Source organism: Canis lupus, chromosome 21 (genome assembly GCF_003254725.2).
Source record: "Canis lupus dingo isolate Sandy chromosome 21, ASM325472v2, whole genome shotgun sequence".
Taxonomy (NCBI): Eukaryota; Metazoa; Chordata; class Mammalia; order Carnivora; family Canidae; genus Canis; species Canis lupus.
This window is the reverse complement of record NC_064263.1, coordinates 23,260,250-23,381,320: the sequence shown is the minus strand read 5'-3', so window position 1 is coordinate 23,381,320 and position 121,071 is coordinate 23,260,250. Positions and strand designations below refer to the sequence as shown.

The following is a 121,071-nucleotide window of genomic DNA, read 5'->3' as shown; positions in this document are numbered from 1 at the left end:
CTTGTTTGTGCTGACACCGTCCTGCCCAGCGCCCCCAATCACGTAGATCCGGCCCGCGCAGGACACCACCGCTGCCGAGCTCACGGCCTCGGGGAGCGGCGCAGCGGCCACCCAGGTGTTGGAGAAGGGGTCGTAGCGTTCTACGCTGCGCAGGCGCCGAAGGCCATCAAAGCCGCCCACCGCGAACAGCTGCAGGTGAGGACAAGCAAGGGTGGGATGCAGGTGGAAGCCTTCGCTCTGTGCGGAGAGACTACCTCCAGACCCACACAGGGCGCATCCCAACACTGCCAGCACCGGCCGGCCTCCCTCAGCAGCTTTCCTCTAACAACTGGGGTTAATGATACCGGTCTCTGGGACGGGTATTAGCCCTGTCAGATACCTGGCACCAAGCTGATGCTTAATCATAACATCTGGTAATTTATTGAGGGTTTACCCACCTTACTTCAGTAATCCTAAAACATGCTTTTTTTCTTTTCTGAAATTGGGATGTAGCTTACAAAGATAATTAGTTTTAATTGGCAGACTCAAAATTCAAACCTAGTCTGGCCCCAGAACCCATGCTTTTGACCCGTGACCACTAGGCTGTACAACTATAGCCATTAGTTTGTATTACCATTAGCATTATTATGTAACTTCGGGCAAGTATCTTTCCTTTTTGGTGTTTAAGATTCCTTCTTTCAAAGAGACTGTCCTATAGGACCTTCCCCCAGGAAGTCCACTGTCTGTACCTTGGGCCACAGGGCAGCAGCTTTTGTGTGTCCCTACCTGCCCCTGCATGACTGCCATCTTGTGCCTCCACCTGCCCTTGAGCAGTGAGGCCACCTTGATCCAGGTGTGCAGAGGAGTACTAAACATCCACACATCACGGCTGTTGATATGGCCTCCTAAGGAAAGAGAAGCAGCTGTTGACCCCAGGCCCTCTTGGGATCAACAGCACCACTAAAGACCTTGATACAAGGGCCTCCAGATCCAAAGAAGAGTTAAGGGTAGATGATGGAAAGGACTCCCCCCACCCCAACCCTTATGGATGTGAGACTCCTACCCAGTGACCTGGACATGTGCTTTGAATGAATGGTGGGAAGGTGTGAGGACAGAAGGGCAGGGAGTTTTGAAGGGAGAGACCTGAGAGATTTGGGGAGAAGGAGCTGATCTTCAGTGGGTGCCTTATGGTGGTATGCCAGGATCTGTACTCAGGGAGTAAAAGAGGGGGGTACTTAGAACTCAACTGGAGATAAGAGTGCAAAGTGTGCCCAAGACAAGCATCAGGGATGTGCTGGGGACAGAGCAGAAAGCACAGCCACCTGGGCTGGGGTGGGAAGAGGTAGAGAATGACTCAGTAACCCTGCGTTATTTCTGCCCTTACCTTCATTATGTCATGTCTGTTCTCATCCCTCCAGGAGGTGTTAGGATTATTGTACCCACTTTACAGATAGGAAACTGAGATGTGGCTTAGAGACCAGGAATGCCCTGCTGAAAGCCACATGGCCTTTCACTCTAGATCAATGACCAGAGCCAGAACTTCTAGTCTCCCAAGATGAGGATCAGTATGCCTTATGGGGCTAGGCCTTGGAATGCAAACTGCAGACTTTTCTTCCCCATTCCTCTTGGTTACTGACCAGGGACTCCTCTCTCAGGAGCAGCCTTTCCAGGGACAACCCTGACTACATCCCTCAGTCTGAGCCCATGAGTCAAGCTCCAGCTTTGTTTTGTAGACCTTGCCTTTGTGCATTCCCAGCAGAGGCCCTACCTGCTGCTCACAGGCCATCAGTAGCCTTGGATAAGATGTCCAGTAATAAAGTGTGGCCTGGATGGACCTTGAGATCTTTCTGGCTCATTCTTCTGTTGTCTTTCCCAGACACCCATACCCCTCCCTACGAGTGCAGTCTACCTAAGCCTGGAGTCAAAGCCTCCCTGATCTGACTCAACTCCCTTTCCTGCCTCATCTACAATACTTCCCCTCCTCTCCCAGACACAATCAGCACTCTGGAGACCCAAGTGCCTGGGGTTCCTTTCTGCACATTCTTGCCTTCATGCCTTTGGCTATGCTGTTCCCTCCAGATTTTCAAGGTCCAGCTGAAAAGTCTGGTGACAAAGTGAAGTCTCTCTGTCTCCCCCCTCTCCAGGGGAGTAGGGACTATTTTATTCTCTCTCTAGGGCCTGAATCTCAGAGAGGGCACAATCCATTGGTATCACACCAATTTGTGTTCCTTCTAGCTTTACCATTTTTGAGATAATGGGAAAATTCTTAACCTCCCTGTAAAATGGAGTTGTAAGGGAAATTGAGTAACTAACGAAAGCTGTGTAGCATAATGTTCTGCAGAGAATTGGCTAAACAAAAAGAAGTGGTTAATAATAATACAAATTGAAGTGGACATTGCGGATGAAGGTCGGAGTCATTCCAGTGACTGGCCCTGCAGGACTATATACCACTTCAGCCAGTAACTGTAGGTTACTGGGGGAAAATCCCACCCCTATCTCGTGGTTGGAGAGAAAAACAAAGGGAGTGGCATGAGAGAGGCAAAGAACCAATCCCCACTGCGCCCTATCCTCACCCGAGACATAGACATCATTGCGGAGAGCACAGGCAGCAAACTCTGAGCGTGTGTAGCCTGGAAGGCTGGGCAGTGGGGTCCAGCGCCGGCTCTCTGGATGGTAGGCATCAGTGAAGGGCAGCTTCAGGAGCCCCTTGCGGTCGCAACCACCGATGACCACGATCACTTCAGCTAGCTCCATGAATCTGGCGTGGGAATAAGCCCAATGCCCGTTGACCCACACCCAGGTTTTGGCGTCTCACATCCTCTTGTTGACCACACTGTACCATCCTGCTGCCCTTCTATGCCCTCATGCTCTTTCACACTCTCTGCCGCCCAATCTCATGCTGGACTCTGCCACTTTCAACCTCCTTTCCTAGTACTGATGGGAAGAGTCACCAATCCTTAACCCCAATCTACTGACCTCTAAATTACAGGAAAAGGATCTTTACAGAGCCCTTACCTAGGAAAGTCACCTCGTTTAATCCTTATGATAGTTTTATTAGGCAAGGATTACTATTCCTTTTGCAGAGAAGGAAATTGAGGCTCACTGACTTTGGCTTGCCAGAAGTCATGGTGCCAATTAAGTGAGACAGCTGGAATTCAAGCCTAGTTTGGCTGCCACTAACCCATTCTGTTTACCTTTTTCTTCCTTTCATCCCTAACTGTTAATTCTGCTGCCTCCCTCCTACTGTAACCATTTCCTAAACCCATTCCCTAATCACTGACTCCATTGGACCAGGATACACACCCTTTCAGCAAAACATTCTCCCCTCCCGCTAGTCAACCCCTCAGGCTCTGACCCCACCAGAATTTCCAAACCAAGCCACCTGGCCTCCTATCTAATTCCTTTGACAAATACTGAGCAGCTTCTTTGTACCTGGTCCTGGGCTTAGTGCTGGAGACACAGTGTAGTAAAACAGAGGCATCCTGTCTTCGGTCTCTGGGAGGGTGACAGACAGTCTTGGGCTACTCCACCCTAAGTCTCTTGGTCTGGCATTCCAGGGGTGGGAGAGTAGCCCTCTTTCATTTTTTTTTTCCAGGCCCTATTTATGTCCCTTACAGAACTGAGCTTTCGGAGGGTAAAAGCTGTTTTCAGTTACTCCCCACGTCAGGGCACCCAACACAAAGCCTGCACAGAAGCAGTACTCCGAATTACGGATGGATGGGCAGGAGAAAGAATGTGTACAAGCTGTGAGATCCCTGCCTCTTCCCCCACTGGACTGTCAATTCTTTAAGGACAGAATTCTCCACACCGAGCCCGTGAAATGTGTCCTGAATGAACGACCGAATCTCATTTCAGCGGCCCGATTAAATGACTGCATTAAAGGATGCCACAGGGGGCAGCCCGGGTGGCTCAGCGGTTTAGCGCCGCCTTCAGCCCAGGGCCTGATCCTGGAGACCCGGGATCGAGTCCCACGTCGGGCTCCCTGCGTGGAGCCTGCCTCTCCCTCTGCCTGTGTCTCTGCCTCTCTCTCTCTCTCATGAATTAAAAAAAAAGAAAAAAAAAAACTTTCTCAAATTAAAACAAAGGACGCCACAGGGCCGGGATGAGGGCGGGTGGGGGCTGGGGACTGGGGCCGTACCTCCGCGGCCGGGCCTGCAGCGCGCCCGCCTCGCGGCCCAGGATGAAGCAGGCGCGGGCCTGCAGCAGCAGCGGGCGGCACTCGCGGCTGGCCTGCAGCAGCTCGTCGGCCTCCACCTTCTCCAGGAAGTAGGCGGGCGCCAGCAGGGGCAGGCGCACGTGCTCCAGCAGGCGCCTCAGCTGCCCGCGGCGGGCCGGCGCGTCGTGGCGCACCCAGCGCATGGCCGCCTCGAACACCGCCTCCTCGCGCGCCACGCCCAGCGCCGGGTCGGCCAGCAGCGCCGCCACCTCGTCGGGCGCCAGCTCCAGGAAGTCGGCGTGGCGCGCCACCTCGACGAAGGCCTGGCGCAGCACGCGGCCGCAGCGCTCGGCCAGCGAGGCGAGCGAGAAGGCGGCGGCCACGCGGCGCAGCGCCAGGCTGTTGGCCGCGCGCAGGCGGCCCTCGAGGAAGCGGGCGCAGGCCTCGCGCAGGCCCGCCACGCCCAGCCGCTCGGCCAGCGCCAGCACGGCCGCCGCCTCGTCCTCGGCGCGCAGGCGCACGCCGGCGCCGTACACGTAGTCGAGCACCACGGCCAGCGCCGCCGCCGCCGCGCCGGGCGCCGCCTCCGAGGCCACGGGCGCCACGGGCACCACGGCCGGGCCGTGCTCCGGGCGCCCGGCCGCGAACAGGCTGCGGAAGTAGGCGCTGCCCGCGCTGAGCGCCGCGCGGTGGCAGGGGAAGTCGCGGCCGCCGGCGCGCAGCACCACGTCGGTGAGGGTGCCGCTCCGCCGGAACGCGTTCAGGGTCTGCAGGACGCGCTGCGCGTGGCAGGACGCCGCGCACGGCGCCGGGGAGCCCGCCTCCAACTCCTCCGGCGCCGGGCCCTCCAGCATCCTGTCGGGGGAAGGACACAGACAGCGTCGGAAACCCACCGGGTGGGGCGCGAGGGGGCAGGAGGGCCCTCCTCCGTCCGCTCCGTTGGGCGTTCCCCGTGCACTCGGGCGGGGTCCCTCCATCCAGAATCATCCGAATCCCAACGGCCTCAGTGCTCTGGAGCCTGCCTTCCTGAGGGGCTAGGCCCTGCCTTAGCTGCCGCCACCTTCCCCTCTTCAGCCGTATTGCTCGTTCTGTTCTTCAAACTCCCTAAAATATTCCTTATCGATATCAGCGGAAGACAGATGGCAGGCTCTCAAATGGGGGTGATTTGAGGATAGTCTAATAAGGAAACGATTTACAAACACGGCGTTTAGGGCCTCTCACAAGGGATGAAGCAAGGCCTGTGGCTGCCAGCGGCGGGGAGCCTTTATCTCTCCCCGAGATCTGGAACCTGCACGAAATATCTATAGGAAGGCCCCCTTCCTGACAGGAGCTATCGAAGGGATTCAGGCTACCCTAGAAATACCCAGTGTGGTGTGGGGAGCTATAACTGGGCTCCCTCTTGCCACACCGTCTTGTCTCCTGGTGTCCTGTAGGTGCTCCCCACTGACCAAATCCTGATGATTGATTGATACTTTATTTATTTGAGAGAGTGCGTGTGCATGTGCAGGAGAGGGGGGGGGGGACAGAGGGAGAAGGAAAAGCAGACTCCCTCCCTGCTGAGCGTGGAGCCCGAAGCCAGGCTCCATCCCAGGACCCCGAGATCATGACCCAAGCTGAAGTCAGATGCTTAATGATCAAGCCACCCAGGTGCCCCCTGATGATTCTGTTTAACAGCCGCTTCTCCCACAGTAGGTGCTCAATTTTTTTTAAAAGATTTATTTATTTATTCTTAGAGAGAGAGAGAGAGAGAGGCAAAGACACAGGCAGAGGGAGAAGCAAGCTCCGTGCAGGAAGCCTGACGTGGGACTCGATCCCGGGGCCTCCAGGATTACGCCCTGCTGCAGGCGGCGCTAAACCGCTGCACTACCGGGGCTGCCCAGTAGGTGCTCAATTAATATGTTTAAGGTTGTGTGAATGTATTAAGCTAGCATGTATTTAGAGCCTTTTCTGTGCCAGGCAGTGAGCAACACAGTCATAGACCTGCCCTCCTGGATCTCACAGCTTGTTGGGGGTCCCATGGTGGGGGGCGTGGCCACCATAGAAGGGGCACTAAACACAGTTGGAGGGGAGTCAGGGGAGGTGTCCCTGAGGAGAGATCTTCACAGTGAGAAGCAGAGGGGGAATTAGCCAGGCAAGAGGAAGGGACTTGTTCAGGGGTGATGTCTCCATTTAGAGAACAATCTTTGCTAAGGCCCAAAGGGTAGGAGGGCAGGAGGCTAGAGCCCAGAGCCCAGGTGGAGAGGGAAGTTAGCCCTCTCTCTAGTGAGTTCTGTCAGTGTTCTTGTGGAAGAACTATGGGGAAATAGAGCTGGCTCTGAGAACTGATCCGGGTTCTGGGCCTGCCTCTGTCACTGACTCACTAAGTGAGCTGTGCAAATCACTTCCCTTCAGTTTCCTCCCCTGAAGTGGGATCTTAATGCCTACCTTACAGGATTGTTGCAGTGTTGTGATTATTAAGTGGTATATGAAAACTGCTAGGTAGGGGCACCTGGATGGCTCAGTGGTTGAGCATCTGCCTTCAGCTCAGGTCATGATCCCGGGGTCCTGGGATCGAGTCCCACATCAGGCTCCCCTCAGCAAGCCTGCTTCTCCCTCTGCTTGTATTTCTGCCTCTCTCTGTGTTTCTCATGGAAAAATAAATAAAATCTTAAAAAAAAAAGTGCTAGCTAGGTACATAGTATAGACTCAGCTAATGTTTCCTTACATTGGTTTTTACTCAAGAGGAAGGGAGCACACCAGGTGTGCTAGCAGATTTTATGTGCATAATTTCCTTTGATCCTCACAACCCTGAGCATTTCTTTAGATGTCCTGCCATCCTTTAAGTTTGTTGTAAGGAAACTAGCACTCAGGAAACCTGCCCTTCAGAGGTTCCTCTGAGTGTCAGAGGAGGGGTGTTTGTGAAAGCACTCTACAGACTGAGGGTCGGTACTGGGCTGGTTGTGACTCAGTCATTATGAACATGCAGTGTCTGCTTGCACACCTCCAGTGACAGGGAGCTCACTTCTTTATGTGGCAACTTACTTTCGGGGAGCAGGAGTCTGTCCTCAACCTCTTGCCTCTCCCTCCATGCTCCTGGTCCCACGTACTCTGCCTCCTCTGAGACTGCTTTGCCCAGAGGTCAGATCTTGCCCAGTGTTAGTCTGGCTTTCACTGCTCATGCCTCGGTCATCCTGGGTAGTGGATCCTCATCTCAGGCCACAGAAATGACCTCCCTGGTGGGCAGCGTCCCAGGAAGCTAACTGTGCCCAAGTAGAGGGGCTGGGCTCTGAACCCACCTGGCTCCATACTCTGCGTGCTTAGCCGCTTGCCAGGGTGAGGGCACGTCCTAAGGAGCAGCCCAGGAGCAGCAGAGGGAAGTGAGAGAGGTCACTGGAACATGCTGCCTCCATTCCATTCTCTGCCGGCTGCTTGCTAAGAAAGTAGCCACCCTCTGAGCTGAGATCAGGAGGGCAGGTCTCTTCTGGGTATGAAGGGGCTTGCTTTCTGCAGCACAAGGGGCTGTCTGGGTGGAGAGAAGGAGTCCCTTCCCGGGAATTGCACCACTACTTTTTCATTCTTTCTACTGCTGTCTACTGTGACAGGCACTGTGGTCACACTGGGACATCAGACTCTGTTTCCACCCTGGAGGTTCCCGGGCTGGGGGCTGGAGGACCCAGTTGCAACGTGGAAGGTAGGGATTCCCAGGCAGGGCTCAGTTGAACATTCTCCTGTCCCAGCTAAGAATCTAGGTACCTCCAGCCAAGAGTCCTGATGCAGACTAAGGGATCCAGCTCCTAGAAGTTGACATGCCACCCTGTTTCTTGTGCACACCCATAGCCACTCACACAAACACACAGACTTGTAGACACCACACAGCCCTGCTGGTTGAGGGGCTAAGTCCCTGGATGTTCCTGGCACTTACCTGGCCATGCCCTCACCCAGGTGCTCTGCAGCTACTGCTCTCGTACTGACCACTCCCGTCTGTCCTCCTGCTGCACCCTTGGCAGTCCGGGCTCCAGTGTCCTTGCCGCTCTGCCTGGACTCCTGCTCCGACTCAGCTGCAGGAGGACAAAGGGGCTGGACGCCAGGGGGGGAGGGAGAAGGGGGGGGAAGGGGAGGAGGGACGCTGGGCTTTTGTTCCATTCTTGGACCAGCCCTAGGAGGGAGGGAAGGAAGGAGGCGGGAGTAAGCATGGCCTTGACTGTGCATGTATCTCAGGGATCCTTGTATCTGGTTTGGGGGTTATCTGGTGCTGGGTGCACCCCTGAATAAATGCATGGATGTGAAGGTGTGGGGGTGCTGCCCTAAGGAGTCAGGCTGTAATTGGGTGGTTGTGAGGGTACAGGTGTTCCAGGGTACCTGTATATGAGCATGCGAGTGCACTGTCCCTGACTATGTAGCATTGGGGTGGGTGTGATCATGTAGGTGTGGCGAAGACTGTGGCTCTATACTTAGAGGTTTCAGTTTCCCTCCTATCTGTGTGACTGCCTATCTGTGTTCCTGTTTGACAGCAGACATTGGCATCATAGGACTTCATGTGTCTGGTTGTCTGTCTGATATGTCCCTCTTTGTCTCTGTGATTGTTTCTGTGTTTGATATGGGTCTGTCTGTGCATGACAGGGAGCTGTGCCTTGTGGACCACATATGTCCTATGTCTGTGGCCTGGTATGAGTTGAGCTGTTTTTCAGCAATGTACCTGCCTTGGAGGGGACTCCGTGAGGTGGGGTGTGGTGGTACTGAGCAGGCCTGGTTGAGGTAGTTGAGAGGGAGGCGTCCCTGGGCCAGCCTGGCCTCCTGGAGCCAGAGGAGGCAACCACATAGGCTGGTCCCAGATCGTTTGCTGCCTCCACACAGGGCCAGAGGGCCTAGTATTTGAGAGGCAAGTTAGGAGATTTGCCTTCATGGAAGAGGACAGCCATTGGGAGGAGGTTGCTTTGACAAAAACCCAGACCGGCCCAGGGCACTTGGGGTCAGGTTCTGAAACTGCCATGACTTACCATGCAGCCCTAGGCAGATCACTGCCCATCCCTTGGCCCAGCTCTTCATCTTGGCAATAGGGGTTGCTCTCAGTTCCTGCTGTGCCTTATCTCATTGGGTTGCTGTGACACTCAGGAGGAGGCTTGTAAGTGAAAGCCACGTGCCACATGGAGTCAGTGAGGCCGGGGTGCTACAGTAATGTGACCCGGCCTGCTCAGGCAGGCTGAGTTTGTGGACAGAGCTGTGATGGGGTCACTGTGATGCTGCCAAGTATGTGTCCTGAGGCCAGAGCCTGTTTCTGGTACCCAACGCCAGGGAATGTTTTATCTCCCTTCTCCCTAAAAAAGGAGGGTGTGTTGCCGTGTGTCAAAGGGTATGAGAGATTCAGGCACCTTCATATCTGTACTTGGGAAGGAGGACCCTGGAGCAGGTGGAGGGTAGGCTCCACCTGGTGGAGGCTGCACCCTTGAGGTCCAAGAAAGGAAGGAAGGAGTGGGAAGGGGAGGGGCTCTGTCTCTAGTTTTCCTGTCTGTCCTCCACAGACAAGGGGAAGAGGTGGGGATGGCATCAGGAAGTGGGGTTCTCAGTGACTCCTCAGGTCAAGGGCCAGAAGCCAGTACTGGCCCCAGGCTGTGGGCGCAGCTGAGGGTGGAGACAGGACTGGCTGTCTGCGCAGCTAGGGGATGGCCTCCATCATCCCTCCATCGTTTGGGGTGAGGGAGGCAGCTAGACTGCCTCTGCACTGGGGACATGGCTACAGTGTAGGGCCCTGGTGAGAGTGGGATGCTAACTAGCTGTCCAGCCCCCTCTACCTGCTCCTGGAGACTCTGAGATCTCAGGTTGCCCAGGTGTGGCCACAAGCCAGGGATATCCTAGTCAGGGGCACTGATGGGACAGGGAAGGGCTGGAAAGGTCAAATCCACTTTCCTGGGTGGGTCAGCCAGAGGCTGGAACGGTTACCGGGGCATTTTGGGTAGAGCAGTGTGTCCCATCCCTGACTCAGCTGTTCAGAGTTTCCCTTATACTTCATACCCGGGGAGAGGCAGGAGTTGACCTCTGCCTCAGGAAGGGATGCGCTTGACAATTGTTCCGTAGGAGGACAGGAGGGCACATCTCCTCCCAGTTCCCAGAGGGCAGTCCTAGAGGTTAATGTGGGGGGCCCAGTCTGGATTCCAGCATCTGGGAGGGATTTCTTTTTCTTTCTTCCAAGAAGGTGCCAGAATTTCCTCAGACCCCAAGAGTTCTATCCAGAAGACTCCTGTTTGGAGAAGGGATACATCCCTTGGCTCCTAGGAAGCACCTCAGAAAGTCTCCATATGGCTGTGAGGGGACCTGCTAGTTCTGCCACCCAGCCCTGCGTCAGACCCAAGAGGCCTTCCCATCTGCCTTGCCATTCTGGCTGGTTGTGGAAGGCATACATATACTCAGGCTGGAGCTTGGGCGCGGTTCTGGCTTTGTCCATTCTAAGCTGTGTGGCTTTGGATGGTCATTTACCACTCCAGGACCATCTCTCCCCACCACAATATGGGGATACTGATCCCCAATCCCAGGGCTGTTAAGGAAATCCCAGTGTCATGGTGATGCTGGGTAGGGGCCCAAGCACCCTGCGCTCTTCTATTCATTTCTGAGAATGCTTCCTCCTCAAATCATCGGCCCCAAACTGAATCCCAAACCCAGCAAACTCTATCCCTACCCTCCCACAGACCATTCAGAGACGACACATGTCAAGATGGCAGCTTTAATCATATTGGCCAAGGCCCTCAGGCTCGCTCTGCTGTAGGCTTCCTTGGCCATATGCCCACCCTTCCCAGGTGGCCACTACCCTGTGGCCACCGATGTGGAAACCTGAGGTTGTGTCAGTCTGTGGACCTCCTGGGCCTCTGTGCCACTTTGCCCTAGAAGCCTGTTGGACACTTAGGTAAGGGATAAAAGTAGCCTGAAGCCTACTCTTCTGGCCATCTCCAGCTGCTCCTGGGGACATGGCTTGGTCCCTCTCCTGGGGCAGGGCCAGTGGTGGTAGGAGGCCGGCCGGGGAGGAATGTCTCCACCACCGCAGCACCGGGGAGGAGTGTCTCCACCACCGCAGGCTTTCCTCCTGGGCTGAAAATCCTTGTGCTTTGAGACAGACAGAGATGCAGGGGGCAGAGGCCCAGCCCAGGCCCTCAAGGCAGGAAACACGCAGAGAAGTCAGTTGCCTCTGAGCAACAGGAGGACGGACACACATGGGTACACGTGGATATCCACATTCTCAACTGCCACAGGGACGTGGCACAGCCCAGAACATCGTCAAAGCTTCCAGATCAGGATACAAGGGAAGGCCTCCAGGGGAGGACCAGGCCCCAGGCCCCAAACTTTCCACAAGGAGCCCCAGGCCTGCAGGGGCGAGGCTGGAGTCCTGACCCAGCTGGGCCTCAGGAGAGAGGGGAGCCCCCTCAGCGGAGCCCATGGCTGACAGAGGGCCAGAGCCGATGGGGAGGCCGTGGAGCCAGCTCCCAGAGCTCTCCCAGTCCAGACATGCTTGTGCCAGCTCTTTGGGGTTCCCTGGTCTCCACCTCAGGTATAGGCTGGGATAAACAGGTCTTCAGCTAGCGCCCACTCCGGTCTGTGAGAGTCTTGGTGCGGCTGCCACTCCCGCGGTTATTCATGGGGGTGGGAGCGCGGTTGGCATACATGTCGTAACTGTTGTCTGAACATACAGAGAGCTCATCGGAGACCTCCATGCCATCGCTGATCTCTGTTGGGTCAGAGGGAGGCAGAATGTGAGTGGGGAGAAGAGGGGTCAGTGAGGATGGCTGGCTGATGCAGCAGGAAGGGGCACCTGCAGCAAGTCCTGGTCAGGCACTTGGGGGCTGATGAAATCACTGGGTTCAAGTTTGGTATTGAGGTTGGCATTCAAGGCCCTCCTTGGACTCTGCAAACACTCTGGTCACACCTCAGTCTGGTCACACCTCATCTGCTGTCCCCTGGAATTCCGTGGGAAACCATCTGCACCCTCCTGATCTTGGTACCCATGTGTTTACTCAGGCCTCTCTTGGGAATGACCTCCCTGAAAACACTTCCTCTTCTTAAAATCTGGCTCAATTTTTCTCATCTCTATTATCACCACCTCCTAAAAGCTTCTGCTGAGCATCCCCCCTGTGGTAGGATGGGGCCTTCTCACGGCCAGCCTAGCCCCTGCTTTCCTGTGCCCCATTACATCCTGTACTGTCACTATCTGTGGCTCCTACCGACTGGAGTACATCAAGCACTGGGCTGAGGTCTGGGCGTCTGTGTCCCCACTGTCTGGCACAGCACTGGACATACAACAGAGCCTCAGAAAAGGTCTGCCGAGTAGAGCTGAACCCACCCTGAGGGGACTGAGGGTGCCTTGGTGAGGCTGAGAGTCTCTGTAAAGGACTTTTTAACCTGGAATGGGCAGAGTTAGGTGAGGATTGTGGCTGGCTCCTCAGAGCCTGCACTTAGAAGATGCTAAATGAATAAATAGCCTTTGCCACTGAGGAGAGGTGGGGGCCTGGATGCACAGAACCTGCGAGGCCTAGGGGCTGGCCTCTTTCCTTCCATTCATTCTACCTGCCCCTTCTGACTTCTCTGGGCCAGGCTGTAGGAGCCTGGGGACCCCAGGTGCCTTTGATTGACCCCTCCTTCCAGGAGCTCCCCAGGGTGGCTAGAGGGCTGTGGGCCACCAGGGGAGGCACCCCAACCCAGCCTTGGTGCTCAGGGAAGGCTCTCAGGAGAGGGAGGTCTTTTCAGCCAAGGCAGGAGGAATGCAAGTACCCCATAGGCAAGAATCTGTGAATCCTAAGCACCTAAGACAGTGCCCAGCATTCATTTGTCAAAGGAATGAAAATAAAGGAACGAATGAATGAGTAGATGTTCATACCATCCTGGGAACCAGCCCCCAAACCAGTCACCCCCACTGGGGTCTCGTTCATTCAGACAGTGTTACCAAGCATACCTCTGGGCCAGGCGTGGTGCTGACCTGTCAAGCACCCTGTGAGGGAGTGCCGGTCCATTTTGCAGAGGAGGCATCTGATGCTAATGTGCTCTGGTTCTTTTATCTAGTTGGGGATGGAGCTGGGATTTGAACCCCAGTCCATCTGGCTCCCAAATATTCTTCAGATCTCTCCTCTCCTATATTCCCATACCCAGTCTCTCACATGTGTTACTGGTTTCTTTGCCTCCAGCTTCCCCCTCTTTTCTATCCTCCACACTTGTTATAGATGGAGTTGTGCTCTCCCCCAAATTCATAGGTTGAAGTCCTAACCCCCAGTACTTCCAGAATGTGACTTTATAGGGGAATAAGGTTGTTGCAAATATGAATTAGTTAACGTGAAATCATTAAGGTGGGCTCCAGCCCAATAGGCCTGGAGTCCTTATAAAGTGGGGAAATTTAGACACAGAGATGCATACTGGGAGAGCACCATGTAAACAGAGATGACTGTCTGCAAGTCAAGGAGAGAGGCCTGGACCAGATCCTTCTCCATGGCCCTCAGAATGAACCAACCCTGCCGACACCTTGATTTTGGACTTCTAGCCTCCAGAGCTGAGACTACAAATTTCTGGGTTTAAGCCACCCAGTTTGTGGTGATTGTTTCAGCCCTACTGTAAGGAGGACAAATCTGCCCATGACCATACTCTGCTTTCAAAGTGAAGCCCAAGTTCCTGACCATAGGCTTGAAGCCGAAGTGCCTCCCTAATGCCATGTGAGTGCAAGGCCACCCTTCATGCCATATGGCATGATACATAGTTCCTGGTACCCCAGTAAGCCATGCCCCCTCACTACCTCTGAACACATGCTGTTCCTGCCTGAATGCCCCTCTTTCGCTTTGCTCGGTCAGCCCTCACCTCCAGCCCACCACCCAGGCCCCTCCTGCTCATCTTTCCCATTCCAGCTAGATCACCTCCTTGCAAAATGGGCCCCAAGATCCTCACTGCCCCAGAGAGCTCTGACCATTCACTTCTGCAGCCCATTCTGGCTCGCATGCCTGTTAGAGCTCTTGTGGTACCCAATTTTCTATGTATTTGTTTATACAGCTGTCTCTTCCATCAGACTGGGAATGTCAACAGGGACTGGCAGCAAACAGGAGTAAAAAAAATCAGTATTTGTGTACAAACCAGGCAAAAAGGGGTGAACTTTAAAAGCAGACCCCCCCCCAACTGCAAAGCTGGGTGGGTGTATGTATGTCCATGTTATGTCCCTGCCAGTATGTGTTGCGTGCGAATATGTGCACACATACTCAAGTACATGTGTGGGGTGGAGATAACTGAGCCCGCTGCCTGCCCCGAGTTGCAGGCCTGCACACCTGAGAAGATGAGCTTCTCCTTCATGATGCTGACATCCCGGCTGGTCCGACGCACTGCAGCACTCAGCATGATCTGCTCAGGATTGTAGCTCCGTATGCCACCTAGGCGCCACCTGCAGAGATGGCCCATGGGCACGGGTCATTTCCCACACTTCCTTGGAGGGGAGCATCCTGCCCAATCCCAGAGCCTATCTGGATCTGGCCTGAGAGACCAGCAGGACTCTTGTCTGACTACAGATGGGGAAACTGAGGCCCAGACAAGGGCAGAACTTGAGCCTGAATCAGAGTCTACTGACTCTCAACCAGGGCTCTCCTGCCTCCCTCTTGTCCCTGGGATCCTAGATCAGGTCCCCTTGGCCCAGAAGATGGTTTGTTTGGGGTTGGTGAGTTCTGTTTTAGGTGCGCACAGTTGTACGCTGACTGAATGGGACAAACTAGGAGAGAGTTTAGCAGGCATGACTCTGACACCCATCTGTGGGGAACACACCAATCTCAGGGAGTCCCAGCTGCTGTATCATCCAGCTCCACCATCAGGGCTAGGCTGGATGAAGCCAGTGGGGAAGGCCCAAGAGGAAGTGAGAGAGGGTAGAAAGCGAGGAGGAGGCCGTGGGGGGCTTGTCTTCACAGGTTCAGAGGCAGAGGTATCAGGGTGACTTGGGTGGGCCAGAGGCTGCTCTGCTCCAATAACCCTGGAAGAGTGGCCTATTTCCTCCTGGGAGGCAGGGGCGAGAGCATTAATTGTTCTGATGGCTGAGGCAGGGGTGAGGTGGGGAATAAAATTAAGCCAGTGGGCAAGAGGTGAGGCTGTAGGGGGCGTGCAGGGGCCCGGCAGAGCCAGGAGACTCAGGTTCTGGTGCCCAGCCTGGGGCAGTTTTTGCCATTGCAGTTTCTCTCAACCAGCCCTAGATCTTTAGTTTCTGAACTTAAGACTTTTCCAGTGAACCAGACCGAAAGATTCACTGCCCCCTCTCCCTCCCACCAAGAGAAGCAGGGATCAGCTTGGAAACAAGAACCCAACCTCCCCAGGCACTGAGCCCTGCTGGGTGGTGGGGGGAGCCCAGACTCGATGAGAAATCAGTTGTTTCCAGATGGGGTCAGCACAGCAGAAATGGACAGACAGATGGACAGGCAGGTGGGTGAATGAAAAGAGCAGACAGACAGGGGAAAGCAAGAAGCAGAGGGGAAGGCAGCTTGTGCTCTGGCTGGGCTGGCTGTCCTACATGTCCTTGAGGGCGACAGGGTCTCTTATTTATCACTGTGTCCCTGGCACCGACCTCAATGCCTGCTATGTGGCAGGTGCCCGGAGTATTTGTTGAATGTATGAATGAAGGCTAGGGGGCCACAGGGAATGGTCTCCCTCAGGGTCCCCTCATCTGTCAGTCCTCTCCAGACTCCCAGGAAGACAATGTCATGGCCCTGGCTGGACACTGAGCAGGCCTGGCACCTGGGCCACCTCAGCTGCCCCTCAGCACACTGGGGCTCCAAGGGTGAAAGCCTGGCTCCCTGTTTCAGGCCCAGCACAGTGGCAGCATGTGGGGGCACCTACTGACTAAGAGGATGAAGGAAGGAGAGATGCATGTCCCTTCGCTGGGCTCTGTCCCTCAGCCAGGGAGCAGTATGTCCTCCTGGAAGCTGGTTGGTGAAGGTATCTAAACCAGGAGGGCCCAAGGCACTGGACCAACATGGGGTCTTGGATCCCCAGGACCTAGGACTCACATTGGAAATTAACATTACACCCAGGAGGAAGGTGTCAGGCTGGGGTCTCTGCAGCCAGGTACATCTAGGACAGGAAGCTCAACCACTGTGGGGTTATTCCAGGGAAAGCAAAGAGGCTACGTGTATGAGAGGGGAGTCAGAAATGGAGAGTGAGAGAGGAGAGACACAGAGAAAGTGAAGGAGCAATTTGAGAGGCAAAGCCCGAGAGGAGACACCAAGAGATTAGAAGGGAGAGACAGAGCTTGGTAGGGTTTTTGCTGGGCAGTGGTGAAGGTCCCTGCGAGCCAGCCTTGGGAGGGGTGGCCAGGCACAGTCCTTCCCCAGAGGAAGCTGCTTTGGTGCTGAGAGAGGCCTGGTCAGCAACCTGCAAGGAAGCGCTGGCTTCCGTCCACAGAAACAGCAAGGAGGACCAGAGGGCAGCAGGGCACACATGGCGAGATGGGGAGAGAAGGGAGGATCGCGGGGCAGAGAAAGGATAGCAGGAGGCATCAGGCGAGGGGAGGAGGTGTCTGGAGGGGGACCCACGAGGGACCCAGGCACAGGCTTGGTGCACAGCAGGTTTTCAGATGGAACTGGAGAAAGGGATGGCAGGGAAGAAGGAGAAAGAGGAACAGGAGAGGAAGACCACACCAGAATTACCTGATCAAGTGATAGCTGTGAGATGCCAGAGTGCAGCAGAGAGGGGAGTGGGGAGAGAGAGGAGGGACATGCGCCGGATCAGAGCAGTGTGTGACAGAGAGAGAACGTCAGTCAGGAATAAAACAGCCAGTCATTGTTTGTGGCTGGATCGGGGCCCCTGTCTGGCCCTAAACCCTCCCCTGGGCCAGCCCTCCCCTTCCCCACTGCATCACTGTCCCAGCTGCTGCCCTGACAGGCAGGGGTTCTCCAACATGGCACACCCAAGTTCTGAGTGTTGGTGACAGCCCAGGCCCTAGGGAACAGGTGAGGACACAGACAGAGAGGAGCTGAAACCCACCAAAGTCCACACAGCAAGTCATGGCAGAGCTTGGCTCTGGGCTCCCAGCTGGGTGCTTGTTCCAGAAACCACTCAGCTTTGGCTGAGGAGGATGGGCTGAGGGCCACTGGGTGGTCCTCCTTTTACCCTGAAAAGGCTGCCCAGGGCTCAGGAGGAGGTTCGACTGGCTGGGGTGGGGGCTGGGCTTGTGGGGCATGGAAGGAGGTCAGAGCCTACTCACTTCTGGAGGACGAAGATGCCAATGATGAGCATGAAGGAGATCAGGTCCGCGGTGACCCACATGAGACAGTACTCGTCTGGGGGCTGTGGACAGATGGCCCGTGGCCAGTTTTCAGTTATGTCCGGTCCATACCAGAGCTCCAAAGTGAGGGTCTGGGTAGGAGGACCCCATGTCACCCTCAAGGAAGGATGAGGGAGGACCTAGAGGGGGCTTTGGGGTTTGGGGCCTTGAGATTATATTTTGTAGCAGTGAGATCTGAGCACTGTGGGTGTGTGGGCGTGTGCATGTGCAAGTGTAGGATAAAAGAGATCTGTGTGGGCTATGTGGGGGTGCCTGGGTAGCTTTGTCGGTTAAGTGTCTGACTCTTGATTTCAGCTCAGGTTATGATGTCAGGGCTGTGAGATCAGGCACCACGTTGGGCTCCATGCTGGGCATGAAGCCTGCTTAAGATTCTCTCTCCCTTTTACTCTGCCCCTCCCTCTGTCTTCTCTCTCTCTCTCTCTCTAAAAAAAAAAAAAAAAAAAAAAAAAAAAAAAAGTCTGTGGGGAGGTCAGGGTAAAGGGGGCATATGTTAATAAGCCTGAAAGGTTTGTGTGCTTAAGGGGACTCCAAGCAGAAGGCAAGTCAATGAAAGGCAGGCAGCTGAATGTGAAGGTGTAAAGGACTAGCAGGTATGCAGGGGTGTGTGTGGAGAGGCACAGGGCATCTGTGCGGGTCTAAGGTTACATGTGTCTCCGTAGGATGTGGAGTGCGGGAGCTCCCCCTCCAGGGGCCAGGGAGGGCAAAGCCTCCTGTGCAGCCAGGCCTCCAGGGCCCTCGATCTCAGGGAGACTGTGGAGGAGGGTTGGGCTGGGCCAGGAGCCCTTCTCGCTGTTGGTCAGCTCCAGTGACCTGAAAATTCGAAGGTGCTCATTGCTGTTGCCGCCAGTCAGTGAGTTCCTCCATCTCGTTCTGAGCAGAGCCCTTGGAGGTTTGTGAGGACAGTGGGCAGGTGGATGGACACACCTTCCAGAACCTAGATCTGATTCACTGACCCCGACACTGTCTCAGCTGGACTGGCTGTCATGTCCTCGGGGAGGTGGCAGTGGGAGCACAGCAGGGAGGTCACAGGCACCCCTAACCCCCTATAGCAGAGCTGGGACTGGAGCTCAAGCCTGTCAGCAGGTGCTCCATCAACCAGTTGAAAATTGGTTTTATTTGCTTTATTCTCAGACCAGCTTTTCACTTTCCCTATCCTTGTCCTCTTGTTACTCTTTTTCCCCCTCCTTTAAAATAAGACATAACCTCCCCACGCTCAAACCCCAAGTAGTAATTGACTCCCCTAGGGCCCTGAAGTGATGTTTTTCTCCCCACCCCCCAGCACCATAGTGCAGACCTCAGAGGCCACGAAAATCCTCCTCAGTGCCCTGCTCCCCACCCTTGAGACCTCACCAGAGACTGGAGTGTGGAGCCTGCCCCCCACCCTGTGCCATAGGCTCTCTCTATACATCCCCAGGTATCCTCTCTGCCCCCCCAAAATTTCCCAACTCACCATGATCCAGAGGGGGGAAGGCACCTGGGACAGGACATGGGTGTTGTCAGAGGTGACAGACGGGACCCCCGCGCACCACAGCAAGGAGAAGAGCCACGGTGCATTGACCGTGTAGAGGTTCACACTCAGGTTCCAGGATGCATAGTCCCTGTGGGGCCGGCGGACAGAGGCTGGTTGGCCCTCGGACCAGGGCCTCCAGGCCCAGTGTGGGAAATCTATAAAGCATGCCCCCCTATATAAACCTGCTGTCCTCACAACTGTCCCCAGAGAAAAGAATCTACCCCCAGAGGACCAAGCTCAGACAACGCCCAGATCTGCCTTATGCTCTCAACCTCTACTCCTTGAACCATGAGCTCCAGTGCGTCTGGCCTCCTCTGCGTGAGCTGGGGTGGGCACCTGAGCTCCTGGCGGGACACCTGAGTGTAGCGCAGGTTCAGCCTCTGGATGTGGCCTCTCCGCAGGCTGGTGGCCGCCTCCTTGGAGCCCGATGTCTGCTGGAAGCCAGGGGCCACCCTCCGCACGAAGGGCCTCTGCCTGTTAGGCAGCCACATGACCTGCAGGCAGGAGCGGGTCAGCCTCAGATTTCTCTTCTGTCAAACCGGGTTATGGCATCTACCCTCCCAGAGCCCCGGGAAGGGTTAAAAGAGAGGGGACCCGGCACACAGTGAGGCTTACATGTAATAACCATCTACAGGGGCCAGCTAGGTCCAGCCAAGGCTGTGGAATTGCTCCGGCAACAACTCGGGAACCTTCCCCTCTAGTCCCTTTGTCACAAGACTGATAACCCAGGTTACTCCGGAGGTTGCCACCGGCCTGGCATGCTGCCATAAAGTGGTTTCAAATCTCTGATCTCCAAGTAGTACACTGCAAGGATGTGGGCAACGCTTCATGAAAGTAAGTGTTCCAGAGAGCCTGCTCCTGCCCTTTGTACATTTCAAAGGGCTTCCTTGTTTCCCTCTTGTCTCCATGATGGCCCTGTCAGGAAGGCATGGGGCAGGCCATCCCCATTCTACACTGTGGAAGCTGAGGTCTAGACAGGTGGCCTGGGAGTTGATAAGGGAGTCCTGGGTTTCCCGAGGGGTGGGGCGGGGTGGGGCCGGGTGGGGCTGCTCTGCAGGGCCTCACCTGGTGCTGGGGGTAGCCAGAGCGCAGCAGGGCCTCCAGCGTGATGTTGAGGAAGCTGCCTCGGTAGGGGTGCTCCCGTGGTGGGTCACGCAGGTTGAGCAGCAGCGTGGCATTGCCCTTGGCCAGCTCCAGGAGCTCTGCTAAGCTGCAGATGGACTGGTTCTGCGCCTCCCTGTGGTCAGAGGGCGACAGGGAGCTGGCCGTCCAGAAGGGATCAGTCTGGTGGAGATAGGGATACAAGAGGCTGCCTCACCGGCTGTTGGGGCTCCTGGCTACCAAGGAGGGAGACCCTTGAGCTGCCAGTGTCTGCTGGTGTTCGGGTCAGGCAAACTGATGGCTGTGGCCAGTCTAGGAGATCCCAACCCTAACTTCTCCACACCACACCCTGTTTCCTGAAAGAATCATTTGCTTGGAACTTCTCCCAGACCCCAGCACATTTTAGTAGCATTTCAGACCAGGAACCAATCTCCCTCTAGAGTTTGACAGAGTTAACAATTTTTATCTGTTAACTATTCTCATCACTGTCAACTTTTTCTATGGGGAAAACAGAATCAGAACAAGCAGTGATGATCATGATATCTGGGCTCCAGTGATAGGAGCTCACCAACCGGCCTGGTGATGAGTCACTGATGCTAGGGAACTAGGGGTCATCTGAGCTGATGGCTGCCCCATCGGGTCCCTATCTGTGTTTTCCATGTCCAGGACTGGGACAGGTATAGCCAGACCTTCAGGAACCACTGGCCGGCGTTGAGCCTCTGCAGGATGGTCCAGTTCAGCATAGAGGCGGGCTTGCGGGCGAGCTCTGGGAATTCCTCCTCCACGTTGGTGGTTCGCCGCAGGGTGTTGTCATGCATGAGGAAGGGCACACCATCCAGGCTGTGCGAAGGTGGGACCGCCAAGTCACTGTCCACCGAGGCCCCTCATCTGCCCACTGATGATCCTCCCCCAACACCCATTCACTCCTTCCCACCCATTTACAACATGCCCATGGGAGCCAAGCAGGCTTTGCTCCTGTCTGGGCCTCAGGGAGGACAGTGGGCCGGTGGGGGACTCCCTCTGGCTCTCTGTGAGGGTGAGATGGGGGTAAGGATGGCTGAAGATGAAGGGCTGGGCCTATTCTCTTAGCAACCACAGCAGATAGGTGCCACCTCATTTGTTAATGGGGCGACTGAGGCTGTGAGAGGGAAGTACCTAGTTCAGGCCCATTAGCCCAGAGAGTGGTAGAACCTGATTTAGAACCCAGGCCATGTGAGGCCATTATAGGACAGTACAAATGCAGGCCTCTTTGACACATTCCTCTTACCACCAGCCTGGTCTACCCCACTGGGGCTGCCAATAGCCCACATGGTATCTTAGTGTGAAATAGTAAAAGGCATGGGAGTCCCCCTTCCTCAAGGCATTTTACCACCATCTGCTAGAAAGTTTGGATAAACACACAATTCTGTGATGTCTACACTGGCAATGATGGACTGATGGTGATATCTATACTTGGAACCTATGTGTGGTTTCATTTTTCACTACACAATCACCTGTGTAGACTAAACATGGTAGCCCTGTCTTTTTCCCCTTCTCAGAGGTAATCTGTTGTGACACTTTATGGATTCTTCTCAACCTTTATACTAATAGATACTTTTAAAAGCTATACATTGAGAATGTGTAAATCATTTTATGTGGTCTTCTAAGAAAAATATAATTGACATCACAGTGGATGTATTACTCTGCAATGTGTTTATTTCACTTATGAGTGTTTGAACTCCGTCTTGCTGAGCCATATAGATCTAGTCTCTCCTTCAACAGGACCTGTGACAGGACCCCAGGTCCCATTCCCCCACCCCTGCTTGAACCAAGAGCATCTACTCACTTCTCTATTTTATATCCTGGCATTTGGCACAAACAGGGTGTGGGCCCTGCAGTGGATAGTCCAAGTCTCTGCCCTCCCATCTCTGAGGCTCTGGGACCTGAGGTTCCTCCAGCAGAGTCCCAGATGTGAGTGCAGCAGGGATGAGAGGTATAGCAGTCCCCCCAACCCCTACACCTACCTGATGGTGACATCAGCCTGTAACCCGTACAGCTTCTGCTCTAGGGCCTTCCGGAAGGACATCAGCGTATGCTCTGGGGCCAGCTGGGCAGGAAGGGAGAGCCAACATTTAGCTGATGTACACCTCCCCGGCCAATGAGAACCTGTGTCGGGAGGCTAGAGTAGGCCTGGTGCTAGTTCCCACTCCTCCAGGCAGTGGTTGTGGGACCCTGGGCACCCACACAGATTCTCTGAGGCTCAGTTTCCTCATCTGTTAGATCATGCCTGCCTCAGAGGTTTTTTTGAGGGGAGGAGGCAGGGGTAGTTAGTGTTGACCTATAGAAATGTGGGGGGTGTGAGGGCTTTTATATAGTCCTCTGCCTTGTGGCAGTCTTGGGCTGGGGCTATTTCCTCATGGTTATACCCTAGGTCCAGGGGGGAAATCCCAGAGGGAGAGGAGAGGGTACTCAGGATGGCAGAGTTTCCACAGGGTTCCTGGTTTTCTCATCTATACAGACATGACAAGACCACCCCCCAGATTGTTACATGGGTTAAAAGCCCCCAACATAAGTGCTTAATAAATGACTACTAATATCATAGCATATACATCAAAAGATCCTGGTTCTAGCCCTGGCCCTTCCATTAACTAGCTTTGTGACCACCAGTGCATCTCCTTCCCCATTTTCCCCTTGGGGGTGCATACTCCGTGTTCTCTGGATTCACTGGGTCCTTCCAGTTGGGAGAGTGGGAGTTCCAAGTCTCCCTCCCTAGTTGTCTGGTCTGAGGACCCTGTCATACCCCTTGTCACCACTGGGGGTCACTACCACACCAAGGATTGGGCTAGGACTCTGCACAGTGTGGGCTGGAAGAGGAAGGACTCCTGGCAGTGAAAGGATGGGCTGCAAGGGGTTCCTGTGGCTGATCTCATTCCCACCGAGACATGCTCATGCCCATCTTCCCTCCCTCTGGTCTTGCCGCTCCCACGTGTAACACATTCCCACAGCAAGGGCCATGGGGCTGAGAAGGAACAATTCTACTTCCCACTCACCTCACCTCTGCACCTTGGTTTCTTTAGCTTAAAATGGGCTAATGTTATCAAGCTCACAGGTAAGATAAGAGACATCCTTTGTTCCTCTTTCCCTGGGGCAGAGCAGCTTTGGAGGACGTGGCTCCCTTCTCTCAGTCTTGTGGGCTGTGTGAGGCCTCACCCAGAGGCAGAATAGGGTCACAGAGGCATTAGAGACAGGCTTGGACTCTGGAGCCCCTGCCCGTCTCGCCTCTACATGGTCCACACAGCCAGGCCTCTCACAAGTGCCAGAGCTCCCTCGTGGGCTGAGGCTGCAGAAGGTGGACTGTGGGTAGATACAAAGGAGCATGGCAGGGGCTACAAAGACCCCTGGTGGGCGAGGCTTTGTAAACCCAGGTCTCTCAGGGGGTAGGTGCCGACCTCCTGGAGAGAGAGACATGGAAACCTGGGCCTCCCTGGCCAGCCTTGGGACTCCAGGAGGGCTCTAAGAAGCAGGCAGGATTTCAGGGTGAATTCTTAATCCCTGCCTACCTCAGGCCTAAGCCCAAGTGGGGTTCTTTTGTCAAGGAGTGTGTATATGAGGGGCAGTTGTCACAAACTCAGGTGGGCAGGCCACTGTAGTTAAAAGTTCCAACGCTGGAGTTAGTCTGACCAAGTAATAAAGAGGAAACACACAGGTGCACCCACATAGGAACCATACACCCAAGGGCACACAGACACCATCTTGAAGACAGCAGTGTGCACTTGGGCTCATCACACACAGATGTGTGGATCCAGAGCCAATGATACACAATGATATGTATTAGTGTAGACACCGATACACGTGCATGCACAGTGAGACACTTGGCTGTGTCAGACACTCGTGCCAGCCCCTCAACAGCCACTGCAAGGACGTAATCACCCAGATGCATGATGTGGGAGATTCTCCAGGACAAATGACTCAGTTTCTTTGACAAATAAACAGCATATGGAAAAAGGGGAGGGGGACTGCTATAAACTAAAAGATAACTTGGAAGACATGTCAGCCAGATGCACCATGTGGACCCCATTTGGAGCCGGATTTTTAACAGCTCAACTGCAAAAAAAGTATTTTGAGACAACAAAGGAAAACTGAACATAGATTCAGTATTAGATAATTTTAAACAATTATTATTAATTTGGTTGGGTGTAACAGCAGCATTGAGTTGTCATTATGTTAAAAAAAAGTCCTTATGGATTAGAGATACATCCTGAAGGATGTATGGGCAAAATGATACGATGTCTGGGATTTGCTTTAAAATATTACAGCAGAGGGGTGCCTGGCTGGCTCAGTCTATGGAGCATATAGCTCTTTTTTCCTTTTTTAAGATTTTATTTATTTATTTTTGAGAGAGGGAGAGAGAGCGAACACACGCGCATGCACACTTGCACACACACACACAAGAGCAGGGAGAGGGGCAGAGGGAGAAGAAGAGGGAGAGAATCCCAAGCAGACTCCATGCCAGGCACAGCGCTTGATCCCACAGCCCATGAGATCATGATCTGAGCCAAAAGCAAGAGTCTGATGTCCAACTGACTGAGCCCCAGGCAGTTGGGGCATGTAGCTCTCGATCTCAGGGTCATGAGTTCAAACAATGTTGGGTGTAAAGATTGCTTACATAATACATTTTCTTAAAAATCTTAAAATAGGGATGCCTGGGTGGTGCAATCGGTTGAACATCTGACTCTTGGTTTCAGGTCAGGTGGTGATCCCTGAGGTTGTGGGATTGAGCCCTGCATCTGGCTCTGCACTGGGTACGGTATCTGCTTGGGATTCTCTCTCCTTCTCCCTTTGCTCCTCCTGCTTGTGCTCAAAATACTCTAAAATAAGTAAATCTTAAAAAAAATATATTGAAAATAGCAGAAAAAAAGTAGGGAGACAGATGAAATAAGAATAGCAAGAGTACTGATAAATGTTGAAGGTGGTCTTGGAGTCTTTGTACTGTTTTTCATTCTATGATTCCTTATACCATTCTTAACACCTCCCACAAATATTAGAGATTTTTCCTACTAAAAAAATTATCTATGCTGGGGCCACTGGCTCCTTCCCAGCTGAGGGAGCAGGTGGGAGTGGGTAATCTGGGTCATGGACAGAGGAGGTGCTATAATCTTGGGCCCCCGCCCACCTGCAGAGGCTATGCTTCTATGTTATGCTCATGATAGTTTGCAGCATAAGGCACAGAGGGGATTGGTGACCCACCCCACCAAGACACACAGGCAACATGGGGCAAAACTGGACTCCAAATCCAGATCTCTGACTCCATAGCCATGGCCCTTCCATCTGCTTTCCTCCAGGAGGTGCTGGGACCAGCAAAGGGTATGTTGGGAGGGCCCCAGGGTGCAGCTAGGGAACAAGTGTCTGTGTCTTATCTAGTAAATGGGCACAGTAACACCCACCACAGGCAGCAGGGAAGAACCTAAGAGTGATTCACAGCCCCATAAGACTCAACTACCTCCTTTTAAAAGTTACTTTGTCAGGTGCCTTGACTACCCTGAAATTCAGTGATACCATGGAACTCTCAATCACTGAAAAAAAAAAAAAAAAAATGCTCACGGAGTCTTCGAGTGCCCCCTGGGGGTGGAAAGTGGTACTGCCTCTGTTCAGAATCACACATTCCAGGTGCTTCTGGAGAAGGAACCCCTGGTCCAGAGGAGGGAGAGGGCCTGCCCCAGAAAGCAGAAATGTATACCTATTCCTTTCTGTGCACTAGGCCCATAACCAGGCACTTCACACGTGCTAAGGCCTGCTTCGCATCGGCCAGCAGGGCAGACGCTCTGGTTATCTAGGACAAGGGAACCGGCGGCAGAGCAGATAGGGATCAGTCCAGGCTCCCACAGCTGACAAAAGGCCGAGGAAGAAGGCTCTGAAGCCATCCTCTCAAGAAGAAGGCCTACTGTGGGGTCACAGGGCTCTGACTTTGACTTCTTCCTCTCTCCAGGTGAACCCCGTGAACACCACTACCTTCCCTTTAGCCATGGGCTCTGAGCTGCACCTGTCCCTTTAGTGCCAACCCCCCCCCCCCCCACCACCAGCCCTGAATGTGTTTCTGCTGCCTCTGGCAACCCAGGGACCTGCTGTCCTCCCCACACCTGGCACCTCTCTCACCTCACCCAGCTCTGCTGGGTCTGGGCCCAGCCTGAAGCCCTCCTGCATCTTCCCTCAGGATAAAAGTTAAATCTTTTTAGTAAGATACCTTCAGGGCTCTTCAGGATTCAGTCCATCTAAGATCACTGCTATTACTACATTACACGTACATTCCTTTCCCCACAAGTTCCTCTCTACAAGGAGATGGTTCTTGGCCTGTCTTCCCCAGAATGGTAGCCCCACTCTGCTCCTTTAGGACCCTCAGGGGGCACTCACCATAGGGGCTCCGCGGTGGCCAATGAGGGCAGGCTTGGGGCCCAGGTCCTTTTTCTCCATGATGCAGGGAGAGGAGATGGTGAGAGGGGCCAGGTAGAAGGCAAACACCACGGCAAAGAAGATACAGAGAATGGCCATCTGGGAGGCTGCAGACACCGACTGTGAGTGAGGCTGCCTGGGGAGCTATTTGGCTCCCACAAGGCCCACCCATGAACCCTGGGCAGGTTGGAGGTGAGGGGGGTGGGCAGAAAAATCCACCTGTCAGGACCCAGATACCGAGGTGACCCTGCTCCACAGGCAGCCCCCATTCTTGCTGGGATGGCGAGCTTGACTTCTAACACACACAGACAGGCAGAGGAGGGAACACTCGGGGCTGACCAAGGTTGCAGCCCTAGGTGGAACTTGTCGTCCACTCTGAACCAGAACCCCTGCACTGAGAGTGACACCTTATCCCCAGGCTCCCTAGGTGATGTTCATGTGAGGGCAGGGCAAGCTGGTTTTGGTACTCAGAAGGCAGTCATACTTACAGGACCGTTCTGCACGGGCGAACTGTCCGGCCACGATCCAGGAGAGCGCAGTGATGGCAGCTAGGGCCCCCACATGCAGGAATGGTGCCGTGCCCTGGTGTGTGGGAAGGGGCAAGAGGGACCATTGGCTCCCAGCTATGCCCATACTCTATCTGTGGGTCAGGCAACTCTATCTCCATTTTTCAGTGGAGGAAACTCTGGGTGCAGAAACCCTGAGCCGTAGCCTAGCCCCCTCCCTGCTCTGACTTGCTGTGTGGCCTAGGCCACTCCCTGCCTCCTCTGGGCCTTTGGAGAGACATAAGTGATAAAAAGGGACTGCCTTGTTTGGAAGGTCCCAAGGAAGGAGCTGCCCATAACCCCCCTCACCAACCCCACCGTCCCCCCTCACTGCCCCCCACTACCCCTTCACCACCCCTCACCATCCCCACTCACTGCCCCCCACTACCCCCTCACCACCCCTCACCATCCCTCACTGTCCTCCCTCACTACCCCCCATTACCCCCTAACTACCCCCCACCATCCCCCACCATCTCTTACCGCCCCCCCCACACTCACCTGCAGGGAGATCAGCAGTACCTCCCACTCGTCCTTCCACAGCTGGGCCACGGCTGACATGGCCACCACTGTGGACACCAGGATGACCACCAGCCCCATCTGGAAGGGGAAGTATCCCCCAACAGAGGGTCAGAGCCAGTGTGCCTGGACAGCCTGAGCATCCCCAGTGTGTGTGTGTGTGGGGGGGGCAGGCAGTGGGAGAGCCTGAGAGGTCACAGAGAGGAATGGAGAGTGCAAGAGAGACCCACAGAGCAGGGAGGCACGACTATAAGGGAGCCATAAGTGACAGAGGCAGGAGAAGGCAGGGGGACCTCAAGAGAATATGGAAGGGAGGCTGGAGAGGAGAGAAGATGGGAGGCAGCTGGCGGGGAGGTGAGGCACAGCCCAGGGTTCAGCCCCACTGAGGGTGTGAGAAGACACTCGGCCAGTGGGACCTCTGCCGGCCCCAGCCTGTCACGTCCAAGGCCTCTCCTGGCACTGCCAGCACCCCTTGGGGTGAAGGGTGACTTGTCCAGACCATGGGGGCAGGAGGCTGAGAAGCCGGGTCCCCTGCAAGAGCTGATACCCCCTGGGGGGTATCAAGCAGACGTGAGGCAGGGTTCTGCCCCCAACCCCCTGCCCGGCCCCACCGCCAAGGCTTGCTCCCAGCCCCGGCCTCTGAGCTTCCAGCTTCTGTGTTGGTGGGGGCTGCCCTCTGAGCTGCCTCCCGGAGAAGGTGAGGAGCATAACCCTGAGGGAAGAGGAGACAACCTCCACAGGTCAGCGAGCTCTGCGGACAGATGGGATCTGAAACATCTCCTGCAATGCAAGATGCTTCCCCAAACCAAGTGAAGCCTGGTTTCTGACTACTCGGCCCCCAGCCCCCCTCTCAGTCCAGCCACTTTCCCCCCACTGCCAAGCCTGGCAACTTAAAGCTCAGGTCACACCTCTACCTCCAACCCCCCACCCCCATAATCAGCCCGTAGCGCCACCATGGCCTGCCCTGCTGCTGCTGCAAGCTCTCCCCACTGCCCCCACCCCTTCCTGCAGTGCCTTTTCTGGAGGCAGCAGCCTCCAGCTTCTGAGAGCCCTCCACTAACAGAAGGAGCTTGGATGGTAAGGGCAGAGACAGTGGTTGATCCATCTTTGTTCCCTGCCAGGCAGGGAAGATTCATTCCTGCCTGGGATTAAGTTTTCCTTTGGAGGTTTGTCATTCCAGCCCATCAGCCCAGAAACAAATGTTCCAATAAGAAACAGTAATAAGGCTGAGACGAGTAGGGGCCTTTATGGGCTGTAACATACTGGCCCGGGGGACGCGGGTAAGGGAGAGGCAGGTACACAGAGGGCCCATGTGCCTGGGGCCAGGGGAGGGATGTCCTGTTTTCCTCATGTTTTTTCTTGTCATGTCCCAGGTGAGGTCATTATCACCTTGGGTTTACAGATGGGGAAACTGGTGGGCATAAGGGTTTGCTTGCCCTGTAGCTTTGAGGGGGCAGATCCAGAAACAAACTCCATCCTGCCTGTCTCAGGGGTCGTGCTCTTTCTGGGCTTTCATGCTGCAGTAGACGGGGAGGCCAAGGAGTGTGCTCACCGTCCCTGAGAATCCCCCCCCCCAATACCCAGGCTCCCTGCCCCTCTGCTGCCCCTTCAGGCAGGCCCTGGGCGCTGCCAATGTCTCTGAAGGGTTGTTTCCGCAGTATTCCTACATTTAACTGATAGTGAAAAGACTGATTTCCCATAATCCTAATGCAATTAAAATTTTTATTCTCTCTGAGTTTTGCAGTTGCTGTCCTGGCAACCATTATGCTCAGCAGCCTTACTGCAGTGTTCAGTGTCTGTGAGATCCACATCCCCCCCAATGTCTCCTTAAGCTATGATAACTGCACCGATTTCCAACAACGTGACCATTGTCCCTTGAATCTGACTGGAAAGGATAAAGCCCACCCAGAAGGCCAGTGATGGCTCACTATCCTGCTCTGAAAGTGGTCCTTGGTTTCCTGTGCAGGTGGGATTGTGGTTTGAGAGGACAGCGGGAGGGACGGAGGACACAGGCAAAATATCCGTGCAGTGAGCCTGGCCTGCATGCTGGTGCCTGAGAGGAGTGGGAAGCCAGCCTTGCAAAAGTGCAGCAGGTGGCTGGAATCTGGGTTCTGTGATCCAAATGGCAGATGTCTGGCCAAGGTTCGGGGCTGCACCAGTCCCATCCTTCAGTTAAATTTCAGCTTTGTGGCCTAATTTGAAGGGCTAGCCCCTCGAAGCAGCTCTCCTGATCTGTGCAATGGGAAGAGCAACTGCCCCCTGAAAGGGGTTTGGGGATACGGCGGAGAAAGCAAGTGTTGTGCTCATAAGCACAGGGGTTGGCAACAAAATAGTAAATGCAAATGCTTACTAAATGTTAGTGGTATAATTTGAACAAGTGGGCATAATACCAAATGAACAAGATTTTTATTTTATTTTTATTTTTTTAAGATTTTATTTATTCATTCATGAGACAGAGAGGGAGAGAGAGGCGCAGACACAGGCAGAGGGAAAAGCAGGCTCCGTGCAGGAGCCTGACGTGGGACTCGATCCGGGTCTCCAAGACCACGCCCCAGGCTGAAGGCGGCGCTAAACCGCTGAGCCACCCGGGCTGCCCGAACAAGATTTTTACAAGGAGTAAACGAAATACCGTGTGGAAAGCGTCTGACACACACAGTAGGCGCCCAGGACATGATGGCCACGGCTACTGTGATGAGCATCACCTAGCAGGAGTGTACCTTCCCGAGCTGCAGCTGGAGGAAGAGAGACCAGATGCCAGGAAGAACTGGGGAGCCTGGGCTGGTTGTTTGGAGGGCAGTCTGAATTCATAGGGAGCGCTGATGCAGGGAATGTGATAGGATGGCCTCCAGAGGCATTGCTGGGGCCTGGGCTGAGGGCAGAAGCACAGGCCCTGCCCCAGCACACAGTAACTGATGGGTGTGACTGTGCCCAGTCCTCCTCCCTGGGCTGCAGCTTGGGTCACTGACAGACACCTCCTCTAGGCAGGCCCTGGGCTGGGCGCTGCTGCCACTGTGGCAGAGGCCTCAGACAAGGCCACAGATTGGGGCAGTGGAGTGTGATCAGTGCCAGGACGAGGAACAGCCTGGGGAGGTAGGAGCTGTAATCAAAGCCCCTCATGGCAGTGACGTCTGAGCTGATTCTGGAGTGCTGCGTGGGGCAGGAAGGGGGGCATCTCAGGGAAGGGATCTCCTGTTTACTGGAAAGTCCCAAGTACACTTCAACCTTCTCATCCTCTGGGCCCTTGCCTGGACTTGTCTCCTGTTTCTGGGAAACAAGCTTTGAGAGGACTGGGGAGGAAGGGGAAGGTCCCCAAGTGGACACCCAGATCTGCTCACAGTACCCTGCCTGCCCCAAATGGCTCCTGTTCTGGACCATCCTAGGCCTCTTTGTTCTGCAGCCTGCCCCTAATCAGGACCCCGGGAAACCAGAGACTCTCAAAATAAAGATAATGATTAAAACATAAAACTGTAGTACGTAAATCAGTACAATACTGGGCATGAGACCGGAGAGATAAGTGGAAGTAAATAAAAACCTCAGAAACAGATCCTTTTTTTTTTTTTTTAAGTAGGCTCCATGCCCAAGGTGGAGCCAAATGTGGGGCCTGAACGCATAACCCTGAGATCAAGACCTGAGCTGAGATCAGGAGTCAGGTGCTTAACTGACTAAGCCATGCAGGTGCCCCCAGATCTATGTATATTTTAAAAATTAGTCTAATATAAAAGTGTCATCTCAAATTAGAGGGAAAGAATGGATTACTGAACAGAGTCGAGTCAGGACCTAGGAAGCCATCTAAAAAAGAAGAAAAATCACATGATACCCTCAAATAACTTCCAGAAAGATAAAATAAGTAAATGTTAAAAAAAAAAAAAAAAGTAGAAACCTACAGTTACCAAGTGATACCAACATAGAAATTTTTTATAACCTTGGAGTGGGAAAGACTTTTCTAAGGCTGACACAAAACCCAGGAGACATAAAAGAGATGACACATTCACATCCTGAAGAATAAAAAAGTTCCTATGGCAAAAATACAAGCCCAGTTGAAAGATGAATTGGGAAGAATTATTTGCAGTTCAGTGGTCAAAGGGCTGAATTTTCTGAATCCATAAAGCACTCCTACAAATTAGTAAGCAAAAAGCAAATCCTACCGCAAAAAAAGGGGCAAAAGAGATGAAGAGCCAGTTTACAGAAAAGGAAACTAAGTGACATGACTTCTAGCATGTGGAAAATGCTGAATCTAAGTCATCGAGAGAGAAATGTACAGTAAACTACTGGCAGCATCATCCTCACCCATCAGACTGGCCAAAGTCAAGAAATCTGGGAATGCTTTACAGCAAGCGTGTTTTCTAAGCCCAGACTGCAGGGCATGTGTCGCTGGCCCTGGGCCAGAAGGCCGAGTGGCAAGAACTAGTGAGAGCGCACACTCTTGACCACACACTTCCCTGCCCAGCTCACTGCCACACTGTATGGGCGAGGAAGTGAGAACTCTGGGATCCGGGGCAGGCGCATCAGCCTGGAATGAGGGACGGGGTGGGGGGGGGCGGGGTACAGGAGCCAGGAGTGGACACCCGTGGGGACACTCTCCACGCAAGGAGCTCTGGTTTTGCCAAGGTGCAGAAGATACTTTTTTAAATATTTTTTTTTTTTATTGGGCACCTGGGTGGCTCAGTGGTTGAGTGTCTGCCTTTGGCTCAGGTTGTGATCCCGGGGTCCTGTGACTGAGTCCTGCATTGGGCTCCTTGCAGGAACCCTCTTCTCTCTCTGCCTGTGTCTCTGCTTCTGTGTCTCTCATGAATAAATAAATAAAATCTTTTTTAAAAAAATGATCAACAAGATAAAAAAAAGATTTTTAAGAATTTATTTGAGAGAGCAAGCTAGCAAAAGAGAGCAGGGGCAGGGAGGAGAAGGAAAAGCAGATTCCCTGTGAGCACCAAGCCCCACTTAGGGCTCTGTCCTGTACCCTGAGATCATGACCTGAACTGAAGGCAGACACTTAACCTAACCTACTGAGCCAGCCAGGTGCCCCCCAAGGTGCAGAAGACAGGGAGCAGGCTAGTACTTGTGTCAAGGGAGGAGGAAAAAGGAAATGTATTTGCCTATTTGCACATACTTAGAGTACCTCTAGAAAGGTAGTAGGGAGATTCACACTGCATAACTTTTTCGTACCTTTTAAATTTTGAACTGTGTCAGTGTATTAGATGGTCAAAATTTGGTTTAAAACAAAAAAAGATAGGATTCTTTAGAATCTTAGGATCGAGTGATAGAATCTTTGAAGCAGAAGAGTAGAATTTCCAGTCCCTGCTTGAATCTTCCGACCCCCAGGTACTCCCTCCATCCTGGTGCAGCAGGGCCAGCTGTGGATCAGCTCGGCCTGCAAAGCCCCTCCTCGTGCTGAGATCTCATGGGAGGGCATGGAGGGGAGAGGAAGGCAGGACTGGCACCCCAGGAGCTGGCCCTGGGGCACATGAAGGCATCTGATCCTCCCAGACCTAGGGGACGACTCCCAGCCTGTACCCAGGCTGGCTTCATGCCTCTGGAGGCCTCTCCACCAGGATCAAGGAAGTATGACCTGACCTGCTGAGAACCAGGCATGAGCCAGAAGAGGTAACCACAGTGGGTGCCAGCCCCACCTGGGGTGCCAGCTAATGCAGTTCTTTCAAGTGTCAGCTGCCCAGTCGGGAGAAGAAAGGGCCCCATGAGGGGGCCTTCAGAAGCCTGGAGGAGACTTCAAGATAGTGTGACAAGCAGGAGGAAGGGGGAAGGCTGCTGGCTGGCCTTCACTCCTCTCAGACTCAAGTTACCAGGATCTGACTCCCCCATGCCTGACTTCAGAGGCCCCCTGGATGCCCCCTGGCACCTGCCACTCCACACAGCCTAGCTTCTTGCCCTGTCCTCCTCCTGGTTCCTGCTCCATGTCCGCCTTCTAGCAGGAAGTGAGCCCCTCCCCTTGTCACTCTGCACCCCTCTGAGTGACTTCTGAAGGGCTTCTGAACTTATCTTCCCCTTCTTTTAGGAGGGGGGTGGGTGAGCCACGTTCTGGTAAAAAGAGACACCTAGGCTCCCTCTGCGCCCCACATGTTCCGGGGAAGGAGGGGCTCTCATGGTCGGCTTTGTGCCACACCCCATGCCAGCTGAGGCCTCAGGAAGGGCAGGCATTGGCCACATGCATTCACATGTGTGCAATGAGTGGCCTGAGCACTAAGCCTTGGAATGTATGAAGCCTCCCCACTTTGGGCCCCACCCTGAGTGGGGCACGGGGGACACAGAGATGGGCAAAGCCAATCTGGCCTGCAAGGAGCTCCCAGACTGGGGAGGGTCGGTGTGGGGGGGGGCCAGGTGGAAGTGGACAACACAGATGCTAAGGACCGGCAGGGGAGCTGGTCAGGGCCAGGGGAGACTGAGCAGCGTGTGGGTGGGGGACGCAAATGAAGAAAGGAATCCAAAGGAGAGAGAGGGAGGGCAGGAGCAAAGAGGTAAAGTCAAGAAGCAGCAGCCACACCAGGAGGGCCCAGGCTGTCTCATGCAGCAGAAGCGGAGGTGACCATCCCATGCCAGAATTTGGGAGGCATGAGCAGGGCCCAAGTCATGCAGGGCCTTAGTTGGGGAGGTGGGATCACCCTGGGAGCAAGGGGAGTGGTGGGAAGGGCTCTGAGTTGGGAATAACATCACCATGTGAGTTTAACCATATTGAAGAATGAAGAGGGTGGGGGCTGGGGCTGTGACCTGTGCTGGCCAATTGGCAGCTACAGAGCCAGGATCCTAATAAGTGGGAGACCCTGAGCAAGTTTCTTAAACTCATGGTACCTCAGTCTTTCCAGCTGCAAGATGGAATGATAAGTCCCTCCATCATAGGGTTACCATGAGGGTTAAATGAGTTAACATCAGCCAACCTATGAGAACAGTGCCAGCTACAGAGTGAGTGCTCTGGTAGCTGTCTGAACGACTGTAAGGGCAATCCAGAGGAGGGATGGCCTCCTTCCAAGGAGGAAGGATGGCGTGTCCAAGCTCTTCCTCTGCTGCCGCAGCCTGCAGCCCCCCTTCCTTCTCCCAGCCCCCATGGAGGTTGCCCTTACCTTGTGCAGCCAATGGAGGTTCATCTGCTGCCCCACGGCGATGTGACATAGTGCTAGGACCTGAGGATGGGGCCCACAGGGTAGCAGTCAGGTACCATGTGGGACCCGAAGGTTTTTGCTGGTTCCCACATGCCCTTCGCCAGTCAACAAACTGCAGTGGGGCAGGCAGTGGGAATGCTCAGCCCAGCCCAAGCCTGGCCACCTCCCAGGTTATTCTAGGCCCCTAGGCTCCTCCTCCCCTACAATTTCTTCCTCAAGAGGTCACTGGACCCTGCTGCACTTGGGCTGCCCGGTAAATGTTTTAGGAGTTTGAGGCCCCAGGGTTCTGAAGCAGACTTGAGCCTCATCCCCAGAAAGCCCCCAGCCCAGCATGGGAATTGACCTGAGTCTGAGGGAATAGAGAATTGGGAGAAGTTTCTGGAAGAGACAGTCTGCAGTGGGCCCTAACAGAAAGAAGGTTCTCACTGGGTCAGGAGGAAGACGTTCCAGGATGGGGCAAAAGCAAGATGACCTCCCACCCCAGAGGTGCAGCAGGCTAAGGGGCTCTGGGAAAAAGCCAGCTTCCCCCTTTAGATCAGGGTAACCCTCCATTGGCCCGTGCAAGCCGCCTCCCTCCCCCTGGGAGCAGGGCTGCCCGCCCTCTGGGACAGCCCCACGTACCAGGAGGCCCGCGATGTAGGTGAAGGCGGCAGCTGTGGTCATGAGGATGGGCACGGACCAGTCACTCCAGTAGCCCATGCGGTTGTAGAGGTACCTGCCAGGAGGAGAAGAGGTCAGACCTGCACCAGGGAACCAGGAGGCTCCCCTGGGGCAGCAGGCCGTCAGCGCTCACAGCCAGCCTCAGTGACCAGGCCTTGGACCTCTCAGTAATGATATCACAGTCTCCGTGCTCACCGGTCAGGCCTGTCCAGGGCTCACAATGGACCCCGGGGCAGGCCAAGAAGCATAAAGAAGAAAACAACAGTTCTCCATATTTCTGCAGCCCAGGAGTAACCATTAGCAAGACTTTGCATACTTTTCTTCCAGTGGGTTTCCCATGGTTATATATTTATAAAATAGCAAAGCCAGGACCTTGCCATGTCCAGCACATGCTCAGCTTGGGTTTCGGAGGGAGGTGCAGAGGGTTCAGATCCCCACTCTCTGCCTCTTACTGGCCTGCAGAGGTGACAGGCTTCCCTGATTCTAAGATGCCATTGACTGTGACATTCATCTTAATTTCGATGCTAAAACGTGAAAGTCTGGGGGTCTTAGGATTGATAAATCGGAATCCCGGACTTCTCTGAGCCTTAGCTTCTTCATCTGTAGGCTGGAGAGAACAAAGTGTCCTTCACGGGGCTTCTAGAGCACGAAAGGAGGCAAGGCACGTGGTAGTACTCAGTCAGTTCTCTTCTCATTATTAACACAAGAATTTACTGATGTCAGTAAAAATCCCAAGGAAATGTGATTTTTGAAAAGCCATGTGTCTGCTGAATTAATGTGCCATATGTAGTCAACTTTCTACTAATGAAAACAGATTGCAATGATTCACTCTTATAAATGAACACAAAAAAGAAAATTTTGCATATAGCTCTATTATTTTCTTAGGCTCCTACAAATAGAATCATAGGCCAAAGGGAATGAACTTTTTAAGGCTCCTGAGAGCTACTGCTGAGCTGCTCTCCAGAAAGACTGAGCCACCTGCATCCTCCCTGGACAGCTGGGGACACTGAAGCTCAGAGAAGACAGCAGTTCACCCAGAGTAGTCAGAGAATGTGAGCCGGCCCCAGGTGCTTTCCAGCCTGCTGCCACCTTTGGCCTGGGCAAGGGGCTGGGAGGAGACACCAGGAGGACACTCTGGGGCACCTGCCCTTCCCTGACCCTCATCCTCAGTTGCAGGTGAAAATCTGCTGCTTAGAAGACCACTGAGTGCACCCTTCTCACCATACAGCTGGAGAAACTGAGGCCCAAAGAAGGGCAGGACCTGCTCCTTGGGAATGACTCCTGAGAGCTGTTTGGTGACACTTGTCTCTCACTTTTGGCAGGGAGCCCTCCTGGAGAGCAGCGCCCACACGGCCCCCTCCCTGGCTCTCTGCATCCAGCCCTCACCACCTGCCTCTTGCTCATGTCCTCTCACTTGTGTGAACCATCCCCAGACGCTGTCGAGACCAGGAGGGCCGGGCCCGGGTCTCCTGAATCCCAGCACCAACTCCAACAAACTGAGAGGACAGGCTGAGGGAGCTACGGGTCTTGAGGCCATCACTAAGTCCCAGGCCTTCCCCCTGCAGCCTCCCCAACAGGGCAGGCACCTGTGCTCTGCTTGAGCTGCCCAGTGACGGGGCGCTCACTCTAGGCAGAGGGAGGTAGTTCTGTGGACAGTGTGATCCAGTCAGCCACGCTCAGGTCCCTGCCTGCCTCTTGCTGTGTGACTTTGGAAAGTTTACGTAACCTCTCTGAGCTTCAGTCTCCTCAGACGGTCCTCAAACTACTTTGGCACTAACTGGTTTTGTGGCCACAGGTGAGTCCTGCCCTCTCTGGGCCTTAGTTTCCCCATCTGTACATGATGGGGGTAGACCGGACGAGCTCCCAGGAAACAGCCCGCCAGTTCAGCCCAGTCCAAAGTCTGCAGTGGAGGGCCAGCAGGGAATGTTTCCATTTATGCACAACAGTGCTTTGGGTATCTGTGAGGATGAATAATTGATTTATGGCATTTAATAAAGGCCAGAGGCCACCTCTGTGACTCAGGCTCATCTTGCCAGGCTGCAGGGGGACAGCGGCACATCCTTTATTGTGCTCATTAATAACAGGGGCACAGCCTTGTGCCATGCAGAGGCGAGTGGATGCCCAGATTCCACTAATGGCATCTTAGGATCATCTCAGAATCCTAGAACCACAGCACTTCAGAAGCCCAGAGTCCTGGAAATCCCAAATTCTAACCTCATGGCCACCTTCCAGCTGGAGCTCTGGCCTTCCTGGAAGCAGCCCTGAGGGTGATGTGGAGCTCTGGGCCCTCGTATGGTCATCATCTCTTTTCATCCTCAGAAAGACCTTATGACAGTGGAGTTATCCCATTTTACAGAAGAGGAAACTGAGCCTAAGAGGGGCTCAACTTAGTGTGCTCATGGTCACAGTGAACTGAGCTGAACTTTCAACAGGATGGAGAGTGAGGAGGCCTGGCTTCCAAGCCCCACGTCGGCTCCCACTGGCTGTGTGACCTGGGGCCTCCGTTTCCATGCCTGTCAGTGGAGGAGTTCCCCACCAGAACCCAGGGAACTTACCCCCTTCCTGTGCTCTTCACTGTCTGACAAAGGTAGGCAGCGGAGGCGGTGAGGAAGAAGCAAGTACCCTGGTGCTCTGGTACCAGCCTCAGATGGCCCTGCCCTTGGACCTGAGGAGTGCTGAGCTATCCTAGAACCGTAGCATCTGCTAGCCCTGCCCAAGGTCCTGCTTAGGGATTTCGGATGCCTGGGGGCTGGGGTCACCTCCTCTGCCGAGGCCCTGGCCTTTCTGGGCCTTGGGATTCTTGTCCACAATGAGGTCCAGAGACCCCAGACCTGGGCTGAGCCCTGCCCCAGCCTCCTGTTCCTATTTTCCATGACAGCTCAGCAGGAAAGAGTTCCCTGTTCTCCCCAGTGGCCCTCAGCTCCTGCAAGGCCTTTGTGCTTTCCAGAGGATCACCCTGTCCCCAAAAGGCATACACAAGCTCTGGGGCCCAGCCTGGGAGACAGGTTCAAACCAAAGCCCCCCAGTTCCAGCCCAAGGTCCAGGCCCCCATGTCCCCTGTCCACCCCATACCCACTCACCAGTTGAATTCATCGTAGTCATTGTGCACTTCCCACCAGAAGTAGAGCCAGGTGAGTGTGAGGCCGAAGGTGAAGGTGAGGAGCAGGAACCAGAGGCGTTCCCACTGGAAGAGCAGAGCAAGGAAAGGAGACAAGTGAGGTCAGCGGCTGGCCCCTTGGGCCACCTCCCACCTAGAATGTTCTTCTGACCTCCCCCTTTATAGCTAAACCTGCCAAGCAGGGATTGCTTCTACCCTATTCATCCTGGTGGGGACCTGCCCAACACCCAAAATAGTAGGGAGCTAGGAGCAGCATTAGGGGTCTGCCCCAGGGGTCTTCTGTTCCTCTTTGGCTGAAGCCTTTCCAGGGTGCACCAGCTTCCCCATTCTGGTGATGGCCCCCAGGAGCAAAGGCCACATGTGCCCTAAGCCTTGGCACCAGCATGGTCCTCTGCAGCCTGTGAGGTTACATCCCTCACCTCCTTCCCTTCTCACACACACCTACAGTGTAGGCGTTGCTTCTCACCCCTGCCTGATGCTACTCAAACTCACTGAGGCTCAGAGAGGTGAAGCAACTTGCCCTAGTCACACAGCAAGGAAGCAGAGGATTAAAGACCAGCACCCCAGTCTCTGGACTTGAAGCATTGTGTTCCCCCCACCACCACCAGGTGTCAGCCCCTCAGGGCTGGGCCATGTAGCCATCCCCTCCCCACTCCCGTTCCTGCAGGGATGGGGTCCCTCCCCCCCCCCCCCCATTGCTGCTTCCGGAGAGGTCTGCAGGCACTTCCGGCTGGGCCCTCAGGTTTATCCCTGCTTTCGTCTGTCCCCTTATCTCAGAAGCACAACAAGCTGGGAACATCCTGCTCTCTGGGAAACTGCTGAGATCATCAGAACAATCCAACAGCCTTTGAGGGGAAGTCAGTGCAGAAAAGAACCTTGGGGGACTGCAGGGCTTGGGTGGCCCAGGCATCTCTTGCCTGGCCACTGCCCAGAACCCTTGCAAGCTCCCTGCAGCTCCCCTAGGCTTCTTTGATCCTTCTAGCCCAGAGGCATGGTTCTAACCCTGGTGTAACCTCTTGATGGCGCTCCTCACTGCTTAGCCAGGTAGGGAGGTCCCTCTGGGGGTGCTCCCCTCACCCCCCCAGCTGCATCCCCTTCCCCAACCAGTTCCCTCACCCTGGAAGAGTCACTGCACCCTGGCTTATTTGCTTATTTCCTGGACTCCACCTCTGCCACCCACGGCATCAGTGCATCTGTCTCTAAACTCATGCCCTGTGCACCGTGGTCCTCTCCTGTGACCGTGTCTCCCAAATGACTGTGTGATCTACAAGGACACTCCCTTACAATTTATGACTGTAGGCAGGAACACACGTATAAGAGGAGGGAAAGTTCATTCACTGCCCAGGACACCTCCATCCCATGCCACCAAGAGACACCGCAGTGGAGCGGTTATACATACAGTGTCTGGAGCCAGACTCCCCATTTACCACTTACAAGCCGTATGACCTCAGGCATTACAAGCTGATGTAACCCCACTGTGCCTAGTTTATTCGTGTGTGTGGTGAGGAGAGTAGTAGTACTGACACCGTGGGGTCGATTTGAGGATCAAATAAGATAATACAAGCCATGTTCTCAGAACCAGGCCCGCACGGTCAGTGCTCTAGCAGTGCATCTTCAAGCACGCTCTGCCTCTCCCAGCATGTTGGGAAAGGCCCTTAGACCCAGAAGAGCCATGATGATCCACACTGAGCACCCACTCCATGCCTAGGCCTGGGCAAGGGGGTCCGAGCTTGGGTGACAGTTAAAGCAGCCTCCTCCGCTCACCGTCATGTACAAAGCCAGGCTGCCTTGCTTTGCCCCACTTTGCACATAAACAGATGTAGAGGTGACAACTCCCTGAAACCAGCTTTCCAGCAGGTGGTGGTGGGTGGCTTCTCAGACAGTAGACCACTTGCGTCTGTCCCACCCAGACAGAGGATGGCACGAGCCCCAGCTCCAGGCCCACGAGGCTCAGCCTTGCTCGGGAGTGGAGAAACCCCAGATAGAGGCAGGGCAAGCCATGGGCCGTCCTGGAGCATGGGAACCCTGACAGCCACCAAACAACCTGCGTGGCTGGGACCATTCAGGGGAACAGAAAGGAGCCACAGTTCAGCCGTGGGGCTGAGGGCTGTGGGATGCCACGTCTGAGCCAGCATCCCCAGCCCAGCTGACCTAGCATCCCCCAGGCCTTGACTTTCTCAAAGTCCCTCTTGCTGCCTCCAGTCCTTATTTGCTCGTAACTAAGAATTCATTCACCCCCATTCCTGCAGAGTGCAGCTGGCTGGTCCCAGGCCAGCTTAAACATCGGTCTTCCAAGACTGATCCACCTCTGGTCATGTCATGCCCCAGCTCAGGAATCTCGCTGGCTTTAGCCGTCACCTCTGCCCCCTAACAGGCACTTTCCAGCCCAGGCACCAAATCACCCGCAGTTCCTCAAACAGGCTCTTTCAAGCCCCATGCTTCTGCAGAAACCATTCCCTCCATTTAGAAGGCAATTCCTCCTCCCAAGGCATTCCCTGTCCCGGCAGGGTGAATCTCCTCTCCACGGAGGTTCCACAGCCCTGGCCTCCCTGTCCTGGCACAGACCCCACGGTTCTGTAACTGTCCCTATGCCAGTCTCCTCTGCTGTACTGTAAGCACCTTCCAGATCTGGGGGGGGGGAGGGGGGGTCTTCATAGTCCCAGGGTAGGGAGGGAACCTAAGCAAGTTTTGATAGTGAAATGGTAGGTGAGAAAAGACCCTTTCTCCAGCTCCAGCATGAGGATGTCACCCAGGAGAGATTTCACCGGGGGCTTACCATCCCACCCCCGACAGAGGGGACCCCCAGCTGGCAGCAGTGAGCGGCTGTCTGTCCGTAGAGCTTGCTCCACTTCAGCAGGGGCAAGGCTGCTGCACGTCTGGCCAGCAACAAGGTTCTGCGAGGGCTCTGGGTGAAGGGTGAGCCCCAGCCCATGATGGGTCCAGTCCCAGGCAAGCAGTCTGGAATTTGGGACAGTGGCATGTTAGAGAACCTCCTACAGGTGCTGGCCAGGCGAGGTGTGACGCGGGCCCCAGGGGCAATTCTGGCAGGTGGCCAGGAAGACCATGGGTGTTGGGGGGCCCTGCGCACTAAGGCCACTGTCCCCACCTGGCCAGATCCTGACAGCAGGGCAGGAGGGACGGCAAGAATGTAGAGCTACCCTAATGAAGCTGGACACCGGCCCAGATGAGAAAATTTGAGCTGGCAAGTGGGTGAGGCACCCAGGGTCTGGCAGAGATGGAGGCCAGGCCTAAGGATCAGAACCAGGCAGGAGCTGGGGGTGGGGGCCACCTAGAGATGAGACTCTTGGGAGCCTGAAGCTGGGGGGCCTATGGCCACAGGGAGCCCGTAGATGGGGATGAAGAGGCCCAACCCCAGTGGGGAGGCAGCAGATCGCTGTAAGAACAATCGGAGGAAAAACCTGGATGTGGGGGAAGGGCTGGAAGAAATGGGAGGGGAAGGCCAAGCACTGGTGGAGGAAGGGGCGGGCAGCAGCTCCACCAACAGAGAGGCTCTGAAGGGCACTAAAGGTCCTTTGTCGGGGCCCCCACAGGAGAGAGGCCTGGGCTACCTCCCAGGAGGTCTGAGCTCTGAGGTCATGGCCAGCTGGGAGGGATGTGGACCCACCGGCCCTCCCTGACTTCCTCCTGCCTGCACAGGGCCTGGGGCTCTCTACTTGTGGGTTTTTATCCCCATCCAGAGCAAATGAGAAGGGCCAGCACACAGAGCTGAGGGAGCTGCGGACCCCAGCACTAAGAAGTGGCTCTCGCATCATACTTACCATTGGTATATAGATTTCTCATGGCCCCTTTCCAGCGGATGCTGGACATAGTCCTGGAGAAGGGGAGCCTTTTGCTAATTTGCACAAAGGCTCAAATATGGGTAAGTAGAGAGGAGTCAGAGATTGAGCAACATGGCCAAGGTCATCTAGAAGGGGAAGATGGAGGTGGGATTGAACCCAGGTGTCCTGACAGGAGGCAGCGGTCTGCAGGTTCCTTTGAGAGCTGGCCCTGCCAGCTGGGACCTAGTATAGTAGCCCCAGGTCAGCCTGGTCCCCTGCAATTCCTTGCTCCTGTCTCTCCGGGCTCCACCTGAGGCCAAACCCCCTCCTTCAGCAAGCACTTCCATCCCTCAGCCCTTGAAGACTTCCTTTCCCTGAGCACTTCTGCACAGACTCTTGGTACCCACCAACTTGGCCCTCAATCATATTCTGAAATTTGGACATGGAAAGAGCCTGGGCTCTGGAAGCAGATGGACCAGTCTCTGCCCCTTGGGCCAGTTAACCCCTCTGAGCCTCAGTTTCCTCATCTGTAAAATGGGAAGAATAACCCCCTACCTTGGAGGGGTGATATTAAATGAGGTGATGTATGTCAAGTGGCACACAGTAGGTGCTTCAAAAGGGACAGTTCCCTGGGCTGGGGACTCCTTCAGGACAGGGATGGCTAAAATATGTCTGTGTACCCTGGCCTCATCCTGCAGAGAATAAGGTGGTGCTCGGTTATGGTGTGAAGAACAGAAGAAGGTGCGAGCATGCCTGATGCGGGGAGGCTCAGGCCACCAGTGCACAAGGCCACCCTCCCACACAGACATAGCCTCAGGCTGAGCCTGCAGCCTCGAGGAACCAAGGGAAGGAGCTCCTGTGATACTCCGCCCCCTTCCCTTCAGAGCCCCAGCCGCCAACAAAGGTCAGACAGAAGTCCCTGAGCTGACTGGGCAGTAGCGGGCACAGGGGAGGGGAGAGCAGCTGGGGAAGGGGACAGGCCCTGGCTGGGAGCTGGGAGCGGGGACTGAGGGAGAACCCCAGGGGCCCAAGCCCCAGAGCCTAGGGCATTCAGCCCCACACCTCCTGCCTCCTCTCCTCCCGTGCTTGTCCCCACGCTCCCTCCAGGAAGACAGGTCCCTCCAGCCTGCGCCAAGCAATGGTGTGCCAGCGTCCCAGAGGCCACTGCTTCTCCTCCCTGTCTTCTGCTGATTGTCTCCTTTTCTCCTCACCCCTCTTCATCTCTGTCCCGCCCACTCCAGAGCCTTCTGCATTCAGAGAGAAACTGAAGGAGCTTATGAGAAGGAGGGGGGGGGGGTGCGAAGGGCAGTCACACAGCCCGGGGCTGCAGCCACAAACCCTACACAGGAAGTGTGGGGCCAGGCCCCAGCTGCAGCTGGCTGCTCCCCTCAGGCCCCTGCCAGGATGCGCACAGACACGGCTCCCGCTCCTGGGGACCCTTCCAGTCTTGGCTCCGCCACAGACCTCAGATTCACAGGATGGCAGAGCCAGTGCTGGACTCCTGATCTCCCCTGTCGCCCCCGAGGCAGGGACTGCCGCTGCAGCCTCCGGGAGAGGTGCCCACCCAGCTTCTGCTCCTGCAGCTCCAGGGATGGGCACTCGCCCTCTGGATGCTGCATGGTCCTCCTCTAGACAGAAAGTTCTTCCTCCTAAGACAGCAGCCGGATAGGGACACACTGCCTTGGGAGCCCAGGGACGCGGGCTTCGAATCCCAGACTGGCCACCTACTAAATGGGTGGCCTTGGAGGAGACAACAGCAGGTGGGCAGGCTGCACAGAGCAGCAGGACCTGAGTGTCCCACCATCCCTCCCTGATGTGCCACTGACATCTACCTCCACAACTGCCACCTGCAGCTGGTCCTCTGACACCACACAGAACAAGTCCAGCAAAGGGGCAAGAAATATTGGGGTCAAATGGCCAGGGCATGGGAGAGATATGACCAAGAGTTGGATTTTCATTCTCAGCCTTCCTCCCCATTAGCTGCAGGGCTGTGGGCCAGTCACTGAGGACCAAGCCTCAGCTTCCTCCTCCATTCACAGGGATGACATCACCTCTACCTCACGGAGGGCTGCCAGGCCCGCATGTGATTACAGATGTAAGCTGTAAGTCACCAAATCCACGATCGTTCCTATAATTATCATCTCGCATCTGACAGCCCTTTAATTATGTGAAGACAGTGATCAAGACGTCCCCCGCCCCCTGCTCTACAGCAAATTTTTTCCGGCTGCTGAGGACAGCCGGTAGCTCACCTGCCCCTGGCCTGGGGTTGGTGCCAGGGTCGGCAGGAGACAGAGGGCGGGCCCAGTTTTGCGGACTGCTGTCCTAGAAGCAGGCAGGGATGAAGGAAGGAGACCCTGGCACAGCAGCTGCCCCATGCCCCCTCCTAGCCCTGCACTGCTGGCTTTGGGGGACAGAGCCCTGCGAAGCCAGAATTCACACTCGGGTCTGAGTGCCTTCAGCATTTTCAGCTATCCCAGAGCAACAACAAGCAGGACAGGTAATTATCCTTGTCTGACCAAGGCGGAAATTGGCTCAGAGGGGCAAAGCCTTGGACCAAGGTCACCAAGTGAGTCATAGGCAGTGCCAGGCCAGGAACTCTGGAATTTCAGTTAGAAAAGAGTTCAGACCTCATCTCACCTCATCCTCTACGGGCCCAGTTCCGAAATGGAAAAACTGAGACCCAGAGAAGGGGGATAGCCTGGAAGCAAGGACACAAGATTAATACATGGCAAATTAGTACAGAAACGATGAAGAATCCAACAGATGATGTCAGGACATCTGGACATCCATCTGGTAAAAAAATTAGACCTCTACCTCACACCCCATACCAAACCAAATCCCAGAAGCTCCCCTCTCTCCTTGCCGCCACTCTCTTTAGTGACCCTAGACACATGCTGAGCCCTGCACCATGCAACGTGAAGGAGGCCTGGAATCCCCTCTGAGCAACCCCCACAGATTGCAAGGCAATTCCAATCCCAGGAATCAACGTGGCAAATGGGGCAAGCATGGGCTTCTCAGGAGTACAGGGCCAATGACAGGAGGAGGAAGGATGGTCTGGAGGGCTTCCTGGAGGAGGAAATGTCTGCTGCAGAGTTGGAAGGAATGGGCTTGCTGGGATGACAGGTTAGGGAGCCTGGACTGGGGCACACACCTCGGCAGCTTTTGCTTGGGGAGCTGGCTTCTTTTCCTCTGGGCATATAGAAGCTTTCCCTATATAAGAGTATTTATCTTCCTATATACTGTTTATTGTCTTTTATTTGATTATTTTACTTTAATTTTTTTATTATGCTTTTTGTATAAAAATTTAAATTTTCAGGGTGCCTGGGTGGCTTAGTTAAGTGTCTGACTTCAGCTCAGGACATGATCTCAGGGTCCGGGGATCGAGACCCACATCAGGCTCCTGGCTTAGCGGAGAGTCTGCTTGTTCCTCTGCCTCTCCCCCACCACTTGTACCCTCTAACACACTCTCTTTCTCAAATAAACAAAATCTTTAAAGAAAAAAAATTTTTTTAATTGTCATGTAGTCAAATCTACCCCTCTTTTTCTTTCTTTCTTTTTTTTTTTTTAAGATTTTATTTATTAATTCATGAGAGACACAGAGAGAGAGAGGCAGAGACACAGGCAGATGGAGACTCCAGGATCACGCCCGGGGCCGAAGGCAGGCGCTAAACCGCTGAGCCACCCAGGGATGCCCCCTACCTCTCTTTTTCTTTATAGGTTTTACCTTTGATATTGTGTTTAAGAAAGGTAGCTCAAGATTATATATATGATTCTTAGTTTATCCTGGTAATTTCTTGGCTTAGTTGTTTACCTTCAAATCTGTAATCCACCCAGGGCTGTGTACGCATTTGTCTACGGCTCCAAGTGAATGTGTGTGTGCCTGGAGAGAGGGTGGAAAGCCATTCGTCTCAAGCGTGAAGATTAGAATTCCTTCTACTCTCCATCTTTCCAAGTTGTTTGAATTTTCTCTAACAAATGTGTGCTTCCTAAATAGAAAAAAAGAGCTTAAAAATAGAATAAAATACATTTTAATCCATTTGGAATTTATTTGGGTTTGAGGTAAGAGGCAGAGATCTAATTTTACTGCCACCAAATGGATACGTCAGCTGTCCCTGCACGGTTTGTGAAGTCTGCCATCATTTCCGTGTTCATGTACCACACGGCAGGCACATCCTCACATGTGCGTGCACCGCTTCTAGGCGTTCGAGTCTGTTCCAAGGCAGCCCTTGCCCCGTGGGTGGGTGCTGCCTGCGTTCCTTCCTCGTGCCTGAGCTCAGCTCCCTGCAGCGCCCTTGGGGTCCCTAGTCTGCTTTACCGTCCTCAGCACCACACGGCCCTGCAGGGACTGGAGAGAGAGACTGTGGTGCGGGGTGCCTACCCACAGAGTCTGCCCGCGCACAGGCTAGATCTCAGGCAATGCCAGGTCCTCCAGTCCTCAGCCTGTTTCACCCTTGCCACATGCCAAATGGGGGGACTGAAGCGCCCGAGAAGCCAGGAAGATGTCAGCTGGGAAGGATGCAGGGAGCTCTGGGAGGGGAGAGACACGCAGGGATTACTCTGGCCCTGACCCAGGAGATTTGGGGGAGGGGGTGGCCTGGGGAGGTCTGAGATGTATTATAGCATTAGGGCCAAGCAGGGAAAGGGATTAGAGTCTCCACCCCCAGCCAGCTCCTGACAGCCTAAGAGGCCGGATTGATCTTTCTGGGCTACAGAGAGCCAGGCAATTAGGCTTGTGTGTGCCCCTGCTCCTGCTGGGTGCACTGGGAGGGGCTCACGAGGCAGTAGAATGAAACTAGGCCCAGCCGAGGGCACCCTGCCTCTCCGCACCCATCCCATGGGTTGCATCAGCCCATGGGGAGATAGCAGTGGAGGAGCTAGGGGGCCTTAGGAGGGATTAGCCCGAGCTCTTAGAGGGCCTTGCCAGGGCCACAGGGGGGTGGGTGGCGGCACCTCCGGCTGCTGCCCTATCATCTCCTGCCCCTTCCAGGCTCCCTCAGCAGACACCCAAGGTGGTCACCGAATGTTAGGCGCTTCCCCTGCAGTGTGGCATGGCCACGCCAGGCACCCTTGGCACCATTCAGCAAGGAGCTAGGTGGAGTGCAGGGGTTCCCAAAGGCCGAGATGGCTTGGCCTTATTACAGCGATAAATCCTCCGCGCCCTTCACTGCAACAAACCAGAGCTCCACCAGCCTCTCCTCTCTCTCATGGAGGCAATAATATCATCTCCTATTTTCTTATCATAGTGGCAACCCTGCAAGGCTTAAAGGATAATACAGGTCTGATCCACATTTTATTTATTATTTTGTTTTTTATCCCCTTTTTTGGAGTGGGAAAACTGGACACTGAAAGGCGCCCCCGCCCCTCTGACCTGCTGGGCTCCTTTTCACCAAAGCACCAGAGAAGGGAACAGCCACCCCTTTGAAAGTTTATAGGGTGGACACGTTTTCCCCAAGGTTGGGACAGCAGTCTCTTGTACAAGACATGAGGTGCACTGGTACCCCTTGGGGCATGAATCTGTACCTCCATCTAACCCATAAGCAGGCTGAAGCCCAGAGACGGTCTGGCCTTGCCTAGGGTCACACACTAAGTCACTGATGTAGGCAGGGAAGAGTTCAGGGCACAGCTCCCTGGGGGATGCCCAAGCACTTCTGGCTGACTCCAGTGACACCCTGGAGCCCATTGCAAAGGCTGCTTTATCGAGGGAGCCCACCTGGATTCCCAAGTGGGATCCACTCTCCCCTATAGGCCCACCTGGTGGTGATAGGATCGTGATGAAATGCTTCTGTGACTTACCACCAGTCTGTTGCCCCATTACACAGATGAGGATCAGAAAGGTCTGGCTTCACAGAAGAACTTCACCCACAGCTTGTCTGAGTTGGGAGGTGCTGGGGGAGGCTCCCTCAACACCTCCACCCTCGTGCTCCTGCCCACCCACCTGCAGAGTCCAGTCTCCACTCTCAGGGTGGCCTAGGGGGTTCTGTGGTGAAGTCCGCACCCTCATCTGCCAAGCACAGCCAGGAGCACCAGGAGACAGCATGCACCTGTCCACACACGTATGCTTGCCCTCTCCCAGACCACCCAATACCCCAGAACTCATCGGAGGTCTTCCCTCTCTGGGCAAGGCCAGCAGAATGGCAGGTCCCTAACTGGCTTCTTCAGTACTCTTCAGCACCCCGCCTCAGGCATCCTGCCGGCCTTGCCCGAGCCCCAGGCCCTGCTCTCACAACACTGAGTTCTTTGGGAGGCACAGAAAGTCACAGTGCACAGGAGCAGCCAGATTGGAAGTGCCACGGGAGCCCAAGGGAGGGGCACCTGGTTCTTTTTTGGTTTGAGGGGGATAATTCTCCAAGAAGGCATCTGCCATGCACCTTGAGAGGTAAAGAGCGAAGGGGCATTCCAAGCGAGGGGGCAGCCTGAACACAGGCCTGGTGCTAGGAAGGGGTAAGGCTATTCTGGAAGGGGTGGGGCGTGGGGGGGAATGATAGACTCCCCCCAGCGGGGGCCTTCCTGCGTGGCTACAGGGCCTCTGGTCATAGGAGACAGACCACTGGGGGAGGGGAGACATAGTTGTGTCCCACCCTCACTGTGCTCTTCCTGAACTCTGTGGAGACCACTCTCGTCTGGCACTCACCCCGGGACACAGCATGTTTCCCCACCCCTCTCTGGAGTGGCCTCATCCAGCTAGGCTAGAAACCATGGGGTGATGGGAGGGAGGCATCGTCAGGGACTCCCTTAATCTCTTCCATCTCCAGACTGTTGATTATATCTCCCAAGTCTCTCTAGAATCCCTCCTTTCACCAGGAACCTGCACACGCTATGCCCCCCCCCCGCCCCCTCCCCGCCATCCCCCCAACCCCCACCCCAGGTGAGGCCTCAGCCTCCCTACCTGGCTCCCCACTCTCCCCACCTAAACGCCAGCCTCTCCGTGCAGTCTCCACATCACCAGGCTGGGCCCTGCACAGCCTGAGTCTGACGGGGCTCCCTCCACCCAGGATGGGGAGTAGGCTCCGCAGCACAGCCTTAGGCTTCCCTCCTCACATGGAGCCACACTGAGGCCAAACTGCTTTCGGTTCCCAAACAAGAGCAGCTCTGGTATCCCGTGCCTCGAACACTTCCCCGTCCGGCTAGACAGAACTAACTCTCAGACATCAGCTCAGGCAGGCCCTCCCATAGGCCCTCCCGTCTGGGGCTTTCCTGGGCCTCAGCACTGATCACCCTGGGTGGCCTGGGTGTGTTGGTGCTTGTTGATGAATAAGGAATCGGTGCATTGCAGACAAGACTGTTGGTGGGGAGCAGGCGGGGGGCACAGGGCTGGGGATGCAAGTGGAGGGCAGCGCACGAAGGCTGTGCCTCCAACTCTGTGGCTGGAATATAACACTTATTTTGCCTGGAGCCTAATCCATGAGGCGGAGGGGTCACAGGAGCTTAAAACAGCCCTCAGAAGGCAAAGGCAATATAGAAATACAGGAGAGGGCAGCCGGGTGGCTCAGCGGTTTAACGCCGCCTTCAGCCCAGGGCCTGATCCTCAGGACCCGGGATCGAGTCCTACATTGGGCTCCCTGCATGGAGCCCCTCTGCCTGGGTCTCTGCCTCTCTCTCTGTGTGTGTCTCTCATGAATAAATAAATAAAATCCTTTAAAAAAAAAAAAAAAAAGAAATACAGGAGAATTGACAGTCCCTGTCTGTCACCTTCAGTGACTTGGGCTGGGCGGCTCCTCCAGGGTCTGACCTATATGCCTCTTGCTACAAGAGAAGCTGGTTCTGACACGGTGCTGCCTCCCACAGACACGCGGTCTTCAGGGGGCCCTGGGGGACAGCCTGAGAACTGTCTCCTGTCCTACCAAGCCCTTAATTGGCAGTATTAGAGTAATGAGTCACAGACAACAACCAATTCATTATCTCCAGTTATAAAAAGCTGCACTTCCCCTTCCTAGCTGTCGAGTGAGCCAGCCTCCTGCTGCCAGGCTCTTCCATTCCCCAGGGGCTGGGGGCAGAACAGGCCATCTCACCTCTCAGGTCTGGTCCTCAGTTTCCTGTTTCCTTATTTGTCCAGAGTGTGTCCTGGGGGTGGAGGGACAGTAAGAGCAAAGGCCTGGAGGAGGTGGGAATGCATCAGGCTGGTGGGGCGGGAAGGCTCAGGCTGGGGGGCAGCAAGGAGGCTGCTAGCTCCTATGCAGAGGAGGGGGCTCCTCTCCGTGCCCCAGGATCCACTCCAGTACTGCAGGGCCCGCTTTTCATCCCTGGACCTCAGAGGGCTCCTAGTCTGGCATCCGAGCCACTCCCACTCTTGCTCCTGGTCCCACGCTCCTCCCCCATCGGGCAACTTCCCAAAGCTTCCTCCGGCCCCTCCTTTCTTCCCCTTCTTGCAAGTTCTCATTTAATCACATACTCCTCCCCTTCTGCCTTCATCCTCCAGAGGCTCCTGTTGTAAAATCCATCCTGGGCTTCAGGTGTGACGCATGGTTTAAGCCTCGAGTTCTAACTCATGGGAATCATAGTTAAACCTGCCCCACAGGGGCGATCTTACAGGGCAATGCAAGTAAGCTCTCGGCTCCGGCATATAATAGGTACTCAATAAATGTTAACTGTTACTCTCAGGCTTTATTTCCCAACCTGAGCAGGATCGTGATGAAATGCTTCTGTGACTTACCACCAGTCTGTTGCCCCATTACACAGATGAGGATCAGAAAGGTCTGGCTTCACAGAAGAACTTCACCCACAGCTTGTCTGAGTTGAGAGGTGCTGGGGGAGGCTCCCTCAAGAGGACAGGGAGGGGAAGGGTCCCATCCCCAAAGTCAGAGGGGCAGGTGAGGATGAGAAGAGGCACAGGCCCAAAGTTGAAGCCCCTGCCCTTTCTGGGGGCCTTTCCTCTACTGCTTGGCAGTGCTCCTTTCACACCCAACCTGTGCTCCCAGAGCTCCCTCCAGGGCCTGTTTGTTCAGCAATGCTCATAGAGCACCTTCTCTGCATCAGCCCTGACTGTGAGCCCCAGGTGTCAGGCCAGAGAGCCCAGCCCCCATCATGGTCCTCACCTGGCCATCACGGGAGAGGCAGAGACAAAGGGTGAGCAGACTGAAGCTAGAACCCAGGAAGCGGGCGGGGAAGCGGGATGGGGTGAGTGACAGGGAAGGGGTGCTCTTCCTCAGCTGGGAGTCGCAGTGGGTCGCCCGAGGTGAGCTCAGCCCATTCTGCATTCTGTGAAGGCCCTGACACCCAGAGCTGCTGCAACATGCTCTCCCAGCCAAGCTGGCGTGTGGCCTCCTGCAGCCCCTACTGCCTCTGTTCCATACCTGGCACCCCCGACACAGGCATTTGCAGACAATATAATACTGCTTGGGCTCCCAGTCAGCTCAAAACCGGCTTCAGCCCACCACTTCCTCACCTGGGCCCTGGGCTGGCCTCAGCCAAGATTTATCACTTCCTGACTCTGAAGCCTGGGATGGGTCTGCCCAGGGCCTACTGAGGGGTGTGAGATGTGCTGGGAGCTCTGCCCTCCTCCAGCAGCTTCTCGGATGGCCAAGGGGCTTGCTGCTGGGGAGCTCAGCCATCCTCCCTCCCGGAGCTATGGTACCAGCTCCCTCCCAGGGCCAGATCACAGCTTCTGCCCCTCATCAGTGCTCCTGGCTTCTCTTACCCCATGAGAAATGGTAGAGATGACATTAGCTCGAGGGCTTGTTGGGAGAAACATGAGAGTGGCCATGTCAGTGCCCAGGACTGCACGTGGCACCCAGACACTGGGTGCCAGCTGCCTGCCAAGCTCCGGCCTTTCCCGACACGGGGCGGCCCTGCTGTCTGCCCTGGGTCTCTGGGGAGAATGGAGCAGAGTAGCCAAGGAATTCTGAAGTCTTGACCCAACCCCTCCTCCATTTCTCAGAGGGAGAGGCTGAGGCTCCTGGAGCTGGGAATGACTTGACTTAATGACCAGTCACAGCCAGTGCTGTACCAGTCACTCGGTGCCATTAGTGTGTGCCATCCACCAGCAGTTCCCTGAGGAGGGGGATGTTTTTGCACAGGTGAGAAAGCTCAAAGTCAAGTAGGTACAAGTAGAAGAGGCACAGTTTGGCCTTGAGGCCTGCCTGGCTCCCGATCTCATGGCCTGCACCCCTGTGGGGGAGATCCCCCAAATACATAAGACGGAAAGGCTGTCTCGGCAGGGCCAGAGATGGGGAGATTGGGGCTGCCACCTCAGCACTGCAGGGACCTGCCCTGTGGCCTTGGGCAGGCCCCTCCCTCCCCCTCGCCTCAGTTTGGCAAGTCCCCTTCTCTGAAGGCCCACACAGAAGAGAAGCTCAAGCTGGCCAGTGAGGAGATCGCCCAGGTGCACGGCAAGGCCCAAGCGGAGGCCCTGGCCTTCCAGGCCAGCCTGAGGAAGGAGCAGATGCGCATCCAGTCACTGGAGAAGACAGTAGAGCAGAAGACTAAGGAAAATGAAGAATTAACCCGAATCTGTGATGACCTCATTTCCAAGATGGAGAAGATCTGACCTGAAGCCCCTCCCCCCCTTTCTGTATATCTGTCTGTCTGTCTGGGGAAGGTTTTGTGTTCTTTCCTCTCACTTAACCTCTGGTTTTTAAACTAGACTACTTTAAGAAGAGTAAATAAAGTTTCCCTTAGGTTAAAAAAAAAAAATGGTAACATGGTAACATGTCAGATGATGTGCTCACCAGGTGGCACCTGCTTCTCACCACTTGGGGGTCATGAACCTAGGCTCCTGACTCAGGCTAGTGCTCTGTTGCTCCCCAGCATGTGCAGGGAAGGAGGACGGGAAGGCGGATGAGCTTCCCAATCCTCCCCATCCAGAGAGCCTGGTGATACTTGGCTTCTGACCTCAGCTGCCACCCACACCCTTGGCCGCTCCATCTGTTTCAAGGCTGGCTCAAGGTGGAGTCTGGCTTCTTTGTTTAGACAAGCAGGAGAGAGGAGGAAAGCTGTTTTCCAGGCAGCAAAGCTTTTAGATAAACACTATTTATCTCCCTCCCTTCCCTCCTCAAGGAGTTGGGTTCCTTCAGAGAAGAAACTAGATCCAGCGGCTAACAGTATCCCAGGGACGGAAGCACGGGCTCAGCTCAGGGGCTGGCCTGGGGTGTCAGACATTGAAGGAGGCTTTCTTTATCCGGCTGAGCACCTGCTGCCAGCTCGGACAGGCCTGTGGCTCAGGTGGCGGAGCCCTGGTGCCAGGCCGTGGCCCTGCCAGCTCCCAGGCTCCAGGATGGCCTGGCCCAGTTCCTCACCCTCCCCTCCAGCCGCCTGGCCACCTGCCTGCCTAGCTGCCAGGAAGCTGAAAACTTTTGCTCCTTGGGGGTGAGCCCTTCCTCTTGGGGTGTCCCTCCTGGAGCGCCCCTTTCTGCTCAGACCTCAGGAGTAGCCCAGGACCCATGTGTCAGAGGAGAGTTCACCTCCTCCGTCCTGCATTCCGCTGGAATGATCATGGGCCCATTTTACAGAAGGGGAAATGGAACCCCAGAGGGGCAGTGACCCGTCCAGAGCCACACACAGATGACAGAGCTGAGACCCTTCCCCCCAGGCCCCAGGGCTCCCTAGGTCCTCTGGCCCCATCCCAGCACAGCTTACCGGCGTGGTGTCATCGTGGGACCGCTGGTAGCGCTTCCAGCGACAGCCGTAGATGCCGGTGAGGCAGGAGAGGCACAGCTGTGGCTCATAGTACTGCAGGGGCTGGTGTCTCACCATGCTCTTGCCTGCCGCCCTGACGCCCGTTCCTCAGGCGCCCATGGACGCCCCGGCTGGTCCTGCAGGAGGAAGCACAGGGCCGTGAGGCAGCGGAGGGGCAGGGACTCGGCCCCAGACACAGCAAGAGTCATTGTCGCCCAGTTAGGTGCCAGGCCCCCCACAGGGCCCTGCCGCGAGGCCTACACAGAGGCCGGCCACTTGCAGGTCCCCCAGGACGGTCCCTGCCCTAACAGGGAAGTCACCCCCCAGCCACACTTGCTCTGTACCTGCTGCTGCTTCCTCTGCCTGGAATGCTTTCCCCTTCAAGCTCCACATGGCTCTTTCCTTCCCCTTCTCAGGTCTTTGCTCAAATGTTCTTTTCTCAACCAGACTTTCCCAGGCCACCTTCTATAAAACTGCCAACTCCTTCCCATACTTCCTCAGCCATTCTCAGCTTTATTTTCTCAATCGTGTCCTCTGATGCACTTTATTTAAAATATACCAGGCACTGTCTGAGCACTGTATACCTCGGGGGCAGGTACACGTCCCAAAGCCGTTTGACAACTGAATACACTGAGGCTCGGGGAGAAAGGGACTGTGCCTGGCATGGAGTCAAAGACCTGGCTGTGGCCAATCTGAGGACCTGCTCTGGTGTCCCGAGTGCTCATTGCTTTGGGCTTAGCGAGTTCTGCTGTGGTTGCTAGAACAATGAGAGGTATCTTGTGGGCTGAGTCGCTGCCACCAGGAACAATGGCCTTGGCCCTGTTTGGCACCCTGGAGATGCCTGTTGGGGACTCAGCCACTTGAGGCTAGCATCGGTCAGTGTGGCCACCTGACCGCCGGCTAAGGCATCTCACACACCCTGATGTCAAGCATCATCTGACCCTTGTTGCCACTGTTCTTATCATCCTATCTTACAGGACGAGGACCCTGGGGTTCGGAGCAGTCAAATGATTTGCCCAAGGAGTCAGGACTCAAGTCCAGGTCTATGGGACTCCAGAAACTCGAAGCCACATGTTATGTATTGGGTCCCGTCCTAGGTGTTGGAGACAGTGTGAATGGGACAGGCTCACTGATGTCCTCGGGGCCCCACAGGACCAGTGAGGGACAAAGCCAGTCACTTACTGTGCACCAACTCTTATAGTGACCCTATGAAGTATTATATTTTTACTGAGATCACACTCACCAGCCAAGAAATTCACCCTTTTAAGGGGTACAATTCAGTATTTAGCATATTCAGGTTTTAGTGTGGTCATGAAGTTGTACAACTGTCACCACTGTCTGATTCCAAAGTGTCTTCATCATCCCAGCAAAACACCCAGACCCAGACCCATTAGCACTACCCGTCCCCAGTCACCATACCCCGCACCCCGGCCATGCCCCCTCCTAATATACTTTCTGAATCTATGGATTTTCCTGTTTCTGGACATCTTGTATCACTGCAATCATACAATATGTGACCTTTTGTGTCTGGTTTCATTCATTTAATAGTATTCAAGGCTCACTCTATTGTAGCAAGAGTCAGTCCTGCATTCCTTTTCAGGGCTGAGTTACAATTGCATGAAGAGACCATTTTATCCATTCATCAGTTGAGGGACATTTAGGTTGTTACCACTTTTTTAGTTGTTAGGACTAACACTGCTAATGCACAGGTTTTCACACGAACATATTTTCATTTCATTCTTGGGTACATTCTTTGGAATGGAAGTACTGGGTCATGTGGCGACTCCATGTTTAACCTTCTGAAGAATGGCCAAGGACCGTTTTGCCAAAACAGCAAAGCAGCTGCACCATTTTACATTCCCCGTGTAAAATCTTTATCACCCTCACTTTCCAGATGGGAAATCTGAAGCACAGAAAGGTTTAGCCATTGCCAAAGGTCACACAGCAGAGCCTGTCAGTCCAGCTCCAGGGCTGTGCTCTAAACCCAGGGTTGGCAAATTATAATTCATGCACCAAATCCAGCCGGCCACCTATTTTTGTGTAGCCCACAAGCTAAGAATGGTTTTTCTGTATTTTTACAGTTTGGGATAAAAAAATCAAAATAAGAATATTTCGTGACACATGAAAATTATATGAGAGTCAAATTTCAGTGTCCATAAATAAAGTTTTATTGGATGCAGCCACGATCATTTGTCTATGTACGTCTATGGCTGCTGTAACAGAAACTATAGTGGGGGGGACTGGTTATAACAGAGACTAAATGGCCCACAAAGCCTAGAACTCCCTGCCCAGCCCTTGGCGGGGGCAGCGTACTGACCCCTGCACTAGCGAGCTGGCCATAATGGCTCATGAGCTGGTATCTTGAAGAGGTAAAGGCAGGCTGTGGGCACTTAGCATTGTGCATGTTGGGTCAGGACATGCTTCCAGGAGACAGCAGGGAGTTGAGGGCTGTCTCCAAGTGCCCCAGGGGCTCCTCCAGGAGTCAGGCTGGGCTCCAGGTCCACCCACTACTTCCGCCTTGGCCTCACTCAGGGCCTCTACCTACCCCCATCCCCACCCCATCCTCCACCAAAGGTTAACCTCAGCACAGAGATTACAGCCTCTGGACAGTAGGAGGGGAGGAGACGCATTAGGGCCTTGCTGGGAATATCGACTGACTTGGAGCCTCCTAATTGCTGGGAATTGTCTGGTGTAGCCTCTGTGCCCGTGGCTCCCTGGGGAGGCCTGTGGACTACGGTGCAGCTGCTGGGGGCTCTCGGAGCCAAGCTGAGCCCCAGGCTTAGGGGCAGCATGGGATGGTGTGCTGTTGCAGTCTGGTGGCTTAGGTCCCATGGGGTTGGGGAAAGGGGAGAAGGAGGGGCAGTTTTGGGGGGGCTCTCTGCTTTCCTCTATTGCACTCCAGAAGGAGTGTGTGCTCACAAATGTACTCCCACATTCACAGCCTTCCAGACGGGGTAGAAGGCCAGATCCCACACAGCCAGGGAACCAAATCTTACCCCACCTTTGCTCTGTGGTTGGGGCCTGTAGGGTTCTTCCCTGATCCTTGGTTTCTCAATCTGTAAAATAGGTAACAGCCTCTGCCTTGACTCCTATAGGAGACCAGATTATTGGAGGGGAGGGGTTGCCTGGAGGGCACATCCCTGCAGTGACTGAGGTACAGCAGGCGGGCATTCTGTGAACAGGAGCCCCACACCAAGGTTCCCCGTTCTCACGAGCCTTTCCCAGAACCTGCCGAGCCTGGGACTGATTCCCATATGTCCTCTGCCCTCCGCTGCCCCACCCCCACAAATTGAGCATTACAAGGCACCAAGAATGGAAATTCCATCTCAGATCGGGGAAGCAGAACTGCCTGCACTAGGCCGCAGCCCTGGGCTCAGCTGATCTCGGCTCTAGGAGTCGCCTCCCCTCTCCACCCCCACCCTGCCCAGTGAATTTTCACACTCTTCAGAACCTCAGGGAAGTCTTGGGGAGGCAGACCTCTTCTCCCTCCCCTGCATGTTCTGGGGCTTTTTCTTCCACTCCCAGGGCTTCAGCTATCAGGTGTGGCCAAGCCCACTCAATATCTGCCTCCCGACAGAGGCAGCCAGCGGCTCCTGAGTGTCATCCAGACTCTACAGACCCAGTACAGACCACATCGACCTCCTTACCCCGCAGCCCGCTTCTAACACCCCTCACAGCCTCTTCTCACCAGCCCCCTGGCTGTTGGCCTGGCCTGGGTCTCATCTCTCCCTTAGATAGGCAATCCTCTGGCCTCCCTCCGGGGGCCCCACCCCACCTCACCTGTGGCCCTCGTGAGCTCTTCAACAGGCAAATGGCCAGGATGTGGCCTCTGACACTTCTAGCCTCACCCTCCAGAACCTGCTGTCCCTTCTGTTGATTAACACCTCTCCATGCTTCAAGTCTCAGCTCAGATGTTACCTCCTCCAGGAGCCTCCCCTGAGCTCCAGGTTTGCTTCCAGGGTTTCCCAGCTTCCCCTGGCCCTGAGCATCCCGCAGTCCACCCCAGGCACCCCGTGTGAGCGCGGCGGACGGGCCTGCCTCCCCCATGGAGTGGCCTCGGTTATTCCCGTGCCCTCGGTGGCCAGCCGCAAGAGGAGGGGGCACTGGGGACTCACGGGACTATATTTCTGAGGAGGCCCGGAAGTCCTGCTGTCAGAGATGTGCCGTTCAGACGCTGAGCAGTCGGACAAGCTCCCAGAGACCAGACTCTCCCCGGCCTCACCCGACACCTCCTCTTCCTGCCAGGGCTAATGACATTACGCAGGACTGATGGATTTCTCCAAGCCACCTCCAGGACCAGCCCGATGGGCTGGGGAGGGTAAGAGAAAGCCCTCCCCTCTGAGCCTGATGTTCAAGGGCGCCCCTCAGTCCAGAGTTCCATTTTCTGTCGGAATTCCTGGCCCTAGCCCTAGGCTTTCACAGACTCCTGTTTTGTAGATGAGAGAGCCTCCAAGGAGTCGGGCCTGGGATGGAGTGAACACCTGCCATGGAGCAGGAGCAGGATGCTGGCCCTCCTGGGTCCTCTCCCATCCTGACACCCTGGGTACGGACCTTCTCCTTCCTTGCATGACCACCCTCACTGCCACGGACCGTGCTGGCTGCGGCCCCCCAAGCCTCTTCACTTCCCTGAGAGCGGAAAGAATTTCAGGCCAAGGTGTCAGAGCCCGGGTTCCAGCCTGATCTTCAGCTGACTTGCTGTGTAACCTCAGACGTCACTAGCTCTCTCTGAGCCTCTACTCACCTGAGAAATGTGGACCAGATGGAGTGACACAAAAAAGGACCCAAGCAAGGGCGCCTGGGTGGCTTAGGCAGTTAAGCATCTGACTCTTGATTTTGGCTCAGGTCATGATCTCAGGGTCATAAGATCGAGTCCTGCACTGAGCTCCACGCTTGATGTAGAGTCTGCTTGAGATTCTGTCTCCCTCTGCCCCTCCCCCTGCTCGCTCTCTCACTCTCTCTCCCTAAATAAAGTCTTTTAAGAAATGTTTTGTAATTAAAAAAAAAAGGACCCAAGGTTGCAATAAGAAGAAATAAAACATGAATATATGCTACAACATGAATAAATCTTAAAAACATGGTGCAGAGTGAAAGCAGCTACAGAAAGTGACATGGGTTATACCTGTGTCATCTCCTGATGACAATCTTTCAAAGTAGAGCTCCACAGACTTCTTTTACAGTTTGGAAATATAGGCTCAAGGTGAATGGATGAACAAACTAGTCCACCCAGACAACGGAATAGTTTTCAGTGAAGGCACCTGGGTGGCTCAGTTGGTTGGGCAGCTTCTTTTGGCTCAGGTTGTTATCTCAGGGTCCTGGGATCAAGCCCTGTATTGGGCTCCCTGCTCGGTGGGGAAGTCTGCTTCTCCCTCTCTCTGTGCCCCCCACAACTCATGCTCTCTTTCTCAAATAAATCTTAGAAAAAAGGAAAAGTGGTCAGTGCTAAAGAGAAGTGTATGATTAAGCCACATAAACACATGAAGAGACCTCAAAGCATATTTTTATGTGACGGAAGCCAGTCTGAAAGGCTCCATACTGTATGATTCCAGCTACATGACATCATGGATAAGTCAAAACAGTGGAAGCAATAAAGAGATCAGTGGTTGCCAGGGGCTGGGAGTGGGAGAAGCATGGAAGATTTTTAGGGCAATGGAATTATTTTATATGATGCTATAATAATGAGCACATTTGTCAAACCCCACAGAATATACCACACCAAGAGTGAACCCTAGTGGAAACTATGACTTTGGCTAATGATACTGTGTCAACATGGTCTCATCAGCTGTAACAAACATACCACCCTAATAGAGGATGTTAATAACGAGGGCAACTGTGAGGTGGGGAGGGAGAGTATGTAGCAGCTCTCTGCCCTTCCTGATTGATTCTTCTCTAGACCTAAAAATGTTCAAAAAAGGGCTATTGGGACACCTGGGTGCCTCAGCGGTTGAGGGTCTGTCTTTGGCTCAGGGCGTGATCCTGGGGTCCTAGGATCGAGTCCCACATCGGGATCCCTACAGGGAGCCTGCCTCTCCCTCTGCCTATATCTCTGCCTCTCTCTGTGTCTCTCATGAATAAATAAACAAAAATATTTTTTAAAAAGAGGGCTATTAATTAAATATATATGTATTCAATTTAGATACCTATATCAATCAATTGATCAATAGCTAGATAGGCAGGCAGGAGAGATTAAGTGATTCACCCAAGGCCAAATGGCTAAGTGGGGAGAAGGGAAGACTTGAACCCAGGACTTTCCATGGCACTAGCCCCAGTGTGCCCACATTCCTGCTGCCTTCCATGTCTGTGTCAACCACAACGCCCATATTACTACAAACTGCACATCAAAGAGCCAAGCCCAATATTTTGGTTGGTACCAGGGGAGCAAAGAGGGGAATGCGGCCAAGTACCCAGGGGAAGAAAAGGGAAACCCCTGTCCTCACTGGCCTCAACCCCAGCCCAGCCTCGGGAGACCAGCAAGCCGGGTGACCCCACAAGCCTCTGGCCTCGGCTTTCCTGTTGTGTCATGGGATACATGCCACCAGATGACCAACCAGGGCCTTTCTGGCATGCACCCTAACCTTCTAACCCCCTGCTCTGTCTTCATCCTCAGGAGAAAAGCAGAGATGGGGCAGCACAGGAAAGGAAGGACAAACCCCACAGTTCTTGCCTGGTCTGGGGGGAATAGCCCTCCCCTTCCCAGGACTAATGCTGGAAACCCTGAGCCTGCCACTGACCAGAAGAGTCCAAATGAGGATGAAAGCTGCAGGAAGGCCTGCAACATGGCTAGAGGCCTAGTTATCCTGAGCCCCAGGCCACCAGGGCTCTGCCCCTGCCTTGGTGCCTCCACTGGCTTTGACTGTGGACCCAGGTATAGGTAATTGCAGGCTGGATAAGTCACAGTGATGACCCCAACATTCCCTTAGAGTAAAACCCAAGACATGAAAGGCACAGGGCTATGAGGATGCCTCCTTAGTGCTCAGGGGACATGGCCTCGGAGGTAGACCAGGGCTGCCCTGTGGCTCTTCCTCACTGCCCTGCCCCTCTCCCGCTCCCAGTGTGGGTGTGCCTGTGAAATGGCCTTAGCTCTGGGCCCCTCTGCCCATCTTCAAGGCCTAGAAACTCCTACTGGGCTCAGTTCAGCAGCCCCTCCTCCAGGAAATCCTCCCTGCCCCGGGGCGAGGTCTCTTCTGGGTCTCATAACTCCTTTGCCTCCTTGGCCCCAGCACCGATCATTGCAGGCTGGCTTCTTGGAGAGGGCAGATCTAAGCAGAACTCAGAAGTAAGGAAGGACTTGTGGCAAAGTAGGAGGACACGGGGGCTCTAGGTAGGGGGACAGCACAAGGAGAGCCCGGTGGCAGGGAGGCATGAATGGGGCCTCCTGCATAGCTGAGGGCATTCCCAGGCTCCAGCCAGCAAGTTAAGCCCCATGTGGGTTCCATCTGGAGGTGATGGGGGGGCCTGTTGCCAACAGGAGACTCCTCGCCCTCTGGGAGCCCAGGGGCAGCATGGAACCTCCAGGCAGCTCATCAAGCAACTAAACCCAAGCCCAGGAGACAAATCCTTGGCTCCAGGCTGGGGCCGGCAGGGGGCAGGGGCAGACAGGGTCAGCAGCCCTAGGCCCCTGTCACTCCGGCTCATTCTTTGGGGAAAAGCTGCTCAGTGGCCAAGGCTTGGGCTCTGCAGGAGGCCTCAAAGAATCAATCAGGCCATAATTAGGGTCATTATTAATCTCCTTCCACAGTGGTGCCAGGGCTGCCTGTTTATCCAACACTTCCGTGCCAGGAGACCTCTTATTTCCCTTCCCCTCTGAGCAGGCCAAGCTAGACCAATCTTCCAAGCAGGCCCTGGCAGTGGCCTCCCCAGTTCTTCTGCCTCTCTTGGCCGTCCTCCTGCAGAAAGTGCTCCTCGCCTCTCCCTCAGGAAGGGACGGCTTCCTTGGAACTGTGGCCTCTGGAACGATTTACCCTCTACCTCAAGGCTCTTGAGCTCCCTCGGTAAATGTTTAAGAAGCCTCTGCTCTGTAGCAGGCACTGCTGGGGGCCAACAATGATTCATGGGGAATCAGACACGAACCTTCCTTTCCAGGAGACAAGCTCACTGCACAACAGCAGCTGCAACTATAGCCACATGCCCAGTGCTTTCCAGCGCACGGGAGCCTCCACACACCCGCTCACTGAAGCATCTGGCCAGCTCCTCAGGTAAGTACCAGGTGCCCATTATACAGACGAGGCGGAGAGGCTGGTGGAGGTCAGGATAGGACTGCTGAGCTTCAGTCAAGGCCCTAGGGAGACAGACCCATGTGTTTGGGGCTCCGCGCTGGACAGGAGCCAGGAATACCCCTGTCCAGGGGACCCGACTTCTCTTGGCCTAGGAAGGACCACTCTTTCCCAAGTCAGGACTATGAGCATGGGCTGAATAGCCGCCAGGAGTGACCTGGCCTTGCCCAGAATGCAGAGCTTATTAGCATCTCAGAACTGAAAATCTCTAGCTACAAACTCTCCACACCCAGGGTCTTAGAATCACCTCACTCGAGACTCATACAATCACAGAATCCTAGGATCTAAGAACTATCCTTGGATTTCAGACTATTAAACTCATCGAATGTCAGCACCAAGAAAGATCTGGAACCATTCCATCCAGCCTCCCTTCCCCGGCAGATATGCCCCATCTAGCTCCTAGGGGTGGTTCCCCAGCAGAGTGGCCTGCATAGGCTTGCATACTCCCTGTGACAGGCCCCTCCCTTCCTGAACGACTGAGTGCTTCCCCCTTGAAGCCACCAGGACCCCCATCCTTCACCCCCCCGCCCCCCCACTAGCAGTGGCAGGCTCTCCCTGGAGAAGGCAGAGTGAGCAAACATTCTCAGGGCTTCTGGTGGGGCCTCAAGGGTCAGCCTGGGGTCCTGGAGAGGGAAAGGCTTACATCAACCTCTCACCTTGTTGACATCTCTGTTGAATCACCTCCCAGGAGCTGGATGATTCAGTCACAGGGACCAGGCTGACTTTTTCCGGGGCCTTTCCCTCTGAGGTCCCTGTGAAGCGGGGCGATTGGGTGCCCAAATGGGAGGGAAAGGAGAAAGCGCAGTCTGGCAGAGACTTGCACTGAGCAAACTTGTCCCTGCCCAGTTTTTACCCCCAGAGGGAATAGAGAGCAATGATTTATTTTATTTATTTATGTAAAACAGCAGAGTTATCATACAAACCGGCTTCCCAAGCAGGCCCTTGGGGATGGGAAGAGAAGCAAGGCCTACCATTTGGGGAATCTTTCTCTTGCTCCTTTCCCCTTCTGCCACCTGTGTAGCCGCACCTCCCCCTGCCCCTCCTCACACCCCTCTGCTCCAGGCACTCCACACCATCCAGCCTCCTCACCTCCACGCCTTTGCTCATGCTGGGCCCTCTGCCAGGAAAGCCCTCCGCGCCACCCCAATTCAAATCCTCTCCATCTTAACAAACGGACCCTATGCAAAGCTTGGTCTGATCCCCCCACTCCCCCAGAGGCCCCCCGCCCCCCGTCTTTGTGTTCCTGTCATGTCATCTGGCAAAACTGGAGACGTGATCGCAGGCCTCTGTGCCCGGTAATTATCTGCTTCCGTAGCTGAGAGCCTCCCCAGGCAGAGATTTCGGAACCATTTGGCCAAGCTTTTCTGAAGAGCCTCAGTGCCTGCGGCCCCGCACCGGGCCACGGGGACACAAGAGACCCCCCCCCCACCGCCCCCCGGCCCTGCTAGAGGAGTCACTATGTCCCTGCACCAGGTCCAGCACCAAGGAGGCTCTGGTTTATCTGTCAGCCAGAAAAGCTGGTGAAACGTGCGGCGGAAGGAAAGGAGATCGGAGCCTCCTGTGCTGCGCGACTGCAGAGCCACTTCTGAGCCTGCTTCCAATTCTGCTCCTGAATGATAATTAGCCTCTCCCAATTTACAGAAAAAAAAAAGTTACTAAAAAAAGTCTCAATTAAGTATTTTCTCCCACCATTTTTGCTTAACCCCCTGATATCTGTTTGCACACATCTGTTCTGGGTCTAGTATCAGATGACCTCAGCATTAGCACAGAATACTGACTTCCTGTCACTTGTCTCTCTTCACCAGGTGTCCCCTGAAGAACGGGGTAGGCCCCTCTATTCCCAGGCATGTTCGAGAACCTGGGGCCTTTTCTTCCCTCCTTTCAAATTTCTCAGCTTCCCTTGCATGACCAAAGGAACCTGGGCTTACTAGAATGCTGAGAAAGGAAGTCGCAGGAATATGCCGGCTCAGGACAACTTCAAGGTGCGTGCCAATTGCGTGTGTCAAGACCTCCAATTCCACCATTTGCCATTCATTCCTTTGGCTGAAGCGTCACTTTTTCTAGGATTATCTTGTAAAATACAGATCTCCCCTGGCAATGGGAGCCCTTTAAACCCCCCGACTGGAGGTCAAGGAAGCTTAGGTGAATACATGGCTCTAGAGGCAGTTAATCACAGGGATTTAGAATGTGCAATAAGAGCCAGTCTGCCTGGGTTTGAGATGAGACCCAGTTCTACCACCTACTAATTGGTATAATACCACTAGGCCTCAGTCTCCTTATCTATAAAGGAGGATAATAATAGCACCCACCGCCTGGGCTGACGTGAGGATTGGAGGAGCTAACACATGTCAGGGGCTTGAGTAAGTACTGGGTATGTGGGAATAAGTGGTCTACCAGACAACCCTGCTGAGGGCTGCAGTTCTTTTTCTCACCCATCAGGTGGACAATGATCCCTGTTCCTCTTGATTATTATTATTATTTTTTGGTAAACTGTAAGGCACTGTACCCCTGGGAGAGGCAGGCACTGCTGGCAGCCAGCGTGCTGCCCTCTCTAGCTTCTCTAACTCCTCTCTCCCCCCCACCCTTCCTTTCTCTTTTCTTTACCTGGAAGAAGGTATCAGTGGCTGTAGGCGGGGCTCCTGAGGATGTCCTGTCCACGGAGGTGGTGATGTCACTTCACTGGGACCGCTGAAGGAACAAGGGGACAAAACCAGTCAGACCACTCAGCAGTGCGCCCTGCCTTCTCCTCTCCCACCTGATTCTCTGTGAGTCCCCGTGGCCTTGCCCATCCTGTGTTGGGTGCGGGGCTCAGGGATGGGCCACATCTGGTCCCTGTCCAGGGAAGCTGCCAAGCTGGCGGGTGGTCCAGTTGTGGGCCACCAGACCCCTCACAAGCAATCCTACCTCCACACATGCTGCCTACAAACCAGCCCCAACCTGTCCAGGGTACCGGACAGCCAGTACCCTGAATAACTCCTGCCCCCTCCAGAACCCACAGAAATGCAATCCAAGCCCCAGCTACCTTGGGGAGACACTGGGGCTGCAGGTGGCTTCTGGGGTGCTGAGGCCCTTTCCTGCTGCCCAGAGACTTGCTTCTCTGGAGGGAGCTGCCAAAGCAGCACTCTTCTGAGGCAGCCACTGAGCGAGGGCCAGTGGGCTGGGGGCGGGATCTGGCCTCTGCAATTGTGCAGCTAACTTCTGACTCATGTGCTGCCTGCCCCATCGCCGGCTCCTACAGCCGGCAGAGCAGCCGTCTTGCCCAGGAACTGGGAGGAAGATGGTACCCACAGGCCTCGGGGAGGAAACGAGAGGGGAGGCAGCTCTGGGGCAGCATTGCAGCCTTGTGGGGATGTGTCACATTGCCCACTAGGGTGCACTGAGGCTGCCAGGAGCCCACCTAGGCCTCCAAGAGAGGCAGAGCCAGGGCTGGGACCCAGGCCTCCTGGTGCCCTGCAGACTCATGACGGGGGTGGCTCAGGCCCACTACCCAAGCCCATGCCCACGCCCACATGAGAACCCTCCAACCCCATCAGGCCCTGGAGCCACACACCAGCAAGAAACGCACGGCCAAGATTCAGCCTCAGACTGGAGGGGAACCGAGCTGGACTCAGAGACAACTTAGAAGTGACCTCCAGCTACTGAGAGAGAGAGAGAGAGACCAACCCACCCCCTCACCCCCCACCGGGGCACCCTACCCTTGCCTCCCTCTACCTGCAGTCCCGGCTTTCTCCCAGCGCTCTGGAAGCACTGCACTTTCCATTCTACAAAGCATACTTATTTCCTTCTTCTCTCATTATGACCCTAAGTGACATATAGAATATAAATAGAGCAGGGCTTCTCAAACTTCAATGTGCAAACAAATCACCTGGAGACCTTGTTAATACACAGTCTGACACAGTGTTTTCTAGTAGGTCTAGACAGGGATGCGAAGGTCTTCATTTCTGGCCAGCCCCCAGAGGATGGTGGTGCTGCAGGTCCGGGGCCACAATTTGAGTAGCAAGAATATCATTGTTAACAGCATGGGTGGGGGGTTAAATCGTCCAAGTCAGAATCTTAACTCTTACTCTGTAACCTTGGGCAAGTTACCTAACCTCTCTGGGCCTCCAAACACCTCCTTATAAAATAGTAACAATGATGACAACAGTATCAAACCTGACTCATAGGGTTGATGTGAGGATTAAATTATGTAAAAGGCTTAAAGTGATTATTATTTCAAATTTAAAAATGGAGACTCTGAGGGACAGACAGAGCCAGCAAAGTGGCAGAGCCAGAATTCAACCCCAAATCTCTTGGTTTACAAGCCACCACGAAATGTTACCTAGCAAACCCTCCCTGACACATGGAGATGGAGGCCCAGAGAAGGGTGGAGAGCTGGCAAGTTCATGAGAAAGTTGGTGTCAGAAATTCAAGCTCATGACTCCTAGCCTTGTATTCTTTCCAACCTAACTATCCTTCTGCACAGATGAGAAAGTGTCTCCAATTCTCCTGGAGGGGTCCCAGCCTCTGCTTGTCAGTCCCTCTATGGGCAGCATCCATCTCCTACCTCCAGTCTGTCGCACTGCTTGGTCTCAGGTCACCCAGCTGGGATGGCAGGCAGAAGGTGACATGGCCTGGGCCCAGCCCTACCCCCACCCTGGTTTCCCACCACAGGGCCAGTGGGAGCCCTGTGAGTCACTTGAAGGAAGTGCTTGGCCCCAAACAGGAAGTGGCTTTTCAAGCTGAAAACCCCTCCAGGATCTCCAGGGCCCTGCGGCAGGTGGCTGGGGTAGCAGAGCCTGATGGAGCTCACTGGGATATACTAACACCTATTCGGATTTTACCTGAAACCCAAACTCGGCACCCATCCTCTGTACCCTGAAATCTGTCCAGGTGCTTTGCTGCTGTGTGACCTTAGGTACATGAGTGTCCTGCCCTGAGCCTTTATTCCCTTATATGAAGGATTTGGGCTGCATTACAAGATCACCTATGGCCTGGCATTCCTAAATGAAATGAAGGGTTGGAGGAAGTGAATACGGGTTTTCAATAAATGAGCAAATGCATGTATGCATGAAATGCATGAGTGAATACAGACACAGATTTAAACCCCAGCCATCAGACAAGCTCCATCATTTATCTGTTGTTAGCTGTACGATAGAGATCTCACTGATGAGATCTCCTCCCACCCCCTGAATCACCCTTAGGCGCAAGGAAGAAGGGCCAGTGCCCTGAACCCACACATCACAGACACATGCTCACAGATGAACATAGTAGAGAACATATGGGAGTCTCTGCCACAGGACATGCATGGGACCTACCAGCACAATCTCTTCCCCTAATGCCACTCAGGCCCCACTAAAACCCTTCTCCATTCCTTGGGCATGATGAACAAAAGGTGATTCTGTCCAGATCAAAAACTGTGGGTTGCTTTGTTGCTGATGAGGGAAAGGGACACTGGTTGGTGGTGGTGGAGGTGGGGAGGGGACTTAGTGGCAGGAATGTTTAAGGGCAAATTCATTTTTTTAAAAGATTTATTTATTTATTTATTTATTTATTTATTTATTTATTTATTTATGATAGACATAGAGAGAGAGATAGGCAGAGACACAGGAGGAGGGAGAAGCAGGCTCCATGCAGGAGCCTGACATAAGGGCAAATTCAACTTGTCAAATCCTTTCTAGCAGAGAGCAAAGAGTGATAGCTTCTTGCATAACAAAGTATCTGTTTCCCAGGAATGCTGAGCAACAATTTTTTTTTTTTTTGGCTTTTCTCCCTGTTCCAATTTGTGGTTATAAAAGTACTGATGAATTAGTGTGGTATCCATAATAAATGCACAAAGCGGCTGAAGAACATCTCACAGTATCTAAGGATTCATATTACTCAAATTAATGTAATATGAAATGTGACACTAATTCTTTACACTGGCCACTCAGTGGACAGGAATGGCTGGGACTGAATAGTTTCAATTGTATAAATGTTCAAAAATTTGAATATTTCATCTTTCTTCAAATAATTTTATTTTAAAATCGATACTCATTGATTATGTGTACAATTTTGATTTCCATAGATAATCTCAAGGAGCAAAAACAATTTTTGAACATATAAGTTTTCCTTTTTCTGCATCTACTTTAATTTACATTTTTGATGGAAATATACTCAAATTCTGTGCACTTCAAATATAATCGCATTTTACTTTTGATCCTTCATATTATCACCATCGATACCCAATTTTCAAGTGCGGTGCCAATCTTGATTATAGCAGTATAACTATAGTGATCTCACTAAAATGAAGACAATATATTTTATGAAGTGAATATGAAGTACCGTATGAATTATCTTATCACTCATCAGAACGTCACCACCAAAACACCCAGATGTGTACTCATAATTACATTCAGTCTTCTTTGCTATTTTGTCTCTCCCAGTTGTATAAAACCGTAACTTTACATGTATATTTCAATTTATATTATGAAGATGTAATTGTCAAGGTGAGACAATCAAATTATTTTATCTAACAGTTTCTGGGTTTGTTTTATAACCTTCAAATATCTGACAGAGCTACGTGGGCCTCTATTTGTATTCCTGCTCTAGGCTCTGTGCACTTTGCACTGGGCCTGCCTGTCCACCAGCTCTCACTTCTTTGGAGCCCAGGCCACCTGCACTGGTCACTTCACCTGAGCATCAGCTGAGCTGCCAGCCAGTTGTGTCTTCCCCAGAGTCTGCCTTTTAGAAAGTGTTCTACACATAAAGGTCCTCATGCTTAGATGTGGGCCTTATTTCCAGAGCCGACTAGAATTTGTTCAAGGATAGTGGCCATGACTTGACTAGCATCTCTCACAGACCTGGTGTTCCTTAAAGTCCCGTACATTCCAACACCATCTGTAAAGGGACCTGGCCCAGGGTGCCTAGAACTGTCTGGTAGCCTCGTAGCCATCAGGCTGAGTAAACGGACCCAATGACCTGTGGCCACCACAACTGGTTTTCTCTCCTGCTCTGCACCTCTACTCAGTCCCCCTCTACCCATACCACCCTTTGGCCCCCTTACTCTGAGCCTACTGGTCACACTGATCCCCTTGGATGAAAGCCACCAGAATGCACACTTCTGAGAAACCTCTATGTTCCCTGCCCACCACCCCTCGTAGCATCTTTCACAAAAAGCTTCCAGACTCTAGGGGCCAGGTTCTGGAGTGGGGGCAGCGTGTCAAGGGCACACACAGCTAAGTGAATGGCAGGGCCAGGATACATATTCTGACTCCCAAGCCAGTCTAGACAACGATAAATCCAGTCACCAGCACACATTTCCTGAGCTCTTGTATGGGCCAGGAGAAGCTCCAAGGCTCTTGTGGACAGAAGGGGTTTCCAGGGGAGGAACCCACCATCTAATGGTGTGGAGAAGGGCATTGAGTACCCCCTGAACAAAGGAGGCATGAGCTGAGGGAGGGGTGCAGGAGGGCCTTGTTGAGGGATCAGAGCCATCTCCCGGCTTCACCCCAGCCTAGCCCAGCACCTGACCTGCTGGATGCAGCAATGAATACCCAGGAGTGAGCAAACTCGTCTCCTCTGCATCCCCCACCTCAACCAGCCAAGGAGCAGGCAGGGAGCAGCCCGGGCCTCAGGACAGGTCTTGCAGTGAACTAGTCATTCAGCCTGGTGAAAGCAGGACCCTGTCCATCTGAGCACAGAGTGAACCCTTTCCGCAGTACATGCTCCAAAATTGTGTCAGACGATCTAGTGATAAACAGCACCATGACTAACCACCTAGCTCAGTCCATCCTGATCACTGAGAACTTAGTTCAGGTTCCAAATTAGACAGGGCTGGGGCCACAGCAGAGCTGATAAAGGGTTGAGTGCTTACCTAACCAGCCAGGGGGCAGGGGGCAAGTCCTGGCTCTCTCACTGTGATCTGGGCAAGTCACTTTGCCTCTCTGGGTATCAGTCAAACAGGGATTAACATCATGTTGAAATCACCTGATTTGAGGTGGGTGGATACAATACTCTGGTTAGAAACATGGGGAACTGAAGCTCAGAGAGGGGAACTGATTTGGCCAAGGTCACACAGCAGGTGACAGAGTCTGAACTAGGACCAGGGCCTGTCGTGCTCTCTGGAGCTAGTCTCCTACAGGCCAGATTATGGGTGACATCCCTTGTGATCCCCCAGGGGTGGGAGAGGGATTGGGGCAGATTCTCTCGGGGGGCAACCCAGGCTGACGTCACCACTGAAAGTCATCATCGTCAGGGTCCTGGAAGAACATCTGCTTGTTGGTTCCTGGGACACGGGGACCAACATGAGTTCCATAAGCAATCCGTGAACACCTTCTATGGAAAAAGGCCCAGTAGACAGTGGGGTGGGGTGAGGTGGGCTGAGAAGAAAAGGCAAAGTCAGTTCACGTGGGGTTGGGCCCCGAGAGCCTCAGTCTCCCCCATGGTCCTCAGTGCTTCCAGGGCCCTGAGCTAAACCACTGCTCCTGGGCCCTCTGCTGGGTCCTGCTTTTCCTGGATCCCCGCTGGGCTGTGCAGGCAGGGCTGGGGGTGGGGGTGGGGGTGGGAGTGGGGGGGACGCAGAGGTAGGCTTCTCAGGAATGGACTACAGCACGGCAACGTGGAGAGGTCGGAGGGGCTGCATGAAGCCAAGTTGTCAGGGGGACCCTTGGGGGCTGCAGCCAGGTCTCCCAGCTAGGGAGCTCTGTGGGATTCTGCTTCTGGAAGCTGAGAGAGTGAGCCGACACGTGGGCCTGAGGGAACAGTGAGAGCACAAGGAAGCTCACAGAAGGTCCCACTTCTTCCACACCACACAGTCCTGACACATCTCTTCTGTCCCCTCCCCTTTCTAAAAGGTGAGAAGAGCTGTCACTTATTGGGACTTCCTCTGTGCCAGGCTCCACACAATCAACACCGCATATGCTTTATGGGCATGTGATCCATACACTAATTCCCAGGTATCGTGCTCCACCCACATCCCCTAGGATCCCTTCACCCACCAGGGGCATACGGGTTGCGTGGTACCTCCCAGCAGCCAACATCTGTGGAGGCGTGTGGGCGGGCTGCCCTGAGGCTGCTGGAATCCCTCTGCCTACGGTCATGACCACCTGGGTGAAGGTCTAAGTTCTCTAGCATTCTTGCTCTGGCAGTCAGCTCTGGGCCCATGTCCTCAGAGCTCCCCTGCAGACGGAGCCAAGTGCCTTTCCACCCTTGCTTCTCCTCCTCTTCCTGGTTCTTCTTTCCCTATTCCCTTAGCATCTTCTTTTCTGGAAAACTTCCTAATAAATCACTCTCACACGAATCCTGGCCTCAGTATTCTAGATCATCCAACCTCAGACAGCTATGAGGTCCTTGCCATTAACTTTCCCATTTCAGAGACAAGGAAACTGAGGCTGAGGTCTAGAGCTGTTAAAGCTCCCCCATGTGGCAAGCAGCAGAATAGCCTTGAAGGGAGGTGGGCCCCCAGTGCAAAGCCTGAGCCCCCGCCCCTCTGTCCACCAGCATCAGCTAAGCCTCTTTACGCCTTTCAACGCTGTCCCCTCCTGGCCATCTGGGCTAACTCTCAGTTTTTTTATTAGAAGGAAAACAGGAGAATCTGTAGATGATCCAAGGGGGATGACTAAGTCCTCAGATTCTTGTCATTGGCTCAGATCCTGTTTTGGTCAATCCTTGTGAATCAGGGCGGGTCTGACATTCTGGGAATGCAGGGAGACTTCAAACCAACTTTATGAAAACAAGTTGTAAAAACACTGGCCGCCACTCAAAGCGGCCAGCTGATCAGCTTGGCTCCGCGGAGCAGGGTTGAACAAGTTCACCAGAAGGGAATGCACAGCAGGAGAGACTTCGGCTAGACCCAGAGGAAGAACTTCCCAGTAACTGGGAAGAAAAGGAGTGCTAGCTGGAAAGGGGTGGGACAGGCCAACTGGGTGAGACTCAGGCCTGTCCAGTGCCGCCTGGAAAGAGCCAGCGTGGAGGAGGTGTCCATGGAGGAGGAGGAGGAGGAGGAGGAGGATGGTGACTCAGGCAGTGAACACCTGTTCTACTTCCCTACAGGCGGCCCTGCCCCTTGGGGAGCTGGGTGTATCCTCCTTGGAAGTAGGAGGATCCATGCCTTGACCTTCCCAGGCTTTTCATGTTTGAAGCAGCTCTGAAGCCACCCCTAGAGCCCTGGGGACAGAAAAACACCAGAGGCCAACTCCGCCCGGCTCTGAGCTTCAACCACTGACTTTGGAACCTGCTTTTAATGAGGATGCTCTGAGTTTGTGGGGCTTCTGCCTCCTAGGAGGTCAAAAGTCTCTGCAGATAAGGTCCAATCCTCCCACCCCTAAGGTGATCGGAGGCCCTGGAGCCTGGCAGAGCTCAGGGCAGGCCTGAAGGTGCCCCTGTGCCACCTCCTCCCTGCTCTGGGCAACCAGCCCTCCAGGAAGACCCGCCCCCTCCGGGCCCTCCCCTGGCCCCTGCAGAGAACTAAAGCAGGTGTTCACAGCCCATCTCACCTGCTCCTCCCTCGCACCTCTTCTGTGCTGGCTCCTTCCAGGCCCCAAGGAACAGGCCTGAGTCTCATTCAGTTGGCTCCCCTCCTCCCCTTCCCAGCCTGCACTCTTTCCTTCCTTCCCTCTCACCCAAACTCCTGAAAGAGTTGTCTACATTCACGTCTCCATATCCTCCCTCCTACCTGCTGCTAAACCCACAGCCTTCTGTTCCCACCAAGTTCAACCGTGACCTCCACATGACTGAGCCACCCCCTGCCCCCAGCAGCTCTCACCCTGACACTGCAGGCTTCACCCTCCTTCTGGAAACATCCTCCATCCCTGGAGTACAGGACACCACTTGCCCTGGTTTCCCTCCTTGTCTCGCCCGCCCCCCCCCCCCCTTTGCCCAGGCCTCAGGCAGCACTTTCTTCTATGCCCTTTGGCCGCCCTTGCCCTTCACACCCGTGCAGAGTCAGCCGGCACTGCTATCTCTGCCTGGGCCAAAGTCTGAGTATCCAGTGACCCCTGGTCATCCTCATCCTGGCCAGGACGCCTCACACTCACAGTAGTCCCATGGGAACTCATCACATCCTCCTAAAGCTGCTCCACCCTATCTCTATCTCGAGGCACCACCATTCTCCAGTCTTCCAGGCCTGGCAGAGGAGAATCTCCCATCCCACCCACCTTCCTCAAGTCCCTAGGCCTCCCTGAGACCGTGCTTATTTCCCACCAAAAATTCCTCCGGTCTTGGCTTAAATTCCTCCCGCAGGAAGCCTTCCTTGACTCTCCTGGTAGACTTGGGCATGACGCCTTTTCCTGTTTTCGAGAGCCTGCACAGCCTGGTTCAGTGGTCATGCTAGTGTCCAGCTGCATACCGATGCCCTGGCTGGCTCTGGAAGGGTAGAGGCAAGCCCGTCCTGACGATGGGCCTAGCACCCTGCCCAAGGTCTGCACAGAAGAGCCCCTGGGGGACTTGTCTTTCTGCTGAATTTGCCCCACTGGTGAGCTCTGGATCTCTCCTCTTGCCCACACACCTCCCAGGGCAAGGGTCGTCTCTGCTCTGCCACTCTTTAGCTTAAAACACATGAGCTCTTAGCCCCCAGTAGGCACATTCTAACCTGTCTGCCGTGTATGAGGACAGACCCCACGGCACCTGCAGGAAAGCAAGAGGGCCCCTCTTATACACTTGCGAGCACCAGCACAAACACAGGGCCATGGACGTACAGACAGGCCCACAGATGCAGCATCCTGGAAACAGCTTCTCTGCTTCCTTTGTAGTTACCATGGGTGCCAGGAGTCAAGGTTGGCTTGGCTGGGGCTCAGGGCTGGCTCTCACAGATGCAGGGCAGGGGCCTGGGGTACAGGGAGGCAGCAACAGTACGCAGATCTGCAGCTTCAGCTCATCTTTCCCCATCCATTTCCCTAACCTCTTCTTCTAGGAAGTCCTTCCTCTCAGTGCTAGGTGGGGAAGTGGCCCTCAGAGGGGATCCCGCCCAGATCCCACCCTGATCTTTCCCTTGTGCCCCTTCTCACAGGGAAGGGAAGGACTAGACTGGTCGGATCACAGCTCAGAGCTTTTAGGATCAAGACTAAGCCCATTTTCCCAGCCCTGGTCCTGACTTGCCTCCCCATAGTGGCGGCTCAAATGCCCCCCCCCCCCCCCCCCAGTAATCCTTGGCGGTTCCCTTTCCCAGAGGCAGCACCAGCCTCAGAGGTAAGAACCCAGCCCTGGCAAGTTCATCTGATCCTCAGGACAGCCCTGATGGGGTTGGTGTGCTTTGCTCCTTTCCAGGTGAGAGACAGGTGACTTTCCCAGGGTCACACAGCTACTAAACCCTTCTCTTTCACTGAAACCATGTTCCCAGCCACCAGCCCCTTCAGGAGGGAGTACGAACCTTGGAGAGCGGCCGGGAGGAGGCTGCAGGAATGAAGGCGGGAGGGCCTTGCTGGGAGAAGCCTATGCCTGAAGAGCACCTATTCCTGTCGAACCCAATTGGAGAGGGCCCTGAGTGCCACTGCACCTGACTACAGCCATGTGGAGGGCCTGAGGCTGACTCCTTTACGAACTTGCTGTGGGATTTGGAGCAAGTCACTGGACCTCAGTTTCCCCATCTGTGATGTGAGTGGAGGTGGTCACCACAACCCTCAGTATCTGTTCCATTTGGACCCTGCAAAGCTGCAGAGGAGGAAGGTTTTTTTCTTTTTTTCTTTTTTTAAGATTTTATTTATTTATTCATGAGAGACAGAGAGAGAGACAGAGGCAGAGACAGAGGCAGAGGGAGAAGTAAGCTCTCCGAAGGGAGCCTGATGTGGGACTCAATCCCCAGACCCCGGATCACGCCCTGAGCTGAAGGCAGACACTCAACCACTGAGCCACCCAAGTGTCCCAGGAAGAGGTTTTGGAAAAGGACCATGAGAGGTGTGGGTGCCGCTCTGCACAGATGGGGCTGAGGCCAGAGGAGGAGACCCTCTGCCCTTCTATCTTCCCTTGCAGCAGAGAAAAATTGCAAAGTATTCAATATACTAGAAGGGGAGAAAAGGCAAGTGAGGCGGACTATGCATATCACTTGCAAAACTGATGCAAATGCCCAGGGCAAACACCTGGGCATGCACCCCATCATTCTTCTCCTCTCTCCATACCCGCTAAGGCCAGTACCTCCCCAAATCCTGCTGATCACACCTCAGAAGTGGCTCCCTCATTAGCTGGGCCTCTTTTCCAGGCTTTCATATCTCTGCCTGAAAAACAGTCAAGAACCCCTTGGGAGAAATCCCATATGCAGAGCTTTTCTCAACCTGGCCTACATTCACCTTCCCAGCCTCCCACCATCTCATCTCAGGGGAGCACCACCACCCCCAATCTGGAGCTAAGTCCCTGCCCCAGGAACTTCACACTCCACACCCTCGCACAGCTAGTTCCCTCTGCACAATGAACTCCTACAGATCCCTCAATACCCAAATGAGAAATGCTGCAATTCAGTGAATTGGCTTCTGCACTGGGAATCAGGCCTTAAAGTCAGCACATTGTGAGTAAGTTGCATGTAGTCAAAATCACCCTTGACTACGTATAGCTATCATATACAATGCCTAGTCCATGTTCTAGACAGCTCCATGTTTTGACGCACCTAACTCTCACAACTGTGGCAGACTGTATTTTCAAAGACAAGGGCAGCAGTATCTCTCATCCCACATGCTCTTTCTACAATGTTCCCAGGGAGAGGTAGGGTCTATGCTACCCCCACTGGAATTTCGGGGGAGGGGCTTGGGACTAATGGCTGAAGTAACACCATGAGATTCCCAAGGCCAGCTCGTTGAAGGTGATGCAGCTTCTGCTGGGCTCACTGGAACACTCTGCTGGGGTGCTGGGCCACCATGTAACCAACCTGACTGCTCTGAGGTTGCCATTCTGTGGGGAAGCCCAGAGGAGCCCACAGCCAGGAAGGAAGCCCTGCAAGTACACGAAGAGCGAGAGAGGCCCAGCCAACCTCCAGCTGCCCCAGCTCCCCGCTGCTCTAGCTGCCATCTGCCTATAACCATGTCAGAGGCTCTGAGCCACAACTGCTCCGCTGAGCCCACCTTAGATTCCTGACCTATATAGAGATAATAAAATGGTTGTTCTTATATAAAGTCACTAAATTTCTAGGTGATTTGTTTTATAATAACTGGAATTTCATTATCCCTGCTTTGGGGAAGAAGAATCTGAAGCACAGAGAGGTTAAGCAATTTGGCCAAGGTCACAGAGCTGGTAATTGGCAGGGTCAGGATTTGAACCCAGGCAGTTTAGCCCCAGAATCCACCATTTTCACTGCTCTGCCATACTAACTGCCTTCGGGGTCTGCTTGGTCCCCAGGCCCACAGCAGGCCTCAGGGACTGTCTGCTGAATAAATGACCGAGGGAAGGAATAAGCAAATGAACAGGTGAGTGAAAGCAGTGCGAGCTCCCAGGTACAAGGCAGGACCTCAGGCAAGTCTGAGCCGTGCAGATGAGTCTGATATGAGCTCCTCAGTGCTGGGGTTGCATTGCTGTCCACAGCTCTGGGAGGAGGCGGTCATCAGAGGAGCCTGAGATGTTCTCTACTCCAGGCCTTCCCCAGTCTTGCATGCTGCAAGATCCTACGCAGGGCCCTGGAGAGCCGGTGCCACCTGAGGACAAGGCCTGTGGGTCCTGGAGACTACAGCAAGAAGGTCCCTGAGCTGGAAGGCTAGAGACCTTAGTTTAATCTTGGCATGACCACTGACTAGCTGTGCGAACTTGGGCAATTCCCTGACCCTCTTGGGGCCCGGCTGTTCTCCATTTCCATCACTGTAAGATTCACCAGATGTTGAGCTGGCCTCATGGAGGAAGGTTAGGATGAGCTTGCACATGTAGGTCTCCTAAACCCCAAAAAGGATCCATCCCGAGATGGAAAGTGCATAATGAGGAAGGATACCCACCCCTCTCACTGGGAATTTGCCTTCCTGGGCATTTTTACATGCACAGTTTTGAATCCTTGCAACCCCACCAGGCTCAGCAGCAAGTGACAAAGGACTCAGACTCACAGCTCAAGTGATGCTGGAAGCCAGGGTCCAAACCAGGCCCATTCACCTTCAAAACTCCCACTCTTCACATTAGCAAAAGGTGACACAACCCATGGTCCAGTGACAAATGGATAAACACGTTATAGGCACATATGGCCAAATATTATTCAGCCATAAAGGGAAGGAAATCTTGTCACATGCTATGACATGGTCAAACCAAGAGGACATTATACCAAGTGAAATAAACTAATCACAAAAAGACAAATATGGTATTATTCCACAGATATAAGGAATTTAGAGTAGTCAGGTTCATAGTGGAATGGAGGTTACCAAGGGCTGGGGCTGGGGGTGGGGGCCGGGGAGTTATAGTTTAGCAGGCTTTTCAGTTTTGCCAATTAAAAAGTTCTAAAGATGTGCTGTGCAATGATGTGAATAAAGTTAACAAAAAAAAATAAAGTTAACACTACTGAACTGTGCACTGAAAGATTTTAAGACAGTTCTAGTTTTTTATCACTGTCAAAAAAATAATTCTCACTCTTGGGGTAGAGAGGGAGGTTATAAGGGTTATTAGGGAGGGGAGTCCAGGCAGCCTTCACGGAAGAGGGGGCTTTGAGCTGGGCAAGCACGGACAGGTCTGGGGCTCTACAGGCTCAGCTTTGGCCTGCCTCCCTCCTAGGATGAGGCTGACTCCAGGCGCTCCAGCCTTCCAGATCTGCATGCAAAAGCAGTACCCAACGGGGAGCAGGCATTGGAAGAAAGAATTTCTTAAATACCTACTATGTGCTTCCAGCCCACTTATTTCATGACCTTAGACCAGGCCCTATCCTTCTGGGGCTCAGTCTTCCCATCTGTACAACGAGAGGATGACCCAGGATTCCTTCCAGTTCTCACAGTGGGAATAATCTCTGAGGAGCAGGGGAGATAGGAGGTGGGCACCAGGGACTTGCAGAGAGGGGGACCGGGACACTCACTGTTCACAAGACCAGGAATCTGGAGCTATGGCCTCATGATCCTGCCCCAAGAAGGGGAGTCTGAGACCCAAGGGGATTTGGTTTCCTTCCAACTCAATGAACAGGTGCCTGCCCCTGCTCTGCTTATGATAGGCTCATAATTCCTCCTCCCAATCCAGTTCAGAAACCTACAGTAAAGCACAGTTCAGTGCACCAAGACAAAGTCCTCCATGCCCAGGGTTCTCTCCAGGAATTGGGACTCTCACCTCTCCCCTGACTCAGGGGAGTCCCAGAAGGAACGAGGCGGGACGGTCCTCAGTTCCAATCTCAGCTCTACCAAGTACTAGCTGGGCCTCAGTGTCCTCATGCACATTGTGGGGATGAGGACACCTCCCTGCAGCACCCCTGTGAGGGTTAGATGAGGCAAGGGCACAAACACTGAGCCTGGGGTCTGGCATATAGTAGGTGCTCAATAAATGCCCACCACCCATCAGCTCTCTCTTTGAAGACAAAGGCATTTTCAATGATCTGTTTGTTTCTCTCAGAGGCCAGTTTGTTTGTCTGAACACTTCTCGTTGAGATTATTTTCCCCCAGGAACACTGGGTGATGCTCCCCAGCCAGCCCCAGGGAAAAGAAGGGAGGAGCCATGAGACTTACGGAAAAAATCAAATCATTATCACGTGGAAACAAGAGAGAAGTCCTGGGGAAGCCCGTGGCAGCCCAGGCACCCTTCACCCACCCTCTCCCTCCTCCACCCAGGAGGATCCACGATGGCCCCAGATCCTGCTTAATAAGCCCCGTGGGCAGGGCTGGGAGGACTGATATGATCCAGCCGCTACTTAACTCACAAAGCCTTCTATTCTTAGCTGAGCAGGGGCCTAGTTCCTTGCCAGCTGCCATCAGAGCTGCCAGTCCTGTGGTGCAGGCCTGAGGGGTGGTCAGTGATGACCACGAGGAGGTGGCAGGTAGCCCCTGACCTGACTGAAGCCCGAGGCCCACGTGAGGGGGCCGAAGAGCGTGGCCCTGACACAGGGGAGGCAGGTGAAGCTGGGTTCTCTGTCCTGAGCCTCTGGCCTGCACCCCGGGCCACCCTCCTACAGATGCCCCAAGCACCCACTGTGTGTCAGCTGTGCTTCTATCCCCAGTAAAGTTTCACAGATCATTTCTCACCTGAATCTCACAACTCTGAGAGCTAGGTATCCATTCCCTTACCTCTTACGGGGATGGGGAGACTAGGGACTCACCCCGGCCACCAGCAGATACACAGAGTCACGCCTCGCACCCAGAGCAGCCTGGCTGCAGAGCCTCATCTGGTCCCAGAGGGAAGTTCCCCCAGCACCCGGTGACGTAGAATCTCCTCTGCTGGGGTTGTAGGTGTGAGAACATGTCTAAGCTCCACTGACCTTTTCAAAGAGCTTAACTCTAATTTTCTCTTTCCTGCTTTAAGATCACATCAAGTATCTAAAAACCTGAGTTCTCTGCTCTGGGCTATAATTAGGTCTTCCCTGCAAATCCGTGGCCTACTATGTGCCTGGCACCTTACTGAATGTCCCACCTGCTGGGTGGTTTGCTCTGACCTTACAGTAGCCTTGTGAGGTTGGTCTTGTCATCAGCATTTTACAAACAAGGCTGTATCACAAATTCAAGGTTGCATAGGCACTGGATAGAACTGGACAAGAACTGGGGCGTGTCAGGCCTTTGTAGGATGGGGGAGAATTGATGCTGATGTTTACTGGCTCTTCTTTCAATAAGCTACTTAAGTTTATGTTCCTATTCCATTATATCCTTCCCCCTGCCTGTCCCCCGCCCTGCCCCCATGCCAACCTAAGCAGGGCATCTGTGATGCCTCTGGGTGCTAGCTGAGTCCAGCTGTCTGTTAAGACCCCAGCCCTGCTGGAGCCAGGACACCATCTGGGAGCTTCTCAGGAACAAGGGCATCGAGAAGGACCCTCAGAACTCTAAGGGAAGGAATGCTGGGCATAGCCCAGTCTTGTCCCCCTGCACCTCATCATGGGCAGAGTGGCTTTGACCAAACACTCTGTGTGACAAGCTACAGCCTGTCCCCCGCCCCCAGAGGGGGTGCATAGGCCCTGCTGACATAAAGCAGCATCCACACCAGAGATCTGAGTCACCCTCACTGATACCTCCTGACACCAACTGGGAAGTGGAGGGGCTGGAGGGGTGACTGTCTTATTCTGCCCATGAGCCTCAACCACCCCCTTTCCCCCAGAGACATAGGCCAGAGTCTCCTGTAGGTGGGCAGGCCCAGCTACCCAGCCTTGTGAATGGGATAGGTAGGCTGGGAGGAGGGGTTCCTTACGTGTGCTCCCCACCCTTCCCCAGAGACCAGGACCCAACACTCCACAGGCCTCTGGGAAGCAGCTGGAGAGGGGCAGTATCTGGTCCAGGGCCCAGCACAGAGGAAGGGCAGGGCAGTTTCTCCTCCTATTGGAATGCACACAGACACAGGAGTGCAAACACAGCCCTGGCCTGCATGTGCTACTTGTACATAATTCATAGGCTCCTATCGCTTTGGCCTGGATAAAATGTACTCAGCAGGAGAAACCTGCAGCTCCTGGGGAGTGCTTCCGGGAAAGACATGAGTGAGCCAGAGGCCTGGGGGATTATGGAAATTGGGACAAATAAATGTTATTAACCACAAGAACGGCTTACACATGCATGGGGTAAGTTAGTTTACCATACACTTTCATAAACTTTATCTCATTGAATCTCCACAAAAAAGCCAATGTGGGAATTACTACTGGTCCCATTTTACAGATGAGGAAACTGAGGCTCACAAGTAACTTACCCATTTTCCCAAAGATGGAAGTAGAACTTCCCCTGTGCCAAACTGCTTAACGTACACAACAACCCTCAACCCCAGGCTGGCTCAACTCCCCTTCCTGCCAGATCAGTCTGGGGCCTCAGAGGAGCCGGCATCCAGGACACCAAGGCACTTCATCCTGAGCCCAGCGCCCAACTGCTGGGGGAGGAGGGGGTAGGGAGGAGCGAATTCCCCCAGCAGAGCCAGCCTGACCTCAGCATCTGGGCTGCCCCCCACCCAGGGAGCCTCTGGCCCCTGCCCGACTAGGGCAGCTCAGCGGGCCTCAGGCAGGGTGGGGAGACACGCTCTGGTCTTGCCCCGCACACGCACACGTCAGGGATTCCTGAGAGTCAGAGCTGGAGGGGAAGTGCCAGGTGACTTCGCCCAACAGGAGCTTGGGCTACTCGGGGTCCAGAGAGTAGAAGGGCTTGTCCAAGGTTCCACAGTGGGAGAGTCCAGCCGGTCTACAAACTGGACACCGCCAGGTACTGGGGACACTGGGATAAAAGTGACACGGTGTGGCTCTCCACTCAGCTGGTGTTTGGACTCTCCTGATCTGCCCCAGGCAGCTTCTCCAGCTCCATCTCCAGCAAACCCCCTCTCCTCTATCTTCCCCACCACCCTGGCTCCTTTCAGCGTCCGGAAGACGTAATTCACCGGTTGCCACCTTTCACCTTTGCTCGTTCTTGCCACCCACGAATGCTCTTCCCACGAATGCTCTGGCCAGAGCCTGCCCACCCCTACAACTCCCACTATAACCTCTGTGCCTCTTTGCAGAGTCTCACTGGAGATTGCTCACTCCCCAGCGCAGGCTGCCAATCCCAGGGGAAGCGTTCCTTCCTCTTCCTTCCTTCTGAGCCTCCCCACACTCCTCACCTCCCTGACACTGCACCCAGGGTAACTGCTCCTGGCACTGCCTCACGACACCCCCCAGGACCTGGGGCTAATGCCCAGCTGAAGTGAGCTTCACACGCCCCCCGCCCCACCAAAGACCCTGCACAATAAGAGTCATGTATTCCTCTTAAGGCTTGTATTTGTCTTTCTTTAAAAACTCTTGATGGTGGGCAGCCCCGGTGGCGCAGCGGTTTAGCGCCGCCTGCAGCCGAGGGCATGATCCTGGAGTCCCGGGATCGAGTCCCACGTCAGGCTCTCTGCATGGAGCCTGCTTCTCCCTCTGCCTGTGTCTCTGTCTCTCTCTCTGCATCTCTATGAATAAATAAATAAATAAAATTAAAAAAAAAAAAAACTCTTGATGGGCACGGGGAAAGGAAATGGAAGGTTCTTAATCAGACTCATCTTGGCATTTCCAAATGCTGGCTCTGTGCCTGGCACACAGTAGATGTCTGAGATCCGTTCTGTGGATGAAAGAATAAGAGTATCTTGGCCTCGCACTTCCTCCGGCTGCCCAAAACTCCACCATCATTACCAATTCCTTCCTGGGGCTAAACCATGCTCTCTGTGATCCTCGTCAAAACGCAAACAGCCCTGGGCAAGAAAGCTCTAGCTGGAGACCTCTGCAGATCAGCTATTCCCCAAGCGTTCTCTAGGCGATTAGTCTCAGACTCTGTTCTGTGACAAAGGAGTTCCAGGCTACTGCACGCTTGGGAAAGGCTGGCTGCACACTGTTGGGATCCCTAATTTATATCAACACATTGAAAGCCCTGAGAAGTCCTGTTTCAATTTAAATGACCTAGCATTTCCTGAATTTGTATGCCCATGCATCCTAGGACCCTTACCACCCCAGGGACTAGCGCTCCTCAGAGCACAGTTTGGGAAGCACGAACTAGACGGTGTGTGCAGATCCACTGCAGGGTGAGGTATGCACCCTAAAGGGCGTTTGTGCCAAGGCCATACTTCCTTGCATTGGTCATTTTACAGAGGCCCAGGTCTGACTTAAGCTACCACCAACAATCTTTTGTGACAGAAGCAGAAAATGAATGGGGACATCATATAGCTTACAAGTGGAGCACAGAGGGAGGGAACAGGTGACAGGCTAAGCTGGTGACCTGAGTTCCCACTACAATCCTGTGCTCACTGCTGGCCACTGGGTAGGAGACCTCATCTTGCTGAGCTTTGCTTTAATCATCCACAAAATGGGGCTAATGCTATTCTCAGGGCTGCTGTAAAGACTCAGGGTGGTAATACACGCAGAGGCAATTATAAACTGTAGGTCCTGTACCAGCATTCGCTATGTACCTCATTCTTTCCCTGCACGCACTGCCAGGAGGGTGTGGTCATGTCTTGATTGATCACAAGCCACTGCAGAAGTCCACAATCAGGGAGGGGTGGGTGGGTGGATGGATGGATGGATGGATGGAATCCCTAGGAGGACCCTGAACAGGTCTACTTGAATAGGTTTGTATGTATGTACATATGTATGAATGAATGAACGAACAAACCAATTCCAATAAATTCAATTGTTCCATTTCTTAGTCTCCACCTGGTAGAAGCAGTAAATCAGAAAGGACACAGATGGACACAGACAGACACACGTGCACACGCAAGAGAGAAGAAAGGTGCGTGGTGGAGGCAGGTCTTTGGGCAGCAGAATGAAGGTGATGGTGAGGAGAGCCAAGAATCTGCAAAGCAGACACTGTGGCGGAGCCGGCACAGCAGCCAGGGCCCCTCAGGAGAGGGGCCAGCGGGTCTCGGCAGTCCCAGCAACACGGTCAGCGTTTACAAGGCCCGTCCCAGAGACGTTAGCCATGTCAGTATTGTGCAGGGGAGGAAGTGATCTATCCTTTTCACAAAGGTTTCCAACCTAAACTATGAAATTGTTGTTTTTAAAGGGGATAAGGGAGCAGACGGAAATGTTAGGGACACAAGCTTAGCTGCCTGGAAAAATACTTATGTTTTTCTATTAACTTACCAACATATCTGTGTGCAGGACAAACATTTTTAAAGTGCCTACTGCGTGCCAGGCAGGTGCTGTTAGTTTCTTGGCTTGGGGAGGGCAGACTTGGGGCCTCATCAGATAGCACCACACATTGAAGACTGGATAAATGAGATGTGAGGTCACTTGAGGACAGAGAGGGAAGTGCTGGAGGAAAAAGCCACAGACGGGAAGTCTGGAGGACCAAGCTAAATCACTATGTGACCTCACCACATGATCTTCCCACCTATAAAGTGGGGTGATGCTAAATATCATGAACACTACTATGTGGCACCAGGCACTGGACCAGTGGTTACAGGCCGTATCTCACCTGGTGGGCATAGCTGGCAAGACAGCTATTGCTATTTGTTATGAGGAACGACTGTCCCTTTCACAGAAAAGCAAATGGAGGCTCAGCAGGTTACTCAGTGCTTGAGGGCAACGGGTTGGTGGAGCTGGAATTTAAGCTGAGGTTTGTCAGATTCCAGAGCTCACCCTCTCCTGCCCTCCCAGATGAGTCCCGTGCTGCCTCTCACTAATTGCTGTGAGGACTTGGTGACACCATGGATATCAAAGTGTTTTATAAAGGCAAACTATTAGGTGTCCAAAGCCAACAAGAAACAAGTCATGATTCCTCCGTGAAACCAAACACTGAAGTTCACGGGGGCATTCAGACCTGGCCACAGCTCAGGACTCAGGGCTCTTGCCCCTTCCGCCTCCTCCATTCCTTGGCCTGCTTCTTCCCAGAGGCCCATCCCAAAGCAGAGACAGCCTTGCTCATGACCACCTGGCTCTCATGTGCTCGGCCCTTGCCAAGGACCCAGAGGGCAACTATGGCCCAGGTGCCACGGGGAGCCAGGCAGAAGTCAGGAGCTCTGGGCTCCCTCACCACTCACAAGCGGTGGGGCCTCAGGCCAGTCTTCTCATCTCTTTGAGCCTTAGGTTCCCCTCACATGAGGGATTAAAGCAGAATTCACAAGGGAAAAGACATTCTCCCAAGAGGGACTCAAGAAATGTGACTGACCTTGGTTGGGTGAGTTTAGCCCGGTGGGGAGGAGATCCAAGCTCTCAACATCCCTGGTTTGAAGAGGAGGCTGCTACTCCACCCACCAGAAGTCCCGCATCTAATCCTGAACTCACTGCAGACTTTGGGAGCCCTGGTTTGACAGTGGACTTGGCTCTTACCACCAGCAGGACACGAATCCGCTGGATTCCCAGGTTGTCCAAGGCCCAGGTTGGGGAGAGGTAAAAAATGATCTTCAGGCAGAACTGCATACACCTTCATGGGAGGGAGCTACAACCCAGGCACAGACATCCTCACCAAGGCCCAGAGAGGTTGCTGACTGGCTTTGGGCCACATAGCAAGATAGGTCAAGTGGGTACCAGGACCCAGGCCTTCTAGGTCCAGTTCAGGGCTCTCTCCACTGCCCCAGAGTCATCCCTTTTGGAACATGGATTGAGCACAGAAAGGAAGAATGGTGTGAACAGTCAAGATAATGCACCCACCCCCACTTTCTGGGGCTCAGGAGGCTCTGGCCTTGGGCAGGTAGGCCCCCAAGCCCCAAGGTGAAAACCAACCCCCAGCCACTCCACCCCCCGGCCTCACTGCAGGTACTGACAGGGCACATGTGTAGAAGGGAAGGATTCAGTCCGCCTCTGCAGAGCCCTCAACAAGAGGAAGGAGCTTCCAGTTACAGCACAATAGATCAAAGTTAAAGGCAAGAAAGAACTTCCTGATGCAGCATTAAAAATGGACCAACAGAGAGGATGAGGGGGACTGTGAAGGTTCCTCTAACACAAAGAGCTGTGATCCCATCTGGTATGTCATTTTAGCTGCGAAACAGGCCTGCGAGGTAAGAGCTGCTGCCTTCATTTCATAGGTGAGTAACTGAGGCCCCGAGAGGTGGAGTGGCCTGCACGGTGTCTTCCACGCTCTGATCAAAAGAGGCAGAGCTGGGCCTCGCAGCCAGGATGGACTGGGAAGCCCGCACACCTCCCTTCTCGGGAAGGCCTCTGAGGATCAAGGCCCTACCACACCCACCACGGGCATCTCTCCACTCCTCCTCTGACGCTGGGGGCGAGTTGTGGCAGATGCACAGTGTTCCTGTCAGGGAGGAGGGAGTGCTCAGGGGAGGCCAGCTGCAAAAAGAAAGGCTCTGTGTCCTAGGCCTGCCCAGCTACCCCCCAGGTGCCAGGTCCTGGGGGCCTCACAAGTGCTTTCCGTGCAATGCACCCCAACACATCTGTCTGGCCATGCCTCTAGCTCCCTGCTTGTCAGGAACCCCACGGTCTTCCTAAATCCCACACCTGGGCACCCCATCACAGGGCCCTGCAGTGTCAGCCTAGCACCCTCTGCATAGCCTATCCCAGGCCTGACTGGCCCCATACGACCCTTACCTAGTCTTTTTTTTTTTTTTTAAGATGTTATTTTATTTATTTATTCATGAGAGACACACAGAGAGGGGCAGAGACACAGGCAGAGGGAGAATCAGGCTTCTCCAAGGGAGCCCTATGTGGGACTCGATCCCAGGACCAGGATCATGCTGTGAGCGGAAGGCAGACACTCAACCGCTGAGGCCCCCAGGCATCCCCCTGGCCTGGTCTTTATAGGCTCTCTGGAGGCACCTGAGCTCTGAGTGGTATGGCCTGTCCTGGGTGTTACAGGCTGGTGTAGGCCAGGACTGCCCCGAGCCACCAATGGCTGCCCAGCTCTACAGAGGGCCTGTAAAGGGGTGACACCAGCCTACCCATAACCTTTGCCTCCCTCTGGAGATCAGCCTGTCCTTGGCGAGGGTACCCTGGAAGCCACCTGCAGCCTGATCTGGGGGATGAGGCATAGACTGAGGCAGGCCCCTTGGGTCTCTGACTTCTCCTCAGCAACAGGGTGGAGGAGAAGCTGACCAGGGCAGGAACCTGCACAACCCTGCCTTAGCCCTGTAAGTACTTACCCCTCTCCGCAGCTGGGGAAATGAAAGGTCAAAGAACCAATACAGAACTGAGCCAGGATTCAAACCCAGGTCTGCCTGAATTCAAAAGCCAAATGTTTTCCCACACGACTCTACCTTTGGGTCCCTGCTCAACCACTGAGGCACCCAGGCTCGCTGCGCACCCCTATTCACTGCTCCCCAGGCCTCCTTTCCCGTCCAAATGGGCCCAGCAGAGGTCCTAACCTACCTTTAGGACTCATTTCAAACACCAGCTTTGCCATGAAGCCTCCCTGGTTTCTTTCATTCTCCTCTGAGCTCCTCTTGCTTCCTGCTCGTGACTGCCTAACCTGCCAGTTAGGAATAGAACCGGCCTATGCCCTGACCACTCGCCTCCACCCCCCACCCCACGTCAAGGACTCTTTCACAGCAGGGACACCCTGATTCCTCTTCTGGCACCACTGGCCTCAGGGGCAAAACTTGGTAACATCAAGTCCAACTGCTTTCTGTCACAGATGGGGAAACTGAGGAGCCATTTCTCACAGGACATGGTTTGCAGCAAAGGACCAGGGGGAGGGGTGGATAGCCGACAAGTGAGTGTCCACAGTGTGGCCAGGTTGCATGACACCATTATAGCCTTGTCACTGGAGTCTAGACTGAGGGCGGTGACAGTCCTGTCCTCTCACTAATGGCCCAGCCGCACAGTGAGTTCTGGGCTCCCACCATATTATTTGTGATCATGGTAAAGGCTGTCATTTACTGGGCACTCCCTGCTCGCCAGGCACCGTCCCATGTACTTCATGTTAATTCACTCATCTGATCTTCACAGCAACCCTGGGTACTCGCTGTTATCCCCATCTCACAGATGAGGAAACCAAGGCACAAGAGATTAAGGGGCACGTTGTGTAGTTCTCCAGCCTTTTATGGTGGAGGCAGGATTTCAGGGAAGTCTGGCTTCAGGGCCTGTGTTCTAACCACTATACCACACTGCCCGGCAAAGAGGGACAGGGACCCAGGTTGTTCAAGTGATCAGACTAGAGAAAACTCAGAGCCAGGTCCCCCAAGGACAGATGGGGGTGGAGCCGGACAAAGTGGCAGGCATAGTAGGCAGAGGCCTAGGTGCCAATCTCGAAGGGATACTGAGGCGCCTCTGGGTAAGGCAGGCATGGAAAGGTAGGCACCCTCAGAGCTCCTCTCTCTGCGGGCACTGTGCCAGTTCGAATGCTTCGATTCTTCTCTGGTGTGGGGGCTGAGATCCCCTCCATAAGGGATATACTCAAGTAATAACAGATGATCCTTAAACTGAGTCCTGAGGAGGGTGGGTCCACTGGACTGCATGGCTATTGATGGAGGGAGTGAGCAAGGAATACCTACTGTTTGCCACCCAGGTCCACTCCCCACGCTGCCTGGAGCTGGGGAGGCTGATGCCAGTGATCTGTACTGGGCTCCGTGTCGCTGGCTTCTGGGTAGGTTCACCCAGTGGGAAGCCCCAGTGGGAGATTGGAGGAAGGAAGAGAGATAGTTGAGGCTTTCCCGCCCTCCCTGGGTCTCCCGGTTCCCTCTACTGCAGGCCGCAGCCCAGTCCATATCCACTGACCACTTCCTGCCCTGGCAGCTTCGGCTCACTTCAGCCCTGGACTGTAACTGCTCCCAGGGGCTGTGAGCTCTGAGGGCTGCACGCCGTTTTCTTGGTTTGCCACAGCCCCATTTCTCGCCTGAGGAGTTCACCATGGGCTGATATGCTCCCTCTGGCTGGGTCAGAGCAGAGGAGACCAAGCACCACCACCGGATGAGCCCCTTTCTGCAGCCTGCTCCAGGAACAGCCCTTGGAGTCACCTCTCAATACACACGGAACGAATAGCTGCAGAGCAGCTATGGGGATGCTGTTACTATTACAAAGCACACAGACCTCCACTGTCTCAGCCTGGGCCTGGCCTAGCACACGGGGCAGGCTGGAGGCAGGGGCAGGACGCAGCCAGTGAAGGAAGGACCAGGAGGGAGAGCGCGGCTCCAAAGGAAGACAACAGCTGGTGGTTTCCAAGTGCTCGCTCTCCAGTAGACACTCAGCACTCCATCCATTCACTTCTCACAACAGCCCAAGGAGTACATCCTACTTGTGCATTTTACAGAAGAGAAAACTGGTGCTGAGAAGGCTGAAATGACTCACCCAGGGTCATACTGCCAGCAAGTGACAAAGACAGGGCTCACATGCAAGTTTTTCGGCCTACAAAACCCATGCTGGTAACTATCTAGAAATAATTTCGTTGAACCGGCTTCCAGCAGAGGCAGCTGACTTAAATGGGGTCAGTTATTGGTAAGGGCCAGACAGAGGCCTCTACTGTCTCCCCATTACCCTCCCCTAGATGAAAAACAAAACAAAACAAAAAACCATCCTTCTGACATTCTTCAGTTCTCCCAGGTGGGACAGGGCCCCAAGCAGGCGGTGCAATTGGGTGTCCAGGTTGGAAAAACAAGCAGATTCAGACAAGGCTTCATTGTTAAGGAGGGCCTGACATTTTGGCCATTAAAACAAATCCCAGCAAAACAAAATGCTTGCTGCCTTGTCTTATCTTGCAGAAAAGGGGGGGGGCATGTAAGGGCTCCAAGACCAGGTGTTGATCCCTCCTCACACCCCCACCTAAGACCCAGCCTCCAGTGGCTAGGGCAGTGGGAAGAGCACTGTGGGGGGAGTCCAGAGTCTGGGTGTAGCCCTGCTCTGCCACTGCCTGTGACCTTCTCCTGCACACTGCTCCCTTGTCCAGTGCTTTCTGTGCGTGGCCTCCTGTGGTCTCTATAGTCCTCTCCAAGAAAGATTATTGTTATTCCTACTTTCAGATGAGGACACCAAGGCTCAGAGATGCCAAGCAAGGAGCAGAGGAGGGTTGGAACCCAGGCTTATCAGATTGCAAAAGTCAGCCCACTCCTCCAGTTCTCTAGGCAGGAAGGGCCCAGGGAGCGCAGTGCCCCAAAGGAGGGAGCAGCCTGGGAGCAATGAGCTCCTTCTCACAGGGGTAGCATCCTGAGGATGCTAAGGAACGCAGGCCACAGAGGGTGGTGGGTGCTTGTCAAGCCTGGGCAGCTGACATCACCTGGGAAACTTTAAAAATTCCTAATACCTTCGTCTTTGGCCCAGGCAAGACTCTGAAAAGTTTCTTAAATGACTCTAGTGTGCAGCAAAGCTTGAGAGTCATGAGCCCAGATGCCCACTAGAGCCTCTCCCATCCCACAAGCTCCCTGCCTGTCTCTTGAAGAAGAGAAGGGCTTTATTATTCAAAGCCCTCATTTTACAAGAGGGACACAAAAAATGGGCAAAACATTAAGGGATGAGGTGGTGTCCTGAGGGCCCCCCAGCCAACCACAAGCACAGGCAGCACCAGGGACCCCTGACTTCAGGGTGTCTCAGGGGCAAACTCCTTTAAGATACTTGGGGACCCTCACTCCTGCCAGTGGAAGAAAACTTTCACTTTGAGCCTCTTGGGTGGGAGGGTGAGATAAATTCTTTATGGCATTTTTTTTTTTTTTTAAGTAGAGTCTACTTATTTAAAAACTAAACTGCCACAGGATTGATGCTGGAGGACCACCTCTACTGGTGGGTGTTCTATGGAAGCAAGAATATAAAACAATTCTGGGCAAGGCCTGTTTATTCTTTTCCACAGGAGATTTGTCCTAGGGCTGCCTGGGGAGAGCCGAGACTCTCAGACAGCCTGCACTTCCTCCTCACCTGCCTTCCTGGTGCCCTCAAAGCCGAATGTCCCAGATGGAGAGACAGCGTGTGGTGGTCCAGCAGATCTGGCTCCTGCCCAGGCTCTACCCCAGCCAGCTCCCCTGGGACAGGAACCTCTGCTCTCTGAGCTCATTTATTTTCCTGTGCTGACACTACAGTGAAGTGTGCGGTGCCGTGGTGCTCGGGTATACGTGCACGTGTGTGTAAATAGGTACCTTCACACTCTCAGCTCTGGGTGCACCACTTCCAGGAAGCCTTTCCTGATACCCTCCCCACCCAGCCCTGGACAACCCCAGCTCCTGGCCTTCCCTGCCACATTCTGTCACATGCTGTATGGTCACCGCTTCTGTGTCCTTCCCTCCCTCCCAGGCCATTCATTCATTACACAAAGCAGATGCCCTTTGCCTGGGATTCATTCTATAGGCCCTTCCTGAGCACGTGATCTGTCAAACTCTGTGCTGGATGCTGGGGATGGAGCACCAACAGCGTGCCTCGAGTGCTTGCTGTGTGCTAGGTATTATTCCAAGTGCTTTACGTGTATTATTCATTCACTCCTCACCCCAACCGGGTGCACCAGGTGCTATCGTTGTCCCTATTTTACAGATGGGGACACTGTGACCCGGAGAGGTTAAATCACTTGCCCAAGTTACACGGTTAATAAGTATGTGTGCTCAGGCTGTGGTTCAAGCATGACTCTGTATCACCATCCACAAACACAGATGGGACTGGCCCCGCCCCAGGAGCTCGCTCTTCACAACTCAGAAGTTTTGTATCTGTCTGCTTACAGACAGATGTCTGTTTCTCCCCCCAGATCAAAATCTTCAATCAAACTACATTTTGGATGTGCATGCGTGAAATTGAGACAGACAAACAGACACAAAGACAGGGAAATAGACCAAATGAACGCTGCTTCCCTTTAAGGTAGGATTTATTCTCTGCCCAGCATCTGCTACCTGGACCTGGATGGCTCCTCCCAACTGGGCCATGGCTGCTGCTAACGCCTGAGAAGAACCAGGTCCCTGGCCATCCTGGCGCTGCTCCCTGTCCTGAACTTGGCTCCAGGCCCTCCATGTCTAACAGCTGCCTGCACACTGGGAAGGCGTGGGAATCCCAGCTCTCTGACACGGAGTCTTCCCCAGGCAGCAAAGTGTCCTCCTCCGGGAGTCCTCCTGCCACCTGCCACACCCTCCCTCCTGGTACCACTGGCTGGACTCTTCAATCAGCTTCTTTCCGAGTCACTTCTTTACGGGGCCACCGAGGGGACAGATGAGTAGACTCAGGCTGACGGGAACATCTGCCTGTGTGCCGGGCCTGGCTGGGCACTTCACTTCATCATCTCATTTAGCACCACCCCCGGTGCTGTTATTATTGGTCCCATTGTATAGGGAAGGGAACAGAGGTGCAGAGGTTGAGCAGCTTGCCCAAGGAACAGCTTGAACTGCCTTCCCTGACTAAGGGGGTGCTACTTTGTGCCAGACAGTCAGGAGGGGAAAACTGGAGTGGCAGAGAATCTAGTTCTGACAGGCTGGCAAGGAAAGCAGACCTACGCCACCCCCCTCCACCGCCCATCGTCAGTGAGGGAGGGAGAAGGAGGCTCGGATTCCGCCTGCTTGGGAGGAGTCATGGAAGCTTCTAGGAGGTGGCATCTTCGGGCGTGGCTAGAAGCCTCACTGCTCTATTCCTGTGACTATTATAACAGGAAAAAGGGCAAGCCTTGGCCTCTGAAGTTCTGGTGCCCAGTGAGTACTTGTTACCACCTTGGAGGCTGCAAAGAAGAAGGAGAAGGAGCTGCCCTGTTGGCTGCCCTGTCAATGACCCCACCGTGGCCCAGCCAGCCTGGCCTCGGCCCTGCCAACCTGGCCTGGCCCCGGAGGCTCCCAATCACAGGGTCTTCTGTGCAGGGCTAATGACCATGCTGCCAGCAGCCCAGGCCACCACCCTCCTTCAGCGGGGGCAGCAGCTAACTGCAGAGCCTGCTGGCCCAGACAGTGGCCAGGCCAAAAATCACAGCTGCCTGTCACACCACATCCTCTGGCCCTGGTTGCTGTGGTCTCCTCCTCTACCCTCCAGGGTGACAGAGGACACTGCAGAAGACTGCAGCTCCGGGGGCTCAGACACCACCCCACTTACCACAGACACGGGAAAACAGGACCACAGAGGGGGGCTGACTCCCCAGCACTCACACAGCCAGGGCCTGGATACCTGGCCCTTCTTTAGCCTTGAAAAGAAGCCTCATTTCTAGGCTTTTTACATGCGGTAATTGGGTAGAGTTGAGGAGACAGGATGTCTGTTCAGTGGCAGATAGGAGCTTGATTCCTCATTCCCCGCTGTCTAGCTGTGTGACCTTGATCAAGACAACGTACCTCTCTGAGCCCAGTTTCTGGGTGATAACAGCAGCTACCTCTCCCTGAGTTGTGAATGAGAGTGTCTATAAAAGTGCTCAGCACAGTGGCTCCTAAGTATTCAAGGGCATTAGCTATTGTTGATATCGGCCACACAGTGAGTATGGAGATACATTCCACTGACTGTAAAATGTGATGCAGTGGCAGGTATTCTTTATTACTATTACTATGAGTGTTAAAAATTCAGAGGAGATGTGACCAGAGGGTGAGGTAGTTAATCTAGGACTGCTTCTGGGGGAAATTAGGACCTGAATTGGGCCTAGATAGACAAGGAGGTGAGCAAAGGAGCACAGAGGGGCAGTGATGGGGCTCTACGTGGTATGCTTAGGAGACAGTGATGAGCAATAAGCCAGACGTCCAGGCAGTGGCTGTACTGGGCAAGGCCTTGAATGTGCAACAAAGGGGCCTGGTGTTCATCTTACAGGCAAGATGAAGATGGGGATTCCATAACGCTTTCTGAAATGTGAGTTCTGTCTTAGACTCAAGGCCCTCTACCTCTTCTCCACATCCCCTCGCTGAGCCCACAAACCCCAGTATTACTACCCCAGAGATCCCCCTGCCTCTCTTACTACACCATCTCATCTGTCCAGCTACTAGTCCACCCCATGTTCACAATGAGGCACCCCTTCACCAAGTACCCATTGTGCCATGTGCTTTACATACATGACCCACAGCTACACTTATTTTACAGAGGAGGAAACAGAGGTCTTGCTCACCATCTCACAGTAAGTAGCACAGTCAGGATTCAATCTTGAACTGACGTCAGGACCCCCTACTCTCTATAGCAAATTGCCTTTCATCCCAGCCGGATGCTTTCCTCCTTGATGAAGCTTTCTGGGTTATTCCAGTCCTCAATGGCCTCTCCCTGCCGGCTCCCACTGCCCATTTGGAATCAGAGGTCCGCAGCTTGATCCTCACTCATCTAGCTTGGTTTCAACCATTTCCTGTGGGTCTACCTTGCCCCCACCTCCAACAGGAAAAGAGCCAGTGTTGATGACAGGTCCCTTTTTTCCTGACCTGTTCCCCTCCCCCCACATCCAAGATTTCTTATAGCACTTATAAGAACCACCCACTTGCTCTGGGGGGGGTGGGAGGTCAGAAGCCCAGCTGAGCACAGAGCAATTTCCCTGAGACTGCCTTCTTGCTCCCCTAGTGAGGGGAACCATAAATTATTCACCGCACCTTTGTGGCTGGGGAGGCCAGACAATGGGCCAGAGGGAATGAACACCAGCTCCCCCCAACCCCAGAAGCCAACAGCCCTGGGGTAAGAGGGTCAGAAGCTACAGTACTTTGCCAGGGTCCCCAAACAGATTCTAGAAGGCTGTGAAACAGGGAAGCAGCCAGGGGAACATGACCCATTCAAGAGTCCCAGCTGGGCAAACCCAAGTCTGTGAGCCTGCAATAGAGCCTTCTAATCTAAGGCAAGCCTGAGAATTTCCTGGTCAAAATTCAAGCTTCCTTTCTTTATAGGGAAGGAAATAAGTATTTGGCAAAGCAATATATATTTATATCTCATTTCATCCTCATAACAACCTTATAAAGGAGAAATTCTGATTCACAGAGGAGTCGGGGCTCTGAGGAGTGAAGTGCTCAGCCCAGTGCCACATGGCGAGTGGGAGGCAGAGCGGTTCCACGTCCGCCTGGTCTGACTTAGCGCTGTCTGGGCTGTTTAGCCCACCCAATTGGGACCTAGTCGCCCCACTGTCTTTTCCATCTGGGTAACTTCCAGAGCACCTGGCGTGAGTCGACACCCAGTTCCTGAAGCAAACTCAAAGGCCCTGGGCAAGTGGCTTCATCGCTCCAAGCCTCAGTATCCCACACGTGGTAGCCATTGGTAACAAGCTCAGTCTTAGCAAACACGGAAATCTCCTGAGCACTTGACAGTTTGCCAGGTGTGATGGCCCCATTATCTATCTGAGCAGGTAAGACAGAGCGAGCCTGTCCCTACCCCATTTTACAAGTGAGGCTTGGAGCCACGGGTGCATCTGAGAGGTCCCAGGTGCCTCCCCCACCCCCATTCTGCCTCACTCTAGGTTCTTTTCTACCATTTCTGTGATCATGAAATGAGATCACAGGTGTGAAATCATCTTACCAAAGAGGAGCTTTGTTTAGATGCAGGGATTATTATGAGAATCTGAATCCTCACCAATGGGTGTTGGGGGGGAATCCCAAGCCCCTCAGGTACCTCTCTCTTCTGGTGCCCCCCCAACCCCTCCAGCCCTGGGGACTGAGCTTCAGCCTTCAGCTGATCTCTCTACCCTACCCTCCTCCACCTCCCAGGGGCTTTCCAAGGTGGTTTCCCCTTGACTCCAGGAAGCTGGGCATGGCAGGGGTTAACTAGTCACAGCCAAGGCCACAGGACCTCAGACCAAGGCCACATCCCCTCCCCCCCTCAGAACAAGAACCCAGAGTTCATGCCAACCTATCTTTCACAACACCCCTCTTTTGCACGGCCCCAGGGGGGCAACAGAAGGAGCCCCTGCCTGTGAATCCAGACACCTGGCACTGTGCCCCCAGTTCTGACAGCCCCAGCTGTAAGACCTTGAGCAAGCCCCTCCCCTCCTAGGCCAGAGGTGTCTGGCAGGTTCCTCCGCCCAGGAGAAGCTGAGGCTGGACCTTCAGTCTGGGCCAAAGGCAACGAGGCTGTGGGCCCGTCTCGAGCCCCAGCAACAATCACACAGACTATCAAAGCAGCCTCATAAGTGGTCACCCTGACCTCACATAAGGGGTGGGAAAGCCCCAGCCACCCACCCCAAAGATGCTAACCGGGAGTGGACATCTTGAAGGATGTTTGGGAAGGTTTTCTAAAGTGTACTTTCTGCCTCAACCGCTCACTTACTTCAGGCCCTAGGATAAGTGGCACCCCCGCCCCCACTCCCAGCCTCCAGTGTCCCATTAATAATGTGAAGGATGGGTAGCTGGTGAGTGCTGAGAAGCTTCACCTCCCCAGCTCTGATGGACTCTGACTTGGGGACCGCTAGAGTGAGTTTTCTCAACAAGTAAGCAGCATCTCAGGATGCCACGGTGTCTTAGGGACCCTAAGTGTGGCACACAGGGGCAAGGAGTCCCTGCTCCCTGGTGCGGGGTCCACAAGGAGGGAAGCTTCCCACCTCTGCCCTCACTCTGGGTCACCTTTCCTGGGACGTGACTTGGCCATGGAGTGGGAGGGAAAGAGATCCTCCCCTGCCTCAGGATCAGCTCTCGGATGCCCCGGTGGCCCCACCTTGACCCCTCCCCGTCGCCTCCAGCCTGGCGGCTATCCACTTCCTTTCTCTCTCGGTTCTCTGCTCCTTTCCCTCTCACCCCCCCAACCCTCCTACCCTCCCCAGCCCCAGAGTGAAGAGCGCAGGGTCCGTCAACCCCGCTGAGCCCCAGCCTCCCCGCCTGCAGGAGCCCCTGCGGAGCACCACACCTTTCCATCCCACGGAGTATAGTGAGCGGCAGATGAGGGACCATTTGCGCAAGGGTGGGGCGCGGACCCGCACACAATGGGCGCTCAATAAGTGCGCGTTTTCTCCCTTCCCCCGCCTCCCCGCGCCCTCTCCCAGCCGGCCCCAGCCCCGGCTGGTGACCGGATCGCCCGCGCCTGGCCCGGCGCTGCCCGGCTGGGGTCGAAGGCCGCCCTGGCCCGGCATCCGGGGCCCTCTCACCTGCAGCTCTCGGCTCTCGCCGGCCGCCGGGCCAGCGGGGACCCCGGGCTCCCTTCTTCGGGGCGAGCGCCGAGCCCCTCGCCGGGGCGGCGGAAAGGCGGCAGCTCGGGCTCGCAGCACAGCTCGGTCCGGCGCAGCCCGCCCGCCCGGCCCGCCTGCGACTCCTCGCGGGCTCTGGACCCGGGCCGGGGCTCCCTGGGCGTCCGCTCGGTCCCAAGTCCGCAGCTCCGGGGCCAAGGCAGCTGCAGGGTCGGTCTCGGGAGCCGAGGCTGAGGGCTTCTGCGCCCCCTCGAGCTCAGCCGGGGGCGGGGGGCACCTGCCCTACCCGGTCTCGGGCGGGGGCTCCGCTCTCACTACAGAAAGGCTAGGAACGCGCCCGCAGCGGTGGACCGTAGGCTGGGCCGGGAGCGTCCCGCGCGGCTGCTCGGGGTCAGGTCGGGGGCTCGGGCGTCCGGGCCACGTTCCCGGGAGCGTCCCGGCGCAGAGCCCCCGGCTGGGGCAGGCGGGGCAGGCGGGGCAGGCGGGGCAGGGCGCCGGCGAGGACGCTCGCAGCCGCGGCGGGGAAGACTTCCCAGCTCCGGACTCGGCTCGCTCCGCACAAAGGGGCGGACTTCGGCGCGGCGGCGGGCTCCGGAGCTCCGGGCCGCGGCTCCACTTCCTCCTCTTCCCCCGGCTCGCCCGCGGCTCGCTCAGCCCCGCGCGGGTGCCGCCGCCGCCGCCGCCTCCGCCGCTGTCATCCCCGCCGCCCACCCCCACCGGAGCTGCAGCCGCTGCCGGAGCCGAACCCAGCCGAGGCAGCGCCGCCCAGCGCCGGAGCGCCAGCCCCGCGGGGCCCCGGCCGAGGGGGCGGAGTCCGCCGAGGCCCCGCCCCGCCCGCCCCGCCCCGCCCCGGGCAGGGGGCGGGCACGCCCGGAGCCCCGCCTCCCGCCTCCCGCCTCCCGCCTCCCGCCCCGCGCGGCCGGGCCGCAGGAGCCAATGGGAGGCTGAGGCCAGAGCGGCCCGGCGGACCCGGGGCCCTGCCGGGGAGGACAATGGAGGGGTGCGGGCTGCTAGAGTGCGGCGGGGTCCGCGGTCCCCGGGGCCCCACCCCGGGTGGAGGGAGAGGTGGTGACGACCGGTCCGTGTGGGGTGCGAGCGAGGGGGCCGCCGAGGGGTGGGAGCGGGGAGTCCGGGGGGAGGGACGGGGCTTGGGGTAGGAAGAGGAGCAGGGTGGAGGTGAGGGGCTTACGGGGCGGGGCAGCCTCCCAGGGGCCGGGGGCTCCCCGGGCGGTGGGGCTCCGCCCTCGCTCGCCTGCTCTTCGCCCCTCCCCAGTTTCTAGGGCTCAGGGCGCGGAGGTGAACGCTGGAAGCTGTGAAATCCTCAGATTTCAGGAAGCAGTGAAAAACAAGTTTTTGAAAAAAAAGAACGGATCTTTCTCCTTTCTTTTCTCTCTTTTCTTTCTCTTCTTTTCTTTCAGAGCAGATCATTCTTCAGCATTTCCCGCGGGAAGGAGAGTCGTCAGTTTTAGGAAGACTAAGTCAAAAGCAGCGTGTGAGGCTAACTCACGCAGTCAGACACACACTGTCCTTGAGTAATGACGGATCTGCGGTCTGCTCCAGGCCCCCCCCCCCCCCCCGCCCTCCCCCCGCGCCTTGGGGCTGGAGCTGTGTTTGATTATCTCCCAGAGTCCCCAGCCGGCTGCAGAGGGCAGGGCACAGGGCAGGGCACAGGGCAGGCGTTGGAGGGTTTTGATGTATGAATGAATGAGTGTTGACGTGCTCCTGGGTTCATGTGAAAGCCACTAATTGGTCTGGGGAGCAAAGGAACGGAGGCTGCACAATAGAGCTTTTCTGTAAGCCTCACAGCACCTTACACAGTAGGTACCCCATTTCACTGATGAGGACACCCAAGCCCAAACAGGCCAAGCGATGTTCCCAAGACCATACCTGGCATTCTATTCACTCATCACTATCACTTACTAGGGCAGAGCTGTGTGGCTTTGACTGGGTTACTTGACCTTTCTGATCCTCTAATTCCCCATCTGTAAAAGAGATACAAAGATGTGCTGCTACTTGGTATGGACTGGGCTGGCACCAGACTTCACACGATGGACAGAAGGGTGTTCCTAGCAGAAGAGACTGCATATGCAAAGGCATGGAGTCTGAAAGAAGACCTCTGGGGACCCCTGGCCTATCCTGGAGGATTAGGAGAGGTAACAGGCAGGCTCAGGCCAGAAGTAGGGGTTAGCTAGGTTAGGAGGGAACCTCAGGGAATAGACAGTGCTCTGGGCAGAGAGGCCAACCTGCGCAAAACCCTGGAGGTGAGGGAGAGTGTTTCTTTGTTGAAGAATCCAGACAAGTTCAGGGTAGCTAGAACTCCCAGGGAAGGAACAGCAGAACTGATGGGAAGAGAAGAGTGTGGTCGGGCCAGACAGAACGGAGTTCAGACTTTATTCCAAGGGTCAAGGACTGTTGGGGTCTTGCTCAGGATCCCAAACCCAGCAGGATTATTCTGAGGCCCCAGTCTGGACTCACTGGCTGTCAGACGGGTGCCCTGGAAATTTTTCAGCCAGGCATATTGGGAGGCACTTTGTAGGGAAACCAGGTAGTATGAAAGCATGTAGAGCCCATGGGAGGGCTATGGGGGCCTCACAGTGAAGCATTGGAGTCCTCAATGAGGTCTGGACCCAGAGACCCTGCCTCACCCCCTTTTGGGTTGTGCATCAGCCTGACAGTCTGGTTGGAAGAACAAGGAAGAGGGTGAGCTGGAGGTTGTAGTCCAGACTGGTGGGAGAGGGCACCCTCTCTTAGCCAAATCCAGGGCTTGGGTGTGGAGGTGGGCCTTGGGAAGCTCACACTGGTGGCTGTGGCAGGAGGACTGGGAAGAGTCTATTTTGCTAAGAAACCTTTGACTGCTCCCTCCACTCAAAACCTTCTGTGGCTCCCAGTTGCTAGCGTGATCAAGTCCTAAATCCCTAGTCTGGTGTTCCAGGCCTTCCATTATTGCTCTCTGCCAACCTCACCGGCCTCCTCTCCCAATCACTTCCCTCTCCCCTGTACCAAACTTCTCGCAGCTCTATCCACAAGCAGGGTGCAGTCTGTCCCATCCATGGGGTTGCTCTTTCTGTTCTCCTTGCCTGGGACCCCATGTTCCCTTTCCCTCCTGAGTAATTTCTATTCCCTGCTGGATGGAGAGAAGAAATGTTGAAGCAAATGCCCATCTGTCCTCTTTACTGCTGTATCCTTAGAGCCTAGCTCAGAGCCTGCCATGTGGAAGGTGCCCAGGAAGTAACTGCTGAATCAGTGCTCCATTTCTCAAATCAAGTGTCTCCTCACTGAGAAGCCTTCCTGGACTCCCCCAGTAGTCTGCCTTGGGTCTTTGAGATGTTGGCCTGAAGGTGCTGTAATTATGTATTTCGAGTCTAGTTGGCCCCACTGGGCTGGGAGCACCTCCATGACAATGCGCCCCCACCCACCCACACCCAGCAGAGGAGCAGGCCCCTCTAAGACCTCAACACTGGGCAATGAATAAGGCTCTCAGAGCACAGTTCTCTGGCCGCCCCTGCTGGGAGAGCTTCCTAGGCGGGTCAGATGAGTAGAATGCCAGAATGAAAAGGAGGCTTTCAGAACAGCCCCTCCATCAACCCTGGGGCCCAGGAGAAGAGTGCCCAAGGTCACCATGAGGTGACTGGTAAACAGTTCTCAGACACCCACATTCGCCCTCTGGCTACTCTCCCAGGAAGAGAAAGTCTCCTGACCTGGGAATATCAGACCTTTTTGCCACCAGAGAGTTCCACAAAGCATGACAGATTCATGGTCATGGCAGTTTGTCTGGGAGGGTGATTGAGGGCTCAGAGGCAGGTTCTGAACCAGGGTGTCTTTGACCAAAGAGGCTAACCTCATCAGGTCAGGTCAGCCTCGTGCCTTGGCACTCCCTGAGCCTCCCATCCTCCTTATATCCTTCTGACCCCAGGAGGCTTAACAGTGAAGCCACTGCAGCCACAGCTCTGTTGCACAGCTCCTTTGTAGTCAACTTCATTGCAAATAACTATTTGCTTTTATGCCTATATTTATAGCAGGAATCTTGCATTCTTTTTCTTAAACAGGGCCACCAAATTGTATGACTTCACACCCATGAGATTTGCTTCCAACAAATCCTTACGGTGCACCCATTATATGCAGGCACTGTGCTAGGTGCTGGTGAGGGCAGGGTGGGGGGAACATCATGGAGCATTAGGCAGATGCTGCTCCATCCTTTTGCTGGTGGGGCTGGGAGGCTCAGCTGAACTCACAATACATGCTGCTTTCCTGCCTCTCTGCCTCTGCCAGCGTGGAATCCTCTGCCAGCCTTGGAATTTCCTCCATCTTCCAAGGACCCTCTGAGAAGCCTGCCTGACTCCCCTAGTGGGAAGCACAGCATCGTCCACGGAAGCAGGTGACGCCAGGTACTGGGGCAAGAAGTGCATCCGAACCCTGACTGGCCTTAAAGGATGGTGGGACTAGGTAAGTGTGTGTTGAATGGGATGTGGACAGGAAGGTGGTAACAAAGTCACTTACACAGAGTGGAGGCAATGCAGGATGTAGGGCACTTGGGATGTGAAGCTTGGGCTGGCCCAGTCACCTCCACTCTCTCTGCCTCAGTGTCCCCGTGAGTGAAATGGAGATGAAAATGGTGACCCCTCAAAGGCCATGAGGACTAAAGTGCTCAGTCAGCGAGGCCCAAGGTAGCATGGTGTGTGTGGAGGAGGCCACATCTGTCCCCATAGTACCGAGGGGGAAAGGTCAAGAGAGCCCATGGCAGGAGAGGTACGCAGGAGGACCTGTCCCTCCGGTCTTTGTCATAGTTTGACTTCTGTTCTGCGAGCAGAGAGGCGTGTTGGGAGGGTCTAAGCAGGAGACAGTGTCAGTTTGGCTTCTCAGAGCTCACCCTGATCGCCCTTGGGAGAAGACAGAGGCAGGAAGAGCAGCTGGGGCCTCTTCTGAGAGTCTGGATGACAGGGAGAGATGAGGCTGTGAGTCTGGGCCCCAGGGGTGGTTGTGGGCGGGTCAAGAACATTTAGAGGGAAAGAGACAAGCTACTGATTGTATGTGGGATAAGGGAGGTAGAGAATTGGAGGGGTCTGGGCCTGCTTTGGGGTAAGAGGGGACCAGCCCCAGGGAGGGAATGTGGTTCACAAGGATGCAGCAGAAAACCCCACAGGGGATGGAGCCCAGGAAAGTCAGAGAAAAACTGGTCGGAGAAGGGGAGAAGGGGGCAGGCCAGGAGCATCAGGCCTGAATCATTGGAGTCAACAGCTGGGGACTGAGGGTGGTTCCCCAGGGGGAGGGGGAGGCAGGAGCAGGGGTGCACATGGACACCGTGTAGGCAACCTCTTCCGGGTCCTTGGGTGGCAGCTGGGGCAGGAGGCAGAATTGGAGGCTTTGGGGTTTTGTTTTTGAAGCAGGACCTAAAGCCCAAAGCCACGTGAAGGAGAGGAGGTAGCAGGGTGCTAGAGACAAGGCACTGAGCAGAGACTGGGGAGAGACAGCACCCGCTTGGGGGGGCGGGGTAGGGGGACTCCTGTGGGGCCAGGGCATGTGAGGAAGATCAGGCCTGAAGGCCTCAGTGAAGCAGGAGCCAGAAGAGTCTGCCCTGCAGGGAGAGGGCCTGGTGGAGTGGGGGCCCCAGGCAGGAAGCTGGGAGGTGCAGCTGGCAAGTGGAAGGGAGACAGAGGTGAGAGCCATAAATCTGTGCTGGCCTCTTGCATATGGTGGAGGGATTGGGGATGGCTCCGGGAAATGTCTCTGTCAAGTAAATACAGATTTATCCCTGGCCTGCTTCGCATTCTGCTGGATCCTTAGCCCCAGTCTTGAAAGGATGGGGTTGCTTCAGGGTCTTCTCTGACCCCAGATCCTGTGGGCTGCCTCCTTCCCCATCAGGCCTTGCCACGGGTCAGTGGGAATAGCAGTGATCATTAAGACTTTACCAGCACCTCCGGATGCTCACAAGAGGGCAGATCTTGGCTCCACCATTGTCAGTCGCATTACTCACTGGCCCATGAACTCCACGTTGGATTTCTTCTGTGTCTTCAGCAGCACACTGGGCGGGTCACACCCAAGAAGTGCCTGAAAGCTTTAAAGAAAGGCAAGGGGAGTCACTTGATTTGACTGCCTCTGCTGCCCCCTGCTGCAGAATAATAGTTTGAAGCGCTAACATGGGAGCTCCCCCTCTCAATCTTGGGGATCTCAGGGCACTGTTTCACACCTAAAAGTTATTGAGGACTCCACAGAACATCTGTTTATATGGTTGATATTGGTATTTTTAGTATTATAAATTAAAACATACACTTAAAAATATTTATGTAATTAACAATCTGATTGAATTTTAACATATTTTTATGAAAAATATATTTTCCTAAACCAAAAATTAGTGAGAAGAGTGGCATTGTTTCATAGGTTTAAAAATATCTTTGATGCTTGTATTAATAGAAGACAGCTGGATTCTCCTGTTTCTGCGTTCAATTGGACACAATATGTTGTTTCGTTTGAAGCTCACAAAGAAAAGCTTAGGAAGAAAATACAGGCGGGGCGCCTGGGTGGGTCTGCCTTTGGCTCAGGTCATGATCCCGGGGTCTTCAGATGGAGCCCTGCATTGGGCAGAGAGCCTGCTTCTCCATCTCCCTCTGCCTCTTCTGCTCCAACTCTCTCTCTCAAATAAATAAATAAAATCTTAAAAAAAATAAAGTACAGGCTTATACGGATACATAATTAGAAAAGAACGTATCTTTTGGTCTGTTTCGCATTTTTTTAAAGATTTTATTTATTTATTCATGAGAGATACACAGAGAGAGAAAGAGAGGCAGAGACACAGGCAGAGGGAGAAGCAGGCCCCATGTGTGGAGCCTGATGTGGGACTCGATCCCGGGTCTCCAGGATCACACCCCAGGCCGAAGTCTGTGCTAAACCACTAAGCCCCCCCACCCCCCGCCCCCCGGCAGCCCCCGCATTTTTTTTTTTTTAGGTGAGCTCTCCACCCAAGATCAAGAGTTGCATGCTGAGCCAGCCAGATGCCCTTCTTTTGCACTTTGAACGTATCTTTTACCCATGTATGATTTTTTAAAGATTATTTACTTATTTGACAGAGAGAGAGCGTGTGCGTGTGTGTGCGCGTGCGCGCGCGTGCACACGTGCGTGCACACGTGCGTGCATGCATGCACAAGCAGGGGAAGCAGGAAAAGGAGAAGCAGGCTCTCCACCAAGCAGGGAGCCCGATGCAGGCCTCCATCCTGGGACCCTAGGATCATGACCTGAGCCAAAGCAGACGCTTAACCTGCTGAGCCACCCAGGCGCCCCCCAACCTGTGCATGATTTTGTAAGAGCATGCATTGGCTGTGAGGGCAAAAAATAGTTCGCCAAGTTATCTTTTAAATGCTGATAAATTTCAGCACATAAAATTAAAAAATCAAATTCAAAATATTCCTACAGATCTCATCAGAAAAATCTTTAAGTATTGAGAAGCTGTCAAGCTTACAATGGTGAACACAAGTTTTCCAAAATTCTAATTTTCACTTGCAAGCTTGAACTTTATCCTTAGCAGCAGGTACTGTCAGTCTATCTTGAAATGACAGGCTCAATTATTCATTTTTGAGAAAATGCCTGCCAGATACTCAAGTCTGTATAACCATAATTTGCCTGTCAGTTTTTCTTTAAAGGAAAAAAAAAGGTGTTCCATGAAAAAAGTGGCTAGTTTGACTCACAATTCAAACAATTGCACAAATGCTTTTCCCGGAGACAACCATGATGCTCCTGTCTACAGCAGAAGTGCTTTATGATACTTCTCATTTTGTCATGCAGAATATCAAAAAGGTGTATAATCAAGGATCAGTATATAATGAATACATTTTCTTGTTTCTTGTTTTTTAAGATTTTATTTATTTATTCATGAGAGAGACAGGGAGAGGCAGAGACATAGGCAGAGGGAGAAGCAGGTTCCCCGCGGATGCAGGACTTGATCCCAGGACCCCAGGATCACAACCTGAGCTGAAGGCAGATGCTAAACCACTGAGCCACCCACACACACCCCAATTTACGTTTCATCAATAAAATAATTTTATTGCTTTCTTGAGTGATGCTGGCAGTGTTTTACTGTGAGGGCATGGCAGCAAAGAATCTGACCGTTTCTAGGACAGTTTGTAGCTCTGATGGGTGTGGAGGCACCAGTGGTTACACCACCATCGTTTTTCCCCATTTGTGAGACATCACATTAGTGAAAAAGGCAAAGGACACCTTAGTATCGTTATGAGGGGAGTCTGGCCCTGAAAGGGTCTAGAGTCTGCTCTGGAATGTGTTTTGTGTACTAGGCAATGGTCCAAGCATTTTATTCTTTTTTAAAAAAATTGTAGGGGCACCTGGGTGGCTCAGCGGTTGAGCATCTGCCTTCGGTTCAGGTCATGATCCCAGGGTGCTAGGATCAAGTCCCACAGCAGGCTCTCCCCACAGGGAGCCTGCTTCTCCCTCTGCCTGTGTCTCTACCTCTCTCTGTGTGACTCTCATGAATAAATAAATAAAATCTTTTTTAAAAATTGTGGGAAAATAGACAACATAAAATTTATGTTTTCACTGTTTGTAACTGTCAAGTTCAGTAGCATAAAGTCCATTCATATTGTTGTGCAACCATCACCACCATCCAGTCTCTAGAATTTTTCTCATTTTATAAACCTGAAAGTTGGTCCCCATAAAACAATGACTCCCTATTCCCTTATCCCTCCAGCCCCTGGAAACCACCATTCTACTTTCTGTCTCTGTGAATTTCACTACTTTAGTTTATCTCATTGAGTCATACAGACTTACTCACTTAGCATGATGTCTTCAAGGCTCATCCACGTTGGAGCATATGTCAGAATTTCCCTCCTTTTGAAGGCTGAATAATGTTCCATTGTATGTAATGTCACATTTTTTTCTCCATTCATCCTTGTTGGACAGCCGGGTTGCTTCTACCTTTTGGCTGCTGTGCATAATGCTACTATGAACCTGGGTACAGAAGTATCCATCAGAATCTCTGCTTTCAATTCTGTTGGGTATATACCCATAAGTGGAATTGCTGGATTACGTAGTACTATTTTTAATTTTTTAATTAAAATTTTAAATATTAAATATTTTTAAGTATTAAATTCTGCTCTCCACAGTGGCTGCAACATTTTCTATCCCCACCAACAGTGCACAAGGGTTCTAGTTTCCCCACATCCTCTCCAACACTTGTTATTTTATGTTTTTTGATAATTGCCAGCCCAATGGGTTTGAAGTATTATCTCATGGTTTTGATTTGCAATTGCCTAATGATTAGTGATGTTAAGCATCTTTTCATGTGCTTATCAGTCATCCATATATCTTCTCTGAAGACACATCTATTCAAGTCCTTTGTCCATTTTTTTTTAAGATTTTATTTATTCATGAGAGAAAGAGAGAGGCAGAGACATAGGCAGAGGGAGAAGCAGGCTCCACACAGGGGAGCCTGATGCAGGATTTGATCCCAGGACTCCAGGATCACGCCCTGGGCTGAAGGTGGTGCTAAACCGCTGAGCCACCCGGGCTGCCCTCCATTTTTGAATCAGGTGGTTTTTTTGTTGTTGACAAACATTTTGCTCTTAAACCTTACAACAACCCTATGGGGTTGTTGCTTACACTGTCATTCCTATTTTCACTTACAGATAAGGAAACCTGACATGGTAGCATGCCCACAGTCACACAGCTAGGAAAGGGTAAATCCAGGGTTAAAATAGTCTGGTGTTCTTTTTCACTATGTTATGTGCCCAAGAACAGAGGGGCATTCTTAATGTCCAAGAGCAGCAGGGGTGCAGGAGAAAAAGGAGAGTAACTCAGATGACCTCCTATCTGGTGTCATATGCTAAGAGGTGATCATGGGTGCTGTTCCTCAGGGTAGAAAATTAGAAATACCCCAACCAGCCAACACCACAGGAAAGGTGATACTGTGGCTTCCTATAATGACCCAATTCAAGGAAACTTTGCTGAGCACCCAGACCATGCCAGACCTGAGGCTGGTACTAGAACATGCAGAATGGAACCAGACCCCATCTTCCGCTCTGGAGGAGTATCTAGTTTAGTGGGGGGAAACAGATGTGCCACATCTTAAGAGTAACTTTACCAAAGAAAATTTCATAAACTCAAAATGCCACCTACTGCTTCCCACAGGGTTGTCTTCTGATTCAGTTTCTGTAACAGAACAAGTTTCAGCACAAAGGGGAATTCAGTGGAAGGATACAGGGGAGTTCCCCAAGCTCTAAACGCAGGGGTGCAATCAGGCCTCAGAATGAGGCAAAAACAGGGCCACCAAACAGATTAATATTAACAAATATTAATAATTAATATTATGGTCCACCAACCCAAAGAGAAACTGAGCTTTCTTTTCTTTTTAAAGATTTTATTTATTTATCCATGAGAAACACAGAGAGAGAGGCAAAGACATAGGCAGAGGGAGAAGCAGGCTCTCTTTGGGGAGCCTGATACAGGACTCAATCCCAGGACCCCAGGATCACACCCTGAGCTGAAGGCAGATGCTCAACCACTGAGCAAACCAAGTGCCCCCAGAAACTTGAGTTTACTATCTCTGTTCTAATTACAAAATTCTTGGAAAGAAGGCACTGACTGACTATGTCCTCATTCCTTACCATGGAGGTTGAGAGCAAACATGGTGGTATCTATGTTTGCCAACATGGATAGAGAGGCAGAGGCAATTCTTGGGAAAAAAAAAAGGTACTTAGCAGGTCTTCTGCCCAATTTGCCCCATGCCGATCAACACACAAACGTGTCTTTTGTTCAGTCATGTTGATGTTTGTTGATAACATTTTGAACTTGTTTTACTAAACTATCCTATATATGTATAGCATTGATACAATTGACACATTGTGATTTCTAACATGGACTTTTGTGATGACTTCTCTTACCTTGGTGCATTAGTCAGCTACTGCTATGATAATGCTATGTAACAAACAGCTAAAAAATCTTGATGGCTTATAAACAATATTCCTCTGTCCTGCTCACAGTCTGCAGGTCAGCTGGGATGGCAAGGAAAGCTTCAGCTGTCTTTCAGGCTCAGGTCTGCTCATGTGCCTCTCATTCTGGGATCAGTGGCTACCCAGAGCATGCTTTCCTCAAGGTGGATGACAAAAAGTCCCAGAATGCGAGTGGATATGTGATGCCTCTTAAGACCTGGGTTCAGAACAATCACACAGTCTCTTCTGGCCACATTCCACAGGCCAAAGCAAGTCACAAGACCAAGTCAATCTCAACAGAGTGAGGAACAAGCTTCAGAGACAGACAGGGGTCATCCAAGAGGAAACCCAAGAGTCTATGGAGTCTGGGACTTAAGAGAGGGAAGGGTCCCCAAGGAGGGCCAGGCAGCAGCGTTGAACTAGCCACCCACTGGGTCTGCAGCATGGAGATTACGGCGACCTTGGAAGGACCTTGGGTGGAGTGACAGGAGTAACGCTGGTTAGGGCAGGTGGCTGGAACCAGAGGCAGGGATGCACCCCATTCCTCTGGGGGGTTCTGCTGGAAAAGAAAGGGAAGACCGTGGATAAGGAGGGAAACAGAGAGGCCTTCATAAGATAGACCTAGAAGATGCATATGCCCAAGGGAAGGTTCTAGAGGAGAGGAGAGCTGACAGTGAGGGAGCGAGCAGACTGCCTGGCAGGAGGGGCTGGCTTGAGCCAGAGGAGGACAGTATTACCCTGGAGATGGGAGGAGGGAGCCTGTGGGGAGTCCTTTCCATTTTCTTTCATTCTCTCAGTGACTCAGGAGGCAAGACCATCGGCTGGGAGGAGGGTAGGGAAGGGTTCTCAGAGGAGAAGCCAGGCAGCTGTTGCCCAGGAGGGCAGGACGGGAGACCCTGCGGTGCCTGCGGGGACCGTGCCGGGCCCTGGGGTGAGCGGCCTTGCGCTAAGCATCAGGCAGCCTGGAGAGCCCAGACCGCAGCACCTGCCCGGGAGCACCGCACCTTCTCGCGGGCCGCCGGCCGTGCAGCGTGCATGTGCATGTGCCGCTAGGGGGCTTGATGGCACGCTGCGCTGCGGGGCCTGGGAGAAGGCACAGGCCCTGCAAACCTCAAGCGGGTGGTTCAGCGGTTTAGGGCCGCATTCAGCCCAGGGGTGTGATCCTGGAGACCGGGGATCGAGTCCCACATCGGGCTCCCTGCACGGAGCCAGCTTCTCCCTCTGCCTGTGTCTCTGCCTCTCTCTCTCTCAATCTGTGTCTCTCATGAATGAATAAAAAAAAAAAAAAACCTCAAACTTCCAAGACTGGACTTACATATTTAGGGAAGCTCTCTTGCCTCCATATTCAGACTGCATGGCGGGGAGGGGTGGCGGGGCGTGGAGCAGCATCCCTTAGGGACTGGCGTGCAAGGCCCCCTATACCACAGACCCTAACGTAGCCATAAAGCGGATACTATCACTGGCGCGTCCTTAGGAACAAGAACCACATCTCCTTGCCAAGAGCCGGTGTTCGGCTACCCTGTCTGGTTTCATTGTCCTTGTATTTTTGGGTCTGTTTTTTGGCAGAGGCAGCTTTTCCTAGATTACTGAACATCTGTTAGCTCGCTTCTAAAATAAAACCGGACAAGTTTGACGCCGATGTTTTCTCTTCCTCTTTGGTGGCCTTCAGTAAAGGCCCGGCTGTCAGGGGCCCTGCCCGCTGCCTTTCCACCCTGATCTCATACACGTGTGGGTGGACTTTGGTGTCGTGCCCGGCATTGGTCAAGCCCTTTCCCCTTACTGGAGCATCTCCTGCCTCCAGCTTCTGGCCTGGCTTCTGAGGGCTCCTTGCCACCCAGAACCCCACTGCTGAGCTCCCAGGTGCTGGCCTTCAGATGTGGGGTGGCACATGCTGAGCCTTGTGGTACTGTGACCAGCTGGCTAGTATGTCCCTGCCTCTTACATCCCAGCCAGTCCCAGTTCTTCTCCTCCTTCTGTGTCCCATCAAGGCACTCAGGAGGCCCTGTGCTAGCTGGGGAGCCAGAGCCATAACCTTTCTCAGCCTGGGGAGCAGGAGCTCACATTTGCTGGCCTCTTCTGATGTATGTCAGGCACTGTACTGGGTACACGTGGTCAGCACTTCTGCTAGTTCCCCAGTGTCTACGCCCTTCTTCTTCCACAATAATAGCATTCATTCCTGATTTTTACCTGGGCTGTGGCCCCTTGGAATAAAAAGTACATTTCATAGGGATGCCTGGGTGGCTCAGCGGTTGAGTATCTGCCTTTGGCTCAGGGTGTGATCCTGGAGTCCTGGGATCAAGTCCCACATCGGGCTTCCTGCAGGGAGCCTGCTTCTCCCTCCACCTGTGTCTCTGCCTCTCTGTGTGTGTGTCTCTCATGAATAAATAGTCTTTAAAAAAAGGTACATTTTACAGATACTCTTGCTGTGGCCCTAGGACTAAAGATACAACCAATGGAATGTAAGCAGAATTGCTGCGTACAACTTCTGGGAAGGCCCCTTGAGGGGAGTGACGTGCATTTTGGTCCTTCTCTCATCTGCTGCCTGGAACATGGATGTGATGGCTGGGGCTCTAGCTGCCATCTTGGTCTTTGAAGACAAGGGTCATGCTCTAGGGTTGGAGGAGCCATGAGCTAGAAGGAGCCTGAATTTTCAAGGACTTAATGAAGCGGAGCCTCCCCACCCCGAACCATTTATTTCCAGACTTGTAGCTGAGAGAAAAACAAACTCCTGTTTAAGCTGAAACAATTCTGGGGCTCTGTTACCCACAGTTGAATCTAATCATGCAGTGATGCCTATTTTTTGCTGAGTTACCTCATTTTCTTTTTGTTTATTTATTTGACAGAGAGAGAGAGCAAAGAACAAACAAGCACAAGCGGGGGAGTGGCAGAGGGAGAGGGAGAAGCAGGCTCCCCACTGAACAGGGAGCCCAATGTGGGGCTGATCCCAGGACCTTGAGATCATGACCTGAGCCGAAGGCAGATGCTTAACTGACGAGCCACACGGGGCCCCCGAGTGACTTCATTTTCATCCTCACAAGCACCCATTCAAGTGAATGTTACCCACTTCATCATAGAGAAGAGGGAGGCTCAGGGATTTTATTTAGGCGAATGGCCTGAGGCCACCCGGCCAGTGTAAGGCTGAAGCAGATGCAAGCCCCAGCTGCTCTGATTCCCAGCTCTGCTCTCTCCACCAGCCCTTGGGCCACAGCCAGGCTGACCTACCTGTGTACATTAACACTGCCTGGTCTTCCCAACAGCTTTCATCCAGGGCCCAGAACCATCTAATGTTGCAGGGTGACAACTGCCTCCTAGGAAGTTTTAGTACTGGAAGCCCCACATCTCTCAGTCATGGGCAAACCCGGACGGGTGCTCACACAGAACTGCAGCCTGGCCAGCACCCATCGCTGCCCTGTGGGCACCCAGACTCTGAGCCATTACAACCTGCCCATTTCCAGGGATGTGTTTTCTCCCTCCTGGGAACCCTGGAAGCTTCCTGAGCTGGTGCCTTGGCTGTCAGCCCCTTGAGATCAGTTTAAGGGCTGGAGCAGGGCATAAGGGATTAAGGAAATGAGGCTCTGCTGGAAGAAAGTGACAGCCCAAATTACATCTTGACTTGACCTTGCATTGGCCTCAGAAGTCAGCAACTCCCATACCTGCCTTGACCCTTCTGTTTCCCCTGACTCCCTGCATATCCTGTGACCTCCAAGAAAGCAGAGAGTCCTAGCTTGTGGGGTCTGAGACAACCCGGCTGACCCGAGGGTGCCCACCCATCCCTGCCCCCATCCAGGTGTGGCTGAGCCCCAACTCATAGCACAAGGGGCTCTGCACTCAGGGGGACTTGTGTCAAATCCTGGCTCCCCTGCCTTCAAGCCATGTGATCTTGGCCAGTGATTTTACCTTCTGAGCCTCAGTTTCCTCATCTGTAAAAGAGGGACAATAATACCTACCACATAAGACTCTAACAGGATTAATGTGTTAGTGCACCATGAAGCTTGGCACAGGGCCTGGCCCACAGTTAACACTCAATGAAGGTTGTCATCACGGGATGCCTGGGTGGCTCAGCGGTTGAGCATCTGCCTTTGGCCCAGGTTGTGATCCTGAAGCCCCAGGATCGAGTCCTGCATCGGGCTCCCTGCATGGAGCCTGCTTCTCCTCTGCCTGTGTCTCTGCCTCTCTCTCTCTCTCTCTCTGTATCTCTCATGAATAAATAAATTAAAAAAAAATTTCAAAAGGAAGAAAGAAAGAAAAGAAAGAAAGAAAGAAAGAAAGAAAGAAAGAAAGAAAGAAAGAAAGAAAGAAAGAAAAAAAGAAGATGGAAAAGAAAATGCAAGCTCCCGTTCCAAAAATTATTAAGAATTTCAAGATGGTGGCACCAGAGCATTAAACCAAGAGAAGAGTTCTTTGCTTAAGACTGACAAATTTAGGGATCCCTGGGTGGCTCAGCGGTTTAGGTTTAGGGTTTAGCGCCTGCTTTTGGCCTGGGGCATGATCCTGGAGTCCTGGAATCGAGTCCTGCGTCAGGCTCCCAGCATGGAGCCTGCTTCTCCCTCTGTGTCTCAGCCTCTCTCTTTCTGTGTGTCTTTCATGAATAAATAAATAAATAAAAATTTTTAAAAAAGACTGACAGACTTAGGAAGGGGGAAAAGGAAACCCAGTTAAAGGTGAATTTCAGATAAACAACAAATAATGTTTTAGTATCAATGTGTCTGGTGCAATAGTTGCAATGAAAATCTTTCATTGTTTATCTGAAATTCAGCTTTTACTGGGAGTCCTGTGTTTTAGCCAGTATCCCTACCAGTTGGGTCCTGCAGTCTCCTCCATTACCTGGCGCTCCTGGGAGACAGGTTGTCAAACTAGCTTGCATCAGAATCCCCTGGAGGGCTTATTAAACAGATTTCTGGGCCCCGCCCTCCGAGATTCTGATCCATAGGTCTTGGGTGGAGTCCAAGAATTGGCATTTCTTTCTTTCTTTCCTTTTTTTTTGTTTTTGTTTTTGTTTTTTTAAAGTAAGCTTTATGCCCAACGTGGGGCTTGAACTCAAGACCCTGAGATCAAGAGTCGCACACTTCACTGACTGAGCCAGCCAGGCGCCCCAGAATTTTCATTTTTAACAACTTCCAAGGTGATGCTGACGCTGTGCTCCTGGGGCCACGTTCTGAAAACCACTGTTCTAGGAGCCAGTCCATTACCATAGTGCAGCTGTGAACAGGACACCGAAAAGTGCACTGACTCAAAATGGCCACGAGAGGGCAGAAGTGCCCACTAGTCAGGCCTCAGGCCTCCCCCTGTCTCCGGGCTGAGCTTGTGACTTTGCTGAGCATTTGCTCTGTGCCTGACCATGCCCAGGGCCCTTGCTACAACAAAAACATGAGTCTGACCACTGCCTGCCTTTGAGGAGCTCAGGGTCTGGAGGAGACAGAATTGAGGTGGTAAGAAGCATGGAGTGGAGTGGGGAGGCTATGGGAGCCCTGAGGAGGCTTGGGGGAGTCAGGCAGGCCTCCTGGAGGAGCTTGTCTCTTGAACCATGAGTAGAAGTCCGGGGCGGGGGGACAGAGGAAGGACATTCTGGACTTAGGAACCCACAAATGCAAAGACACACAGGCTGGGAGGTATTTGGTGTGCTCAAGGGGTAGTGCAGGAGCAGGGGAGAGAATTGGTGGGTGAATGCCTAGTGAGATTTGCAGTAGCTTGGCTGGATCCTAAGGGTTTCAGTGAACTTCTGGACCCTTTTAACCAGATGGTATGTTAGCATCATACCCTGAAACGCTGTGGAGGAGAGGCCAGAGGCAGGGAAACTAGTGAGGAAACTGGTCTAGGGAAGAGGTGATTAGATGACAACAGTCTCTTCATTCATTCACTTATTCATTGCATACATTTATGGAACAACTTCTCTGAGCCAAGGCCTGAGCTGGGTCCTGGGCCTTGGTATGCTCAAGACAGACAGCTTTTGGCCTTCTCAGAGCTTAAATTCTAACAGGAAAGACCACCATTCGATGGCCAATGGCACAGTGAGGCAGCTGTGGTCCCTGTGGGACAGTATAAGGGATGCTAAGGAAGCCAAATGCACAAGCAGAGGTGGGGAGGTGGGAGGTCTATCCCAGGAGAGCCCCTGACCTAGAGATCACAGATGCCTCATTCAGCCAGACCCTGGCACCCTCCCCATCACAGTCCAGAGCCTGACAATATGACCATTGAAGGCTGCTGCCACGGCTGGAGTCTAGCCTTTCCTGCTCCCATCCTCCCTTAGCCACACAACCCTAGCCTTTAGGAGGAAGAAAGAGCAGGATTATGTGCAGGTACCAGGGGCTGGGCCCACTCCTTGACCAGAGTGAGTCTGGCTCCAGCTGTAGGCAACTGCCCAGGCAGGCACCTTCTTCAAACATCCAGGGCTCTCATTCTAAGCATGTGAACTGTTGGCCAGCTAGAAGATGGAGAGATGGAGATGACCTTAAGTGCCAAGGGGATGCTCTGCAGGGGCTGTCCTGGATGCTCAGGGCTCCTGGAGCACACCACATTCACCTACAGAGGTGGGATTGACCCCATGGATAGTGTTGATTAGAATCAAGCTAACTGGAACTTTACTTTCTAGAAGGGTGGCATTCTTGTTCTTCTGAGAACATGCCTGGCCTTGGGGACTTTGGATGTGTAGTTCCCTCTGTTTGGGGGGCTTGCTGTCCTCCACTCTAAGACCTTCACAGGACTGGCTTCTGTGGTAGGCAGAATGACAGCCCCCAAAAATGTCTGTGTCCTAATTGTGGATATGTTCCCTTACATGGTAGCAGTGATTAAATTATGGATTAAGATAGGTAGATTACCTTGGTGGCCCAACCGAGTCATAAGGGTCCTTGTAAGAGGGAGGTGGAGAGAGGGGTTCAGAGTCGGAGAAAGAGCTGAGATAACATGACAGGGGGCAGACGGAGGGGGAGATATGCTGCTGCTGCCCTGCAGCCTTTGCAGATGGAGGGAGGGGCCACAGGTCAAGCAATGCAGGCAGCCTCCAGGAGCTCGAAAGGGCAGGAAACAGATTTGCCCCTAGAGGCCCCAGAAGGTACACAGCCCTGCCAAGGCATTTTAGTCTTCTGATGTCTAGAAGTGCAAGGTAATAAACTGATATTGTGGTAAGCCACGAAGCTCATGGTAGCTTGTTACAGCAGCCACAGGAAACAAATGAAGCTTATCCTCCAGGTCAAGGCTGGCCCATGTAAAGCAGCTGCCCACCCCCCCCACAAGGCCCCGCCACCTGTTTCCAGTTCTTCAAAGCTCTTATCATTCATTATCTGAAGTCATCACACTTGGTTCTTGGTCTATAGCCTGACCTCCATCCCCCGGCCCCCAGCCTGCATTATGAGGCTCCCTGAGAGCAAGGGCCTTGTTTTGTTCACCTAGAACAGTACCTGGTGCATACTGGGTTCTCAATAAATATTTGTTCTATAAAAGAGAGAAGGAAGGAATAAATGAAAGCCTTAACAGGGTCTCTGACTGTGCACACTGAGGGCAAGGGAAGGGAGAGGCTTTGGTAGGTGGGGCGGTGGGGGGCGGGCAGCCTCCAGGCTGAGAGAAAACAGAATGGAGGGACAGAGGGACAGAGGGAGGAGGAGGCATGGGGGGTAGGGGAGATGGTCGTGCACATGCCTGTGGGAGCAGAGTGCACCCAGCACAGAACTTGGGCACGCCCTTTCCCATTTCCAGGGCTTTCCAGTTTCAAACTCAGCAACATTTCCCCCCCCCCTTTTGTCCCTCAGAACAACCTGGGAGACAGGCTGTTGAAAGGAACCTTGTTCTCACTTCAGAGATAGGGCACTGCGGTTCTGGACAGTGACTGGAAGGCGGGGAGACAGCTAGGTGCCTCTCTTACAAGGACTCTGTGGGACTTGGGAGGTACCTGAAGGCTCACCTGTGCCCCTAGCTTTGCCAAAACCTCCTCAAAGGCTAGTTCTCCTAGCGATGAAGCTGGCTTCCAGGCACTGCCCTACCATTCCCCTGCCCAGACTGCCCTTCCTCTCCTTCTCCCAGGGCTGGGAGCAGCGGGAGGTGAGGCACACTCACCTGGGTGTAGATTAAAAGGGGCATCAAAAACCTTAAGAGAAATAACATTTGCAATATTTTTATTTTATTTTAAGATTTTATTTGTTTATTCATGAGAGACACAGAAAGAGTCAGAGACACAGGCAGAGGGAGAAGCAGGCTCCCTGTGGGGGAGCCCGATGCAGGACTCAGTCCCAGGACCCTGGGATCACAACCTGAGCCAAAGGCAGATGCTCAACCACTGAGCCACCCAGGCATCCCATTTGCAATATTTTTAATAACAGTTTTTTAAAAATCAAAGTTAATGCAAAAAAAGGAATCCACGATGAACAAAATACCAAAGTCTTTTTTTTTTAAGATTTTATTCACGTATTCATGAGAGACACAGAAGCGGAGAAGCAGGCACCATGCAAGGAGCCCAATGTGGGACCCGATCCCGGGACTTCAGGATCACGCCCCAGGCCAAAGGCAGGCACCAAACCACTGAGCCACCCAGGGATCCCCCAAAATACCAAAGTCTTAAACATTTCTTTTCCCTTTTGGCTCAGGCTCCAATAGGGCTTGACACGGTACTGTTTTACTGATCCTGCTCAAGACTGGCTACGTGATGTGTGGGGCCCCTTCCTTCAAAATTATTCAGAATTTCAAGAAGACAACAGCAGAACACTTAACCAAGTGTGGGACCCTGGGAGACCGCACAGGTTGTACATCCATGAAGTTGGCCTGGTTCCTGACTTTATTTGAAATTTTGATATTATGTTCATCATGGGTTATTTTTCTTTTGTGTGGCTTTGATTTTTGGAAATGTTACTTATCTTGGTTACTGTGAGTTTTGGTGTGGCCCTTAATTGTGCACCTGAGGACAGCACCCCGCTTCTTTATCCTCCCCAAGGCTTCTCAGCTTGCTGTGGGTTCCTTCTCAACGCCAGGCTGTCTCCTCCAGGAAGTCTTCCCTGCCCCTCATCTCCTCATGGGGTCAGGTACTTTCGGGTTCTAATGCCCTCTCTGTGCTCCCCTTGGTCATACCTCTGAGCATCCCATGTGAGGCCCATTGCCTAGGGACAGAGACTGTCCAAGATTCGGGCAACTCTCAGTCTGGCCATCAGTGATGTCAGTGTCAGCCTCCTGATGCCCTCAGGTATGGCCTGGTCGCTGCAGCGGACAGAACCGGACTCCAAGCAGGAAAATCTGGCTTCAGATCCAGGCTCTATCATCCCTGGCTTTTTTGAGGCTCAGCTTCCCCATTTGCAAAGTGGGAATTAAAAAAATGCCGGGCAGCCTGGGTGGCTCAGTGGTTTAGCGTCGCCTTCAGCCCAGGGCATGATCCTGGGGACCCGGGATCAAGTCCCACATCAGGCTCCCTGCTTGGAGCCTGCTTCTCCCTCTGCCTGTGTCTCTGTGTTTCTTGTGAATGAATAAATAAAATCTTAAAAAAAAAAATGCCTACCTCACAGCAGGGTTATGGGACTTCACGGAGAATGCACACCAGTGGGCATCATAAACGCCACTGCCCTTTCCTCTGTGCCTGGTTCGGGGGCTCAGATTGCTCAGCTGTGCCCCTGGTGACCCCCTTCTCGCTCCAGCCCCCAATCTCTGAGTTCTTTTCCGCAATTCTCTGTGCCAGCTAAAGAGACGGGGCAACAGGCTCCGGAGGGCTGAGGGATTTGCCCGAAGTCATGCACAGAGTCAGCGGCTGAGCACAGACGGCCCCCGGGGCCTGATGCCCAGCGCGGCGGTGCCCAGCCGCTCCGCCCTCCCCTCCCCTCCCCTCCCCTCCCCTCCCCCGCTTCCCGTCCCGCCGCAGGAATGCAGCGGGGGGGGGGGGGGGCAGCTGAGCGTGCGCACCCCGGCGCCCCTCCCCCACCTCGCGCGCACACACCCACACCCACACCCACACGCACACGCACACGCACGGCGCTGAGGGCTCTAGGTGCTTCCATGAAAGGCGTGCTTCCCTCTGAGTCGGAGCAGACCCAGCCCGGGCAGCCTCGGGCCGCCTGGCCGGCTGCGGTCCCCGAGCCCCGCCCCCCCGCCCCCCCCCCCGCGGGACCCTCTGGGCCGCGGCCCGCACAGCTGCATCCTCGGCCGGGCCGGGCGGGCGGCGACCATAGGCCCACGTTGCGCCCGCGCGGCCCCTCTGCGCCGGCTCCCGCCCGCCAGCCAATGGGGCCCGGCCGAGTGTACAGATCCCGGCCCGGACCCTCCCCTCAGGGATGGGGCGCCGGCGAGAGAGGAGGGGACCGAGGCCCCGTCCTCCACCGCGTCCTCCACCGCGTCGCCTGGCGTCTTCCCTCCAGCCCCGGCCTCATCCGGCCCCGCCGGCTCCACCCTGATTCTCCCCATCTGTCCGCCTGGAGTGGGCCTGTCCCTCCCGGGCTCAGTTCTTCTCATGCTCTGTATCTGCTGTCCCCACAGCCTCCATCCCACGGTGTCCCCCACTCCCCTGTGGTGTGACTCCCAAATCGTCCCCTCCAGCCTGGCCTCTCTTGAGCGCCAGACTCATGGATGCTACAGCCTCCCAGATGCCTCCGAGCTGCAGACAACAGTGCCCACCTTTCCTCCCACTGCCCATCTCAGGAAGGCCACTGTGTGCCCCCCTTCACCCAGGCTGGACACCCCAGAGTCCTCCTTCCTCCTGCTCCTGGCCCCTCCATGCTCGTCTACCACCAGGACCCCTCTAGTCCTACGGTTCCTGCCCAGGTCCAGGCATGATCATCTCGCTCTGGATTGTTGGGACATTCTCCCCTCTGGCCTCTATCACTCTCCACTCAGCAGGCAGAGAACTCCTTTAAAAATACCTCTCTCTTGCTCTCTCAAATAAATAAGTAAATAAAATCTTAAAAGGGGAAGGGGGTGCCTGGGTGGCTCAGTGGGTTAAGCATCTGACTTTTGGTTTCTGCTCAGGTCATGATCTCAGGGTCCTGGGATAGGGCTTAAGCTCAGCATGGAGTCTGTTTGTTCCTCTGCTCCTTCCCACTCCCGCTCTCTAAAATAAATTAATATAATCTTTAGAATCACCAATGTGACCCTGTCTGTTCCCTGCTAAATTGTCCTCAGGAGGAAGCGCCCAAGTTCCCTAGTCTTCAAGCTTTTAGGAGACCCCTGGTTGGCCATCTTCCTCAACTTTACCCACATATAGTCCTGCCCCCTCACAGAATGACCTTTGTTGGGACCTTCCCTGTCCGCTCTGGCAGCTTTCCATGAAATACTGTCAGGATCTAGCTCATTTTAGCCTGAGGTCTAAAGCCAGCAGGCTTGCAGTGGTAGAAAATACCAGGCCTGGCCAGAAGACCTCCAGCCCCAGCCTCCCAGCCTTCCCAGAGCTGCAGTGAGGGGCTCTGAGCCCCAGGCCCCACTGGCCTGAACTTCCCCACCCCCTACTCAGAGGTGGCCTTCAGGCTTAGCTTGACCTCACACTGGGTCTTGTCTTGTCTTTTCTTTTCTTTTCTTTCTCTTTTCTTTTCTTTTTTTCTTTCTTTCTTCTTTCTTTCTTTCTTTCTCTTTCTTTCTTTCTTTCTTTCTTTCTTTCTTTCTTTCTTTCTTTCTTCTTTCTTCTTTCAGACTATTTATTCATGAGAGACACAGAGAGAGAGGCAGAGACAGAGGCAAAGGGAGAAGCAAACTCCCACTGGGAGCCTGATGTGGGACTGGATCCCAGGACTCTGGGATCACACCCTGAGCCGAAGGCAAATGGTCAATCGCTGAGCCACCTAGGCATCCCTGGATGTTTCTTTCCTATTCACTTTATTGATTTTTAAAAACTGACTATAGAAGTAATATATGCTATTGAAAAATTTCAGAGAAGTAGAGAGAAGATAATAGAAATAATGTATATTTCCATCTCCAAAGATAAACAGTATTACCATTTAAGAGTATTTCCTTCTGGTCTTTTTCTATGAATAATATACACATTTCTCTATATTTTTTATTAATACACATTCATTGAAAAAAGATAAAGCAACTTTAGGGGCACCTGGCTGGCTCAATCAGGAGAGCAAGCATGCAATTCTTGATCTCGGGGTTCTAAGTTCAAGCCCCATGTTTGGGCATAGACATTACTTTAAAAAATAAAACATTTAAAAAATTTAAAAAAGCAAATAAAACAACTTCAACACCAGAAATGTTTTAAAAATTAAGTGGAAATCATCTAATACCAAGAGTGGACTTCTTGGTGAGATGTCCACTTGTTTCCACACATCTGGTGCCTCTGCACAGAGAGTTCTCATAAACATGCTGTTTTATAAGCTGCTCTATTTTTTGTCCACCAAATCCATTGAGCTGTCCTTCTCTGCTTGAGGATTAAAACCTCCCCCTTTATGATGGATTGAGGATTAAAACCTCCCCCTTTATGATGGTTGCCAAGAGTCCATCCCATACCGACCTTGTCTCTGATTTTCGGCCCTTACAAATGAGGCTGTAATAAGCATCCTTGTTCATGTACCTAGGCTCATATTTTCAAAAATATTTTCCTTAGGCTAAATTCCAAAAAAATGATTTTTTTCCCAAAAAGAACACAAATAATTTAAAAATTTTTAAATGCATAAATAGATAATACATTCATATTCAGTTGGCCTTTGAACAACACAAGGTTTAGGGTTGCTGACCCCCTACACAGTAAAAAAAAATCCACATATAACTTTTGACTCCCTCAGAACTTAACTACTAATAGCCTACTATTGATCAGAAGCCTTACTGATACCATAGAATCAGTTAACACATATTTTGTATTTTATATGTATTATGTACTGTATTCTTACAATAAAGTAAGCTAGAGGAAAGAAAATGTTTTTAAGAAAATCATAAGGAAGAAAAATACATTTATATATTATACAGGATTTATCTAAAAATCCTGCATATAAGCAGACCCACAGTTGAAACCCAAACTGTTCTGGGTCAGCTGTAGTCTAAAAATAAGTCTCACCCCTCTCTTTCTCCCTCCCTTCCAGTCCTTTCCCAGCAGGGAGGAAGGTTACAAGCTTCTCACCCACCTGCAGGGATGCTCTGTGCGGATCTGAATAGAAGCAGTTACCCTACACATTCTCCTTCACTTCACCCTTCCATATCAGTATCAGGACATAAAGAACTTCCTACTTTTTCTTTTTTTCCCAGCTTCTCGGTTCCCATCTCCTATCAATAGAGGAGTTGTTTTCAGTTTTTGCTATTACAAATAGTGTTGCAGGGAATTATTCAGTAACTCATCTTTAAAGCTCCCAGTGCAAACTGCCTTCTGGAAAGGGGTGCCAATTTCTTCTCCTACCAGAACCCTTCTTCCTGTTTAAAATGAAATCCCTCAGATCCTTCTAGATCCTGCTCATTTCCCTATGTGACAGATGAGGAAACTGAGGCAGAGGGAGGTGCAGTGACTTTCCAAGGTCACCCAATGAGTAGGGGCACCCAGACTTCCCGACTCCCAGGCTGGGTTCTTTCCCCTTCTCCAGGCTGCCATCCTCTGCCTGTGCCTCCCCAGGGAAGTCACATGACACTCACAGCCCTTTGGGATCCTCATGTGTATATGCAAAGCCAGGTGTGAGTGGAACCGACAGGACAGCTCAGAGGACAGAGCAGGAGTGGCCAGGTAGGACTGGACCAGGTGATGAAGAAGCAAGCGGAGCATAACCTCATTTGGAGTTCTCAAAGTGCTCTCCAATTCCTTGTTTCATCTGTGCTTCTTGTTATCTTTGAGATTATAATTCCTAGTTTACAGAGGAGTGCCCTAGATCATGGGCACAAGGCTAAAATATAGCAGACCTCCAAGCCAG

General features: G+C 53.6%; 2 protein-coding genes and 1 long non-coding RNA gene across 7 annotated transcripts in view; 1 reads left to right on the top strand and 2 right to left on the bottom strand.

The window, feature by feature from the left end:
* KLHL35 (kelch like family member 35) overlaps positions 1–5,004 on the bottom strand; it is an 8,388-nt gene extending 3,384 nt beyond the window's left edge. The window contains exons 1-4 of the mRNA XM_035704160.2: positions 4,118–5,004; positions 2,553–2,737; positions 766–884; positions 1–189 (exon numbers count right to left, since the gene is read on the bottom strand). Coding sequence (XP_035560053.1) covers positions 1–189; positions 766–884; positions 2,553–2,737; positions 4,118–4,989 — 1,365 coding nt within the window. The 5' untranslated portion in view covers positions 4,990–5,004. The remainder of the gene's footprint in view (positions 190–765; positions 885–2,552; positions 2,738–4,117) is intronic.
* A 5,811-nt stretch (positions 5,005–10,815) lies between these two features.
* On the bottom strand, positions 10,816–97,047 carry GDPD5 (glycerophosphodiester phosphodiesterase domain containing 5). Of its 5 annotated transcripts, XM_025419641.3 has the most exons (19): positions 96,321–97,046; positions 64,636–64,719; positions 53,723–53,898; positions 41,149–41,330; positions 38,335–38,438; positions 35,216–35,309; positions 34,556–34,615; positions 27,468–27,566; positions 26,913–27,006; positions 26,386–26,531; positions 22,002–22,084; positions 20,688–20,838; positions 19,963–20,181; positions 19,234–19,391; positions 18,838–18,985; positions 17,307–17,389; positions 16,750–16,764; positions 14,395–14,507; positions 10,816–11,825 (listed from the first exon to the last, which is right to left on the bottom strand). In XM_025419641.3, the coding sequence occupies exons 4-19, from the start codon at positions 41,302–41,304 to the stop codon at positions 11,677–11,679; spliced, it is 1,872 nt and encodes a 623-aa protein (XP_025275426.1). In that variant the 5' UTR covers positions 41,305–41,330; positions 53,723–53,898; positions 64,636–64,719; positions 96,321–97,046; the 3' UTR covers positions 10,816–11,676. The 5 variants fall into 5 exon arrangements, with proteins under 5 accessions (XP_025275426.1, XP_025275427.1, XP_025275428.1 ...); XM_025419642.3 differs by lacking the exon at positions 41,149–41,330 and having other exon boundaries at positions 96,321–97,047; XM_025419643.3 differs by lacking the exons at positions 16,750–16,764; positions 41,149–41,330.
* A 908-nt stretch (positions 97,048–97,955) lies between these two features.
* On the top strand, positions 97,956–102,565 carry LOC112642164 (uncharacterized). Its single transcript, XR_003125079.3, has 3 exons — positions 97,956–98,512; positions 100,629–100,802; positions 102,219–102,565. It is a non-coding gene; the product is annotated as an uncharacterized LOC112642164 (long non-coding RNA).
* Positions 102,566–121,071: the final 18,506 nt, after the last annotated feature.

Excerpts from the sequence above, each read along its gene's own strand:
- GDPD5 (XM_025419641.3), bottom strand. The coding sequence starts at position 41,304 with ATGGGCTGGGGCTCACCCTTCACCCAGAGCCCTCGCAGAACCTTGTTG. Across the intron at positions 38,439-41,148 it reads CCTCTGTCGGGGGTGGGATG|TGGGAACGCCTCTGGTTCCT; the intron begins GTAAGCCCCCGG and ends CTGCTCTTCCAG. Across the intron at positions 22,085-26,385 it reads GCCACCGCGGAGCCCCTATG|CTGGCCCCAGAGCATACGCT; the intron begins GTGAGTGCCCCC and ends CTTCCTGCCCAG.